The sequence below is a fragment of the Balearica regulorum genome, chromosome 3, assembly GCF_011004875.1.
Source record: "Balearica regulorum gibbericeps isolate bBalReg1 chromosome 3, bBalReg1.pri, whole genome shotgun sequence".
Classification (NCBI taxonomy): Eukaryota; Metazoa; Chordata; class Aves; order Gruiformes; family Gruidae; genus Balearica; species Balearica regulorum.
In genome coordinates, this window is record NC_046186.1 from 115533280 (window position 1) to 115656752 (window position 123473).

General features: G+C 43.2%; 5 protein-coding genes and 1 long non-coding RNA gene across 9 annotated transcripts in view; 2 read left to right on the forward strand and 4 right to left on the reverse strand.

Moving 5' to 3' along the window:
- The window catches only part of LOC104632380 (uncharacterized), an 8106-nt gene extending 6077 nt beyond the window's left edge, over window positions 1-2029 (reverse strand). The window contains exon 1 of the mRNA XM_075750102.1: window positions 1843-2029. The gene's annotated coding sequence lies outside the window, so the exon portion shown is untranslated. The remainder of the gene's footprint in view (window positions 1-1842) is intronic.
- A 24736-nt stretch (window positions 2030-26765) lies between these two features.
- On the reverse strand, window positions 26766-29774 carry LOC142601337 (T-cell activation Rho GTPase-activating protein-like; the record flags this gene model as incomplete). The annotated part of the gene is made up of 8 exons (XM_075750103.1): window positions 26766-26943; window positions 27081-27429; window positions 27900-28048; window positions 28346-28463; window positions 28646-28841; window positions 29009-29118; window positions 29203-29364; window positions 29559-29774. Coding segments are annotated over 7 exons (1047 nt in total), but the record flags the coding sequence as incomplete, so codon positions are not given.
- A 593-nt stretch (window positions 29775-30367) lies between these two features.
- On the reverse strand, window positions 30368-32764 carry LOC142601223 (uncharacterized). Its single transcript, XM_075750014.1, has 4 exons — window positions 32756-32764; window positions 31149-31912; window positions 30933-31052; window positions 30368-30746 (listed from the first exon to the last, which is right to left on the reverse strand). The coding sequence occupies exons 1-4, from the start codon at window positions 32762-32764 to the stop codon at window positions 30383-30385; spliced, it is 1257 nt and encodes a 418-aa protein (XP_075606129.1). The 3' UTR covers window positions 30368-30382.
- A 4335-nt stretch (window positions 32765-37099) lies between these two features.
- Window positions 37100-43601, forward strand: LGALSL (galectin like). Its single transcript, XM_075749680.1, has 5 exons — window positions 37100-37375; window positions 37545-37616; window positions 37768-37856; window positions 38300-38477; window positions 41179-43601. Exons 1-5 carry the CDS (start codon window positions 37343-37345, stop codon window positions 41320-41322), a joined length of 516 nt encoding a protein of 171 aa, XP_075605795.1. The 5' UTR covers window positions 37100-37342; the 3' UTR covers window positions 41323-43601.
- On the reverse strand, window positions 38473-70595 carry LOC142601152 (uncharacterized). Its single transcript, XR_012834779.1, has 3 exons — window positions 70428-70595; window positions 41310-41481; window positions 38473-38763 (listed from the first exon to the last, which is right to left on the reverse strand). It is a non-coding gene; the product is annotated as an uncharacterized LOC142601152 (long non-coding RNA).
- A 159-nt stretch (window positions 70596-70754) lies between these two features.
- Window positions 70755-117991, forward strand: AFTPH (aftiphilin). 4 transcript variants are annotated; one of them, XM_075749678.1, is made up of 10 exons: window positions 70757-70944; window positions 82559-84354; window positions 94983-95134; window positions 95669-95795; window positions 96107-96163; window positions 98620-98742; window positions 105036-105096; window positions 106750-106833; window positions 110745-110868; window positions 116771-117991. In XM_075749678.1, the coding sequence occupies exons 2-10, from the start codon at window positions 82591-82593 to the stop codon at window positions 116913-116915; spliced, it is 2637 nt and encodes an 878-aa protein (XP_075605793.1). In that variant the 5' UTR covers window positions 70757-70944; window positions 82559-82590; the 3' UTR covers window positions 116916-117991. The 4 variants fall into 4 exon arrangements, 2 of the variants coding, with proteins under 2 accessions (XP_075605793.1, XP_075605794.1); XM_075749679.1 differs by lacking the exon at window positions 106750-106833; XR_012834777.1 differs by lacking the exons at window positions 106750-106833; window positions 110745-110868; window positions 116771-117991 and adding an exon at window positions 103225-103391 and having other exon boundaries at window positions 70755-70944.
- The last annotated feature ends 5482 nt before the right edge of the window (window positions 117992-123473 follow it).

A 123473-nucleotide genomic window follows, 5' to 3' on the forward strand; every position in this document is an offset into this window, starting at 1 on the left:
TTTCTTTGAACCAACATCCCCTTGACAGCAGTCAGTATCAGCAACCCAGAGAATAGCCCAGAAACAGGGCAAGCAGATATCTCCCCAGATTACTCTTCCAGCAGCTCAAGCATTTCTAGTAGTAGCATCTTTAGTAGTCTCATGTATTTTTAAGACTGTAAACTCTCTAGATCCACAAAGTCATCTGATGATCTGGGGAAAAGCCCATCTCATGGTGACTAAGATTGGCTGTTACGTCCCTCTGCCAGCCCCTAGCACTGCAAAGGCTAAAGGCCCCTGTGCAAGTCTCAGACAGAGAGCAAACACTACAAACACCTGGGAAGGCTGATTTCTGGACAACCCTGAAACACATGCAAAGAGGTCTTACTAGGTTGCAGAATTAAAATGGGAAGCCACGGAGTGCCCAGCAAGCAGCCTGCACTGCCACTGCCCATCCCTTACTGGTATAGTGCAAGAGGCATAGCTCAAGTTTCCCTGTGGGTGTATTACAAAGGTTTTAAGGTCTAAATAATTAGCCAGCAAGTGTAAGAGGGATTCCAGCTTATCTTACATCACTATTGCACTTTTACTGAAGCAAACATGCCTATCAATTTTGCCCTCTTTAGAAAGGAAATGTGAAAGCATTAATCTGACTTTGCAGCTGAGTGCCTTTTAGTTCAGTATAGCTTTTCACACGTACCTCTCTAATCCTATAACATCTACAAAATAACAACTTTTCACGATGGTATTACCTCTTCATCTACTGGCTAGAAATAAGATTTAAATACTTTAGCAGGTCTCAAGTACTTTATAGGTTTTACAATCTACATGCTACTTCCCCCCCCCCCCCAAGGTTTGCAGGTAGTGACTTGGGCTCTCCCAAGCTATCTCCATTAGTCCAGCATTTGTTCTATCAAGGAAAAGCTCTGCACCACCTGTAAGAGTAAGTGCACATGCATCCATACTATAGGCAACAGCTTTATTTCCCCTTGTAGCTCAGCACTTGAGCTGCCTTTTTTATACAGTGGCACTTCAATGCCTTCCAGGGTTGGCAGGAATAATAACCAAGTTGTTCCAAGCTGCTCAGCATTGAGCTAATAAATTCCAGTTCTTGCTTCAGTGGATGGTTTTATAGTTCCAGGCTTTGTTCATTGTCTGAGCTGCATCCAGATACATCACAGAACTGGGAAGGGAAGTTCTGTTTTCTGTAAATCCATACAAGCTTTTCCCTTTTCAGTTTTATCTAAATGGAAAACCACTCCTAAAAAAATCAAAATCCTATATGGAAGTACTCCTTTAACTCAAGATATCAAATTCCAGTTAGATTTATGTCAGTCAAATGCAAACCCAATGTATTGTCTTCAGATACAAGTGGATTTTTCTTTTCAGAATTTACTTAGTGTATTAAAGATATAATTTCTGACTCAGGATATAACTGACCTGCAGATTTCTGAAACCCAGGAAAATGTAGGAGAGGAAATATCACTGTACACTTTTCCTATTTTTTTATTCTTTCCTTGAACATTGACTGTTGGCCAGTCCAAACCAGTACACAGGACTAGATGGTCCCTTGATTTCCCTGTCAGGCCAAATCTATGTTCTCCTGACAGTCCTGTAATTGAATTCAGCACATTATGTCTTTTTTATTAGCATATTGGAAGAGATTTGTTTGCACATCTTCAGAGAAACCCATACTTGCTTACAGAAGTCTAAGTCACATTTTAAAACCAGTCAATAGTTTCACTATTGCCTCTCACTTCCAGCCTCCCTCTAATTTATTGCTGGCAATAAACATCTGCAATATTCCCTCCCTGCAGTTATCAGTTACAAACACCCTTCAGAAGAAGCAGAAATATTACTCACAAGGATCCACACAGGCTTTTTGGCAGAGTCTTACAGCTGTAGTTCAGCTACCACCAGCGCTGGAGAGTCTCCACTGCTGAACCTTGTCTAAAGAGATTTTATACGACTTTCGGCATATTAATAATCATACATGATTTTAAAAAAATCACAGCAGTTAGACATGCTTTCTCTCTGGAAGTTGCAGCCTCCAATTGGCTAAAGCCTTCCGAAAACAAGTACTTATGCAAGAGAAATGTGATTACTTAACAAGGACCTTTTATAACAGCCAGAGCCACACATGCTCCCAACTTGCTGACAGACAAAAGCTAAGGGGAGTGTGCTCACCAGCTCTTGCCTGCTTCATCCTTCCCTATCTCTGCCATAAGGAAACCGAGCACTCCAGTGCAAAATATTGCATCTCAAAAAAATCACAACTCAGGCAGAACTCCTGTGTGGGAGAGGCTGCTCCAAAGCCATCCTGGTTTGGGGAAGCTGGACGTGTAACACGTAGCAAGGTCTGGATCCTGTGAGCAACTACGGATCTTCCTACAGCCCGAGAGGGAGCCGAGAGCTGAGCTCCTCTCAGGACTTGGCACTCAGGGCATTTTGTAGCATTAAACATTGTATAGATATGAGTCACTTCTCTTGCACAGCAAGCACATGTGTAGTAATGCTGTATTTTTATACTTTACATCTATTCCTTGCAGCACATACTGTTAAAAAACCCTGAACTTGGCCTCAAAGGGTTGTTCTTTTTGTAATTCCTAGATCAGAAGGACTCTAGAAACCCCAGGGAGAACCTTCCTGATGTCAGAATTAGGAAGGAAGGACAGGTGAGAAGACAACGCCAAACCTGAAGTGCTAAATGGACTCTTACAAGATTTTTTTTTTCCCCCCCTAGAGAGTGGTTTCAAGCATATTGCACAACTAAATTTTTGTTCAGATATAAAAGGCTCCTGTCCACCACTGCAAGCCAGTGCCACAGAAGCAAAGCAAGACACACTAGCTGATCAGTGTCCACCTGCATCTCTGCCTGCTACAGGACTGCAGTCTCACCACATCCACTCCTTTAATTTTGTATTTCTACTTGTTTCCCCTCAAGTTTACTTATAGTGAAAGATACACTGCAGCATCAAAATGTTATTTATCTTGTTCAACTACAGCGGTTACCAAGCAGACAGTCTTGCTGCGGACTCCCCGTGTCAAATATAAAGGCAGTGAATAAACTGATACCTATCCTCACCCATTAGAGGCAATATCATGGGGCTGGGGATGAACCCTGCTGGGGCTTCCTTGGCTTTTGGGATAGGGGTGCAAAGCCTACATGAACATGGACTTGCCAGCCATGGGGAAGGGCAGGGCATCCAGCCAGCACTGCTGTTGCCTGCCTTATCAGCATAGGTTTGAGGTCCGCCCTTGGAAGTTATCCTGATGAGGAAACCAGTGGCTTAAGTACAATTATTTCATATCAGCCAGACAATACATTATGCTTTACACACTGATCATAAACAAGAACTGCTCATACATAACCTGAAGAAAACCAAGGCTTGAGCTCAGTGTGGTGGCATCAGCATCTTTCTCTCCCTCTTTTCACTTCATGTTTCCCCCCTAGATGTCTACACAAATCCTAGAAACTGCCTTCATCTGACTTACAAGTTTTAAGCACTGTTTCAGCAAGTATGAGCTGAAACACAAGCAGAATCATCACTTACATTGTATGGGCCTCTTCCTAGTACATTAAAGTCTACAAGGTACTTTTTTCCACAGCTGGACCGTGTCTTATTTATGACCTATTTTATATATATATATATTTTACTCATCAGATTGTGCTAGGGTGGTATGGACTATGTCAGACATTACATTTTCATCCAGTGAACAAGCAGTCTGAAATTCTTTACTTACAGATGACCATCTTGCACATGCCTGTTAGGCACAGCTTATCAGCTGGATCCACACTGATCCAAATCCAGGGCAAGTTTTGCCTACAGAAAACATTGGCCAACTGGGAGAATCAATGCACACTTTGCTGTCCCATGTTCTTGCTTGTTATTTCATAATACATCTGCCTTGTTTCAGTGAGACCACTGGACGTGATGCCACCATAGCAGCAGCCCTGCCCTCTTACCACAGTAAGCCAAGTATATGCTTTAGGCTCACATTCTGAGCTTCAAAAGTTATTTTTCTAGATTAAACACAAGGCAACACAAGCCTTAAATAAAATATTCAAAATTATTTTATCATGCAGCTCTACAGAAATCCCCTGAAGTATGTTAGTAAAGTACAGAAGAATGTACTTAGTGCTTATGAATGTGTTAAAACTGAGCAGCTCTTGCTTCACTAGGCTACACAGCCTAGCCAAAAGTGGGAATGCTCAATACAGCTACAGCTCTTAGATACCAGTGTCAAACTTAAAGCAAGCATTTATGGAAAGGCCCTACCTTTCTCGTGTATCTTCACTGAAAGATCTGTTAGACTTGTGTCATCCACATGAGTTTCACTTAATTATCCCTGCTAGCCTGTTGAGGAAAAAAAATTATGTGTCAAATGAGTGACAAATGCAGTTGTATACATTTCAACTAAGAAATGTTTGTATGCACAAAGGAAAGCATGATACAATCCACATTCACAAAAGGACTGTCTTTATTTCAAGATGCATCATCAATAACACTGAATGAGGTCACTGGAACCAACTCCAGGACACAGCCCATATTCAGTACTTTAAGACAAACTGCTTTAAATCAAATTAAGTTTGTATTCACCTGGGTCATCATAGAGGAAAACAGTTCACAGCTAATTTATTTTACTATTATGGCAGTTTTCCACTGATAAGCAGAGCTATATACACATTCTCTTCCTGTATTACCAAAAAAATCTTTAAAGAAGGGTCTATCTTTAAACCCTCATTTGTAATCTCCCAGAGAAAAAATAGGAAAAAAGTTGCTTTTCAAAAAGAAGTCTCCCATGCCCATCCCTCCCCATATGGACTCCTCACAGCACCATGGTGTGTTCCACCAGCATCAGCGCACCTCAAACACTAGTGCACATGTGATAGCGGGACTGGTTGTAATGGGATCACAGCTCTGCTGTCACTCCCCTGTGCACTAGAAAGCAGTGTAATCATTTACAAGGTGCTGAGCTAGCATGAGCAGACTTTGTGCTGGAATTAATGCCCTGCTGACAAGAGGAAGGTTTTTTAAACACGAATCCTCCTGCTAGTAGCTGAAATAAGACATTATGAGCACAGACAATTGAGTCCCAGCACAGAAAGTGGAAGCCAATTTCTTTCTACCCAAACATACCACTGTGGAGGCCCAGCCCTCAAAATAAACTCATTTCACACTGTGTGGGAACTAAGACAAGTTCATCTGTGGGCAGCTCACCCACTTAATTGTAGACACTGCAATTAGCAGGAAGCTCCAGAAAGCAAGGCACCAGAGAAGCCCACGTGCCACTCTTCCTCACCAAGGAAGACTAATGTCTAAGAGGTGTTTCTCTTATCTGGAAACCAGAACTATAGTTGAACAAAACTAGTGCCAGGATAGCTGTTATATTCACATCCAGCCAAGCAACTCAAAATAAACTAGTCTATGAAAAGGAGAAGCTCTCCACACCAAATGGTACACACAGGCAGGGAAAAGCTGCTCTGTGTGAGTCCCAAATGCAGATGTAAGACTACCAATACAACTCCTTCTCCCATATGTAGCCACCAGCAGGGATCCCTGGGTCAAGTCAGAAACTCTTTCCCCTGACCCCCACTGAACTGTAAGACAGCCATCGTAGCTACCCTGAACACCTCCCCATGAGGCAGGAGCTCAGCAGCTCTGGACTAGACCACCAAAGCTTTTTGTCCCCATCAGCAGATGACAGGTTGAAATCCAAAATGCATTCTGCACAGAGCTCCACTTTGATCTCTACAGCTGCTTTCTTAAACATGCCAGGCAAACTGATACTCAAGAGTCAGTGACCTCATTGGAAATAATTTTCAGGCCAAGTTCAGCAAATGTTGAGAACCAAATATACTAATCTTCTAACAAGAGCTCAAGCATCCTAATCCTGCAGTGGGTTAATCTGGGTGCCTTTAGTGCCAGGGATTAGCCTTTCCATGCTGCTAGAAGGGGTGGGATTTGACCAGGCACACTAGGATGGGCACACAGTGAAGAGGATCTGTATTAGCAATCCCCTTTGAGTATTTTAAGAAGGAAAATAATCTGCTTTTTATTGTTGGAGAACAGAACAGATCCACCCTTTGGCAACATGAAAGTCTCCCTAGGTTTGAGGGAGCAAGAATAGTAATCTACTACCCACTTATTTTCAACCAGAATTTAAAGCAGCTGCCATGCTAAAATTCATTGACTGATCTCCCAATCTTTTCCTTGAACTCTAAGGACGTTGTTGTAAGCATTTAATTAAGTCAAAACTAACCCCTGCCCCACTCTTGAAAGGAAGAGGGGGGAAGAGGCAACACACTTCTGTCTTTAAGCTAAACTTCATGAGACAAACAGAAAATATTTTCCCCAGATGTTCTTACTTACTGGTTAAGCATTGGAAAGTTTGCCACCTTCACAGGCAGCCCAAGAGTCTGCAGCAGTGTCTGGCAAGCAGCATCCACAGTGTCAGACCAGGAGCGCAGCGGCAGGCAGCGCTTTCTGGAGCTGGCAGGCAGAATAGAGGTACAAGAAACCAGGAACTCACCTGTGCAACCCACCCCTTCAAACAGGATGACTGAAGAGAAGATAAAAACAGAGCTAAGCAGGAATGAACAAGGACACATTTATGTGGCTAGATACCTTCTCTTTGCAAACTTTCTTTTATTCAGTCAGATGGCACTACTGCTGCTCACAGAACTCCCCCATGTCCTCCTCTATCACTGAGGCAATGACACACAAACAACAGCATCCTGCCAGCACTCTGTGCAGCCAGCATCACTGCTGTATCCATACTGATTTTAAGACTATAGACACATTAGCCTCCTGGATAGCTTTTCTCTGCCCCCGCCTCTATCACCTCTGAATGCTTCCCAAGCATTTTTTTCTCCCAACTCCATGAGAAAGAGCAAAAGGCATCCAGAAACAAGTACCTCGTGCTGACAGCGGCACAGCAGATATCTATATGCCCTCAGTGGGTATAGATAGCTATTTTGGAGAGCCACCCAGCACAGTCAGGAACAGAGACAGATAGGAAGGGAGAAGAGGCACCTGGATTGCAATCAGAGCACAAGTTTTTCTGACTTCTGTGAGAGCAGAGAGCTGCCTTCATTTTATAGCTGCAACAACCAGGTCAGCAAGAACCTCTCATGAAGAAATCTTGCTTTGTAACTTGGATGGCCTGATTTTTTTTATAGCATTTTTGTGGCACTTTATATGCTTAAATGCAGTAGTATCACCTGTAAATGACAGCATCCAATGCATCTCTCAAATGGGCAACGTGCATCTCAAGATGAACATTTAGAAAATGAGAAACACAGCAAACATTTTGATTGCAGTAGCTTTCCTACAAAAGGGCAGCATGAAGCTTAAACAGACAACTTCAATTCATAGCAGTTGAGTGCCTGACTTTGGTATGAATATTCCTTTAACATAGCAATTTTGCAATTTAATTATCTAGGGTTTTTTTTTTTTAAAGACAACCAGAGTATATATAAAATGCCATCACATGGCTATATATCACCTCCTACATGAATCATTAGCAGAACTGGAACATTTAGTTCCATCACTGTAGGAAATTAGCAGAATAAAACTCATTGCAAAACCTTACATATAGGGAAGGCAATTCTTATTGAAAGGAATCCAATAAGTTGATTCTACCCACTCTCCCATCAGCATATTCACATGCACAGAGCTGTATGCATCAGTCTGGCCAGGATCACCAGCATGCAGCAGGAAGCACATGGGATAACACCATCACAGCCTCACTATCTCCTGGCTTCCTCTGTTTCTGGATGTATCTTTCATACCCTTTTACAGTGGCTACTATGATCTTGTGCCTCATGTCTTGCCTCATTCCTCAAGCATTTCAGGCAAAATCAAGACTTTTGTTATCCTTATTTGGGTATTTCACAGCTTCAGTACTGGTGGTTGTTATCTTGTCATGTTATCTCCAAGGTTTCAGTTTGTTCTTTGCCCTCTGGTTATTTGCATGCAACACATGCAGAGGCTCTGCAGCAATTAATACATGCCACTCCCTTAACCCTTCATCTGCTGTTTTTCTGGTGTCTTTAGCCATGCATTTCTGTTCACACCAGTATCAACATATTTCCATTAAGAACTTCTACATCAGGCAGGTCTTAACCACATGAAATCCTGGCCCAGCTAACAGAAGTTGAAGGCTGTTAGCTTTCTGTGGACCAGGGCAGGGAACAACCTTAGCAACAAGATATACAGAAGCACACAAGTTTCTGTATGTTGTGGCAAATTTTAAACAGTCCCTCTAACTAGTTCTCTTGTGTATGAGTTACCATACAAGCTTCATTCACCCTTTCCCACATACCTCATCCTTGCTTGTGTATCTGCTCACCTGTCTCAGTTCTCATTATTCCAAACAATTGCCCCACCCTTTTTGAGAAAATACCATTTCTAAATGCTGTTTCTGCCAGCCTGTACCCTCTCCTCTCCCTCAACAAGGATTTGAATTCTCAGACCTATAGCTTGACAGAATTATTTGGCTATTTTTCAAAGGCAAAAAAGCACATCCTTTGCTCCAGGTTAATCTTCCAGCCAAATTTCCAGGCTGCCTTTCAGAACATTGAAGTGTTAAAATAATCAAACAGCTATTTCAGTCAGAAATTTAAGACAAAACATCAGTTTCCTCCTAAATTTAGTCAAAAAAACAGGGAGTCCTTTTGTACTACAACTTCTCAGAAAAAAGCTAAGCCTGAGGCAAGCAAGAAACAATGGAAAAGAGCAACAAGGGAAAACTGCAGCCAAAGAACAAATTTTGGTGAAGTCAGAAGAGAGGAAAGGGAGCTCCAGGAGGAAGCCATAATTGCAAACAATTTGTCATTTTTGCCAACAGTAAATGCATGTATTAAGACACATATAGGCACACCCACATATCTAGATCCTCAGAGCACTTTACAGCTTCTCCAGGATCATGCAATAGACTTTTTTCCTCATTCAAGCTGGAGACCAAATATGTCCATGGAAAGCTAGATGGAGACAGGGGCTTTACAATTCAAGGCAGTGAAATGCTTCTCACAGAAGCTTTTTTCCCCACCCTACAAAGGTTCCCAGGCCTTGCCACATGCCACTTGAGACCTGCCCACTCCTGTAGGTGTGGACAAAGACTTGCTCCCAGTGCATCTGGTGATTTGGGGTAATCTAAGGTATCTCAAGTCCAAAACAGAGAAGAGGCTTGTTCCTTGGAGGGACTGGAATTCCTTCCTCAGGTAATATCAGAAGGCATCTAAAGAACAGGCATCCAGAGAGGTCAGCAGCAAGATAAGCCATCTCTTTTGAAGACTGATATCAGTAGGCTAATGTCCTGGTTCTAGCAAGGATAGAGTTAATTTCCCAAGGAGCCAGGACAGGTGAGCCAAGCTGGCCAGGGGCTATTCCATACCATGTGACATCATGCTCACCATAAAAGGGGGCTAGTCGGGGAGGGGCCGCACAGTTTCCTCACTGGGACAGGCTGAGTGTCTGGTCAGTTGTTGGTTCAGTAACTTGTTCTCTGTTATCACCCATTGTTATTATCTGTTATCAGCCCTGCTGTTGATTGTTTTCCCTCTCCCTTGCTGTCCCAGTAAACTGCCCTTATCCCAACCCTCGAGGCTTTGCCATTGTTTTTCCGTTCTCCTCCCCATCCCACTGGGGAAGGAGTGAGTGAGCAGCCACGTGGTGCTCAGCTGCCAGCTGGGCCTAAACCACATCAACTAATGAGGACTGAGCTCTTGGGGTGTCAGAAAAAGCCAATGATAGTCCCAGTACTGTGTACCTTGTAGAGTTGATGCTGCCTCCAACATCAGCCTCTTGCCATATTTCACACTGAAGACCAGAATCTAGGTTGTCGTAGTCCAAATACCCTTCAGGGTTATCATGGTGATACTTTTCGCAACTCAATCTTCAAAGCAGTGCCTGCCCTTCCTCCTTTTCTTCCTTCCTATTAATTAATTTTTAGTGAAGCTAATGGTGTTAGCAGTTTTGATCTGGTTGTTCTGTTGAGGCTTGTCTAGTCAAAATCCACAAAGCCTTAGTAGTGCCATCACTGCAAGCTTGCTCTCATGCCTGGGAAGCTAGCTAAACTGCCAGCTCGCTGAACAATGACAACATCCTTTTCTTCATTACAGCTTCCAAGTGTCTGAAAGTGCCATCAGCACAGGGCTTTGGTAGTCTGACAGTCTAAGGCACATTACTGGCATGTCATGTGGGCCATACATGACAAGTGGTTGGCTAGCCAGTCAGTCCCCACACCTCCTTCATTAGAAACTCAGACTGTCACACAAATTTAGGTGTATGTCCTGATTTCAGCAGGGATAGAGTTAATTTTCTTTCTGACAGCTGGTACAGCATTGTGTTTTGGATTTAGTATGAGAATAGTGTTGATAACACACTGATGTTTTCAGTTGCTGCCAAGCAGTCAAGGACTTTTCAGCTTCTCATACTGACCTGCCAAGGAGAAGGCAGGGGTGTCCAAAAAGCTGGGAGGGAACCAAGCCAGGACAGCTGACCCAGACTGGCCAAAGGGATATTCCATACCATATGACATCATGCTCAGTATATAACTGGGGGTTGGCTAGAAGGCAGAACAGCTCAGGAACTAGCTGAGCATCAGCTTCAGGTGGTGAGAAATTGTGTTATGCATCACTTGTTTTGTATCTTCCTTTTCTGTCCTATTAAACTGTCTTTATCTCAACCCATGAGTTTTACTTTTTTATTCTCCCCCAACCCACTGGGCAGGCAGGGAGTGAGCAAGTGGCTATGCAGTATGGCTATACATATATGCTATATGGCTGTACATAATCTGCTAGTCTACCATGTGGCCCTGCAAAGCTCCTGTGTATGAACACCAGCAGATACAAGACCCACTTTGAACACCTACCTGTAAGCATTGAGAATCAGAGCTAGTATTAATTACAAAAAGGACTTGCTCCAACTACAAATACTTTCTCAGAGACCTCACCAATAACACAAGAGAAACACATTAATTCCACCTCTAAAATTAGGAAATTCACACTGAACAGAGAAAATGCCAACAGTAAGGTTTTTTCTGCAATGTAAAATAGTCCACACTTAACATGCAAGACAGTTTTCCTTCTTAAGTGGGTTTGAACCACAACAGCTCCACTGTTTTCCTTCCAGCCTACCACATTCATCCTCTGCAGCAAGTGTAGTTCAAACCTACCTGTTACAGTAATAAAACAGTAATAACAAAAAGATCCATCATTCATTACAACAAAAGGACTGTCTGTCATGGCTGGATCTCATTATACCTGTGTAGGCTATAAATCTCCTCTGATTTTATTCACCATAAAAAGAGACCTCGCCCAATCAGAGAAAGCTATTGAGCCAGAGACATGCAAGTGTTTTCCAGGAACACATCTCTGCTTGGCAGGAGTTGCATGAAAGGAGAGCCCTGGGTGATATAGCATAATGATGAAAGCCACCTTTTACAACATGCCATACAACAGAAAGTGGAAGTGTTTGAAGGAAGAGAACTTCAGTTTTGCTGGAGGAAGAGACCTCTCTAATCATGATCGCTTCAGAAAGCACTTAATATTAACAGCCCTTACACTATGGGTTCACACCCTATGGGCACCATACTGAAAAAAGTCCACTTCCAAAGGCTGCTCCACCTGCCAGGTACATCTTGCATCCCTCAACATCTACAACCAGCCAACAGAAATAGAAATTAATATTTAAAAACAAACAAACCCCCTCAAAGTCTCAGCAGACTGTCCTACCTACACCATCCTGACCATCAGTAGGAGGATATTCGGAGGTGCCAGCAGGATCTCTGCAGGTACTGATAGCTTGCTCGGATCCTGCAGTATGCATACCCCCAAATAGAGCACCAGAACAGCTCAGTTACATTTCTACCCTCCTAACCATCAGTGAAAGTCAGACTCATGCCCAAAAGGTCACCAGTCTCTTAAAAGACCAAAACTTGAACAGACCTCAGATCATGCCAGAAGGAAGAATGCTAAGCTAAGGCCTCCTAGTTGGAAAATCTGAGGATTTTTGTATCTTGAATGGGAATAGAGCTTGTTGCTCAAAACTACTCTTTCATGGCAGACACAGACAACAAGATTTTATCAGTCAATACAGCTTGCAGAGGTGTTTCAGAGGAACTCTCACCCACAGCTCTTAAATAAAACCTATGAGACTACCTCTGAGAGCAGAGCATGAATACAGATGTAAAAAAAAAAAAATCAGTGGGCTTGAATCTTCATTGACATAAAGCAAAAACTATCTTGTAGAAAGGGACCCAATGAACAACAAGAAGGTGAACAGACTCAGGAACACCACAGTAAGCAAAAGGGAGAGTCAACAGGCCTTGAGCAGATGGTGGCATGATAGGCTTCTCTATCTTCTTATGAAGAGATAAATCAGTTTACAATCTTAAATCTAGACCTGTTCCCCAGAGGAAAATATTAGATAAGATAGCTTCTGAGACAAATATCAGCAGGAAAAAAATATATACACATATAACAGGAGAAAATCTTGTTGGAAAGTGCCAGAGATAGTTACCTGAGGGACAAGAAGTAGAAGAGTAGTAACAACATTTACCTACATCAAGGAGCAGCACTGCCCCACAAAAGGGGACAAGGAGACCCCAACACAAGCAGCTTGCTCACCCACAGACATAGTCCCACAGTACCTGAGCAGAGCTGGATGCTGGTAGCGGGGCTCAGCAGCCCCAGATACAGCAAAGAGGTACACCAAGTCCAGGGCTTGCAGTCAGCAAAGAAAGACTGGAAAAACTACAACACACCCATAGAGCCCACCTAAACAACAAACCAAAAATCAACCCACCTGCAAGGTCACTCAAGGCTGAGCTTAAGTAGAGCTGCTGGGCAGAGGGTGTGGGTGGAGGCCCCAGCTGAGGCTGCTCAGAGCAATTAGGACCCATGGGTGTGCTGGGAGCTTGTTGGGTTCTTTTTCTGACACCTCACAGCTGCAGGGGGTCAAGCCAGGAAGATGGAGGAAGGGCAGGATCGTGTCCTGCGTGAGGAACAACTGCAACTGGGAGGTTTCTTCCCATTGCATACAGTAACACCACACAGAGGTCGAGCACTCTCCTGTCTGCTGTGCAAATGATGATGACTGACCACTATTGTCCTTTGGTCTTTTTTTTTTGTCTGTCTGTTGTGACTGTCAGGAATTATAAACATCAGCACTACAGCTTTTTGTATTGGTGCCAAAAGGCAGAACAGTCAGAAGCCATACCTCCTCTTCATTTCCAATTTAAAATGCTGCATCCAAAAACTAAAATGTTTTTTCTCAGTGCTGCATAAACCTTGCTGAAAAAAAGAAAGATCATGGACTTAAACACTCTCTGTCTTGTAAGGCTATCTAAACTGGTATTTGATGGGTATAAAACTCCCCGTCTCCCAGAGCTGTGGTAGGGAAGAGCTCTAGTTTATTCCTCACTAGTGTCTGCAGACTTTTTTCTCCCTCTTACTGTTTTTTTTTTCTTATTTCTTTCACCCACCTCCATTCACAGCACTTCTTTTGACATAGGCATCCCCTTTCCTGGTCCCATTTAAAAATCCCTCCCTTATGGAATGGAGCTTTTCACAAGGTCCCGGGGCAGTTCCCCTCTCTCCAAAAACAAGCAGGACATTCACTGAAAAGGTCTGGGAAGGTCAAGTTTGTCTCTTCACTTCCAGGCTTGGGATGCTTCTGACACCCAACACAACTGCTCATCTTGAGAATAGTTAATAGGGAAAATGCCGGTAGGTGGTGTCCAAGAATAGCTTCTGAATTTAGTGATGCCAAATGTGCCAAACCTGTGCAACACTCAGGGCTCCTCTTACGGCTGTTGGCATCTGCACAGTGGAAGAGGGTGCAGGGGCGCTGCAGTAGCATCTCCACTTACAGCACCTTCAGGTGACAGCTGCTGCCTTCCTCCACTCTTCAGGCTTCCCCCCCCCCCCCCCCCCCCCCCAAAATAAGCACCTTTTACTCGACATTGATCATGAAGATCCTCTCTTTTGAGATTTCTCCTCTGAAGAAGATAGTTTGGTCATGGATCAGGCTACCACTGGAACAAGGAACTTCTTTTCTATCATTTTGTGATTCCCTGCACAGCAGCACTTGCATATTTTCTGCCCTCATGGTGTTGTGCTCCTGCTAGTTCCTTTGCCCCATCCCACGTTTCTCCTGCAGAAGACTCCAGGGCAGCGGATGTGTTCCTCCTGCAGTACAGTGCCTGGCTGGAGCCCCATACTCGCTCGCCCTTAAGCTTTAGTGGGATAAAAATGACAACTACATTGTCCTGTAGCAAGCTGAGCAAATGTTAAATAAGTCTTCTGCTTGTGGCTGGAAGCAAAACTATAATTCCTATTTACAGGTTTCTCTCTGCTGTCAGAGTTACCCCTTGCCATGGTTGTATCTATTTCCACTCTCAGCAAAAGCAGGTATTGCCCAGGGTTTGAGTAGGAAGCTACCTGCTGGCCGTGCTAAAGTGTGTTATTTCAGCCTGGAGTAGAAATACCTTCATGTTTCGAAAGCCTCACTGTTGCAATGTAATAAGTCATCGGCAAATGCTAGAAAAATCTCATTCTGGGTATTTTAACTCAATTTTCTTCCTGGAGTTAGCTAAATGGCTGCAGACACATGCCACTGTGCTCAGGGACCCGCAGGGAGAGGATCTATTGCAAAAGCTCAAGGTTACATTTTGACCCAAAACAGGAGAGGGATGTCGCTTCTGTAGTGATGAATTCTCCTCATTGGCTGAGAGAACTTTTGTCTCGACTGTAGAAAAAGAAAAAAAGGTAAGTCAGGCGGGTGGAGAGACCTTCAGGGAGCCTGCGGAGACACCATGAGCACCTTGACTGTTATGATAGCTGGTGGTGCAGAGGGAGGACACAGCTCAGCATAGCTCTGCACCCAGGCTGTGTAGACATTGAGGAAACAGAGTTTGAATATACCTGGCCTGGAGTCAGCGTGCGGGATGAGAGATCCCTTCCTCTGCTTTGGGGCTGTTTATTCAGAACAGAACAGTTTAAGGCTATCCTTCTCTGCCATCAGCCTTTTGGGAGAACAACAGCTAAGTGCTGCCTTTGAGAAGTCGGTGCCTGACTTATCTCATCTCTGCACCTCTTAGTACAGCCTCTTCTTCCAGGCGCGTGGCTCAGCTTTCGGGAACAAGGAGTCGCCCAGCGCAGGTCTCGGTGGCTGCAGGTCTCAGGTGAGCCTGCTTGGATGGTGAGGGACAGGTCAGAACAAAAGCGACACAGGTTGGAAAGCAAGAAGCTGAAGTGGATGGCGTAGGGTGTATATCACTGTGGCTTCATCCTAGACCACTGACCTTCCCGACTGGGATAAAGCCCGGAGTCCCAGATTAGCAGAGCTGCAGTGGTGGAGAGGCAGAGAGCAGCTGGGTGGGCGATGCCACAGCAGGAACTCTTTCCCGCAATCAAACTTTAGGATCATTACAAGGACAAAACTATGAGAAAGAAACTGGTCTCTCTCTCATACAACATGCAGGTTACTGATGCCGCCAGTTTGGGTTGACTAAATGCTGGACCATAGGCAACGGATGTATTCCAGAGCCACTTCAGCTGGCCATAGGGCTGTCCGGAGACTCTTCAGGCCACCCTCAGTTTTGTCCTATTGGGAATTTTTGTCTTGTTTATTCCACTGCAGTTGCTACCTTATAGAGATGGCACGGGGATCCAGTAACGAGGGCACAAATGGGAGTCAGGAAAACTGGTTTCTGTTCCCATCTCTGCTGCTGATCTGCTGTATATCCATGAGTAGTTAATTAAGCCTCAGCCTTCCCCACTTTAGAACTGTAATAATTATATTTATCTCTCTTTGTGAAGAGCAAGGGCTTGGAGACATTTGGATAAAAGCCCTCAAAGAGCCAAGTGTTGTTATACTTAGTTATAATAATCTTGGCCCTCCTTGAATTTATAAAAGTTGTCCTGTTCCACTGACTCTGTTTCATAGACAAGGCAGAAAAACCAGGAGCATAATTACAGAGTGACTCCATATTCTGCTGTGGGCTCCTTACATTGCATTTATTTGGCTAAACCCGGCTCACCTACAGCCTGCTAGTTACCTTGCACAGGTCCCAAGGGAGCTGTCAGTATTGCAATGGTATGACCATCACTGCAAAACAACTAGGTTTTTTGTCATGCTGTGCTGGTGATTAAAAGCACCATAATAGCTTTTAACTTCTGAAATAACAGTGCAAAGTACTAAGCTACAGGGATTCTGGCACTGCATAAATGACCTTTTTCAGAACAAGGGAAAAAAATAAGACATTGCTCTTCAAAGGTGTTTAGCGCCTTGATTTCTCTTTAGGTGCCTAAATTTCAAGTGAAACTGCGAACTCTACAAAGCAAATAGCTCAGGTATTACTGATGTTTACAGTGATGAGCCACTCCAAGTTTCATGAGAGACTTCATGTACAGGGCTAGCAGGGAAATCTTACCCCTTATGCTTTGTATGAGCTTGTTTCACAGACTGCATAGTCCAGGCTTAACTTTCTACATAAGTAACGCTCCCGAGGGCTTACAAACTCTGAGGCAGAACTCACTGCTTTTGCTACTAATAGATATTAAAATGTGAGCAAGCTATAACCTCTATATCAACGACAATACTTAATAAAACTAAACTGTTTAGTTTAGTTAGGAACAATCCTGGGCCCTGGGAGCAGATCTGTGCTGTTTAATTCCTTAGAAAAAATGCCTGGTTTGACCCAGGCCAGACAGCAGTCTCCCAGATGGAGCCTGAACAACTGCAGGAGTTAGCACAGAGCACAGACCTTTCCTGAAGTGCAGCTGGTGTGAGCTTGCTCTGTGCTGGAAGCTTAGGGGGTTTATGATACAGGCAAAAACCTATAGGATGAGTCTCACAAGCCTCAAAAGCTCTGTTGTGCTTTTGGACACAAATAAAGGAGATACGAAGCAGAAAGGGTTAATCGTACAGGTCCGATGTGCTGCTCCAGAACTTAAAAGCTCCAAAAGAAGAGGGATGTGTCTGCATTTGCAAATGTGTGTGAGTCTGTGTGGGTGTGAGTGTAAACATGCACATTCAGGGGGAAAAACCTTCCAAGAAAATCACAGAATATCCAGCACCAGATTACAAGGAAAAGAGATGCCAAGATCTTTGAATTAATTATTCTCAGTGAATCATTCTTACAGTTAAAAGCCATACCAGCATTTCCAGAAAAACTTTCAGTTTGGTATATGTAAACAAATGTAAAGAAAACAAACAAACAGCCAAGAAAATGTAAAGATAAAAGACTTGAGATAATAAGATTAAAAATGTTAATTGGAGACTGCACCAACAGACTTTGACATTCGTAGCTGAGTTTCTACAAAATATTCTAGCTCTGACCTGCTGGCCTCAATCAGTGTAAGCCTATAGCCCAGAAATCCTCTTGCCACAACCCACCTCGCTCTGTGGGCTTTGACTCAGCAAGGCACAGAGGCACATGTTTAGGTGACACTAGTTTTACGTTTGTGCAGGTATTTAACTGCTTCAGGTTTGCGTACATAATACATAATTACAGGCAAGTATCTGCAGAAGTGCTTTGAACTTGGGCAGTGATCCCCAAACCAGGCATGCCCCCACCCCACAGCTTACCACTCTCTAGCTTGCTTCATTCCTCACCAAGGATGCCAACATCTTGCCTTTCCCACCCTGGCTTCATATCAAGACCTCAGTCTCCTCCATGTGCATGTCATAGTTGCTCCTCATGTGTAGTCCATGAATTTAATGCCTTGAACTAATAAGCTTTCCAAAATAGACGAATAGTCTAAAGAATAGGTGGGAAGAAACAGGGCAGAAGTTTTACGATGTGTTTATTTTACTTTATACCCTAGATTTGCAGCTGATTAACTCACAGGTAGTCATCTATTAATTCTTACTCTGGTTGAATGAATAGTTTTACCTGAAAAGGGAACCAATGAATTAAAGCATTCGACCCTAATTATCCCACAGTTTTAAGTGTTATTCAGGTGGTGATAGAAAATGCCCGTCAGTTTTAAGCTTCTTATTTTCCAGGAAACCACAGAGTGAGCGTGTCTACAAGAAAAGCATGGTCATAGGATAGGCAATGAACACACCAGAGGTTGTGTTCATTGTGCACATCAGTGTGATTCTTCCCACTAAAACCAACCATGGTTTGCATGCACCATGCTATTGTAAGTATGTATAAGTGTGTGTGTGTATATATATATATACGTATCACTATTGGTATTGTAATACTGCATCTGCAAGAGATTGTGTTAGCCAGAATAAGAAGCCAGAAACACACTTTTTCCCATTAAGTTTTTCCCCAATAAGTCTTTATTCAGGGGCACTCCAAACATTGAAAAAGACTAAAGATTCTTTGAAAAGGGTTCACACCTTCTGATACAGCCAAAACAGATGAGGGGAAAAGGAAAAGCTTGTGCAATAATAGAGATGGGCTAATTGCATTGCAACAAAAACATTTCAGCCTCAGAAGCTGCTACTGCGATCATTTGCTGCCGCGATCGTTTGCTGCCAGCCGGGCAACGTGCCAAAACACTTCTGAAATGCGACAACTGCAGTTGTAGACAAGTAAATAAGAAAATGTCTCGCATGCCAGTGCAAACCTCTGCTATCCCAACACAAAACAAAGAGGGAATGCAAACGAAAGCCTTGCGTAGTTAGCTGGAAAAGGAGCCCTCGTTCCCTGACATGCATGCCACCTAACGAAGTGTGAGACAAGGGGACAGAAGTATGCTCATTATCTAGCTTAAAATAGCAAAAAGTCCTGCGTATGTAGTTCTTCTGAAACTGTTGCTCTGAAAATGAAAATCTGGCCTGGTTACGTAAGGCTTCTGCTGTGTCGGACCAGCTCTGCTTCAGATGAAGCAGGACATGACTGTGCCTCCAGCTGGAATGCCAGCGGTTTAATTACCACCTCTGCCACCGACACCTCCGCCAGCCTTGTACAAGTCATGAGGTCAGCTGGTGAAATCTGTTTTGAGTCTGTAAAATTAAGCCAAGTACGTGCAGTCCCCCACCCTTTCTCCTGCCGGCGTGGATGCTGCACCTCTCTGGGCAGAGCTGCTCTCCTACATGGTGTATAGGTACAGTGCTAAACACAGAGGCAGAGGGACGGGCTGAAATAAAATCCCCACTGGTGAATAATAATTGGTTGGGTCTTTTCCCCTCCTTTGGTTTCACGTTTTTCCCTTGCAGGCTTTCCATGCTGCCTTAGCCTTCAAGAACTCTTCTGTAACTACAGCCCTCTTCAGCCAGTAATGATGCTACATCTGAAGGGGAAAGGAATCGCAAACCTTCCAAGGCAGAGCTTTTTGGCATATTTTCTGCTTACCATCTGTTTACAGGTAAACATCCTCAGGACAGAAGCCTTCTGTGTTGTGGGTTTTATTCTGTTGGTACCTATCAGATAGTAAAGCTAGTTTTAATTAAGACAGGCTGAGCATGACCGGTGCCATATACCTGCAGTGGGCACTGTGCCCAGGTGAGTGGGAGGTGAGACTGGCAGTCTGGAGACCTACTGACGATCCCAGGAGTCAAACACAGGATTTATCTAGCCAATACTGGATATTTACACTGCAAGCGACAGATCTGTGCTGCTTTATAACCCAGTGGATAGAAACAGATTATTCTAGACCACGGTTCCTCCCATCCTAAAATCCTTTGTATGGAGAGTCTCCAGTAGCGAGTGGTTGGTGCTGGAGTTGGACAGCAGAAGGTGGTGACATGAGTCTGACTCCAATTCACTTGACCTCTCACAGTTGCCCTTGTCAATATGGTAATGCTGAGGATACATTTCAATTGGGTGGCCTGTGAATGAAAAATACCACCAGGTTTATTTTGTTTAGAGTTATATTCAATTACAGTACCAGCTTTCCCAACATATAAACAAAAACCATGTTCTTGCTAGCATAATTTATACTGATTCCCAGAACCATGCAAACACACATTTTTATGCTAGAATAACCATGTATACCTCTGCTATGCAAAGACTTCAACATTTGAATGGCATAAAACTGTCAGTAAAAATAAGTCTTTCCCCAAGTTAAGCTCTTCTGCAAAAAGCATTTCTAAAGGAGGCGTACCCTCGGCAAAGAGGACCAGATGCATATCCCTGCCAGAACACACAGAAGAAACAAACACCACTATCTCGCTGACACTTTTGTGCTGTAAAGCCTGCCAGGTTAGGAACTGGATTTACACATTAAAAAGCTACCCAGCTATTCTCCGGCACAATCAATGTGATAATGCTGCTCTGATGGAATAAAAGTATTGTACAGCACCACTGTTATTGTATATTGACCCAGAGTGTCCGCAGGGTCTGTCCATTTAACTAGTGTACTACTTTCAAATTGGGTTTTGGTGTGGCCCATCGTGCTGCTTTTCTGCTTTTGGAAATACCTGATGGATTGTCTGAATTATTTTTCATAAGGACTCTGAAATCATTGTTGTTACTGAAACAAGTGGCAGGAAACCCGGGCACCTCAGGACCAGCCACCCTAGCAGGACACTAACTTGCTATTCAGGTCACAGGTTCTGGGAAAATATGGCAACCTTGGCTTTGAAGGGCAAATGGAAAGATCAAGTCTTCTGCAGATGGTTTGGTCAGTAAATGCCCTTGCCCTCCAGCCCTGCTCGTTTAAAAGGCATAGTGCTTCCTTAGGAATAGGAGTGGCTGGTGACCTTGATATTTAACTAACAATTAAACATGATCATTGCAACACAAGGCAAAAACATTGCTTTTTGACACAGATGATTTGGGGAAGAGGGTTGTACAGGCAACCATTTGGGACATTCAGGTTGCCCTTGGAAAGCCTTCTTCAGTTGGGAAGACCATACCACTCTGGGAATTGCCCGCCAGAGCTGAAACTGCAGAAGGAAGCCACAGGGAAAAGATGGGAAGATTAGGAAAAGGGATTGACATGGGGAAGTTGGAAGGAGCTGGGAGAGACTTGGAGGAGGGAACAGTTGGAAAATCTGCTTTATATATTCAGTGGATAAACAAGCAGCTTCTCCATCAATAACAATTACTCACCTTGGGCACTGTGGCCCCAGACTGACAAAGGGTTTAGGTATTGTGACAGCAATTCCCACACCTCCCTTCCAGGTGCCTGGCTCCAGCGGTGAAATGCCCAAACCCCAGCTACTCACCTACACCTCCAATATGAGGTGCCATAATTGCTAGGTAATTGTAATTAACACCTAAAATGGCCAATAAGGAAAGCTAAAGAAATGGGTCCTCTGCCTCCTTGAGGTGGATTTTGAATCCCACTGGTATATGGGCACAAAGGAGGATTGTTCCTTGCTTTACCTCTCACATTGCCACACCAAGGTTTGATGCATCAACCAAAGGGACCAGGATACTCGCCAAAGGCAAGACAGACATGGAATTACCATCTTCAAACAGAGATCAAGCCAGCATCTCCTTTCAAAGCACCCACATTGGCTGGAGGGAGGGAAATATTTCTTCACTCATCTTCACATCAGACCACTGGGCAGTGAGGAACATGAGGTTCGTGAAGCAGAAAAGGTGGAGGACCATGACCACCTAGCCCAGTAATAAGGATATTCTCCTGGTGAGGTGTCAAGAAGAGAGATCTTCAGGTAACTCTTCTCTACCACCATTTGTGTATGTTCTCCAAATAACTCTTTTTGAACAACAGCCTGTAAAGCCTTGCTAATCCAAGGAATATATCGGTAACCAGTGAAAAGGCTCATTATTAAGAGGATATTAGTGAAGGACCTGGGGATGTAAAACATTCAATATCCAACAAATAGAATAGGAGCCATTGCTAATGGGTGAGGGCTTTCCCTTCGGATAAATCATCTCACCAAAGTAACCAGACACACGGGGATCCCACTTGCTGCAACTCCCAGTGGAAGTGTCACTCACAGCACACGGAGGAAGAAAATATTCTGTTTATGAAACTTACTTTCACTTGCAAACTCTGTGGTGAGGTCCTGTAATTTATAGTCTTCAGTGCCTTTGAAAGCATAGTTTCTCACTGCTTGGAGAGAAAGCATGTCAGAAGTAGGAGACCCAGTTTCTACACCACTGGCTCAGAGTTTTTGCTTGGAAAATGGGCTTCAGTTTGCCTATCTGGAAAAGTGAAATACTACTAGGTCTTTGAGGTCTGCCCATAAACAATGCCTCTGGGACCTGTAAGAACAAAAGTATGAAGAGATGCTCTAATAACAGAGATGCTAAACAGTGTTATCATAGGTTGCATGATACAATGCACTGTAATATTTAAAACATAAAGAACAAAAGTCTGTTCAGTTGATATATTACATCTGAGATTAGTAATCTGAGCAGCAAATGTATTTGAGACTGCTGGCAGACACCACAGAAGAGTTACTCAAGGCAAAGAACCTGCAGGCTTTCTAGTAGCATTGATCTGCATTTATACAGCACATTTCACTTGATGATCTAGAAGAGTTTATTATTAAAACTCTCACAACCCTCCTGTGGGCTAAGAACAACACTGTGTCTTTTTAATTGATGGAAGAAAAAAGGCTTGAAGGTCAAAGAGGGTGAATGTCAAAGCTAGACAACTTATCCCTGCTTACCCAGCTTTTGTAACTCTCATCTCAGAAAGCAGTCAGGGAGGCACTGTTAATCAGAAGGTTACACTGCAAGCCATTTCAAAGCAGTTATTATGAAGAGTAACTACCAGTTGTGTAGTGCAGCTTGCGACAAAGGTGGACAGTCTGTTCCCTGAGCTAAGAGTTGACCTCCCGAGGACAGCACATCCAACAGCACCCTGCACGCATGCAGGCACAAGGGGTGAGCCCAGCCAGACCTCTTCACGTATGCACAACCAGAGCATGGATGCTGGGGTCCCGGCTCCCTTGATTTTGCTGCTTCCAATAATATGAGCAGAGAGGGAAAATCCCCCAAATTGTGTCTACCTTTCAGAGGCAAATCCATTTGTGAAAAACACTCTAAAATCTTCAATTAACTCATGGCCACATCACACCATGAAACTCTATAGACTCTTGGAGTGGCTGTGTTCCAGTCCTCAGAGAGAAAGATGTTCTCTCCTGAGCCATGAGAAGCACTCCTGAAATACCAGGGGTGTTCTTTAGAGCAATTCTTTTCAACTTTTGGCCAGCAGACCTGTGACATCCATGGCCTACCTTTAAAGGGTCCATTAAAGCTAAGAAAACCAACCTATTATCAGTAGGTTTCAGTTTACCATCAAGGAGGCTGAACAGCCCTCCTCCCTCCACTCCCTCTCCCCCCCCTTCCCCCCCCAAACCCCCCAAGTATTTTCAGAGTTCACATATCAAGAAAGCTCGAAAATCACTACTTCAGAATTTCACACCAAAATTCCCATCCAACCTTTCCCTGTCTGGGTAACGAGATATGACAGGACCATGACCCAAGGCAGCATGGCTGCAGGTATAAAAAAGTCTTCTCACTCAAGTTATTCATCAAATGAATAACCTGAATGAGTCTCACTTCATAGTGAGTCTCTCAGGGCTCAAAGAAGATGGAGCTACAGGGTTGGAAGTCCAATTTTGTTTCTCCCCTTGGGAAGCATTTTCCCGTAAGATTATACAATAGTGGCTACTGAATCAACATTGTTAACATCCTTGCTTTACCACCCTTTATCTCCTTTCAGAACTCTGTTACGAGGAAAAAAAGTTCAAAACCACAGATCAACAATATTAAAATGTTGACATTGCATAGTTTCATAGGATAAGGTACCCCCTGTATTGCAAAGCCAAGACAGACATGTCTGTGTGTGCATGAAGGACGTGTTCTTTGTGACTCCACTGGCTCACAGTGATCACACCTGACAGAAAGGCTCAAAAGTTCTCAAGCACCCAAAAGTTTTGGGAAAACAGAGGACAAAGCTGAGGAGCCAGACTCCACCAGTGCCCTTAGTGAGGGAAAGGCCACAGTGGCACCCTGTGATTGCACCATCAAAGGCCAACATCAGACAACCCCCGAACTACCCTTTAGATGAAAACCCAGAGGAAACCAGGCTTTGCTGGCTCCACAGCTTGTGGCATGATTTGATGCTCTCCCTGCAGTGTCTTTGTGTCTTCATTGCACTCGGGACCTGGGCTGTCCTGATTAGGTGAGGACGGGTTTGTTCTCCTCTGCTCCTTCATCTCCGCCTGCAGTACAGGCTCAGGAGACTCTTGCCCCGCTTTGTCACTGACCTGCTAAGCCACTTTCCCTCTCAGCACCTCTGCTTCCTCATCTTTGAAATGGGGATTACGACCTCTGCGAGACACTTTGATATCCACACATGAAGTATGCTGTGGCACATATGTGCATTCTCTCTATTTTAAATGCTAGGTAATATGTTGTCGTGGGTTTTTTTTCTTTTGTTTATTCACCTTTACTATTAAAAATGAAAATCAATGAACCACCCTGGAAAAAAAACAACAAACAAAACCTACTTTGGATCAGCCTTCTCTTTTGAAGAGAATTCTGGGAGAGAAAGCAATTTTGAAACAATGGATGGCAAAGTGCAATGCTTAGAAACTATAGGGCAGAATATATTTGTCTATCCTATAGTTCACTGTTGCAATATTCCTGTTCTCTTCCATTTTCTAAGTCATGGACAAAATGTGCTTCCAAAATAAATTATTTAGCTCTGAACTGCTGCAGTACACAGCAGGACACCTGTCACAGCAAAGTGTCACTGATGGAGGATACCTCGTATGATCCAGACGGGAAGACAGGTTCAGACTGCAACAAGTCCTGAGAATACAGCTCCGGAAACTGCTGTGCACGGGCAGTGACACCCTGGCTCAACCAGCCCCACCCAAAGCAGTTTCCATGTGTCCTTTTCTTCTCAGGAATGGCCCCGTTCTCTGCCTGCGCAGATGAGCTAACTGAACTGGGGCCTTAGGAGGGCCCTGTTGGAGGATGAAGGGCACTTGTCAGTCTTGCGCTGTACCAACAGATGTTTCAGACTCAATCATATACTAAGATCATAATGCACTAAACCCACACACCACTTCAGACAAATCAATGATGTCCAGAAAATCCACGGAGGCACTGCATTGCCCACATATGATTGACTGCAGAATTTCTTCTACATATAACTTTACAACTTTAAATACTGGGGCTGGAAATTAAAATGTAAAGATGTGATTCCCATGCTAAAGGATTTCATTTACAGAAAGCACTACAAACGCTTCCAAACACATAACGGTGCGGGCGTCCCCTGCATCACACGGGGATGCACCAAAGCCTCGGCAGCCCGGCTGCTGCTGGAGCCGCTTCCAAAGCTTTTTGGGTGAGCTGAGGCATTCAGAGCGCCCAGCGTGGAAGTTCATCTCTGCCCTTGCCGTGAGCAAAGCGGGTCTGAGGAAACTGCCCGACAATCAGCGCTCAGGGAGGATGGCTGCAGGGGACGGTGGCTGCGTAGGGACCTCGAGCCCTTCCTGGCCATCGTGCCCTGCCTACGTCCTGCCCTTGCGCTCCCCTCCCGGCGCTCCTCCCGGGAGATACTCCAAGCTCCAGAGGACAAGGTCCTGGGCAAGCTGCTCTAGGGGAGCCTGCCTGAGCAGATGTTGGACGCAAGGACCTCCACAGGTCCTTTCCAAGCTCCACCCTCCCCTCTGGGACTCTCTGCTTGGGCTTCTGTGGTGGGTTTCTTTTGTGGCTGACCCACCAAAGCTGCTCAATCGCCCCCCTCCTCAACTGGACAGGGCAGAGAAAATGTAGCGAGAGGCTCGTGGGTGGAGATAAGGACAGGGAGAGATCAGTCGCTAATTACCGTCACGGGCAAAACTGACTCCACTTGGGAAAAAAAGTCATCTCATTTATTATCAAGCAAAACAGAGTAGAGCAAAGAGAAATAAACCCAAACCTTCAAACAGCTCCTCCCACCCCTCCCTCCTTCCCGGGCTTAACTTTGCTCCCGATTTCTCTCCCTCCTCCCCCGCAGTGGCAGAGGGGGACGGGGAATGGGGGTTGTGGTCAGTTCATCACACCTTGTCTCTGCCACTCCTTCCTCCTCAGGGGGAGGACTCCTCGCACTCTGCCCCTGCTCCAGCCTGGGGTCCCTCCCACGGCAGGCAGTCCTCCACCAACTCCTCCCACAGTAGTCCTTCCCACGGGCTGCAGTCCTTCACAAACTGCTCCAGCGTGGCTCCCTCCCACGGGGTGCAGACCTTCAGGAGCAAACTGCTCCAGCGTGGAGTCCCCCACGGGGTCACAAGTCCTGTCAGCAAACCTGCTCTGGCGTGGGCTCCTCTCTCCATGGATCCACAGGTCCTGCCAGGAGCAGGCTCCAGCGCGGGCTTCCCACGGGGTCACAGCCTCCTGTGGGTGCCTCCACCTGCTCCGGCGTGGGGTCCTGCACAGGCTGCAGGTGGAACCTCTACACCCCCTCATCCTCCCTCCATGGGCTGCAGGGGGACAGCCTGCTTCACCATGGTCTTCACCACGGGCTGCAGGGGGATCTCTGCTCCGGCGCCTGGAGCACCTCCTCCTGCACTGACCTTGGTGTCTGCAGAGTTTCTCACATCTCCTCACTCCTCTCTCTGGCTGCAAAAGCTCCCGCTAGGGTTTTTTTTTCTCCTTCTTAACTATGTTATCCCAGAGGCGCTACCACCATCGCTGATGGGCTCGGCCTTGGCCGGCGGCGGGTCCGTCTTAGAGCCGGCCGGCATTGGCTCTATCGGACGTGGGAGAAGCTTCTAGCAGCTCCTGACAGAAGCCACTGCTGTAGGACCCCGCCGCCAAAACCTTGCCACGCAAACCCGTTACAGTTTCCCTCCTAAAGCGCCTCCACGCAGCCCTGATGCAAAGGGCTGCCTGCTGGGACAAGGGACGATCCCAAACTCCTCCCTGACAATTCACCCCCAGACCACAGCTCCCCACTCCAGAATATGCTATGGCAGGAGGCACAGTCCGAAGAGAGAAAAGATCATTTTATTTGTGGACATCAGCTGCGGGGGCCCAGGATTCACAGTGCTTCAGCCAGGGAAAATGAATCGGCACCTGCAAGGACAGAGTCAGAAAGCTCCCATAAAGGCAGAAGGGCAGGACGAGGCAGGGCTTTGTTCCCCTCTCCTGGGGGAACAGCCTTCACGAGGAACCGTTCGTGGCAAAGATGGGTGGCAGAGCCTGGTACACACCTGGGCCTCCTGGCCTCCTGCACCCTCCTGCCTCTTCTCTTTGGTCCAGCCCCAGAAACTTCTTCCCTCTTCCTCCACTTCTTTTCCACGCGGCTTTCACTCTCCTCCCCCCAGGCCTGTTTCCTCTTTCGCCCTCTTCTTTTTCCCTTGGCCTGGGGAGAGCCTGCAAGCCTTTCCATCCCACAGAGGTATCAGTGAGGGAGAGCCACCATCCGCTGGAGTCCGTTCCCATTGGAACCACAGCCAGCTCAGTTTACCTTCTTTCCCCTGAAAGGCTCGCCATTTCTTCGGGGCGCCCCGCGGAGTCTGCCGCGCTCTCGGGGGTGCTCGGAGGCAAAGCCGGAGGTGCCTACAACAGAAATGTCGGAGGTAGCAGGTGCCAAGAGATGACCTGGAGCCGTAAGCAGCTCCTGGACAAATTGCTACCTCAGCTCTGCAGAGGAGAGCCCTTTGGCTGGTTTGCATCCGCCACGGTCCGCACAGCACCCCCCCCCCCCCCGCCCGCCCCCTCCAGAGAGACTCGATGAAGCTCTGCTAGGAAGCAGGACCTGGGCAAAAGCCCTCAGCAGTTGGCGGCTGCTCCCCTCTGCCCTTCCGACGGTGTTTTGTGGGCATTTGGTTTGCTGGAGCACACGCCCAGTGCCCTTGAGAAACAAGCGTGCCAGTTTTCCTTACCACGGCCCATCCCGGGCGCCGGAGGAATCACCCAAACCCGCAGCAGCTCTGCTGCCAGGCGGAGGCACAGCAGCCACTTGGCCTCTCCAGAAACTCCCCTCCCACACCAGAGACGCTGTCACAGGCTTTGGGGACCTGACCTACCTCTCCCGCGTCAGACCCCACCACCGTATCTCCCCCGGCTCCTCGGAGGACACCGAGCTCTAGAGAGGGGGGTGTGCGTGGCAAGGCTTCTGCCTGACGCTCGGGCTCTGCACTGACCGCAGGGACGCTTTGTTCTGCCAAATGTGGGCCTCGAAAGGAAAAGCACATGCAGCACGGTGAGGGACTTCTGGGAAGGAGAAACCAGCTCCGGCCAAAGCCCTATGCCACTGCTGGGCTCAGCCCTCGGCTGCCCTGTCTGCCAGCTTCGGCTCACCTTGCCGAGCAAAACAAAGCGCTCGTGCCCCGAGAGGCAGCGGCCCAAGAGAGGCCAGGGGACAAGTGGGGCTCCGAGGGCGACGCTCGCTGCCCAGCCCCGCCAGAAACGACGCCGAGGGTTCTGGCATCCCGAGCCCCAGGCTGTGACAAGCCTCGGTCCCTCCGCTTACCTTGGGAGCTCTGCCTGGGGGCTGGCGACTCCTCGGCTGCTGGACGGGAAAGCTCAGCGGTGTCCTCCCCAAAGAGTTCCCTGGAGTTCTCCACCAGGAACTCCACCAGCACCTTCACCTGCACACACCAAAGCCTTGCTCTCAAGCCAGCTGCCGGAAAACGGGGCCGAGCAAGCGGCCTTTCCCACTCGCGACCCTCGCTCCAGGCCGGAGGCAGCCAGAGACCTCTGAGCAGCCAAGCTCAGAGGATGGGCCGGGCCGGGCCGGGAAGGCTGCAGCCAGCAGGGCCATACAGCGTACCTTCTGGGTCGCCTCCAGCATGGCCTCCAGCGGGAGCAGGTCCTCGTGCGGTGGGCTCAGCAGGCTGGGCCCCATGCAGACGGCCAGGTTGCTGGGGCTCATCCTGCTGGTGCCTGCGCTGTGGCCGATGTGCCGGAGGAGGGAGAGCAGCCGCTTCAGGAGGAGGACGTTGGCCGCGGGCAGCTTCTCGGCCACTCTGAGGGAACAGGAACGCAAGGTTCATGGAGCAGATGTTGCCCACAGCCGTCCCCCAGGCTCGCGCGAGGCAGGTGGGAGGCGGCGGCTGTGTCGCGCAGCTCTCCAGGTGCTCTCGGCCAGCGCTCGGGGCTCCTGCTCAACACGCAGGCTGCTGCCCACGCTTACCCTTTCAGCTCTGCCACCTTCTCCTCCTTGCTGGTCCTCCGCATGGCGGCCATCCAGTCCTCGTAGAGCTTGTTGACGAGGAGCTTGGAGGGGATGCTTCGCAGGAAGTCCTGCAAGGCCCAGGCCTCCAGCTGAGCCTTTGGACACTCCAGGCCAGCCAGGAGCTCCTCCGGCGGCAGCTCCCAAGCGCTCACCTTCAAGAGGACGGCCAGCAGCAGCGCCGGCTGCCTTCCCAGCTCCACCTCTGCGCCGTGGTCCAGGGCCTCCCGCAGCTCCTGAAGCTCTGTCCCGCTGGCAGCGCAGCGGAATATCCCCTCCGTCGATGGCCCTTCCTGCTGCAGGACAGCCAGCAGCTCCTGCAGGAGAGGCAGGAGGACGCTTGCTTGCCCGCGGAGCTGCCTTCCAACAGCGCTGGCCAGAGCGCTGCCCCAGACCTGGCTCCTTGTTGGGGGTGAAGTGCCCAGGCCCTCGTCCCCGCAGCTCCCAGGGACACCCACAGCCTCTACGGAGCAGCTGGAGGGCTGGGGACCCCCTGTCCAGGCTGCCTTACCTGGATGGGCCGGGGCAGCGTGCCCTCCTCCCCGCAGACGGCTGCCAGGGGCTGGCCAAACAGCGCCCTGCTGCAGCCGCAGCCCGCCTGCCCTGGCGCCTGGGCAGCGGCCGGGCTGCGCCGCAGAGCAAAGGGCCAGGGCAGCCGTGTCCTCCTCCTCTTCCCGCTGCTGCTGCTGCTCCCTCCTGCTGCAAAGGAAAAGAGAGCCCGAGCCCCTCAATGGAGACCGCAGGTTTCTCTCCCAGCACCAACAGCCAGGACGTGCCGGCGTTCCTGGGGGCTCCCCAAGCCTCTCCGCTCCCTGAGTGGCACCGCGGCACCCTCCCTCCCTCCCTCCCTCCAGCGCTCTGTCCCGCACGAGCTCGCTCCGCTCGCCGCACATGGCGGCACAGCCAGAGGCGGCCAAAAGGCCGCCGCTCTCACCTCGGCCTGGCCCTCCAGCAGCCTCTCCAGGCTCCTGGCGCTGAATGTCCTCCCCTGGCCAAGCGAGAAAGAGGGCAAGGAGCTGAGCAGCCGTGCCTCTGCTGCTCGGCAGCTGCAGGACCAGCGCTCGGGGACAGAGCCCAGGAGCCCAGGCCAGAGAGACACTCACGGCACGGCGGCGCCTCAGCTCCTGCTCCAGGACTTGGAGCGATGGGAGACGGGTCACTCGCGCTCTCGTGGTTCCTTCGGGTGTCCTGTGCCACAAGAAGGGACAGGGAGAGAGCCGGCTGAGCCCCAAGACGCCTCTTCTCTCTTGTCGGGGGGTGCCGCGGGGGCACCTCTCCCCAGCTGGGGAGCTGTCTTCCCCTGTCGGGCTGTGCCTGGAGCATCCCTCCTCTGGCTCATCCCAGCAGTGTGTCCAGCCACAGCTCCTTCAGCGCCCGGGAGCTGCAGACAGAGAGCAGGAGAAAGAGCGTCAGGCCCCGCTGCCCCCCAGCCCGTGGGCAGAGGCGGGCGCCGGCACAGCCCTGCCCCGTGGGCAAGGAGACGGACGAAGGGCAGCAGGGCAAAGCCCCGTGGAGCGCAACTCGCCCGAAAGTGGCAATGCAGGAGCCGCTGGGCCAGACAAAGACGAGGGAGCTCCTGTCCACACTGCTGCCTTCCTGCTCCTCCTCTTCTTCCTCCCCCGCCGCCTCCTTCCCGCCGCTCAGCACCCACAGCTGCTCCAGGGCCAGGCGCAGCTGTGGGCGCACGCTGGTGCCACCTCTGCGGAGAGCAGAGGAAGGCAGGGAGCTGCCTGGAGGTGGCCTCCTCGGGCTCCCCAACCTGCCCTTGGCACGGACGTGGATCGATGCGTCCAGCACCAAGGGCCCGGGGCCGGGGCCCGGGTGTCCCCGCAGTGGTCCCAGGGCCAGGGATGGGGCAAAGGCAGCGGGGCTCTGAGGCTCTTACTGCAACTTGGCCACCACCAGCTCCTCTTGGAGGAGGAGAAGGCGCCTCGTGCTCCTCTTGCGGCCCTGGCTCAGCCGCACGTCTGCACTCAGCACTGCCTCGGCCTGGCTGAGAGCCTTCCTGCAGAGCAGAGAGTGGCGGGCATGAGAAAGGCGGCTGCTGCTGCTGCGGGGCCCGGCCGTGCCCGCGTGTCCCCGAGCCACCCGGGGAGCCTACCTGGAGCCGCAGCAGCAGTTGGCCTGGCCCATCGCGCCCGGGACAGGAGGCTCCTCACCGGGCACCAAGGACTTGCACCAGCCAGCGACGGCGAGGATGGGGAGCGGGCTGCCGGTGCCGGTGCTAGTGGCTGCTCGGCCAGAGCCTGCCTCCTCCCAGCGCTGCTGCGTGCCAGCACAGCTCCGTGCTGCTGTCTGTGCGGGCTGTTGGCTCCAACTGACCAACGGCGGGAGCCCAACGGAAAGTGGGCGGAGCCCTGGGGGGGCACGGGGCTGGGGGTTCTCTCCAGGATGCCCATGGCTGCCTTGGCCCGGGGAGCCCAGAGCAGGGCACAGCCCGGGGCAAGGACCACCTGCCTCCACCTGCTGGCACTGCCCCTTGCCTCGCGGCTCACCGCTCCTCCCTGGCCTCCGACTCCACTCGGTGCCACCGGCCACCACCCCCGCCCTGGGGCCGGCCGCTCGGCCGCTTTCCCGGCCACCGCGCTGCTCCTCGGCCCATGGGCTCTTTGCTTTCTTCCAGTCCTCAGGCGCATCTCCCTTGCGGAGGGGCCTCGCAAGGCCACCTGCCAGCTCCCTCGGCACTTGAGGGTGCACCCCGTGGGGGCCCGACGGGGACGTCTTCTGCCTCTCCGCTTTGCTCAAGTCTTCTCTAATCTCGTCCTCTGACAGCTCATCCCGCCGGAGCCTCTTGCACGGAGGGCACCTCTTCTTTGCTCCAGCCTTTCCCCCGCCGGGTAGGTCTCCAGGGCCTGGGATGTCTCGCTAGGACCGTTCATGCCCCAGGACGACTGGCAGAACCTAGACCAGCCTGAAGTGCTGCTGTAGCCCAGCGAAGGCCGGCAGTGTTTAAAGAGGGAGCAAAATAAATCCCTAAAAATGTGACCATTAGATCAGTTCTTTTGTCAGCGGGGAACTACGCATCGCAACTGTCTACGTTGCTTTGTCCTGTGCTCAGTCCTGCCTTATGGTGCTCTGTAGATGTAGTTCTCCCTTCTCTCTCAGCATTTTAATGGGGAAGCAGCGGCCGAGGTTTACAAAACGGGAAGGCCACCTCTTGTTCGGGTACAGGGATAAAGAAGATGAACAGCAGTCACTCATAATTTAAAATGTACATAGGAAGACCTTTTGACGTGCTGATACTCATGGGTATATGCTGTTTTTCAGTCTTATTCCACATCCTCTAGCAGATGTATAGAGGCATGATGCATCATAGTCATGAATCCCCCCACATGTGTGTGTCTGTGTATATATTTATATAACAGTCCTTTTTAATTGCTGCTGAATTGCAGTTCTTAGGAAAGCAGCCACATTCTCAAATTGCTAAATTTGTGTCTTTAAAAAAAAGGCTAGAAATTGTCTCTGTAGAAAAAAATAAATGTGTGAATAAAGTAAAAGCCAGGTACTTGTGGAAGGACAAGGAAACTGAAAGAAAAAAAGAGCCAACATCATGAGATTCACGATAAAATTATTGAGATGTGATAATGATAATACTAAAATAGCCCCAGATAGGACACATCAGGGAAGACCAGCCTCCAAGTCATAAAAATAGTCTGTCCCCTGTGGATGCTGCAGCTCCTGCCACAACCTTGCAGGTATTACCTCTACCTGCCCCATGCCTTTGGGCATCAATTTTCCATGGAAGGCACTGGAAGAGATGAAAGATCGTGAACGCGAACAGCCTTCAACCAGCAACTAATGCCTTATCTGACATGCCTTTATGTACATATCTTTGGTTCCTGGTGCAGACTCCAGCAAACAATCTGCAAGACAAATATTTCTGAGATGCACATGCTGTGCACCAGACGTGCAGTAGTTCTATGTGTGACCAAATGACTCACTGGCCAGGACCATCTCTTTAAACACCAGTTCACACAATCTTTGTTACTAAGAGCCCCAGAAAACTAAATTCACTGGATTCATGCACAGCCAGAGCTTGAACCTCTAAGGGCAAGACTCAGACCAATTAATTCAGGGGACAAAAAGAAGCAAGGAAGCCACACGAAATAAATGTCAAGAGGGTGGTGCTGCTCCTAGCCCTTGATTCCCTCTTCTGCCCTTGAAGATGCAATAGCACTAGCCTGTGAAAGCGCACAGGTGTGCTAAACACCTGCCCCGCACTGTCTGTACCGATAACTGTCATTTGTCTTTCCCACGGGTGAGCGTGGGAGGGCAGGCTTATGAATGTTTCCGTAGTTATGTGGCACCCCGCACTTTAGACTCGGCACGCAGAGCCAGGGGAATCTGTTCTCGCGACACTTTGAAGCCACGTGGCAAAAGGGCAAGTCCAACATTTCCCACCCTGCTCTCCAGCCCCTTGCGACATATCATCAGCACTATCTTCTCTCAAGCCCTGCCCTGGACACCCACCCAGGGCAAATTTATGCAAGGTTGGATTTGGTCTCCCAGACCTCTCTGCCTGAGGATTTGCAGTAGCAAAGCTACAAACATCAAAAAAACCCATCCAACCCAAATAATTATCAGCACTGCAGCTTTGCTGCAGTAATTCCGAAAAGGAGGAATTCCTCTGAACTATTATACACTTGGCTCCAACCACTGAATCAAACTTATTCCCCGACTTTCTTCTTTATTGTATTACTCAGCTTTTTCTGAGTCTTAGAAAAACCAGAACTTCAGTGCCTTGCCACCCAGAAACCAAAGGAAGCTTCCACGAAACCAGCAAACACCTCCCATCCTCTCACCAATGTCATTAAAAAAGCAAAACAAACCAGAGAGGTTGTACAAGTCAGCCTATAAACCCAGGCATGAGGAGAGCAATGTCAGTGGTAATGGGGCAAGAAAGGCAGGGTAATTATACCACACCAAAATTGCGATCGTGCTGCATTCCTTTCCAGTGAAGGCTGGCTAAGAATTAGATACACCTTTTTAAATCATCAAAGGGAGTGGCTGCAAGATACAAGGTGCTGGGATTAAGATGAAGTTCTGGGTTTGCCAGCTCTCAGCAATGGCTTTGGTGGCTGGGCATGTCATTAACTGTTCCCAAATGATGTTCACACCATGCCACTTCTTTTTAATCCTTATACAATTCTCAATATTTCAAGAGGACCAGGCTCTCCACTTAGCGAAGGGCTGTACAAACCTAGAAACGGAATAGAATGCCTATCTATAAGTTTGTTTTTTCACTTGGTCAGTCAAGTTCAGTACCTTGTACCTCAGCATTATTTCAGTGGAGCACAAATAGTTACCATGTTGCTCCAGCTACTACCACAAGGTCTGCAAGCTCAGGCCCTCAAGCATGAAACCTCAAGAGCTTCCCTGTTGAGAAGGCTGGTACAAATACTTAACAGGGCTCATTTCGTGCAGATGATTTAACAAGGACTGCATGGGTGAGGGAATAGATTTGGCTCAGACCTCTCCCTTTTTCAGAAGGACAAGTGTAGGAGCTTACATGGCAGCACTCACCCTGCAGCCCTTTGCAGAGGGGAACCTGCTGGGAAGCTGGGTCTTGAGGAAGCTCCTCTGTGGGTGGGAGGCGCAGTGCTGCCCAGAAATGCAACCCTGCTACACCGACTGCTGGGCACAGCAGAGCAGTCCTCTTCTGCTGGTGAGCGCCTTCTTAGGTGAAACCACAGTAGCAGCCATCACACAGGTAGGACAGTGTCACACAGAGGCAAAGCTCCTGCTCTGGCTGCCTCACCTTGTTTGTGGTGCAAACAGGATCTTCGACGTCCTCCTGGGCTGTTATGGGGTGAGAGAACAAGACATAGAAACAGAAAGGCACAGACCACCAATGCCTTAAAAAAACACGGTAATGTCCTCCCCCATCATAACTTCATACTGCAGGTTGTTCCAGTCATTCTTTCCATGGCCCATAAAACAAATGTTGCATGTGTGCTAGTTTTCAGAAGACACGCCAGAAAAGACAAACACAAGGCAAAGCAGCTAGCCCAATGGCCAAGTCTTGCTATTTAATTATTCTGAAATGCAAAAGTTCAATTAAAACCAGCTACAAAACAAAGACATAATGACGACCTCTCTCCTCACAAGAATTCATGCTTTGGCACAAAGGACTGGCTGGCCTGATTTTATGTCCAATAAATTTAGTCTTATCCAATAAAGTGGCTCCCTGTTCAGCAGAGGAAAAGATGTGTTCTGAAAAGAGCTCTTTGGGCACCATATAACACTGCACCACTAAATAAAAATAAAAAGCTTAGGGCGATTTCTGTTCTCTCTTAGGCAAATAGAGCTGGCATCAGCATCGGTGAGGAAAAAGGTGAGCAGCACGCAGAAGCTGACAAAACCATCAAGCCAACTCCAGTTCCTCTTTGTGGTGAACCTGTGAACACAACTCACCACTCAAAAGCCAACTGTTTCTAATGTGCGATGGTTTCACGTTACTGCACTGTTTACAAATTCAGTCTCCTGGCACTATTTGAGGAAGGTGCTTTTCCACACGGTGAAGACTGACACCTAATGTTTTGGCATGAAGAAAACAGTCCATGGTTTTGCCATACCAAGACCTGGGCCACAGGGATGCCTGCTGCCTTTGTGTCCAGCTGTGCTGGTACAACTGAAGAAGCCATGACTTCAGTACATGACTCTCAGCAGAGCTGTATGCACAAACATAAGCTTCTATGAGCCATCTCCAGCTGGTCATCCAGAGATGAAAACATCCCCAAATTAGTGGGCACTACTGAAAAAGTGTGTCTAAACACTTTCACAATCAGTACTTGCTCTCAATAGCTCTTGATTTCTCAAATGGCAATCACCTACTGATTGCCAGTGTTTCCCAACAGACATGCACCGTCATATTGAAACTCTAAATATTGCAGTGACTTTGCTTCTTCCACTCCACTTTACTCAATGTGAGTAATTAATCCTCACTGCCTTAGAGGAGGAAGGACGGTGACATTACCCAGCCCAATACGCAGGTAAGAGGCACAAAAAGGCAAGCAACCCATGCAAGGTCCTGCAGGAAGCAGGCCAAGCCCAGCCACTGTGTCATGCTGCTAAAGGGATGTTCATGCCACCAAATCCCAGTGGTGAGGAAGTAAGAAGAAAGCCTTCCTCAGTTCCCCCCACCCCAGGACCCTAAACTCATCAACAGGATCATTACAGCATGCTTGCCAGGACAAGTCACTCCTGCTGTGGTAAAGGCAAGGGATTCCTGGCGTTGCACGGCAGCCACGAGCACGGCTGGTGACCTCAGTCGGAGCTCTGCCATGCTCTCAGCAGAGCGCGACACCCACAGACACGGCCACGTTGCATAACTACGGACACTGCATGTAAATAGGAGCTCCCGCTCTGTAACGAGCCATCGACAGCCAGCTGACTTATGCAATTACCGCATCTCATTAAGAGGTTGGTAGGGAGGATTTCAAAGGAGCTGCTGCCTGACTTGGCCGAGAGGCTGCACGTCGCCCAGCAGCACGCTGAACAGCCGCCTGCTGCCACAAACCGTGCTGCCCTCGGGCAGGAGATGTGCCCACCAAAGCAGCTGGGGGACTTGATGCCCTGAGAGTCCACGCTGTGGGGCAAGGCATGCCAGCATGATGGGGAGCGGGGTGATGGTTCATTTTGGGGGGCTGAGCCATCTCTTCACCTCTGGAGAAGGGGAGTTACCCAAGATGCCCGGCTCGGCCTCTTCACCGGGATGTCCAAGCACATAAATAAAGGTGCTCCCTGAAATAAGGGGCGTAGGGTTCTTGTGGCCTCTCTCCAAGCACTCGTCACCTGCAGGCCGCAGGTGAGGAGTCCCCAGGACCCCGCCGGTTCGGAGGCCGGCCGGGCCCTGCCAGGGCCTACCTCGGGCCCACCACCGCCACCCCCGACCCTGCTTCAGCCTCCCCCACTCAGCGGGGCCGCGGCCCGAGCGCGGTCAGGCCCACCGGACCGCGACCTTCTCCCTCCGGGTCGGGCCCCGCGGCGGGGAAGGCTGCGGAGCGGAGGAAGCGGCAGCAGCCCCCGCCCTGCCCGGCTCCCCCCCGGGCCAGGGGCTGGGCTCCCCGCCGGGCGAGGCAGAGCCGGCCACCTCCCCTCCTCCTCCACCTCTTCCTCCTCCTCCTCCTCCTCCTCCTCGCCTTCCTACTTCTGCACCGGCTCCGCTCCCGCTCCATCGCTGCCCCTCAGCCGCCGGGGCTGCCGCACAGCCCCCCCTCCCTCCCTGTCTCTCCCCCCGCCCCCGCCGGTCCCCCTCCGCCCCGTACCCAGCGCCGCCGCCGCCGCTTCCACAAGATGGCGGGGACCGTGGCTGAGCGGGACGCGCCGGTGAGTGCCGCTTTGCTCCCTCCCTGGGGTTCCGGGACGGGGACCGGGACGGGGCTGGGGAGGGCGTGCAGGGCAGGCCCCCCACGGCGGGCACCTGAGAAGCGGAGCGGGCGGGGAGCCGGAGGGGCTCCGCCTGCCGCTGCCTCAGCGCTGTCCTTTTTACCTGCAGAAAATAGAGGACGGGCATTTAAACAACTCCCTGGGATCCCCGGTGCAAGCTGATGTGTACTTCCCTCGCCTGGTAAATCACCTTTATTTGGGGGTTTTTTTTTGGGGGGGGGGGGGGCTTTTGTTTGGTTGGGTTTTTTTAACCCCTTCACCCACCGCTGCACAGCGGCAGCCGCCACTGATGCCGAGTTGACCGTGGCCACCCTCCCCCCTGTCCTTTCCAGATCGTCCCCTTCTGTGGGCACATCAAAGGAGGAATGAGGCCGGGAAAGAAGATCTTAGTTATGGGCATAGTGGACCTCAACCCCGAGAGGTAACACCCGGGGGCGCTGGGCCTGGGGAGGGGGCGAGGTGTGGAAGCCACACACACACATACAAACACATGTACACACGGATCCCTCCTTTCTGGAAAGGGATTATTTTTATAATTTTAAATATAGCGTGCTGATTTCTCCTTTGACCCATAGAGGGGGCATTTCTTTAAGGGATCCTGTTGCCCAACATTTCACTTGGGACTAAAGGAGCATATATATACACATATACATATATATGCACATGCACACATATAATATATATGCTGTAACCATGTTCTTGTCCCTGCTGAGCTTGTGGCATTCCCTGAACGAGATGAGCTGTCACCCCCCCCATGCCGCTATACCATCAATGGCTTTTAGAAGCTGAGAAATTAGACCCATGGCATTTGGGGTTTATTTGCTTGTCTCTGGCTGAATGAGAGCCGTTCTGTTTGTGTTGCAGCTTTGGCATCAGTCTGACTTGTGGGGAGTCAGAAGATCCTCCTGCAGATGTAGCTATTGAACTGAAAGCCGTGTTTACAGACAGACAGTTTATCAGAAACTCTTGTGTAGCTGGAGAATGGGGGGAAGAGCAATCATCTATTCCTTACTTTCCATTTATACCGGACCAGCCTTTTAGGGTGAGTACCAGGATGACAGCGGTACGCGCCGTATCTGATAAAGCGTAGTATGATCAGAGTTTGCAGCAGAACCCAACTTGCCTCTCATGAAATCACAGTGTAGCCTGCACTTCTCCAGTTGAGACGCTGGTGGTTTGTATCGATCAGAAGTTGCGCGGAGATCCCGCTGCTGCGTGCAGCTGCAGGCAGTTCAGATGGGGCTGTGAACACCTCACTGGGGTGCTATGACAAGTCGGAAGTTGTAATGCTGTGTGATGAAGCACACTTCCTGAGCTTAGTTTTATAGCTATAAATTAAAAAGTACCTCTATGTTATTAGTGCATTACAAGTTATTACTGGAGAATGTAAATACTCTGTAGGACTGCCATATGTTTTGATGGGTTTTTTTAATGGATATAGTGTTTGCAATTTAGCGCACTAATAAGGATCTTGTTCGTCCTTTGTCTCCAGGGATATTACACTGAGGTTGACGGTAGCCCTTCATGTTAGCAGATTAAACAGCTAAGCAAGAGTGGTATTCTTTTATGAACCCTGGGATTAAATCTCCTGTCAAATTTAAGTCTGTAGTGACTTGAAAATGGTGTATGTGGAAATGCTGTGGTGCAAGGGATGGACTGGATTGACCTAGAAGCAGATTCCCATCTGTAGTGTTTATGGTTATGTGAAGATGTCTTTGCAAATCAGGACTAACAAAGTATGCAGCTGCAGAGGGCCACTTCTCGCTCAGCTGCTTCACTACATTGAGGAAAAAAGGCTGCATGCCTTCTCTGTGCGGCTGACCCAGAAAAACCCTCCTCCTCCTCCCCGCCCCTCTTATGAAACCTTGCTGGCCCCTCTGCTAAATGCCAATGCTCTGACCAGCTGCCAAACTCTCTTAATCCTTCTTGCCCCCAAGATAATCTCCCCCAACCCCAAAAGCTCACCGTCTCCCCAGATGCTCGGGCTTCGAGAGCGTGTTTATGACTGGTTTTGCTGCGAATTGGTTGCGCTCTACTTGCTTCTGCAAACTCTCCCATCAGAACTGGTAACACCCTTTGGTGCGTGTGGGAAATGCACTTGAAAGGGCTTGGAGGCTTGGTGTGCTCTGGCCGAGAGGGTTGCACTACCTGCTGCAGTGGGTGGTGGCTGGGCCCTCAGACAAGCCAGACAAATTACCCAGAGCATGTTTTGTGGCTGTCCCACTAATCACAGTTGACATTAGAGGACAGCAGTATCGCACGTTTGGCATGAAATACTGTAGAAAGGGAGTTGTTCTTTTTCTTCCCCCCCCCCCCTTTTTTTTCCAAATGCACAAATGGAATTTAGGCTCCCAATTGACTTAGTACTTTTGATGGTCTCCCTCTTAGTCAAGAAATTAATACTCACTATTCTATTAAGTGTTCTTGCCAATTACTTGTGATCCAGTCCAATTATCGTTCTGGCGTGGCCCAGGGTGATCTGAAAAAAATGGATCGTAAGCAGTGTTGAGGCTAACCATATCTTTTACATAACAAGGCCTAAGGCTGGATGCACCTGCCACAGTGACACAGGAGCTATGCGGCAGCACGGGCGCTTCCCTGTTACGTGGTGCGCTACCAGGTCCCCAGGAGCTTAAGCTCTCCTGCGCTGTCTGCTGCCACTTCTCACGCTGCAACGTGCCCTCAGTCAGTCGAATTTTGGCTCACTCAGTTTATCACTGGCCCTGTTCCCATCTTTATATGCTGCAATAGCAGCAGAGTTAAGTGCCTGGAAGCAGCACTTCGTTCCAGACTACCAGCCTCTCGAAATGACCCAGGATTTACATGTGGCTTCCTTGCAGATTTTCTTCTTAGCCTGTCTGGACCTGGAGGTCTCCAAGGGCCTGTACAAGAAGCACACATTCTGTGCCCTCATATCCCTGCTTCCTGCCAGGGCAGCTCCAGCAAAGCTTAACTATAGGGCAGCCTCTCAAGCCACCCCTAACATCAGGAATCTCCCGACCTGTCCAAGCCTGTTCAGCTCCAGGCTTTGTTGCTTTTCCAGAGCACTTCTGCAGGGCTGTAGGAGGAGGGATGAGCTGTGTCCCTCCCTGATCCTGTTTGTGCCTCCTGCGAACTGTCTAGCTGCATTCAAGCCATCCTGTGCCACAATGCCCTCACTGCAGCCCCAGTATGGAGTCTAGTCCAACAGGGAGTCCTGGGCTGTCTGCAGCCACAGCAGTGAAGGCTCTTTAGTTTTGCAGCAGCTGTGTGAGTATGTGTGGGAAGGGAGGGCAAACCTATCCCTCCTCTTGTGTTCACTCCCTTCCAGTAAATTAACGGAAGCGTGGAAAGCATTGCACAGGGAACTGCCCCCTCATTCTGCAGTAAAAAAAAAATTCTCTAGCAAGGAATGCAAGATTTGGGTTGGAGATACAATTTCTTCCCCCTGTAATTGGCAGTCTGTTTCTGGCATTATTCCAAGAGGGAAAACCTCCCTGATGGCAGTGGATTCCAGAGTCCTTCCTGCCATGACAGTGTGAGATTGGATTCACGTCCCTGTGAAGTAAGAGCAGATCCATCATAGTGTAACTGGCGTCATGGGGGTAAACTGGTCTCAGCGCTGGCTGTTACGTGGCACATAAATAGCAAAATGTGTAACCGTGCGAACACAAGTTAAAGGCTAACAGAGGGCTCTTTGTATTCTGTGAAATAACTTCCCAGTTACACTGTGAACAACATGCTTCATCATTTTATTTTTACAGGTTGAGATACTTTGCGAGCATCCCCGTTTTAGAATATTTGTGGATGGACATCAGCTTTTTGATTTTTACCACCGTATTGAAACATTGTCAGCAATTGACACAATAAAGATAAACGGAGATCTTCAACTTACAAAACTTGGCTGAGCATGTTAGGACTGCAGATTCCAAAGCGGCTCAGGTGCCACTGTCCGTTTGGAGAAGTGACAGCCAGCTCTGGACACAGCTATGGTAGGAAGGCTGCCCCGTTCCTTTTTCGCATGCAGTTCTTCACTCCAGTGCCAATGAACCGGGCTGTTGTTTATCCTAATGAAGAATATTGTTGGTTAATAGACATTGAGCCACTTTTCTTGGATCAAAATAGCCCACCTGTGCTGGATAATCAAATTGGAATGGATTCAGAAAGACTTGCAGTCTTGTTTTAAATCTCACAGAAAGGCAATTTCTGAAATGCAGCACTAAAACTGGTTACTGAACAGCAGTGACAACAACAACAAAAAAAGTTTTTCTTTTGCAAATATTGTTTCTGCACTGAAGTGGAGTAGTGTAGCACAACATAGGGCCACGTGCTGATGTCCTTACCCAGGGCCTGAGCCTGGTTCCATGGAAATCAATGGCAAAACTCCCACTCACTTTAATGGGGGACAATCAAACTGTCTAGTCCTTAGTCAAGCACAATTCCCACTGATTTCTATGGGATTTTTGCACATGCCTGGGGGCCAGCTCTTCTGCTGGTGTAAATCGGCATTCCCTCCATGGCTTGCAATGGAATTTTGCTGATTGCTCCCAGCTGCTGATTTGGCCCAAGGACTGTGCAAAAACTGAATGAGGGTGTGAGGACACAGCCTGTATATTTTAGTCAGGGTATTTGCATAGAAAGTAGATCGTTACGAGTTTTTGCACAATGTATTGTTAATACAATTTTTAAAGCTTATCTGTAGTTTATTTATTTATACTCATTGTATGTATTATTAGTAAAAATGAACAATCTTACTGATGGTTAAGAACAGCAAGGTGTAAACATTTTGAATGTACAAAATGTCTTAGGTTCTTTGGGTAAACTTTACATATCGCTCTTGAAAAGTCATGTTTCCTATCGAACATTCAGTTACATTTTAATGGAGCCCTCTAGGCCCTGGGAAAATGTGGGCATGGTAGTTGGTGGGGGTGGAGGGAACTCTTTGCATATTCACTAGAAACTGTTTTTCAGGGCTTACTAACTTTGCTGCACAGGATAGGTTTGAGTTAAAGTTGATCCATTTTAAAAACTTAAACAGCAAATTTGTAGGTTTAACTGTGCTTTTATAACCTGAGAAAAAGTTAAATGTGGCAGTCTCTTAGTTCAGAAAGAGAACCAGCCTCTTTCCAAGGGAGATGAGAGATCTTTTGCACTTGTTTGAGAATGTATTCGGCCTTTGATATGACAATTAAAACTTGTCTAGACAGCCAAGTTATTAATGCTTGAAAATCAGCTACTGCACATGAATAATAACTTTTCAAGTAGCTTTTTAAATAGTAGGTATAGCTGTATAAATACAGTCGTTGCGCTACACTATAAATGAACACAGCCACTTTTCTTGACTTCTTTAGGACTTAATACACTTTTTTTTTTCCTTGGCTGCTCACAATAGACTATAGCAGGTCTTTCTGAGTAGCTATAATCATGATACAAACATATATTTAGGCAATTTTGAAAACATGTAATATAGGGACTTTTGAAGACACAGAATACAAAAACATCCTTTGCAGCACAGTACTTAAAAAAAAAAAAAAGAGAGAGAGAGAGAAGAATCTCACAAACAGAACTATGTTAAACCTACAATAAAGCTGTGGTTTAAAGCAACCAGAACCAGAATATCCAAAGCTAAGGGTAGAATGCCAGTTGCAAAGCCTCATTTTGTGCTAATTTGGCCTGCAGTTAAGAAGCCTTAGACTGCAAGCTGAAATTCCAACTGTGGCTCTAGTCCAAAGTCTGTTGAGGTCAATCAGAGTCCTCTGAGCACAGAAGCCTGATTCTTATTTCATGCAAGTGCAAATCTCTATAAAGCCAGGGGGGTGTTGCTACTGCTGCAGACAAGTTACAAATCAGGCTGCCACCTATAAAATACAAGTTAAAAATGGAATTTTTAGCCTTAAATTTGACATTCCCTGACCTTTCCTCCCTTTTCCAAATTAAGAGAGAACCTGTTATTTTCCAGATGATCTTTTTATCTGGTGTGTGGCTTTTAAGTTGTACATTAGATTCTGTTTGTACTCCAGACTGAATATTGATATGAAATGTTCCTGTCTTACTCTGTTTTTACTCTTTTACATGATACACGATGACTGTGTCATTTTCCATTGTATAAAGAATGCTGACAGTGTTTCGGTACAAAATATATTCTTAAAAATGATGATAATAAAAATCCAAGGGAAAGGTGCTTCTACATGAGGTGTTTGGATTTTTCTCCAACTCTAAAATGCTTTATGGTTCCAAAGAAGTTGCAGGCAGAAGATGAATTCTGTTTGGAGAGATATTTAGCACCCTCCCTGCCTAGCGCTTTCTCCCACTAGATATGTAAAGCCAGGTTTGCTGGTGCAGTGCCATTGCCTGAGCCTGTCCTGCTAGTCCAGTGGGACAGAAGTAGGAGGCTGGAGAGAGTAAGGACCACCATGACACGATATTAGCACAAAACCAAAAGGGATCTCACTGACAGCACACCAGTCGAGATTTCCCCTCCATGCCTATACCGTAGCCTAGAAAAAGCAATTTGGCTGACTTGAATTTTCAGCTGCTTGGGATTCCTGGTAGGTTAGCACGGCCCTCAGACTTGCTGTCCTGCATGGGCTCAGCAGAGCACAATGCCTACGCCAGGGAGCACAACCATGCAGGAGCAAGGGCCCAGTGATACTGCCTTGCCTCTGTTCCCACTCACTGTGCTGGGCAGTCCTGTTTGTTCCTGCTCCAGTAGGTTTCTGTCTCAGGAAAATGCTTTTTTTGAACCTGATTCTGGGTTTGCCTTTGCATAACTCCATCAACCGTGGCGCCCACCACCCAGTTCTGCCCTGTTGTGGTTTCTGAGCTTCAAGGCAAGAAGGGCTGTGAACCCACTTATGATGGGTTGTGGTTTGGCTGAGAGCTCGGGAAAGGGCAGAAAGTCACAGTTAGGGCTTCCACATCTATTTGTCTGTCTAACACCAGTTTGGAAGCCTTTTTATTTTTCTTTTGCTCTTGGGCTGTACCAGGCTACAGCAGGCAAAAGAAGGATGACATCTCTGTAATCAAGGGCTGTTCCACGTGTGCTTGGCTTATGTTGCCTGATCGTGTTCAGAAGCAGCTGCTGAACACTTCCATGTGCAGTGTAAGTCACAGAAAACTGAGGCCTTAAATGTTCCTGTTCAGTTGGACTTTGAGCCAAAACCAAACGTTTAAGATGAGAGACTGTGCTGCAAAATTTGTGTCTGAAATTTTTGGGCTCCACAATTTAGCGATTATTCAGGTCTTCATTTTGGATATAAGCCCTACTAGACCTGAAATAAGACTGTTTCCAAATTGGGCCAAGTTTTCAAAATGTTTTTCAGTAGGGACAAGTAGTCTGTGAACTTCTTGGAAGCTGCAGTGCTTCAGGACTAAGTGAGTGTGTGAATCAACTTTTGAAATCTTATGCTAGAATTTATTAGCTGAATATTTCCATGGTTTCTTCTGAATGAGGAAATTAATTCTGAAATGAAAGAAGCCTTGAATGGGTAAAGTGTGGAGTGGAATCACTCAACTTAGCATAGCTTTATTTTTTCCGAAGAGGAAAGAGCAAAAAACCAACCAAAAAACCACAATGAAATTATTTAGTTATGTTTGGAATTGGCTGTGATAAAGCTGATTTAATAAAAAAAAAGTTATTGTCTACTCAGAAAGAGCCTTGAAATACTTCAGTATCATGTGAGGTACTCTGTGTCTAAACATATTTCACATAAGCACTTTTTCACAGCCAAGTTGTTAAAAATGTTACAAAATACCTTCTTTTTGTGTCACAATTAGAAATGTTTGCCCCACCTTTGAAAGAACATTTTGTACTAAATATTCATATGTTGTCTATGTGAACTTGCACTAACATATATTATATTCTCCCTCCCCTCCTTGACTAGCTTGAGAAGAAATAGGCGTAATATTGCTAAACCGGTTGAATGTGACATCTGCTTGAGGCATAGCATCTTTCTCAAGGGCTGTTTTGAGTAAACAGCCTGAAAACCAAGGGAGAGCCTGATTCACCATTCTGCTGTGCCAGCTTTCCACCCCTGTCACTCTCCTGCTGTCAGGCTGAGACTGAAGCCCTGAGCTTTTAATGTAAAGGGAGCAGCACTGAGATTTTTATCTTCCAGGATTAAAAACTATTCACTGCGGAGGAAACAAGAACAGAGTAGCCACAGTGCTCTCATGCTTGGTAATAGGGTTGGGGTAGCATGTGATGTGCTGTAGCCGTAACGGAGCGTGAGTTTAGAGGGAGGTAGTGGGCAGGTCAGAGCTAGCCAGGAGCGCAGGCTGTAGAGCTGCGTGACAATTTCCCAGGGATGGGCATTTGCCACATTGTCAACTGCCACCTTCTGCAACCCCATAGCAGGGGACAGCAAAAAACCAGCATTGCTTACAAGTTTGGAAGGCCTGAATGGGTTCACATTCCTACTTGCTTCTTTAAAAGAGGCTCCCAAATAAATAATCAGAAAATTTAGGAGTATCCATGCCACTAAAGTATTGCTTTCCCACAAACATTTCAAGCAGTGTATCTGATGTGGGGCTCATCTTGCCCCCCATCCACAAGAAGTGCTCCCCACAGAAATCTACAGCACTGCTTTCTGCACCGAGGCTGGTTACAGTGACCTTTCCATGCAGAAAACTGCAGAATCACAATTCTGCTGAGCCAGTTAGTAACGGCTGTAAGCAACCTCCCAGCACCCCTGGAATTGATATGACAGTATAAGGAACAAGAGTCAGGCCGAGGCCAGCCCTAAATGCTCACTGTGATAAGCACAGAAGTTAGGAAGAAAAGCTACACAAGTCTAGGAACAGTTAGTGACCTGGTGAGATTTTTTGTAATCATGGGTATTGTTCTGATTTTCTCACGTGGATCAGAAAGTGTACAGGTAAAAGTCACTTTGCAATGAATGGTGTGTGGGGTTAGAACCAAGGCCAACCCAAACAGGGAGAAAAAATGAGCTGCAGACGCTTTATCTGGCTTTGATACACCCTCCCAGCTCCTCCCAGCAATCACTGCTGTTACGAACATACACAATTACTACAACAAGGAGATTCAGCAGCATGTGCAAGATCAAAATAATAAACTCATACTTTGCCACAGGTCCTCCCTAGCTTCTGTTGCTAGGCCTCTCCATCTGTCTGTCAACAAATAACTATATCCTGCTGCTTTTAAAATCCATGGCAAAAATCCCTTTGACTTTCATGGAAATAGGTCCATAAAAAAAAGGGTATTTCTAGCTCTCCCTCTCCAGTTATTTTCAGCTAGGGCATACACTAAAACTGAGTTTATTTTTAAGTATGAATAGAGGACTATTTCTGTCTGCATTATCCATTTGATAAGAGTCAACAGAAAGCATAGCCTCTCTCTGTTGCAGTAATGCTGGTTTTGCAGTTAGCCGATGAAATGTCTTTCAGATTCATTACTTTCTGATTTTAAAAAAAGTGAGGGTGTGCATGAAATGACTGGGCAGTAATAGTAATATGTATCATTCACCACAGATCTATTTTTATGTGTTGTGCCAATTTCATAATGAACTTTTAATAACAATAAAATGTGAAATCTTCCCTGGGTTGTTCTGTCTTTTATCTGAATTATTAATGCTCATTACACACCCTCTTGACTTCTTTAACTTCTGGGTTCTTTTATGTTCTGACTGTTTTTCAGACATAGCTAACTCTTTCTCTCATAAAACTGTAGTGCGAAACTTTAGAATGAGATGTGCAGCTTTGGTAGCAGCTTGTGTAAAACTCCTTTACAGTTTAAATGCACTATACAGAACAATAAAATAACTTCATCAGAGGAAATAATAGCTTGCTTACACATGCAAGACTCCCGCTGACATCACTGGGCAGTGTAAGCCTCAGGAGGTAACAGGCACAACTCAGACTTTACGGCCAGGCCATGAGACACAGATTGCTGGTCACTTTTGCATGGAATAAAACAACCCATCAGCAGTGTAACTCGCACACACGCTGGAGTTCACTCTGGTGGGACTAGATTCATGGGTCAGGGTTACATGGCAAGTAAAACCACCAGATCAGCTCCAGAGACATGTTATTGTAAGATCCAGTGTTTCACTTGTTGGCATGATCCTAACTAAAGTTCACATTGATCTGAGTAAATGCAAGAGGAAACTTTAAGGTCTCAGCTTCTTTCAGTTAAAGCTATTGGGAAAATTCTGCATGGCCCAATGGGAAAGGATTATGCCCTACATCCAGTTGTGGCTGTAAAAAATGAGTGAGGTTTCTGAGTGAAACCTCAAAATCCAAACCGCACTGAAGCAGCAGATGAACAGGATTTGAATACAGCTAGTTCTGTGGGTTTTCTCCTGATAAAATTACTATGAATCAGATGGTTGCCACACAGTTCATACTAGCTCTAACCCATAAGCATGGATCTGTGGTCATCCTTGCTCAAAGCCAGACCGAAATTGGCCTTTTGTTTACAATACACGACCCTAAAAGGGAGTATGTTAAGACAGCTAGAGATTCTGAGTTAAAACACTGCCTTAGGTAATCTAGCTGCAAACCAGAGATGGCTGTGAATGGTATAAATGCAGCATCTAGTCCCCACCAGGCAGCAGAACAACAGCAGCCACATATGCACCTGCGAGGATTCTCAAAAGAGGGAATATATATATATATCAAATCTCACCACTTGCACTGGCTAACTCCTGTAGAGGCCCTTGAAAAGCTCTCATTTGACCTGTAATACTAAGTAAACTACAGGCATGAGTTTTAGGGGGAAGGAAGGGAAGGGGTCACCCACCCCACCGAGAGCACTTGATGGGGCAGGTGCCATGTGTACTTCTCTCCCATTCGGATCAGCACTATGGACACCTCACAGCTGGGCCTTATTTTGGTGGAGTGTTTCTGAGCTTGAAGTCAAGCCAGTTCAAATTGCGGGATTTACTCACAGGAATACCACGAATATGACTCTTTGCTAGCACTGCACTGAATCTTATTTTTAAACTATGACTTTCACCACTCTTCTAAGAATAGAAGCTGGCTCTGAAACATCACATCAGCTCCAGCATTCTCCAAAGGTTACACATTTCTCATCCTGTTCAGGTTTTGAGGCTTCAGTTTCCACACTGGTGCCTTGCTAGACCAGGGCAGTGATGCCAGGGTGGGGGAGGGTGGGGGTGTCATTCTGTCAAAGACCCTGAGAAGGAGGTGTCTTTCAGCAGCTCTCTTCCCAGCTGGCAGAAGAAGACCTGCAAGTCTCCCTCAGCAGTCAGAAGCAACAGCGAAACAGAGCTATGTTGACTCCTGGTTTGCAGAACAGGGCTTCCTCACAACTCTGAAAGGTAGGAATAAAAGTCTGGTTAATCAGAAAAGCTTCGCTTGAAGCTGAACAGTAAATCTCAGCAGCAAAGAGGAGTATTTCAGTACTAGGCAATCTGATACTAACAGCAAAGAGCCATGCTCCCTTGGTGCCCAAGAGGCTGTGGGCAGGTGGTGCTTCCATCGAGCAGAGAAGCAGACCTCTGTGCCGTGGAGCAGCCTGTCACCAAGCACTGATGGAGATGCTGGACATTTCCAAGAGTGCTCTGTGGCTTTGCCTTTGCCTGGCTCCAAAAACCCTTGTGATGGGAGAAAATCCAGTGCTGACAGTATTGTAATGTATGACAAGTTACAGTAGCAGCTCCAGCACTGCATGCAAAGAGGCAAAGAGGATTCTTTCCTGGCTGCTCTCTAAAAAAATTTTCTGTTCAATGGGAAAGATGATCACTTGTCTAGAAGCGATCCAGACAAGAACTAAGGATAGAATATGACTCTAGGTAGAATAAATATTCTTGGGAAAGCAACAAATTCACTACAATCTCCATGGGAAAATGAAATATTTTAATTTAAAAGTACAAAAGCTGCAACAAGGATAGTAGGGTTCCTTTTACACCCCATTTTTGGAAGAAAGATACAATGAGCTACTACAAAACAGACTCTTGAGGGGCAAATCTAGGAGCAGCTCTGGATTATTGTGTGGGTGCAGAACACAGCTTCCACATCCATTCCCCTCCATTTATGCTGCCTTTTCTCAGGGCTGGCAAGTCCTCTCCACAAGACAGAACCATTGGTGGAAACCCCACAGCCAGAGGAATTCTCCTGTGGCTTCAGAGCTTTCTATGTCCTCTACAGACACCGACCAAGGTGTACTTTATTCAGTGCCACTCACTGAAGAACTTCAAAGCACTGACAAACTTAACATACTGTGTTAATTCACAAATGCTCCTTGCCATTTCTAGTATTACTGCTGTTATTCTATGGGCAGGGAGAGGGAAAAACAGAAGTGGAGCAACAGTTTCTCGGCAATCAGTGCTGTAATGTGGAATATACTGATTTGCACACACTTAATGTCTCATCACTGTGACTTTTGGCTACAACACTGAAGTTTAGGCTCCCAAGCCCCCTTCTTTGCTCACCAGGCAGATGTGTTATTTTGGGCCAGAATATACAACAGTAAGTTTGAGTAATGCCACACACTAAGTAGCTCCTCTGGGATCAGAGGGGCTATTTGTAATGCAAAATCCTTCCAAAATATTATTTTTTAAATAGTAAAAATTGAATGGCATTCTGACATTTTTTTGCAGCCTCCACTGACTCACAGTGCTTTCACCTGCAATTTAAATAATACAGAACAGAAGCTGGAACATGGAAGATCAGGTTTCTTAGCAGGGAGTTGTTTGCTGCACCTTGAATTCAAAAGACAACGTGCACACGTTTCCCTAGACAAAATACAGCAATCATATCCTGAGTGATGCAAACAGGTAGATCTATTTTATTTTGGTGGAAGTACACTGATTGATAGCAACTGAGCACCTGCTGCAGTATGAACTGGTTTAAGGCTCCCATAATAGACCCAACCTCTTTGATCTATTCAAAAGATGCTCTCAGGCAAAATAACAGGATTCTATTTAGCAAAAGGAAGCACATGATTGTTTTAATGCATTGTATAGCTGAAGCTGTGATAACACAGGCTAGAAGATGGTGGTTTTAAATGAATGAGAAGTCAGTTGTAATTATAATTGTTGTTGTCTTTATGTATGACCAGCTGTATTGATTACCTTCATCCCGTGTGTCACTTGCAACTAGGAAACATGATACCTTATCTCATGCTAGTGTTGGAGAGCAGCAGAGATTGGTGTATTTTTAGAAACAAGATTCCCACGGTGTAATTGGATGATCATACACATGCATATTAAAATGCCAACAGATGAATTCCTGGACAGTGCCAGCAAACATTTCACTCTTTGGGGCAGGAGGAAAGGGCAGGAATGAGCAGCTCAGAAGCTCAACAACTGACAAACACAGCGTTTTTTACCTCTAAGAGCGTCCTCTGAGAGCTGTGTGGCTCACATTGGCCAGTGTGAAAGGGGAGCTGTTAAAAAGCAGAATCTCACTTTCCAGGATGAAGAAATCATGCATTTGCAGGTCAGAGTGTCTGCATCTCTCCTGCCTTACCTAGGCCCATAACACATGAAACTACATCTCTGCACCAGTAAAGAGAACTGATGGCGATCTATAGACATCCTTCAAGGGCTCAGTCCAGGGTCTCAGCTGCCAGCGGGCAGTGTTTGGGGTGCCTGCATTGTACAAGAGGGCATTGTGCAGAGGTCCCTGGCTCACTAAATCTCATCAAGATCGCAGAAGTGCAAGGCCTATTACCAGTCACAAAACCGTACAGATGTGGGCACACAGTTGGTACAGCTGAGTTGCCTGTAAGCAAAGTCGATTGGGAGGTAACGAGGAGCTGCCTGTGCAGAGCAGATGTGCAGCAGCATCTGTTGGAACTCATATGTCTCATAAAGCATTTACATGTCTCATAAAGCAGAAGCAGCTGTTTCAGACTCTCTGGGAATAACATCATCCAGGTTAACTAACAGTCCTGTCATTGGGCGGGTTTAGACAGGAGTTGTACAGATCGATCAAGGTCTGAACGTTTCTACCAAAAGCCAATCTAAGTGTCTTTAAGTAGAGCACAGTATGGGTTCACTTGTAAAAGAAATAACTAATGTACACTTGAAGCATTCAGCAGCCATTTCAGGTAGGTGTGAGAATGCTAAGTATCTTCCAGTAGACTGTTGCTGTGTTCCATACAAATAAACCAATGATCACAGACCATCACAGGAGCATGGTGACTATTACACTTGATAAAACTGGCAGTCCAAATAGTTCACAGTCTTTGGCTGTGCCAACTGGAATGTGTTTCAGAGGACAGCACAAGAGATGCTGTGGCAGACGGCTATAGCATACCCTGCCCTAGATAGATTTTTCTTTCAATTCTCTTTAAGTAGAATTGGCCTGAAAACTATTGAGTAGTCTTGAATTTTATGTATTTATCACTGCTATAGACATGTTGATGTTGGAGGCTATTAAATGCCTGATCTTTTTCAGAATCTTGTTATATGTATGCATGCTGTTATTGTTCACCAATAGCAACATATACCATGCAAAGAAAATTCCTCTCTGTCTGCTTCCAATGTACCATTCTTCTGTCTCATTATATGCCCTTTTATCCCTTAAAAGTTGGATGAATAAAGAGAAGACCCTAAACTACCTTCTCAGTGTCATGTAGTTTTCTATACACTTTCATCATGTTATCACCTTCTTCAAGGTACATAGTCCTTTTCAACCTAATGGCCAAATACCAGACTGGAAATTTCTCTAAAACATTTTAGCACATGGCTTCAATCCACTCTATAAGAATTAACAGCCACCACAGTCAAAGTAAATTGCAGGAAGTGGTGGTATATTGCCTAACATCCTGACGTACATGTAAGATAAAGGCCTACTCCAGGGGGTGTAGTGCAACCTGAGATCCTAGCGTACAGAGTTTGCATATCAAGTTATCCATCTCAGAAAAGCCTCTAATTATGCTGAAATGTGTGCTTTCAAGCTTTCCTACACCTGGCCTCCAGGAACCCCCCCAGTTAACGGCAGGCAATGACTCCCTCCATGTCATTCTTTCCCCACAAGAGATTTTAGACACTACATAGCCACGGCATCAGACCAAACAGACCTCCATCTCCTCAGCCTGTTCCCACCTGCCTCTGGCCAGCCTCCAAATATTTTTTGTGGCTTCCTTTATGTTCAAGCCATCTTCTTCTACCTGCAGTGCTGGAAGGGAGTAGCCAGATCTGGCCTCTCAGAGCATACCACTCCATAGGGAACATCTTGTTCTGGAGAGGGCATGGCAGGAAGAAACATCCTTCATGGCATTCAGGGTGATGTGAGCCAGCTTTTAAACAGGAGGCCACAATTTTCACTGCCAGAGACTGCCACCCATCTCAGACATGTAGCAGCTCTGCTTGCCCTCTCCTGAGCTGCTTGGTTTAGACCTCAAACACAACCAAAGGGAAATTCTGGACACCTTCACAGGTGAACTTCCATATATGGCCATGAAGCCACAGGCTGTGATGGTTGGCATGCAGATATATACATCAGCACGCCAAAACTTCCACAGCAACATGTAACTAGTATACACAAATACAATTACACACGCATTTATTGGGAGAAAGTGGTAGAGTGACTCGAACATGCGTCAACAGCTTCCCTGGGTGAGGATTTAAAAGAACTATTTGGTGCAATAAAGACTAATGCCTAATACACAATTTCTGCAAAGACGGCTTTTTTTTGCTTAGGCCAGCTGAGTGGCTACATTAACTGGAAACCTTTTAGTGGGTAAGCAGTAGCTGAAACTGCAGGGGTATTCATGCCACCTTCTGCAGCATCTAATTTCATCTGTGGTAATTCAGTCTGGTCTCTGGGGGGTACCCTATATAGGCAGTGGAAAAAAGAGACACTTCTCCAGAGGATGATTTAGCAGAGACAATTCTGATGCCCTGAATGGTGATCCAGAGGTTTAAGCTCCAATGTTTATAAAGGGACCTTGAGTATGCTCACCTTCTACCAAACACCCAAATGTAGATGCCCGATCTCCCCTTCACACAAATACACACCCTGTGTTTAAAGTTTAAAAAAAAAAAAAAAAAAAGCTGGAAACAACTAGGCCACAGATAGGTGACTCTAGATGTTCCCTTAAGCACATGCTAACAGGAAGGAAACTACCACCCTAAGAAAGTGAAAAACAGCAAAGGCTTTCAGTGCTGAAGGCAGAAGATTATGCATCACTCACACAACAAAGATGACACTTGCAATTCTGCTTCCACAGGGGTTCACCAGTCCTGCCAGGCTTGGAAAGAGATCTGAATAAAAAGCCCTGGAAGGAGCTGAGGCACTTAGGGCAGTACCTGCACACATCCCTCTTCAGCATCCCACAAGCGATGCAAGCATCTTCTACATGTAGGAGTAAGAAACAATACACTCTATTAACTAGAAATGCTAAATGATGTGGAAAAGGCTCTATAAACATGTGACCTTTATTTATTTTTAATTAAAGAATCATAGAGTGGTTTGGATTGGAAGGGACCTTAAAGATCATCTAGTTCCAACCCCCCTGCCGTGGGCAGGGACACCCTCAACTAGACCACGTTGCCCAAAGCCTCATCCAGCCTGGTCTTAAACACTTCCAGTGATGGGGCATCCACAACCTCTCTGGGCAGCCTGTTCCAGTACCTCACCGCCCTCACAGTGAAGAATTTCTTTCTAACATCTAGTCTAAATCGACCCTCCTTCCGCTTAAAGCCATTACCCCTTGTCCTGTCACTACACTCCCCGATAAACAGTCCCTCACCATCTTTCCTGTAGGCCCCCTTCAGGTACTGGTAAGCCGCAATTAGATCTCCCCGGAGCCGCCTCTTCTCCAGGCTGAACAATCCCAACTCTCTCAGCCTGTCCTCATAGGAGAGGTGCTCCATCCCTCTGATCAGCTTCGTGGCCCTCCTCTGGACTCACTCCAACAGCTCAATGTCTCTCCTGTACTGGGGCCCCCAGAGCTGGACGCAGTACTCCAGGTGGGGTCTCACCAGAGCAGAGTAGAGGGGCAGGATCACCTCCCTCAACCTGCTGGTCACGCCTCTTCTGATGCGTTCCAGGACACGGGTGGCTTTCTGGGCTGCAAGCGCACACTGCCGGCTCATGTTGAGCTTCTCATCCATCAATAACCCCAAGTCCTTCTCCTCGGGGCTGCTTTCAATCCATTCCTTGCCCAGCCTCTAGTTGTGCTTGGGATTGCACCGACCCACGTGCAGGACCTTGCACTTGGCCTTGTTGAACTTCATGCAGTTCACACAGGCCCACCTCTCCAGCCTGTCAGGGTCCCTCTGGATGGCATCCCTTCCCTCCAGCATGTCGACCACACCACACAGCTTGGTGTCGTCGGCAAACTCGCTGAGGGTGCACTCGATCCCACTGTCCATGTCGCAGACAAAGATGTTCAACAGTGCCGGGTCCCAGTACTGACCCCTGAGGGATGCCACTCGTCACTGCTCTCCACTAGGACGTTGAGCTGTTGACCACAAGTCTTTGAGTGCAACCATCCAGCCAATTCCTTATCCTCCGAGCGGTCCATCCATCGAATCCACATCTCTCCAATTTAGAGACAAGGATGTTGTGCGGGACAGTGTCAAATGCCCTGCACAAGTCCAGGTAGATGATGTCAGCTGCCCTTCCCTTATCCACTGATGCTGTAACCCCACCATAGAAGGCCACCAAGTTTGTCAGGCACGATTTGCCCTTAGTGAAGCCATGTTGGCTGTTGCCAATCACCTCCTTATTTTCCATGTGCCAGAGCATAGTTTCCAGGAGGGTCTGCTCCACCATTTGACTTCTCAAATTACTGTCCATATTGCTGAAAGCAGTTTCCTATTAGCCAGATCCAAAGTAATTATTGGTTATGGGAACTTTCAGTGGTTTTCAAGCAGGTTCTGCATTGCCAGAAACAGGTGGCAACAGGAAAACACCGCGTGCCTCCCCTTCCATCAAAAGTAAAACCAGATAAAGCTGAATTGTTTTTCAAAAGAGCAGGTTTACTTGCTTAGACTGAACAGGGTAATTTTTCTATCCCTGTCCTTTTTGAACTGTTCAGCACCGGCATATAAAGGAAGACACAGAACAGTGCCCTCTCAGAACCCAAGCTACCAAACAGCTCTAGGCTGGTGGGTTTCTTTGCAAACAGCACTGGGAACGCTAAATGTTTCAGTATCCAGCCTTCATTCCTCAGTGGCCTCCTACTCTTGAATGTAGAGGAAACAATGCTGGTATTCTACTGATGTCAAGGAGGTTACAGCAGCAAACAAATCTGACCTGAGCTGTTTTGGGTTGCTGGTTTTGTGCATAGCTTACATATTATCACTCCAAAATGGCTGAATGCCAGAGATGGGTGAATGATCAAAGGCTAAAGTCCGATTCAGCCTGACAGGTGTTTCAGAGTGCTTTACCAAAAGGAATAAATACCAGGTATTAATAATTAAAAGACCACCTCTGGGGGAATGGGACAGAAACAATTTGTTGAGCTCAGTCTCAGCAGCACTGCTGTGATGTAGCATGTGAACATGCTCACCCTCCCATAAGGCTGCAGCCTCTACAAAGGAAAGGGAATGGGCAGAGTGCCTGAAAACAGAAAGAGAACAGGCCCATGGCTCTGCACAGAGATAACAGCCCTCCAGCTGCTTATTTAGCTGCAGTCAGAATGCATCCTATTTTGTGAATCTGCCAGCATGCAGGAAAAAAGCGTGGGCATGAAACCCCTTGCTCAGCAGATACAGGACACAGGCTTTTCATTTTCTAAGACAATATTATTTTTATATGCAGTCTTAGCTAAACTCAGGAGTCCCAATGCGTTCTTACTCACTTCAAATTCCTTGTCTACTTTGTCCAACTAAAGACTGAGCAAAGATTTAGGGCTAAAGGGTCTGATGGACTGCAAAATAGAGGGACGATGACATGCTCATCTATTTTTTTAAACCTGAAGACTTTGGAGATACAAGACTTTGCATTTACAGGCATTTTTTTTTTGTTGCTAGGATATTCAGGATGGTGAGGTCTTCAGAGCCTAGATATTCAGAGCCTGAATATTATTTTTTTTTTTACTTCTGCCTATTTTATACTCTTCATATCAGGATAACTGATTTTAATACACCCCAAGGCAACGAGGGGAAAACCCTCAGATTCCTAACTAGGTTAGGACTATACTAAACCTTCCATGGGCAAAGATCTAGGCAAGGGTGGTCCTACTCTGACAGACTGACAGCAACAAGGATGTAACTTAAAGATAACAGAAGTCAAAGAAGATGTCAAAGAAGGACTGGGACAGTCTTCTGGGTTTTAATGGCCATTGGCTCTTCTGGAGTATCCTCTGAAGGATTTTTGTACAGGAGCAGCCCATTAGCTACAAAACACCACACACAAAAGCCTCAGAGAAAACAATCTTCATGCAGACAAACAATATTAATCACCAAAAAGCAGGCATCACTTTGTCCTTTGCAAGAAAAGTGTAAATACATACAAGGCAGTCACATACAGCTTTATTCCCGACCTTCAAATTGTTTTTAATGCCAATGAGTCCAAAGCCTGCATATGTGTGTTAGGTAGATATCACTGCAGCTCACTGCATTTTGCCAAGAGAGCAACTTACCACCTAGAATCTCTTGGGAGACTCCTCTCTTGTAGCAACCATTACCTTGGTAAAACAGTGATTCTGTTTTTTCATAGCTGGGCGATACCAGTGCAATGGGAAACACAAACAGCACCTTTGTGCACCCGAGAAGGTCCTGTGGTGGTGGTGTTTGCTTCCTGGGATGTGAAATGGTCGAATTCAACATCAAGGTGTTAGATCAGCCAGAGAGACTCACAGGGATAAAACCAGTATTCAAAAGCTCACACAAACACCATGCATTTTCCACACCTTAGCACTAGCTGCCACAACTACAGAGATTATTTCCTGTTCTTCATGGGACTTAGTCATTCACCATCACATTTACTTTAACCAAATTATGACTTCCAAGGGAAACTTAGAGACTGCTGCAGAGCCTTACCTAGGGCCAGCATTAGACTGGGGTCCAACACAGCTCTGACCTACTGCTATCTGCCCCCTCCTATCAGTCCCAGTGCAGAAAAAAACAATTTATCTTTCAGCTCCGGGTGTAACAGTCCAGCCTATCCCACAGAAAGCCAGGTCTGACACTTTTCACACATGAAGCTTTCCCACAGGCAAGAATGAGCCTCGAGAAGCTGTAAAGATAAGTTTATAATGCAGCAATGACTCCTTCCACACAATCAGGAGAGAAAAACATACCACAGACACTTACTGCACCAGGGCCCTGGGGCATGCTTGTAGCTGAGCGATGCTACCAAAATACACATTAACAAACAGAGCAATAACAAGGTAATAATTGTGAATGGGGAAGAAACCTATTTGATCCACTCTTGAACTGAATTAAAGGCACCACAGTAGCTTGCATATAACACAATCTGACTCAGGAGAAACTGGTCCAGCTCTGTAAAAGCAAACCAGCCCCAAGGCAAACCTGAGCACTCAGCGACTCTTTGTCATGCCTTGTAGACGGTTATCACCCTGGGTTTTTTTAGGTAGCTGGGAGCTCTAGCTCTGTCTGCCTGCATGTCTGTCAGATTGAGAAAGGGGAACTCTCCAGAGAAGTGGCCTATCTAGTAATGGTGTATAAATTGTCAGCCAAACCCAGAGATGTGTAAGTAACAAGGGCCTCTCTGAAGGTGCAGCCTGTACGATAATTTAAGCATGTCCTGATCGTGCAGAAATGCAGAGTGGAAAAAAATCTTCTCAGTGTGACCTGCTGTCAAACTGCATCAGAAGACATTTATACGAGAAAAAAGATCAGAAGACTCATGGCTCTGCAGCGATGAAGTGGATACATCATGCATCCCTGACTGGCTGGCTACAAGCACGAGAAGAATAGGTCAGTTTGCAACAGCTTCCATAGCAAGTTCAGGCTGTATCTTCCTCATTCCAGAAGCAACTCTGCAAAGGGCCATCTGATAGCAATCGAGTTCCATCAGCACAATTCCAAATGATCCCAGAAGGTACAAGAGGACATGCTGGGGGAGGGAGGGAGGGCAGTCACGTGCTAAAATGTCTACATTATTTTTGAACAAAAGCTGGTTCACATCCCACCATTTCTTTGAATAAACAGAACAAGCACCTGAACAGTGAGAGATCTCTACAGTGCTCCTAAAACTCCCTCCTGCTCCACATGATGATATGCACAGGAGCCTGCTCCTCAAAAAATCCAGGCTATTGCCAACAGGTTTTGTATCAAGAATTAGTTGCTTCTCAGAGAACTGTGAATAAGCCGCAACATTTCCTAAGTAAGACAGGCTGCCAAGGAGACAGAGGTCTGAGTTTGGGAGATAGCTGCATCACTAGCAAGGGTCATGCATCTTGGCTCTTCCACAGAGAATTTGTTGGAAACTCCACCCAGTATGGGGTAAACAGTGAGTTACTGACTATATGCTCTCTGCCCAGGGGATTTCTTGCTGAAGGAGACAAGCCCCTTTGCAGCAAAATATGGATAAATATGGACAAAATATGGATTGTGGCCAAATTTGGAAATAATTATATCTGCTGTACTCATATAACATTCCACAACTGGGCAATTGGCCCAATGCCATTTCCATGCAAACCAATTGTAAGTCGCCACCAGTCTTTCATTTAAATCCACTGAACTGCTGACTTACATCTGACCAAGCAAACAGCAAATACCCTGTGGCCTACATGATAAACAATTCCATAAATGCAGGGAAATCGAGACAAAGTTGCTCCTTTGAAATATCTGGCCATCAGCTTGTGTTGGGAAGACAGGTCTTGGTGCTTTCGGTGCTGTTTGAAGTCGTGTTTCCAACTCACTAGCACTGCATAGGTGGAAGAATGGGGGTATGAGAATTCCTCAACATCTAGATTTGATCTCAGATCCCTCTTTGGCCAGATAAGGGTACAGAGCCCAAGCTGGTGCTCTGAAAACAGCCCTCTCAACTATCGTAGGAGTTGAAGCTCCTTGCAACAAACACTAGACCCTATGAATTGATAGGTTTATTGTCCTTATTAAACTTTTTTTCAGTTCAGTGGTTAAAAACTGAAAACCATGAGCCAACTTGATCCCTAATGCACAACCCTTGAGTTCAATAAGGTTAGAGATGGGGTGGCTGCAGCTCACTGCTAAGGTGCACATTATCTCCCTTGAAATGACACAGGCTGCACTTAGACTGTATGGTTGGTGCAGAGAGATGCAGGGAACAGCAAGGGGAAGCACTCCCTGGCAAGGGCTCCTGCAGAGCACATCAGTGATACCATGTTAGCCTGCTGGGATCATACTCGCGTACTAGAACCAAGGAGCTGGCTCACAGACAGCACCCTTTCCCAGCACTGAAACCCAGTTAGCCATGATTTAGAGAGGGTTTCTACTTAGTCTGGTGAATTTAAACAGATTTCTCAGGCACTTGGATTTACCTAATCTCATCTTTCCTAGCTCTCCTTGTGGCAACTGAGCTGGTTCATTCGGCTGCTCTCAAGATATCTCTGACTGATCCTGGATATTAAAGGGGTGGGGGTTGGACCTCATCTTCCTCTGCTGTCTTTGTGCTTGCCTTTGTCATCCTGCTGTTTCCCTCCCTGACCAGCTCTCCACACTCCCTCCTGCCTGCTCCTTCCCACATTCTGCCTGTTCTTGGTACAAGTATCAGGGGTTCAGTCTTGCTTCCTTCCAATTGTGAGACAACAGCAGGGGATCACATGGAGACCAACAGACCCCTCTGTCTGAGGGTCTCATCCTGCTGCTGGTGCGGCTAAAGGCCGTTGCATGCAGGACTCCAGGGGCAGATACCACTTCTCTTAGCATTCAGAAACATTTTGGCTATTTGAGTATGGTATTTTCTCTCTAAATTCTGTTGTGTTGTTTATAATCTACCTATGATAACAACTCTGCCAGGTAATTTAGGAACAGACATGGCCAATCTCACATATTTCTCATATAAGAGCTTTACAGAAAGCAATCCTGTTTTTCTGAGATCTACCCTCGCTATGTGCGTACATCACAGATGCTTTGCATCTCAATGAATATAGATCAAGAAAGCAAACCTACTGCAGAAAAATATGACAGAGGATAAAATTGACATATGTGGTACTGAAAACAGGCATCAGAGAGAAGTCTGAAAGACAATTAGAAGGATTTTGACAAATATCTGCAAAAGGAACCACTTTCCTTGCACGGCAGTTGTATTTGAGACAGAAGTCGTCATTACCCCAGAAAAACCTCAGCCATTAGCATTTTAAAGCCTGGAACTGAATCGTACTTTCACTTACATTTAATTTTGCCATTCACTATAAGGAGAAAAGGGCACTATTTTGGGGAAAAAAAATTTCTCAAATTATTTTTATTGATATGCATCACTGCCAGTCACACAACAGTGGCTCATGAAGACAACTTGTCCAAAACATCCAAACCAGGCATCTGAATTTCAGTATGTTGACACATAAATGTGAAATGAACTTGTGCAATTACAAAAGATATTGCAGGTGGTCTTATATATATGTATTAAAAAAAACCCCAGCTATAGAGGTAAGTTTTAGTGTTCCTAAACATCAAAAAAAAACCCCACCCCCAGAAACCCCAAATAAATCCAAACACAAAGCCCTCTGAAATGCCTTAGAAAGAAAAAAGCCTTAAAATAGATATTAATAGATTATGGGCATACATATTATTAGCTGGAACAGCCCAGTATGCAAGAAACTGCTGTAATAGTGCCCATCATGTACACAGTTAGTAGTTTGTACCTCAGGATTTCCTACCAACTGATCTACAAGGGTGTTTGGTGGCTCTCAACTCCTGTAATGAAATTGTAACATCAGGCTTGCCAGCGACGTGTTGTGGGATGATGTGCTCAGGTTGGAGGGATGGGGCGCTGGCAAGGGCCCTCGGCCTACTGCTCAGAGATGTTCCAGATGCACTACAGCACGCTCGAAGCCTAGTGGAGACGAGCCGGGGGCTCTGAATGCAATAGGAACCAACGGGGTTTCACTGGGAGAATACGTCAAAAGAATCCCAGCCACCCCAGCCAACAAGTCAGCCTCATCGGGGGCACAACTGAAATGCCTCTACGCGAACGCACGGAGCACGGGGAACAAACGAGGAGCTGGAGACGTGTGTGTGCCTGCAAGGCTATGACATTATTGGCATTACAGAGACATGGTGGGATAGCTCCTATGACTGGAGTGTTGGGATGGAAGGGTACAGGCTCTTTAGGAAGGACAGGCAGGGCAGGCAAGAAGGGGGCGTTGCCCTCTATGTCAATGACCAGCTGGAGTGCATGGAGCTCCACCTGGGGATGGACGAGGAGCCCACTGAGAGCCTATGGGTCAGGATTAAAGGGAGGGCTGGGGCAGGGGACACCATAGTGGGGGTCTGCTACAGGCCACCTGACCAGGGAGACCGAGCAGATGAAGCCCTCTATAGGCAGATAGGAGCAGCCTCACGCTCACAAGCCCTGGTCCTTATGGGGGACTTCAACCACCCTGACATCTGCTGGAGGGACAATGCAGCTGAGCGCAAGCAATCCAGGAAGTTCCTGGAATGTGTCGACGATAACTTTCTCCTCCAAGTGACAGAGGAGCACACGAGGAGAGGTGCCATGCTGGACCTTATTCTCACCAATAAGGTGGGCCTGGTAGGGGATGTCAAGCTCAAGGGCAGCCTTGGCTGCAGTGACCACAAAATGGTGGAATTCAGGATCCTCAGGGCAGTGAGCAGGGCATGCAGCAAGCTCAATACCCTGGACTTCAGGAGAGCAGACTTTGGCCTCTTCAAAGATCTGCTTGGTAGAATACCATGGGACAAAGCCCTAGAAGGAAGAGGAGCTCAAGACAGCTGGCTAATATTCAAGGGTCACCTCATCCAAGCTCAGGAATGATGCATCCCAACAAAGAGGAAGTCAAGCAAAAACACCAAGAGGCCCCTGTGGATGAACAAGGAGCTCCCGGGCAAAGTCAAACAAAAAAAGGAAGCCTACAGAGGGTGGAAGCAAGGGCAGGTAGCCTGGGAAGAATACAGAGAAACGGCCTGAGCAGCCAGGGAGCAGGTTAGGAAAGCCAAAGCCCCGATAGAAATTAGTCTGGCCAGGGATGTCAAGGACAAGAAAAGCTTCTATAGGTATGTCAGTGATAAGAGGAGGATGAGGGAAAACGTGGGTCCCCTTCGGAATGAAACAGGTGACCTGGTTACCCAGGATATGGAGAAGGCTGAGGTACTCAATGACTTCTTTGCCTCAGTCTTCACTTGCAAATCCTTGAGCCACACTGCCCAGGTCACAGAAGGCAGGGACTGGGAGAATGCAGAACCGCCCACTGTAGGAGACCATCAGGTTCAAGAATATCTAAGGAACCTGAAGGTGCACAAGTCCATGGCACCTGACAAGTTGCATCCGCGGGTCTTGAGGGAACTGGTGCATGAAGTGGCCAGACCACTCTCCATCATATCTGAGAAGTCCTGGCAGTCCAGCAAAGTTCCCACCAACTGGAAGAGAGGAAACATAACCTCCATTTTTAAGAAGGAAAAAAAGGAAGACTCAGGGAACTACAGGCCAGTCTCATCTCTGTGCCCGGCAAGATTATGGAACAGACCCTCCTGGAAACTATGCTCTGGCACATGGAAAATAAGAAGGTGATTGGCAACAGCCAACATGGCTTCACTAAGGGCAAATCGTGCCTGACAAACTTGGTGGCCTTCTATGGTGGGGTTACAGCATCAGTGGATAAGGGAAGGGCAGCTGACATCATCTACCTGGACTTGTGCAGGGCATTTGACACTGTCCCGCACAACATCCTTGTCTCTAAATTGGAGAGATGTGGATTCGATGGATGGACCGCTCGGAGGATAAGGAATTGGCTGGATGGTCGCACTCAAAGACCTGTGGTCAACGGCTCAACGTCCTAGTGGAGAACAGTGACGAGTGGCATCCCTCAGGGGTCAGTACTGGGACCCGGCACTGTTGAACATCTTTGTCGGCGACATGGACAGTGGGATCGAGTGCACCCTCAGCAAGTTTGCCGACGACACCAAGCTGTGTGGTGTGGTCGACATGCTGGAGGGAAGGGATGCCATCCAGAGGGACCTTGACAGGCTGGAGAGGTGGGCCTGTGTGAACTGCATGAAGTTCAACAAGGTCAAGTGCAAGGTCCTGCACGTGAGTCGGTGCAATCCCAAGCACAACTAGAGGCTGGGCAAGGAATGGATTGAAAGCAGCCCCGAGGAGAAGGACTTGGGGGTATTGATGGATGAGAAGCTCAACATGAGCCGGCAGTGTGCGCTTGCAGCCCAGAAAGCCACCCGTGTCCTGGAACGCATCAGAAGAGGTGTGACCAGCAGGTTGAGGGAGGTGATCCTGCCCCTCTACTCTGCTCTGGTGAGACCCCACCTGGAGTACTGCGTCCAGCTCTGGGGGCCCCAGTACAGGAGAGACATTGAGCTGTTGGAGTGAGTCCAGAGGAGGGCCACGAAGCTGATCAGAGGGATGGAGCACCTCTCCTATGAGGACAGGCTGAGAGAGTTGGGATTGTTCAGCCTGGAGAAGAGGCGGCTCCGGGGAGATCTAATTGCGGCTTACCAGTACCTGAAGGGGGCCTACAGGAAAGATGGTGAGGGACTGTTTATCAGGGAGTGTAGTGACAGGACAAGGGGTAATGGGTTCAAGCGGAAGGAGGGTCGATTTAGACTAGATGTTAGAAAGAAATTCTTCACTGTGAGGGCAGTGAGGTACTGGAACAGGCTGCCCAGAGAGGTTGTGGATGCCCCATCACTGGAAGTGTTTAAGACCAGGCTGGATGAGGCTTTGGGCAACGTGGTCTAGTTGAGGGTGTCCCTGCCCACGGCAGGGGGGTTGGAACTAGATGATCTTTAAGGTCCCTTCCAACCCAAACCATTCTATGAAAGAGAGCAGCTGATGCACAAGGAAGGACAGCTATGGAAATCAACTCACCTTTGCCCAATAAATAAATTGGATTATCAAAACAGAATAATGGTCTTCAACCACTGTTAGCACTTTTGATCTTAAATGTACAAAACTCACGAGCCAGACCTCTTAAAAGCAAGGTACTGTCTTTAAATGACTAGTTTTGATTTCTTTTCTTACTGGCTTTCTGCACTTACAACCTGTATTGGGAAAAAAACCCCAAATCAATTAGTCACACTGTAAAGCTTTGCTCTGGTACTGACAGCATTAAAAATCTTTCTGTCCTGCTGACAGTTGAGGTACTCACTCACCACCATCTTTTAGAAGGAAGTATTGTCAGACCTGGGAGGAAATAGTATGCATTGCCTGTACATCATTTTGGCTGTTCATAGCTTGCTGGGCTGCTACACTTTGTCAGCTGTTTTTTTTCCCCCTCTCAGCTTGCCTGAGTAACACAGTTAAATTAGGGCTGAAGTCAGATTGTTTTCAACCTGCACTCCTCTAATGTTTATTTTATCTCCTTCACACCTGAACACATCAGCACTGCCAACAGCTTGCCTGTTTTTGCCAGCTACATTGGTTTGTCTATTGCCTCTTCTGACAAGTCTTGCCGTCATTAAAATATACACACGCTAAAATATATTTTGCACATGCTGCTGCTGAGTTAGATATAAGAATACGTTGAGGCCAGGTAGACACATAGTATTACCACAGTGAAGTCATTAACTTCTGCCACTCTGAGAATGTGGTCTAAACCATGGCAGGAAAAATGGGGCTATTTCGATATTCACGAGCTGGCTAATCCACTGGGTAGCCCTCGTATGGCAAGAATGTGAGCCTGCATGTTCATTAGAGGCTCCAAATCAGCTCCAAACATGGTTGAGCCTCAGAAAAGAGTTCCTTAGAAGAAAAAATAATACAGAACAAACAAAACCCAAAAAACCCTCCCAAAAAACTGCTGAGTGTCAGCAACCCTATCCTTGCCAAATAAGTCTGCGCTAAAAATCAAAGAACCTACATTCCCTTCAGATGTAGGAGATTTCTGAGACCCACTTAAAATTACTGCCATTTCATCTGTTTGCTGTAACTACATAGGGGTTTTGTAGTTAACACATTTAGGATTAAGGACCATTCTGGGAGTTTTAACAGCTTGTGAATCACAAGAGAATGGGCTGCTGATGTGGTAATGCCTTCTAGCTTTCATAACTATGACTCTAGTAAAGATACAGAGGGAGATTTGTGTAAGACAGTAACAAGCTTGCACTCCAAACAGAAGATTTATATGTTGCATCTAAAACATGTCTTACAATGTTTTATATTTTATGCCATTGCAAGATGGAGACAGTCACTTCCTTGAAGAGCTGGGAGAAACTAAGACACCTTTGTAAGTTCCCCAAAACAAGAGAAACCAGCGCCTGGTCATTCTGCACACCCAGAGGTCAACGCTAAAGGACACAGCAGAAGATGTGGGCATTTGAGATGTTCAGAAGAGTACCTCGGTGCCTCTGAATAGATCAGAGAGGAAACAGGGACCGCCACCCATGGGTTTTCATAACAGCTAACACCTAGCATGAGGACGCCAGGCTCCGCAAGTTCCCTTCACTATCAAAGAGACATGTGAAGACCCCATGGAGCAGGAATTAATTCAGACACTGTTAGAACTGGAGGGAATAGGGATCCTCAGGATCTTTGCTGCACAGCCAGCTTACAGACCCAGACGGGTTCTTCACAAGGGAGTCCCTGATGTGGTTGGGGGCCCTGAAACTAAGAGGTACTCCTGGCTCTCTCAACTCTTACACAGACAAGAACTCTGCAGTGCCCTGTGGAAGACCCAGGCAGTCTGCACTGATTCTGGATGGAGGTCAGTGCACCAACCACTGCTCAAAGAAACAAGCATTAGCTGCTCATAGATCTGTTTTACCACACTTTGATGCCAAAGGACAGATCAGCAGTTGAATTTAGTAACAGTTCTGCTCAGCTGCAGCTTTGTTTAACTTAACTAACAGTAGCTGCACAATTTTTCTTTTACTAACTGTTGCCAATTTAGAAGCCAGTGGAAAGCATGTATTATTCCTTCAGCTAGCTTTGATAATGCCCACCTTATGAAACCACAGCCACAAACAATTTTCATGTAAAGCTTTTGAGGCTGATTGGTGAATTCAGTCAGACAAGCTCCTTCCGCTTGATAATGTGGTAGTAGGGGTTATTTCAGCTATAATGGCAGAAGATAAATGCAGTTTTACTGAATTAAAAACATTTCAGAGAAATGTGCCAATTCAGTTTCATGTCAGGATGGGAAAAAGTCAATACATTCTGTGAAGATAAACTGCAATGGTTTGATTTCCTGTTTTCAATTTGCTTGATTTTTTTATATTTCATTTCCACAGAAAAATTTAAATTAGGTAGCATTGCATAGACAACAGCACAAATAAAAGCCTTCGGCATCAGTGAAATGAAATGATCTGATAGGTCCAAAGACCATTTAAAATTAATTCTACAGATATTTTCAAATCTTCAAGTGTCCAATTCAAATTTAAAAAAAAAAATCAAGCATCACAATTTCTCAGGAAAAAGACTATCTAGTTTCTGATCAGCAGCAGTGCCAGGCTCAGCAAAGAATGAAGCAAACTGCCTGACGTTTGAAGATTTACCTAGTCTTTGATTACAGCAAGTTTCTTCCCCATATACTGAGTGGGGAAGGCAGAAAAAGCTTGCATTGCCAGAAGCCATGTTGTACTGTACATATTTTGGAAATTAAAAAAAGAAAGAACTGGGCTTTCCACTGCCACCAATTCAACATCTTTCAGAAGATATTCTGCATTATACTACATAATATATGCCACAGCTTATAGTATAACTAAAAGTTATATTCAGGAACCACACTGTAAACTCCAAAATGAGAAATAAAAAGCTAAATTGTTTCCCTATAAACACTCAATTTTCTTGAGACTAAGTTTTATGAAGGACATGGATATAGACCATAACAAGTTTGCCCTGCCATTCTCAATTCCCAACCCAGGAGGAGTGTCTAAGCCTCCAGACCAGGCAGACTTTTGGGAGACAGCCTTTCTGAATCAGCTTGACACACCACGATACTTTTCCATTTGAGACTTCTAGGAAGGCTGCGCCCTCTCCTGACAGTTTAGGACTCAGCAGCAGCGACTGATACAGCCGCTTTGCTACAGCTAACAACTCAAGGCTGGACCTCAGAGTTACCAAGACCAGTCCTGCTTGACTTAAAACCTGTACTACACTATGCAGAGGAGCTTCGCTTTGAGGTGGATATCTCAAAATTACAATGGTTTTTCACCATCCTGTAAAAAAAGAGATTATTTGGAAACAGACACTTTAAAAAAGCCACCATATGTTTGAAAGTGGATAGAACATCACTCCAGGATAATCTCCAAATAAAAAATTTGTTCACAATCTATGCAATTCTGTAAAGGAAACTTTCATATGTCAAAAATATAACCTTGAAATTAGTGTTGTAACTCATGGATTCCATTTCACAGAACTAACACATAATATGGCTAATGCTATTATAAAGAGTCAGTCTGCCTTCGTAAGCAAATGTAATCTCCTTCAAGAGGCAAAGCTTACGCAGGAATGACTAAAGAAATCCCAGACATCTTGTCAATCATTCACACTATGTCAAAGTGAAGATCACCTTCATTATTTTATGTGGAACGCTTACCTCTCATCTGATCCTGCATTCAAGTTAAATTAATTTTACAGACTCACAACTGTATACTGATTAAAGCTTCTAGTCCTAGGAACTACTAAATACCACCGAGAAGGACATTTCCCTCTGGTCAAACTGGCAGGGACCATTTGGAGGCATTTTCTGCCTTTCTTTGTAGCTTAGGATATGAGTCATTTCCTCAAACCACCTGGGAATTTTACTTAAATTTCCTTCTATTCTAGGACCTAACTACTGACACTGTCAACCTTTCTGGCTCTCTTCCTGTGGTACATGGTTGTGCTTGTGGCTTTGGTCTTTTCCACAGAAGGGCTTTACATTTTTTTTAGGGTGCTGGGGCTCAGGTTGCTGTCTAGGGAATTTATGGGCAGTGCGTTTATTCCATATGCCCATTCAAGTCATTGATACATCAGCTGTATAAAAGAAGATAATTATTAAATTACCTCCTCTAATTATATTATTTACAGTGTTGCCATAAGGATGATTAACACTCCTGGCCAAGGACCATCAACTAAACTAGCTGGAATGGGAAACAATTCTTCATGGACTAACATGACACACTGAGGTGTATTTTGGACTCCTGGAACTTAATGGCTAGTGCTAGATACAGGAAGAGACAATCTAGTTTGTCTGTTGCTTTACAACGAAGTATTTCACTGTTTTTACAGATTCTTCTCTTCACCCTTACAATTTGTAAAACACAATGTTGTACACTGGGTGAAGGTCAAAGATCTTGACTGCTAAATTGCCCTACCTTCCAGTTCCCTCACCACTTCTCCTTCTGTTCTGCCAGGTCAGCATAAGCTTTACACTGCATTTCTGATTAAAAAACCTAAACAAACAAACAAACCAACCCAAAAATGGCCACCAGGCGGCAAAATGTTAATACTCATACAGCCTCATTAATAGTCACCTATGATTATCTTCAGCTACTGTAACAGGATTCCTAATGTAACAGAAACATTGTATTAACAATATAATTTTTGCTTCACAAAGGCCTTATATTGCTTATTGAATTAGGAGATACTCTTAAATGCACTTGAGGCATGTTTATTCCACAAACCTATATCAAACATTGAAAGTTCTATGAATAGGCTTGTTTTAAGCCTTCCTCAGCCAAACTACTGTGTGTTTAAATATATGCTTAAGCCTCTGTAGGAACAAAGCTTTAATATTACACTTTGATAGCTATTTTATTATTGTAATTTGCCAGCATGTTGTAACTGCTGTACTGCATTCAGTTCACTACTGTCAAAGGATGAATGGCAGGCTTTGCACATTATTTAAAAGCATGCTATGCATTTTTAAAGACCTAATGCGCTGGTAGTTCTGACAATATTCAGCAGTACAGTGTAAATAGGTATTAGAAAACAAAAAAGAAACATATTTGAAAAACAGAAGCATGCGTGCATTATTTCTCATTACTTCATTTAGTTATTTTGCTGTAAATGTGCTTTCACCTATGAGGTCAAACCACTGTCTACTTGTGCTCCTTAGGAAAAAGGGCAAATAAGGTATGCATTTTTAAAAATATTAAAATTATTTTTAAAAATAGTATTTCCCTGTATGCCTTTTCAATGGTCATTCTACTCCTTTTTACAGAATTTGCACAACCAACAAGCAAACAAAACCATAAAAAGCCTGATTTAACTGGTGTTGCACTTACAACTAGCCTATGTACACACCTTCCCTGTGATGCATAGGCACACGTGAATCTCTTTTTCCAGAAACAAATCTGTACCAAGCTACTCTTTGAAGGTGGTAACTCCGGGAGACCCTGATGCTGAGGAGCAGAGGTTTCAGCGCGGAGCAGACAGACCCTCAGGGACTCCACCTGGACTAAGCGGTTTGCAAACTCTGAGGCTGAAGGAACTTACCCCGTGATCACAACGGGACACAAAAGGGGTATCAGTGGTATTGCAGCCTGTTCCAGACACGGGTTTGGAAACAGGGTTGCAGGATCCCACATATGGGATCAGACTACTCCCCCCGCTAAACTTCAAAGGGGTGAAGCTTTGCAGTAAACAATTTCCTATGCAGAAATGCTAGCCTAACCCTCAAGACTTGGAAAGTAAACCCTTCCACAGCGCGGGCATAACCACGATCACGTTCGGAGCAGAGAAGCTCCGCCGAGGTCCTCACCCCGGCGCTACCGGTACCACAGCGCTGCTCCCGTCCGCGAAGCGCGGCCCTTCCGCTAGCTCCTCCCGCCACCTCCCCGCACCACCGGCCAGCTGCGAAAAGGGATTCGCTCCAAATTCCCCATTTCTATTTTGGATGCATTTTTTATATCAGCGCCTCTCCACGGCGCAAACGCCCGCACGGCCCCGGCCCCCCTCACGGGAACCCTAGCACCGAGCGCAGGCAGTCCCAGCACAGGGCTTCACCTAGCGCAGACAACGCGACACCCATAGGGGAAAAGAAAAAAACAATCGAAAAATAAAACACCTCATATTGCCTACGCCAGGGCACGGAAAACCGCAACCCGGCGCTGCCCTCTTCCTCCCGAGCTCAACATGGCAGCCGCATTCCTCACGGCATCGCCTCATCCAAGATGGCCGCCCTGCCGCGGCAGAGGCGGCTTGCCAGCACTTAAGATGGCAGCTGCGCGACTAAACCACCGCCTACCTTACCCAGCAGGGGTAAGTATCGCCGTAGCGGCGCTAGTCGCTCGTTTATTTATTTATTTACGTGCCCGCCCCGCCGGCCGCTGCTGGAAGTGACGCGACTCCGGGGGCGGTGACGCGGTGCTTGCCGGGAGGCCAAGTGGGCGGTGGCGGGGCAGGAGGCGGTGGCCGCCGGGAGGGGGCTGGGCCGTAGCGACGCGGTTCCTGTCGCCGTGACATGGGTTCCCCCTCGATGGCGGTTGCCGCGGGAGGCCTCAGATAACCGGCCGCGTCCCCTCCCCTCTCCCCGCCCGCCGCCATGCCCGCCCGGGCTCCGCCGCGACCCGCGCAGCCCGCAGGTAAGAGACGGCGCTGCCGCTGCCGCCGAGCAGGGGGCGGCTCGTTTCCTCCGGGCCTGGCCGAGGAAGGGCACCCCCTGCCCCGCGGTGGCGGGCGGGGACCCCTCGGGGTTTCGCCTGGGGGCCTGTAGCGGCCGGGGCCTGTCAGGGCATCGTGCTCTCCGACCTTCCTCCTCCATCCTCACGGGGAGGGCGATGGGGCCGGGCTGCCCTGCCAGGCGGGACGGCTGGGCAGGGGGGTGAAGCCCCGCAGCGCTCCCCCTCGCTGAGGCGCCTCTCCCTCGACTCGTCCCGCCGCGGCTGGAGCAAGGGAACGGGCCGCGGCAGGGCCGGCCTCGTAGCCGGGCGGCTTTGTCCTTCTGCGGCGGGCCCCGGGAGTCGAGCGGCGTTATGCCGCTCCTCGCAGCGGGCGGTTTCCCGTAGCGGCTCCGGGCGGGGTGGCAGCCGGCCTGGGGCAAGTGCCCGCGTTTTTGTGAGGTTCAGCGGGGCCGCAGCTGAAAGAGAGGGCTCGGTGGTGTGGTACAAGAAGTTAAACTGTCCCGTGTGTTTGGTCTTTCCTGATAAGCTTTTTTTTTTTTTTTTTAAGGGCTGTAATGCATGTCAGTTGCTAAATGCATCTGAAGATGACATACTGAAGGAGAGTTATGATTTTATTTTATTTAGAAGTAGCACCATTCTAAAATGGGACAAAATTGCTGAAATGCTTACTAAGTCCTGACACTTCACTTTGCTGTTATAAATGGCTACCCGATGAACCAAAATAATTCTTTTTCCTTAGAGAAGACAATTCCTTAAACCAAGGGTTAAACCTTGGGACTCCTTCAGAGCATCTCAGTAAGTTGGCTTCTTGATGGTGACAGCCCCTTCCTTCCAGCTTCAGTGCAGAAATTGAAACCTTCAGAAGTTTGACACTCCTTTTAAAGCAAGCATCTGTTCATAAACAAAGGGAGTGAGTAGAAGTATCGTTGACAAGAGCTGTACTGTGTTTGTCATATAAGTTTTGGTTTTGTGCACAGTTTACAGTGTGATCTGCTCCATTAGAACTGACTTCTTCAGCTGTTGAGTTCATTGTAAAGTGAGTTTGATGGATGATGGTCTTTAACTTGGCTGGTCCTTGGAGGTTGGACAAAATTAAAAGTATTTCCTCCTTGTTTTATTCTCTGGACATATGAACTAGACTTGGAAAACCAATTAGCCTACTTTAAGCATAAAAGCATTAGGTTGTGTTGTCGGCGCGCACAGAAGTTTGTATGCATGCTCATACAGCTAATGTGTAGGTAGCGATTCCTCTTCCTGAAATTGGAGCTGTACCTGGAGGAATGTAACATTAACTGGGAGAGCTGAGGGAAGAGGTGAAGTACCTGTGACTGCTGAGGGGGCTGGTTGTTTGGATTGTTTGGGGTTTTTTAAACATTCCTTTCATATTAGTGAAAATAAATAGCATAAATTTGAGAATATGAGAATTTAAACTTAAAAATACAAATTAACTGTATGGTAAAGAGACCTCAGAAAAAGCTAATTTGACTATAGTGTTTCCATTCCACATGATGTTTGCATAAAGTACATATTGCGTGACCTTCTAAGGTCATGTGAAAGTATGACCTCTTCTTTGTACTTCCTTAATTTGCTTATAAGTAAGCATTTGAAGTGTCTCGGCCTCAATAGATCAATTCATGCTGTCTGATTTTTTTTTTAATTTATTATTATTTTTATTTTATTTTTGCTCAGATCATGGTTTTGTTCAGCAAAGGATTTAATAGTCTAAAATTCAGAGTTATACACAGTGAATCATATTTGTGTTATGTTGAGGACTGCAGCATGTGTTCTTACATTTATACTTAAATTTCTTTAGTAACTTACTAAGTTAATGAAGCATTTTAACATCCTAATTACATAAAATAATATTCTGAGGCTTTCAGTACTTTGACAAGACTTGTCTTTCACAGTGGAAATAAAAGAGCAGCTTAGATGGACTTCTGTCAACTCTTTGCCCTTTCCTCTTGAAATATTCATAGAGCTCTCCTTGCAGCTATGTAGTAGTATCAGTTGGAAACCCAGCGGTAAAGAAATTGATGCTGGATCTGGTCGTTTTCACTGTACTCAGCGGCATAATCTGCTTTCAGATACTCATTATCTTTTTCAACAAAATGTTCATTCCATTCTGGGCTGTTGTACTGTTTGACAGCTTAAACTATATCTTTGTGAACACTTCAGTGCAATGACATGTGAACACTTTCATGGGGATTCAAAATATTCCTAACTTTTCTAGATAGTCCTCTAAGAGAAGTGTCTTAGATGCTACTCTTTGCTAGGTTTCAGAAATTTTGTCTGTTAATTTTATTTTTCCTTTGTGCAGACAACACACTGCCTAAGCTGCTCCTCTGCACACAAAAAAAAAGGTCTTGAAATGTGCCTTGTTTGAAAACTGACAGTAGACTTTCTTCCCCGCTAATGTCTTTAGCAATTACAGTTTGGGGTTGATACTGCAAGGAATGTTTCTGTATTGGTACCAGTTGCAAGATGATGTAATGAGTCAGCTTCTGTAAGGTAAATAATTTGGATTTCTCAAATCCGAGAGTCCTGGTTTGGAAGAACCACAAGGAAGGGTAAATCTTGTCTTTGCTTTAGTACATTTGAAAGTAGGTACTACAGGGAAGGAAAAAGTGAAAACTCAAGTTCATATGTCTATTGAAAAGTGATGGAAAAAAGATTTTATTGTTTGAAGTTTTAGGTGTCCTTCCTGTATTTTGTTTTTAATATAAGATAAAGTCGTAGGTGGGATAAATGATGAATAATGTAAGCCTGTTCTTGCTACGTGTGTTTAACTTGCTTCAGTCAGGGTGTTGGCTTTTTTGCCTTTTTTTTTTTTCCCCCCCCTCACCTACTTGTTCTCTGTGTGTTGGAAAAAAAATCTTTGTTCACTTAAAAAGAAGCGAAAGTTTGCAGTAATGGAAGGGAAGACCTATGGTTGTTCTCCCTGTGCAACTGTATTTCCTCTGCCAAGCTGTGGGAGAACCTTTCATATAAGAGTGAACCTCTGGGCAGTTGTAATCTGCTCTTTACTATAGTCTGTGTGAAGTTTGAAGGGTTTACATGTGGTGGAGAACGTACTGCTGTGTAAATAAATCTCTGAGAACGGTTGACCTTAGGTAATCTAGTTCTAATACTTTCTGATCCAGCATCTTTTTGTCTTAATTTAGAACAGGTTCCCAGCTAGCATGTTTCAGGGTAACATCCAGAAATAAATTTTCTCACTGTGTAGAACGCTGTTTTAAAAGGAATTTAAGAAATGGTAAGAATGAAAACATCCCAGTTATGTGTTACTTGCGACATCTGTCTTCACACGTTGTGTGGATATGTGCTGTACATTGGACACAAATATTGTGTTCCTGTAGAGCCAGATTTTAAACCTGATTGACTTTCCCAGCCAGATGTGTTTGCCTGTATGAATTAAAAACATGCTTGTTCTTATAATGTTTTCACCATTTTTACAGATTTTAGGTACAGATAGTGTCTTTATTTGCAGCTGTTAAAGCAAGTCGGTAGATTTTTAGTTGAAATATTAAATTTATTACCTTATGGTAACTGTAAAAATAACTTGGTCTTCTGGTTTTGAGGAAATGATGCTATTTTTGGTTGAAAAAGAGTTTCGTGAAGTAACACAACATTTAGATTCATATTTTTCAAATGTTCCTCTGATTCTACTGCTAAGCCTAAATGAAACGGGGAGAAACATCTAGTGAAAGTATGTTTGATTGCTTCTTTATATAATCTAGCATGGAAGATTTAAAGGAAGACATCTATATCCCAGAGCTGTTTAAATTTCACACTGTACTGTCAGTGATGAGAGGAGGAAGAGCACTGACAAAGAGGTTTGAATCTTGTATAGGCTGGATTGTTGAGGACAGAAAGAATGAGCTGCCTGAGATAAGTGCCTGAATCCTGATGGCAGTCTCCTGAGTTTTGTTACTTTAATGTTCATTTTACGTGCAATACTTTCTAATAGAAGATGTCTAGTATATTTGGTGTTTGTGGAAACCACAGTAATATGCAGTGGTATTGATTAATTCCAAATGAGAAATAAGGCTTAGATACATTGGCCTTATTGGAACTGGAGAACGTTGTTTTCCTCAACTCATATGTCCAAGTGAAAAAAAAAAAAGTGCTCTGAAACTCCTGCTTTGGGTAATGGACCTTCTGACTGTAACAGCATTAGATTCAAAATCGAAAACATTGATTTCTTGGAGGCTTTATGAAGTAAACATTTTCTTGCTGTATTTTGTTTGCTGGTAACTTATTCCAAAAATAAAAATAAACTTATTAAAGCAATTTAAGAACATACTGACTTCAGCCTGGACAGTGACTCTCTAAAGTGGATTTGGGTTGTAGGAATGCTCTTTTAACAGACAAACTCTCCTTATTTACAGCAGCCCTTCTAGAAATAAATTCTCAGATGCAGAAAGACTGTAAATCCATTTTACATTGTTCATAAGCCAATGAAATGGTAATAGCAAAAGAGGACAGATTTTCCTATTGGAAGCCAACATTTTGCTGTAATGAGAAGTCTAAATCTGGTCCTTACTGCAGTATTTTTGGTATCTGCTTGAGGAATTCCCTTGGAGTGGAAGAGTTAAGTGTTCATAGAAAGATTAGATGCTAGCAGCTAATGACTTGAATCCAAATCCTTGCCATTGCAAGGCTTTTACTGTAGGGCATTTCAGTAACATTCTTGTTTCAGTCATGGAGATCTTGATCATGCCATTTCTGATTATTTTGTCTTCTTTATGCTTTAAGTGATGAGTTGCTTAACTCAGCTTTGCTTTCAGAATAATCCACAGCTGAGTTATCCATTGCTTTGCTAATGTTTGTCTTAAGTTAAAGGGAACATTCTGCTTTACAAGGAATTTCTTCTTTTGAATTTACATGCCTCAAACATTTCTTTAGAAGTACTCTTTCTTTGTGGCCTCCCAGTTTTTTAGGTCTTATGTAAGAGCCAAACATGCTATTTAAGTTTTGCCTTAGAAGATACACGGAGAAGGAACTATTTATACCTGCTTTTATGTATTGTAATTATGTTGTTCTCTTTGCTGCCATGTTTTTGTTAGACTGTTACTATTATTCTACAAAAAGGTAATGAACAAGGATGTGATCCATGTAGGAGGAAAGTAGATATTGTTCCCTATTTACTGCAAGCAAATAGGAAAATACCCTGGTTATACAGTAAATGTTTTAGAAACCTAGTTAGTGGCTTGAGATAAAAGAAGGGTATGCATTTTGTCTTTACAAATTCTTGCCCTATCAAAACTTAGGTCACCTACAACTTTTACCTTTTCCAGTATTACCGATTTCTGTTTTCTCTCTTCTTTTGAGACTTTCAAATTAGCTTGAGGTACGTTCTTAAACACTTATGACCTTAGAAAAAGATTCACGCCAAGAGCTGCAGTAACAGAATTGAAGTAAAATGTCAATATGTACTTTAAGCCTATTGGTGAATTACGTTTATAACATGACTTGAATGGTGGTCTTATGATACTGAAATTTGTGTATGAAATTTCTTCATAATGAATATCAAAGTATGACTATAAGGAAACACATGGAAGCAAGAAAGTTAACCAGTGTTTTCAGCTGGGTATTTCTGTTTTGTTTTCATTTTGAAAACAGTTTGCTTGCAGAAAATGGCATCTGAAAGATGTAATTTTTTTAATAGAGGGGTTTTTTTTTGGAAAATGTTGGGCAACTGCATGTCATGAGGAATTGATGAAAATCCATCATCACTCTAATATTATAAACTATTGTGATTCTGAAAAGCTTGCTGACACTTGTCAACATAAATCTGTGATTGTGGCTAATGTAATCCAGTCTAAACATGAACACTTAAACTCTTTCAGATTCTTCACTTAAAGGTGTAAGGTCTACTGCCAGAAACCTGGGTTGTTACAAATCGTGGAAATAGCTGCTCTATTATGTGCAAGTAAAATCTGTTATAATTTCCCCCAAAGCAGGTTATATAGTGTGCTGAAAAATCAGTGATTTGCATTTGTTTAAAATGTGCAAGTTTCAAGAATGTTTAAATGAACAGATAGGTGCAAAAGTGCATGCTAACTTCATAGCTGACTTTTAAACTTGGGAGCCAATTCCCTCAAAAATATGGGGAAGATAAATAATCTGTGTATCAGTCACAGATTTGTTCAAAATTTTCTTTGGGTTTTATTTAGTTAAATCATATTTTGGGTAAATCACTTGAAATGCCAGGTTTACAGTATTGTATAACCTGATGTCATGACCAGGAGTTGGGAATAAAATACTACAAAAGATGAAGCCACAGTTCCAGTTCTTAGTCTCTATTTGAGATGCCAGACAAAGGAGGGATTAACTAAATGGATTAATGACCAAGTTGTTGTTCTGTCAGACCTGTGGGTTTTTACCATGTTAATGTTCCAGTGGAAGATAACGAATTTGGTTCAATAGTTTATGGTTGGCAGGTGGAACACTTTTGAAAGTCAAGAAGGGGGATCATAATGAAATTCTTTCTGAAGAAAACTACATTAAGGCTAAAAATTCCCATGCTGGTTTTTATATTGCAAGGAGAATTGGGATTATGCCCAAAATTATCACTAATTAGTCAAGGGGAGCGGGAATGACTCTTCTGTTTCACTTTGAGTATGATATTCTTTTGTATTCTGTAAACAACAATTAAATCGTGTTAACATAACTACCTTACACTCATATGTAATAACAGATTCATGCATTTTGGAGCTCTAACTTCGGCTTTTAAAATGCAGCTGTAACATCATCGGAAGTAGCTGACATTTAAAAAAAGATATACACAAGTCCATACAATTGATTATGCAGTTGGTTCTTATGGATTAAACTGATTAAATGTGTAGTACACTATCAATCCTATGATCAGATTTTTAAATGCATGATTAATGTTCCTTGCAGATCCTGTTTTGGCAACCGTTATTGAAGCATATCTGGAGCAGCGTATTGTGCTACTGGACTGCAGCTGTGTAAATGATCACTGTGATGTTTTAAAAGTGCTTTGAAATGAAAAATTGAAGGAAGTTTCTTCTTCTCTATGGCAGAAATTGCAGGAGATAAAATTTTTAGATGGTTAGAGATCTTCCTACATGTTTGATGGGCTTTGGCAGTCTGCTTCACACCCCATGCAGCCTCTTTGCATTATCTTTGTCCTGTGCTTGTCCATACTATTCTTGTTCTTTGCCTCCCTTTTTTCATGTTAACTGGAAAGAAAAGGACTCTTGTAGGTAAATTCCGTTTGACTGTGATGCTTGCTGCTCTCACATTACTCAGTTTGTTTTCTGAATGCTGCATCTTGGGATGTTTGGGGTTTTGGTTGGGTTTGGGTTTTGGTGTTTTTTTGGTTTTTTTTTTTTTTTTTTTAGATCATCCTTGCCCCCAAGGGTTTTCTCTATTATGATTTATTTTTAGCTGAGGTTAAGATAATAATACAGTAAATGGTCAACAAAAAATATGGGTAGAGCTGTTACGATGGATAATATGTGGAAGTGTGTCCAGTGCAGGTTAAGAATTAATTTTTATTGGCATTTCTTGCATGAGATCTTCTGATGTCATATGATGGAGCAGTTACTAATACAGACTTGAATGTGATATTTGAAATAACTCAAGCAAAACCTAACTTATACAAGCCTATATTAAAAATAACACACGTATGCTTTTGGTGAAACATACGGAAAAATTTTCTTTTTAATGGAAAAGTTCCGAAGTTTTTGTCAAGGCTAGCGATTCATAGTATTAGGATTTGAGATACAGTAAAAAAAAGCTTTTTAGTTAGGCTTCATTGTTTAGTCTGAGTTGTGATGACTGAAATTTTGTTATTTAGTTTAAGTAATATAATGCATAAATTAGTAGGCTCATCAGCATCCTCCTGCATTTAATTCCTATCCATAAAGCTGTGGTAATCTGGGTAGGCCACTGAGGTGGCAGTGCTTCTTAGCCAAGCAAAAGAGTTGCAGCTGATCAAAGTACTTTCCAAGATTTTAGAAATCTTTGGGGTGTAGGAGTACAATGTGGATTTGTTTTATTACCGAACCAGCAAAACTATACTTTAAAGTCATTCTCTATGTACAGGATTGTAAGTTTATATATTTGCCTGTTGAAAACAAAGTTGAGGTTGCTTCTGTCTTCAGCCTTTTCCTCCCCTTCTCATGACTTATCCATAAAAATAAGGTTTCTGGAAGGAGGGGGGCTGGTCTACCTAGATTTAATCTCCTTTTTAATTGAATATAAATTGCTTGCATGGCTGGATTATTCTAAAACTGTTTCAAAAGAAGAAAAATCTGATCTACGTCCATTTAGAATTATTTTTATATAGTATGATATTTTTGTGTTAAACTTGATTTTTATTACTCATAGTGCATCATAAGCTTCAAGACTGGGTCTTGTGGATTTCGGAAATCTTGGTTTCAAAATCAAATGTGTTAACTTCCTAGCTTTAACTTGTGTCAGCGCACAAGCATTTGACTTAATTAAGCGTGTAATGTTTTATGGAATACCTGTTTGAGAGTGATTGAAATATTTAGGGATTTTAATTGGGTTTCTACTTCAAATTTCTGTGGGTTTAGTTAATGACTTTTTCTTTCCAATGTAAATCAACATTCTGTAGAACTGTCACTTTCTATTTTAAAATATTTTCTTCCTAAATGGCTTTAGAGGTGTGTTTTATAGGGCTTGTACATCTCTGCCTAATAAAGAGTAAGACATCTAATCATGTGATAAAATTACTATTGAGGTTGCAATGGCTTCAAACATAGTACTTTGTCTTGGTCAAGGAGCTGCTTATCCTACTCTGCAGCATTATTTCCCAGAAGCTGATCAGGTGTGCTTTTTATGTAGGACTCTTGTTTTCACCTTCCTTCTTTCCAGCCATTTCATTGTTTCTGTTCAAGTTCCTTTTTCTGCTGGGATGATGAAGGTTTATATCCAGTCAGTGCTGTCCTCCAAATATTGCTGGGGATTTTTTGTTTGTTTTGAGACATAGTTTCTTGTCTTTACAGTCTCTCCAGCTTTTGTCACCTGGGGTAAGATGATAAATATAGTATCAACTGAATTTTCCAAATAGGTGTAACAACTCTTGTTAAATTCCAGGGAAGTTAATAATAAATTTATGCTACTGTCTATTGAGATTCACCTTGAGACTTGTGAACTCAAATTTAGTTACAAGAGATTATTTTTTTTATAACCAAATAAACCCACTCTTTTTATTTAAAAAAAATAAACCAAGAAATCCTTTCCCTTTTACAGGAATTGGGGGGGAGGAGGGAGGGAGTCCCATCTCAGTTGGTGCCATTTTTTCTGTCCTTTCTCATCAATGTCATGTGTTACTAAAGAACTACTGATTTATGACCATTGGAGTCATGAATTCCAGACACCATGCCATTCACTGTTTAACCAACTCCCCCATAGCTTTTAATAGTGCTATCCCAAAGGTAAGGTGCCTTGAGATGAGCACAGGTAATATAAACCAATATCTACCTAACTGATCTTTTTTTTTTTTTTTTTTTCTCTGACAAAAGAACCAGCACTTCCACCTACCAGAGCATAATCTCTGCAGTAAAACATTCAGAAAGCAATTGTAGTCTGGATATGCTGGGTGTTTAATCTTAGTGTAGATGGTTGACCGCAGTAGATCTTGGAAATTTGGATATAAAGAAGGAATTGCTGCTCTGACACTTACAAAGAAGAAATGCTAATATTATATTTAGTGGATTGAAAACCCAGAAGCTTGGAAGGTAAACAAGTTGGAGTACTGTCAGTGAGAACACAGTCACAGACTACAGACACCTTGGAAAGGATCTTTACATTTGTGTATGACATTAAACAGCAATTGCTAGACCTTGATGTAAAAGGGAGAGTGCTCTTGAGAGATGAGGCCTCTGAGATAAGAGAGTGAAGCTCCTCTCTCAAATACCTTTTTAAGCAGCTGGTGCTGAGTAAGGCTATGTGGGAGCTTGTTGACAACTTATTCTTTATTCTAAACAAAATTCCTTTGCAGTCTTATTCAGTTTGCATGTGATGTTACAAATTACTTCCTGGTTTCATCTGATAAGCATGATGTTCTTTTATAACTGAAAAATACTCTTTTAAAAAAAATGTAGGTGTGTTAGTCACCTTAAAGATGCCAGGCTTTCCTGGCAAATACCAAGAGTCGTTTGGCTCAAATGCTGTGGTATGTTGTGCTTGAGAAGGACCACAGAGCTTCATTTCTTCTTGTTATACCATTTGTGTGCTGCTCTTTAGGTGGTGCATGTACAAACTCATTTGCTAACGATGTTGGAGTTAAGGATCATGTTTTATCTGTGTTTCAGACCTAGTGTTGCAAAGTCTGCACTTACTCTGGTGGTTAGAAATTCAAATATTTGCTAATATATGTAGATTGTTTCCACTCTTTCTCTGTACATAATGCTTAGCATGTTATTACAATTTATTCATGAGAAGTGTCATTTGAAATGGAAAGAGCTTGGGTGTAGCTCTCCCTGTAAGGGCCATAAAGGTGTGAACTAGAGAAGTGATGTATACAACTGTGAATGTATAAATAGCAGTAGTAACTTCATTAATTACACACAATATTAACAAAAAAAAAAATCAAGACAACTCTTTAGGAAAGCAAATTTTCCATCTGTACCTTGCTTGCTACTGTAATGGTTTGCAATGTTAGGACGGAGTCCTTAATCTGTTTCTATGTAGGCCATGGGAATACTTTCTTCTTCACACACACACACCCCCCGATTTAGTGATTTGTGTTTAAATATTTTATGGGTAATCTTGCTCCGTTCTGCTTTTGAGAATAAGCTTTGATGGAGAAGTTTGTTTTGCTCTAGGCTTTGCTGGTGCTCATAATGACATTTCCCAACTGGCCGTTTGTAAGACAAAAGCAGGCTGGCGGCAGCAGCTGTGGAGACAGCGCACGTTGCCTGGCAGTTATGAAATCCAAAGAACAGGGAGACCTAACAGAAACCCATGAATCTGTGGAAAGAAACTTAAACAGTAGAGCAGCAGATCGTAGCTAGTGATTATAACAGCAGTTCCTTCCTCTATTTCTTCACTGTTTCAAAGCTTAAGGAACCATCTTTCAAAGTCTTCAGAGCTACTGTCTGAAGGTGCTGTAAGTACTGTTGAGGCATAGTCCCATCAAGTGGCTTAATTTCTGTCGCATAGTCAGCTGAATGCACCAAAGAGTGCAGGAAAAGATGAAGCAGGGTTATTGGCTGTTTTTATAAATTGCTGGTGACGGGAAGTAGAGAACTGATGAGTTAAAACCCAATTTAGTTGTGTTGGTGTGTTGCACAACAGCTCATGACAAATGTGTTCGTGGTCTGGCATTTCAGCACCATCTGAGAATATGATCATGTAGTGGTTTGCAAGAGACTTGACCTATCCCCAGTAGATTCTCTGTGATTTCTGAAGCAAAACAATTGGTTAGAAAATGAGTTTGGGGAATGTTCCTTTCTCATATCTAATGTAGACATTGACCTATGTGTGCACTTCTAAAACAATGTGAAACAATAAACATAAAATATAAAAGATGACAAAAGTTAGCCAAATTCTAATATACTTTTTTTCTGTTTTATAGAAATACATTAACTTTTGAAGTGGAACTAAACAATGGAACCAGATATTATTCGAATGTACTCCTCATCCCCTCCGCCACTAGACAATGGAGCTGCTGATGATGATGAAGATGAATTTGGAGAATTTGGAGGATTTTCTGGTGTAAGCACTGCTGATGTAGCTTTTGCTGATTTTGATACACCGGACTACAGTCATCCAAAGGAGGAGTTTATACCCACAAATCATTTCATCCCACTTCATGATTATTCTGACAATGTAGCTAGCATTGCAACTTTCACATCTGTTAAAAATGGTAAAGACTGCATTGCAGAGCTTCCTACTCTTACTAAGGAACTTTCTGATATGTCAGCTACTAGTACCAGCAAAGAAAAATTTAAGTTTAGAACTTCAGGTACTGCTTTAGAAGATGTAAACAAAAGTGGGGAACAAAGAGACAACAGTGGGAAATTGGAGGGGTTTTCTTCTTGTGTCATGAGAACTGATATAGCAGGTGAGAGCCAGGTTGAGCAAATAGATGCTTGTAATGGTGAGAAACTTCCATGTCTAGAGATTCTAACAAACGGATTTGCAGCATTGGACCCTGTAAATCCTCAGGGAACAGAAGATCTAGACAGTATTGGTGACTCAAAGGGACTGAAAACTGTTAGTGCCCATAGTACTGAGCAAAATTTGAACTCAACGCCTAGCTCAGGTGAAGACTTTGCAGATTTTGCTACATTCTCAAACAAAAACCCAATCCATTTAGAGGGAACAGGACCTACAATATGCAGTGTTCTTAATGAAAGAGACTCTCTGAGCATTCAGGAGAACAACAGAATAAACAGAGTAACTTGTATTGAAGAAGAGGTTTGCATTTCAGAAATTAGTTGTGAACAGGGTCCCTCAGCACGGGAAGATAATGAATTTGCAATTTCTAGTACGTCTCGAACAACTGGAAGTTCAATATGCACTACTGAAAATGGAGAACACAGTGGGAGGAGAAGAGAACATGGCACAGAGAATGGCAAAGATTTTACTCGGCCTGATGACTCTTCAGGAACAGAGGACATCAAGATTGATAAGATCCAAAGCCTAAGTAGTGATCTTGCAGGAGAAAAACTGGGTGATTCTGAAGATCTTAAGATTGGTGGAAGTAGTACTGAAGTTGTAGCTTGCAGTGACACACATGATGATTTTGGTGATTTTGGTTCAGTCAGCAGTGCATCTCCCACCTTTGTTAATGCTCAAGAATCAATAAATGCTCTAGACTTAAAAGGAGCTTCCAAACGGCCTGCCCATATTAGTGAACCTAATGATGACTTTGGTGAATTCAGGGACACAAGTACTGTTTCTCAGCAGCCAGCAAGGTTGGATCAAGCTGAACTAAATCAGACTGCTGACAGTTTAGAATGCGATACTACCAGTAAAACTTCTGGCTTAGACTTCCAGCATACTACTGAGGTAGAAAATAGTGATGATGGTGAATTTGGAGACTTTGATTCAGTGCCAAAACCTCAAGATGAGAGTGTTGCTTTTCAGGACTCCGACGACTTTGCAGACTTCAGTTCAGCAGCTTGTAACCAGGCTACAGACTGGAATGCTTTTGAAGATGAACAAAAAGACAGCTGTTCTTGGGCTGCCTTTGGAGATGAGCAAGCTGGTGAATCTCATCACAGAAAAGAGACATGGCAGTCACATAGGACAGATACATCTGCCAGGATTGATGGTCCAGTATTACACAAGACTGACAGTTTTGCTTTAGCATCTTTCCAAGGAACTACCAGTAAGCAATCTCAAGAGCCAGCACCTTCAGTTCAGGTAAGGGTGGTGTTGATTTTGTTCAGTCTTGTTCTCCTCTTGTGCATACAGCTCTTCCTGGTTCCTGCTTCTGCATACAACAAACATTTGAATAGTCCTTGTTTGTCTTGTGGGAGAGATTTAATTTGGTGAGTGAGATGGGCTGATGTGAAATACTATGCTGTGTTTGCATCTTGTATCTTTTGCACTGTTACTTCCTGCAGAAAAATGAGTGGGGTATGCTGCTTGGACGATTATATGTGGCCCTTTACATAAACTGATCAAAGGAATAAGCCATCATAAACATTTCAGAGCCTGTATTAGTTCTTCCTTTGCTTCATAGTTTACTGCCTTTTGGGGGGTCACTCTGATGTTGCGTTTTCTTAAAATAGTGGTGTTGCTGGTTCCCAAAATTTTTCATCACCATTCTCCTATCATGTTTTCAAAATATGATTAAAAGTGCTGACTCAATTTGTAAATAGCTGCACTCATTTGCTTAGAGCAGAGAGCATGATAAAATATGACCTATGGAGGTCTGTCCCTGGTATTCCAACTCCTGGGAAGTTAACCATTTAAAAGTTACTTAAAAATAAGTCTCTGTTATACATTAATTGTGGGAAGCGCCATGTTATAGCAACATCACAGATATAGGACTGATGATTTCTTAAAGCTGCTGCTATTTCTAATTGGGTGTTTTGGGGAGGATGGAGTAGGTAGGGGGTGGGAGTAAGAAATAAACGTAGGTTTTCTGCCTTAGTTGCTAAGTATGTATTCCTTCCTAAGTCTTTTCACCAGTCATCTTTGAGATCTGTGCCTGGTCACACATAGATAATTTTTTTACTAAGTATTTAATATTACTTTTAAAAAATTCATAACTACAATTTGAGTTTAAAATTCTCTTCAATGCTTCTTTTTAATCCTGTCATCCCATGTGAGTTATTTAGAGTATGCTCTGTCTTTCTAAGTGTGCAGCAACACCAGCAATGATATGTGCTGGTGATAGTATGTGTCTAAAAGGTTTGGCTTTTCTCTGGCAAAGGAAATGAGGTAAGTCCTTTCTTCCAGGACCTTATGTAGGCTTGATGACAGCCCTGCCTCTTGCCATTTCCTACCAGTGACAGGTGAAATGGCTATTCAGAAGCAGGTTGTGCCAGCCAGGGCCTTGCGAGTATCAGCAAATGGCATGGAGCTTTTGGGGCTTAGCTCTGATTTCTCATCATGTTAAAAGGTGTGAGCCTCAGCTTCTGACACTTTCTTTTTGCTGTTTTGTGCAATGACTAACACACCAAATTTCAAAGTGGCTTCGCAAGCCAAAAAAAAAAAAAGGCTTGCAAGTGAACCTGCAGGTGGAATTTTGTGCCTATGCAAAACCTTGCTCATCATCACCTGAATATGTGGGCCCATTTCGCAACCTGAAAGCACAAATCTATTGTTATGTCTTCTGTTGGTCATTCACCCATAAAATTGGAGAGTACTAAGGTCATTACTGCAATTAATCTAAATTATTCCTGTTGCTACTTGAAAGACTGTCCAGAGTCTGATAAAGAAATGGGCTGGGGAGATGATTCCAATAAATTATCAATTTTTCTAGTTAATTATGCTATTAGGGGATAGTCTGAAGGTTTCAAACATTTATTTTTACTTACAATTTTCCATAATTTTATGATGGAGTTTCAATAGGAAACACTTCTGAATGTAGATGTTTATAAAAGCAGAACCTTCAGAGGTTCTGTAATTTATTTTTTTACCCCTCCCCAAGTCTGCCCTAACGAAAGATAAAAGCTGAGTTGCAATGCAGATTCTTCGGTGATCTGTCATGAAGTCGTACAGTAGTTTGGTTAGATTGTAAAGCAAGTTTTAAGATTTAAATATTTTTTTCATTCTTTGTGGCTGTTCGGTTATAAAGTGATGTTCTGCCTCCCCTGCCAGAGAGGAAGTAGAACTTGGAAAATGTTTTGCACAACTAAGCTGTAGAGGAAGTTGAACTGGATATGTTTTCTCTATTGCAATCGTTTCCTTAGCTTTGCAATGACTGTTAGTTGCTACATTTTTTTTTCTCCATTAACTCTTAAAACAATAGTTACACATTTTCTAAACATACTTTATATTCTGTACGTGCTTTAGGTTTTGGAAGGGTCTATTGAAACATTTTTATATTTCAATAAAATGCTTTGTTTTAATCTTAAGTAATAATTATGTTTTTAATCCATTGAGCCACAGTTTAGTAAATTGCAGTTAGAAACATTGAGATTAACTGAGTCAGCATGAGCCAACAGACAGTCCCAGTAGTTTGAGCACAGAATCTTAGTAAAATTAAACTCAGATTTTGATTGGCTTCCTTAATTTTCGTTTAAGAGGATGTCACTGAGGCCAAACCACACAATACAGCATTGTAGAGTATTTGCTTATCTTCTGTTTTGCATGTATTGAAGTTGAGTTCTGGAGCTGTTTGATGCAAAAGCAGAAACACTGACATGCAAAATAAAGCTAGGGAGAGGTAAGCGAACAAAGTTTTTTATTACCCTGCCCAAAGAAGGATAGGGAAGACTAAATCGCTTGCATCAATGTATTGCTGGCAGATATAAAAAGCAACGTAAAGAGAGCAGGCTGTGCAAGAGAGAAATACTGCATGTGTTAGACACTTGAGATAGATGTGAAAATTGAGACCTCAGCTTAGGCTAAAGGTGAACAGGGATCATTTACAGTATACTGTGTACACTTAATCTGTGATGTTGAGGCTAAGAGAATCACTGTAATGTGGTAGCGAAATAATTTTGAATGGTCTATAAACAGAATGTAATCCTTTACTTTTCAGTTTTCTGCTTTTGTATACTTAGCCAGCAGCATTACTGTTTAAATGTGGAAATGATGTATACAGCAATTTTCATCCATCCAGAATGCAACGTGAAAATTATTTACCAGTAGCTCGAGTTCCCTTGCCAATGGTCTCTGTGTATTTTCCTTTCTGTTTCCTTAATTTGTGTATTCTGGATGTGGAGGTGGCAGCAAAATTTTGTGCTTTCTGAATGTGGTCTTTATCATAAGGTATATGCCAGGCAAACTGTTTTAAAGGTTGTGGATTTGGTATAAAGTTTAATTAGAAGTTGAGCTGTGCTTGAATTCAACTAATTAATCCAGGCTTTATTATAAAATATAGAATAGAAGAAAGTAAAGGGAAAAAGGTCACAAAAATGACCTTATGTAGTGACATGTAGTGGGAAAAAGATCATTATGTGTTTTCTCCTTTGCCTTTGGTCTTCGGCCCTCTGAATCCTGCATGCAATCTGCAATGTAGGATTTGTAACATGCTGACCTCTTCTATTCAGTAGTGCTGCGTGGAGGGGAGAAGAAAAAGGACATGGTATATGGTATTCAGTTAAAACCACTGAAAGAATTTGTAACCCCTTCAAAAAGGTTCCAGTTTCAAAGGCTGATGGACACAGATACACAAACTGTTATTTGAACCCAAAGTAATACTACCCTATACCTTAATCATTCAATGTCTGTCTTCAGCTGAAAAATATGTAATAGTTGGCTTCAGTATAGCTGCAGGTTTGCATTAGGTATAGATGTACCTTTGTGTTCATTAAAACTGAACTGGTGGGTGAACTGGTTGATCTAACAAGTTTTGAGTGAACCCGCACTGTATCATATGCGTTAATCCCCTTTACGTGATCACATAGCACGCTACTAAGGTATGTTTATAAGGAATATAAGGCTTCTAGCACAGCTTTTTCTGTGAGATAGTGTTGAACATTAGTCAGCTGAGGGGGTTACTCTGCTGTATTGTGCGTTAAGAATATATACAGGGTTTAGGCAGCAAAGCGCAAGAGCAGTTATTGCCTATAGTCATCGTGTGGGTGGGTAATATGGCTGTGCCTAGCTGTGTTCAAGGAGTATAGGCATCTCTAGAAGAGGAGGAGATGAATAGAGGCTCGATTGGAAGGCCAAAACTCTTACTTGATTTAGCTGAAAGCTAACAAATCCTGGAAAGGGAGGAAGGAGAAACCTGAACAGTCCTCCAAGTGGATTTTAAGATCCTCCACTTATTAGAGATCCTGTGCTTACATGCTCTACCTCTTCAGATTAATCAGACAGTGTGGTGATGTACAGTTACTAAGCCACAAGTATGCATCAAGTCAAAGAAAATCCTGGATCACTGTCACTTAGAGTACTTCATCTTGGGCAATGAATGAAGGCATTCTCTTGGAAAAAAGTAATTATGACTATAAAGACTTCAGCTTCCCAGTTCACCAAGATAAATAAAGATAGTGTTGGCTAAATTAAGTTCAGACAGTTGGGTAACAACTTGCAGTGTAAATATATCTGTCTGGAAAGGTTTTGGTTTTTGTTGGTTTTGTGTTTGTTTGTTTGTTTGTTTTTAAAGTCAACAGCACAGTTTTTAAGTATGTGCACATGAATAACAGTAGAAAACAGACCATTAAAAGTAGCCCATAATTGCTGTATTTCAGAACAGGCTGGCTAAGGGGATCTTAAAAAAGAAAATAGTTGGGGGGGTGTGTGTTTTAACATTTGTGTTTACATATCACAGAAAAAAATTATTTTCCATTTTGTACATATAAGTTTTGTCTACTATACTTCCTCTGAGACCCTGACTGAAAAGTTAGTAGACCACCACTAGATAATAATAACATGACCAACTGAAATGGGAAGTAAGTTTTATGTAGTCTAGATAAATAACTGTTAAACTTCACTTTGCCTGCATGGAAGATGCAAGATTTGATACATTCTTCAGCAAGGGAGAATAAATGTGCAAGCCTTCCAGCAGAGAGGAGGGAGGGAGCTTCACATTTCTACACTGAACTTCCCTGCAGTTTATAACTCTCTTATATCAAGAAGTAAAAAGAGCAGAGAGGTCTTGCTTCCTTTTCAAATCACTACATTTTCAGATTTGCTTTGCAGCCAAGCTCAACACCTTTATAGTTCCTGTTTAAAAATCTTTTTGGATATATTTAGAACTATCACTGCCTTCTTATAACTCTTTAAATTACTGTAAAAAAAATTTACTCTTCATTTCCTATCTGTGAGGGTTTTTAGCTCTTGTGGCATCATACTTGTTTGTGTAACGAAATAGCATCCTCTTGCTGGCTTGTAAATCTCGGTTTAGGACCAGTGTGTCCATTTTAAATTATCTGCGGTAATAAAAATTAAACAATTCACTTATCTACCTCTAACAAACTTAGGGCACCATCTTAGATTTAACTGCTTTTCAAGGCAGATGGGGGAAGTCATCACATTTGGATCATGAGAAGTTAAACTAGTGTTCTTTGTAGGCTTTGCTTCTCTTTCTTACCTTTTACAGAACCTTCCCAAAAGGTTCTGTTTGCTAAGCAGAGGCTGCAAATCAGAGAAAGAAAGAAATTGTTGCTATGTGGAGAGCAAACTGATTCTTCGTTTAAGCAGTCCATAAACCTTTCCAAAAAAAAAACTGCCCTCATTTAACTAGCAACTTAGTGATTTGTTTGCTTAAGTGTGTTTAATTAACTGTTCAACTTTGTTTAATGCTTGAGCCCAAAAGATTTTGAGACCCACTGAAGTTGATTGGTGTGTTCCCCTGGTGAGTTGCATCCATTGAAATCAGTTTCTCAGCTCCCCTGTGTTAACTGCATGGTCATGTAGTTTAGCTCTTAAAGACAAAAAAGAAGGGAGAAATAAATAATAATAAAACCCCCAAAAAAGTCCCATATGGTGTCTTAGCTCCACACAGGCAAAGGTGCTACTGGAAAATATGGTTTGGTTATTAGAAAACCCAGCAAAGGGAATTTCTCCTTTAACCTCTGATTTATTTTGTTTAAATGGTCATAAATATCTGTTAGGCACTTTCCAGTGCAGTGGGTTCATAATTTAAAATAAATAAAATCTCTCAGGTTAATCAGTTTCTCTTCTTGGCTTCTGGCCCCTGAGCTTTGTTCTGCTGGTTTTTGAGAGCCTTCACTTGACTTCTGAATTCTGAGTAGAAGCTGATCATGGCCATATGGACTTTATTCCTTTCCTAAATTACACATTTAGCATCTTGGATCCGTCACATGCTCATTTCTGTCTCCTTTCTTATGTTTTTCTATCAGATAAGACTTGAATATCTAAATATTCTCAATAATTTAACTGTTACACTGGGTTAGTTTATTCTTAGGTCATCCAGTTTTGTGTTGGGTAGATGCAAACACCCCAGAGCTTGAGTGTTGCTTCTTCCATAGCCTCTTTAACCCAGCAGGAGGAAAAGGAGGGCTGAAGGCATGCTCTGCTTTCGACTCTTCCCCCTTCTTTAAAATCGCCTCTGAAGGCTGCCAGAGCAGAGATGCTGTGGGCTGTAAGTGAGAGTGGGGAAAATGGGGGATTGTGGTGAGCAATTGGGCTGTCCCCACTGATGGAAAGTGGGGAGGAAGGAGGGACAAAGTGCCACTCTGCTCTTCAGCTTCCAGCATGAGAATTTCACTGGATGAGCTCTCGTGTCTTCTCTGCGCCTCAAATGTGATTGGCACTGTAGAGAGAAGCAAGACAACTGGTTTGGGGTTTTTTTCCCTCTTTGTACACAGAGTTCCCTGAAACTTCACCCAGAGAAGCATCACAGCAGTCATACAGTGAAAACTGCAACTTGTATTAACTATTTCTGTAGCGTGGCCCATGTATATTGTATGGCAAGTTTCAGTGTCTCCTCATAGCTCTGAAGAAAGGCAGCGACCTGTCACTGTTGAGTTCGCATGGATGTGGCTGGGGAGGATTTAGTGTGCTGTGTGGCCAGTGTAGATTTGCTGTGGTGAAGGAGTTCATTGATTCTATAGTGTTGTGGTGGAGAAGATGAGAAAAACACTCTGTAAACCAAGTAGTTTGGCCTTTCAGCTCTGAGGGCTGGATCTTGCCCCCTATTTAACTGCCAAGGAGATAAATTCTAATCCTGTGGTTATCATTCTCATTTGAAAGTCTGTTACATCTGTGATATTTTGATTGTTTCAGGTGGTGGTTACCACATATCTTAAGTGTCTACCAAAAACTTCTATGCAATCACAGAAACTATGGGGCTTTAAGTTTGTCACCGTTTGGAGAATCACAGTTAATTTTTAGAATGGCAGCTATAGCCTTCATTGACATCTTCAGTAAGTGCCTTTAGGAATTACTCTGCTCAAATGGCAGTGGAGAACACTTGGGTATCAAATGCTTTTAGTGACAGGAAAAGTGGAGAAAAGTTCTTGTTTTCTTTTCTGCCTTTTTTCAGGATTTTTCACCCTGAAAGACGTGACACTACAGTCTATGACAGAAGTAATATTTTCTTACAGCCTGTTTTATATAAGCAATACATTGAGTTTTGTAGAAGGTGGACATTTACACTAACTTCAAAATCTTGGTAATGCCCTCTATACCTGGGAGCTGTCACCACAGGATTTCATTACCAATTAGAAGAACAAGTTCAGCTGTTTCCATTGAGGACATTGCCACGGCCCGGGAGATGTGTGTTTGTATGCGCATCCCTGTGTCCATTTGCACACATAGAATTAATTACTCTGGTTTGCTATGGAAACCGTTCTTCTCTATCATACATAAATAAGGGCTAAGCATTTCTAGAAATTTAGAAAAGAGGAAAGGAAGTGTAAAGACTGCTATAATTAAACTGTTCCTGAATTTTGGCACAATTCTTAAGTTCAAATTTGAAATTGGGTGCTGACTGAGATGCTGCTTGGTTCTTAGAGACTTTGTTAATTCTTTCCTTACCGAAGCGAGCGTATTCTTAGTCACTAGTATGTTCTGAAATGTTGATCCTTTTCAAGAAATGTGCTGCCTTGCTGTTTTTATGATACAATGCCTTTCGTCTGCCTCTTCACTGGGAATATGTATTCCTGCTGTATTACAGGAATGAAGTAAGCATCACCTTTTCATGTAAGATATGGGCAAGTGATATATTGCAGGCAAAGTTAAGTTTTAGAACTTAAGTAGAACATGCTTTTGTATGCTGAAACATTAGGCTAGAATATGGAATACTGTTTAGTTTTACTTCCTAAAAATGTAAATTGGTGTCAAAAACCACAAAACGTGTATTGTACTGTACTGTATGGCCAAAATGATTGGGCATTAAGAGATGATTAAACGGAAAATTACATACTGTAGAACGTGACTCATTATGGGCAAAATATACCAGTAAGGTAATGAAGAGGAAAAGAAAAAAAAAAAGTGTGAGTCAGGTATGCTATGTAAATCAGATGATTTGATAGTATAATAATTATGGCATTTTGATGTTATGCTTTACAAATAACTGAACCTGGTGGCTGTCTCTGTCAGGCATTTCTGTAACAGGCAGCAAAACTGAAGAGCTGATGTTCTAAGCAAGTTCATTTTCCTGCTTTTTGTGGGTAGCAGCTGTATAGGGAGAATAGACTGAACAAACTTGGTTCCCAGTTCCCAACTTGTCATCCTGACTCCAATGCAGAATCAAGATCATCTGATATGATGCTGTTAGCCTGTGTGTTATGTTTCGATTGTAACACAAAACCTCTGAGGTTTGTTTGTAAATTCAGCAATGCTGCTGGAATATGGTGCATCTCCACAGGAGGGCTCTGCTGGCATAGCTATACTAGCACACACTGAGATGCTCATGGGATTTTTCGCCTACTCCATTTCTTTTCCATTTCCCTAGCAGAAAAGCTGGATTGCTGCCCTGTGTGCAGTGCAGCAGAGCATCGAAAAGGTGGCTGTTGAGGAACTCGACACTAGAAAGATAGAAGTGCTCCTTTTGTGTCAGACTTGCATCTCCTTCCCCTAGCAAGAAGAGATTCAAGTGCTGCTGTTAAAAACAAGTACATTGAAAAACAGGCTTTAATTTTGTTTTTGAGCTTACCTTGCAATTGGTTCTTTTTAATAAACATTAAGAGATTGCCAGTTACCTGTTTTTAATGGGTTGAACTGGCGGCAAAAATATGTTCCATGTCAGTGGTACATCTAATCTCTGAGTTCTTAGAGCTATAATAAAGTTGAAATTCTGTGTCTATGTGGAAATACTACAGTGAGAAGAGACAGAAAAAAGAAGAAAGCATACTGTGCTTGTCAGAAAAAAAAGGGGGGGGGAGTTTGTTTGTTTTCTGAGGGCAGGAGGTTGTTTGAGGGTTTTTTGTTTTTAATATTAAATCCATCTGCCAAGGCTCAAGTGGCAAGAATTGAAGCATTCTCCAGTGCATGCTGTGGAATGAAAATGCCTGGAAACCATTAGTACCAATATGTGCTATTTATATTGCCGAGACCTTATCCTACCCAACAGCAGTGATCGTGGCACTGGTGGAGAGAAAAACACAAGATATTTGCTGCGTTATGAAACTTAAGAACCTTGTCTGCCTTCCTCAGATGCTGAAGTTTCCTTTCTCCCAAGGGACACTGAAGTGATGGTGACATCAAGACAGTGTTGCAACTACTGTGACAAGCTGGAAGTCCTGCCTAGTCTCTCAAAACCAGGGAATATAGATTCATAGCCCTGCCGCAAAACTTCTGAGTATTTGTATTTGCATACTCTTGGTGTGAGTTCATGATGTAAGGTAGCAGAAAGAAGGTCAGGTGAGAGCAAAGTACATAAAGTTGTGGTTATGCAAATTATGCTGCTATCTAGTGGGCTTCTTATAAAGTTAAAGTAAAACTTAGTGGGGATTTTTTGTTAAGTTATTTGGCTAGGATAGAAACATTCCCAAGGTTGGCTTTTAGTCCCTGCAGGATCACAGCATTCAGCATTAACTGTCTGAATCATGAATAGGAGGAAAGGGAAATTGCTTGGAGGAAAATAATTCTTTTATTTAAATTAAACAGACTCTAGCATGTAAAAACACACAAATAGTTTTTAGGGCAAGAAATTAAGCCATTAAGTAATTTTCTTTAGTTTCTTGGTCTGGAGAAGTACAAAACAAATGTTACAAATACTTTTTGACAAAAATATGTTTAAATGCCTTAGTCTTTTGGCTGTTCTGCATTATACCTGACTATCACGTGAACTGTAGCAAATGTAGCAGGGGATTATAGTTTTCCTACGTCTGAGTATTTGATACTAATATCTTGGTAGGAAGTGTGCAGTCTTTGGACTATAAATAGTTTTTCCTTACCATTTTCAAAGTTATGATCATACCATGAGCGTGTTGAACTTCAGGATAAGTTTTGTGAGATCTTTAACTGCCTACATCTTGTAAGAAATGAAGCTTCCTCCTGAATCAATGTTACATCTCAAGTTTAGATTGAAGTGCATCATCATTAATGATACTGGTCTCGGTTCATATTTCAGATAACATTGAATACCAAGCTTGCTGAAAAATGTGTTCAGTGAAACCCTTAGGATGTGTAGAATTGGAGTATCTAACACATTTTAAGTAAATGTAGCTTTATACTCATTGCACATCTTTTCTGTTAATTTATAATATAAGAGTGACTGTGGTAAGAGCTATTCTGAACTTTTCTGTAAGAACTGATTTTGCAGAGAGCAAGATCCTTTCTCAGTAGCTAGCAGCCTGTGTTTGGTGCTTATAAAAAATCTTGTGATACTCTAAGTTACAGATTTTGTGGTAAGTGAAACTTTGTATCAACTACATATTGTTTTCCATCTTAACTTATTTTTATAATTTTAAAGCAGTTAACAGAACTTGAAATAAATATTTGTCTCTTTGGTATAGACAACATTGCTAAGTCGCCTGGAACGAATATTTGAAGTCTGTTTTCCTTCCGTACCTGTTCTTGAAATTGAAGAAGAAATAAGTTCCTTGAATTATTTGTTGAAAGCAGGTGAAAAGCAGATGACAGCTGAGGAAACCTTAGCAAATAGTGGGTAAGAAGCCACAATGCCTCAAACTTAATTTTAAGTAGAAGCATGTCGTCTTTGGGAACATGAAATATATAGCAGTCATTCAAAATGAGTTGTTCGCTTCAAGAATTTTGAGAAGCTATTGAGTAAAACTTAGCTGTCTATCAGGTTGCTTGTTTGCAATGACTACGTGTACTAGGAGTATTTCACTTACGTATCAACGTAGTCAGCAGCATGTCATCTTCTAAGTGATGTCTCCAGGTTAATCAGAGTATGTTTTATTAGTTACACTTGATATAAATTGCTATATTTATTCATGTGATGAGGAAGTCTAAATAGGCCTTGTCCTGCCTGCTCTGGACATTGTTTTCTGGTTATAAGTCTGAACTATAATTGTTCTGAGAACACTGTGCAGTTTTAGTTCCCCTGGGTGTTATGCTTGGGCATAAGTTTAATTGGAACGTATAATAAGTCACTTGCATTAAAAACTAGAATAAATATTCAAGGCTGCTAAGCTGTTATGCCTGTTGATAACTTGATTTATGATGGGTTGTATAGGGAACTGATGGATGTGTGGACAGAGCTGCAGGATATCCATGATGCGTATGGACTGAGATACCAGTGGGGTGGCTCCCACAGCAACAAAAAGCTTTTGCGCTCCTTGGGAATCGACACAAGAAATATTGTGAGTCTGTCAATAAAACTTGCTTTCTAAATAATGAAGCTGCTCTAAATGTAGAATCAGGTGGAAGTCCTTTTGTGTGAATGCTTGTCTCTTAATTGCATAGCTGCAGTGAACATGGCTTTTCATGACAGACCATCTGACAACTTTTTATAAGACCTGTTAATATTAGAAGTTGCATTAGTTTCTAACTATTGTGTTACATTTAACATAGTATTTATTCTCTGATATTATACAAGTTATATAACACTGAAAAAAATATTATCATCACTGACGTAGAAACTCTTAAATAAATTTTGTTGTTGTTTTATCAGCTCTTTACAGGCAACAAGAAACAGCCTGTTATAGTACCCATGTATGCAGCAGGACTGGTAAGCTTTTTTCAGTGTTATTTTTTTGTTATAGTTCCAACAATATTATGTAATGAAACATATTAAATAACATTAAGCTCTGAATATGCTGAAAGATATTTTTGTGAGTACAGTTATGGCTTAGGCATCACTTGAAATGCTAGAAAAGAATAATCAAATACACAATTTTCATTACGTGTGCAAGCAGATACTTTATTTTAAATTTAAAAAGTAGTGCTTATTTCATAGTGCAAGCTATTTATTTAATAAGGTGGGCTAGCTAGTCCAAGCTCAGTTTGAGACATTTTCTAAAAGAGGAAAAATTGATTTGAAGTAATGTATTAATGTGTATGCAGCAATAAAAAGTTCTTCTTGTTGAATTGTATTTATACTAAAAGTTGACACAAGGAACTACATGGTTAAATAGTTGTCAAAAATGACAAAGGAACATTGAAATTAATCAAAACATCAGTTCACATCAGCAGCTATGGGAAGCCCCGGCAGTAAGACCAGATGCGTCAAAGGAAGGTGGTTAAGAACTGCCAGATAGTTATGGTATTCCATGAAATGTGTGTAGGAAGTTTTCTCGGTGCTCTCGAGCATTATTCTTTGTGCAACTGTTTCCCTGACAGAATGTTTATTAATTACTTGATTGCATCTCAATATCCCAAGATCAAGAGAGGTGTATGGTAATGCTTTGCAGTGTTATTGCCATATTAATAAAGGACCCACATTTTTTATTTATATATATATGTATATATGATCCATGGTTTTTTTATATATGTATATATAAAGGATCCACATTTTATACATATATATGTAAAGGACCCACATTTTTTTTATATATATATACACACATACACGTATATATAAAGGACCCACATTTTTCATATATAAAATAATTATATAAATATATATATATTTATGCATACAAGAAGCATTGTATAGCCAGTATTGTTGTGTTGGCCCAAGTGCTAGATAAAAATAGCAAGCATAATTTATATTTCTGTAGACTGAAGGAAACTGAAGTAACCTAGTGCAGCAAGGTCAACTGTTTTTGCTTAAGCCGATATTCTGTAATTCCTGTTTGGCATTCCAGACTCTGTGCAATGTCTGGAGTAGTAAAAACATTCGGAAGATAAGGTTTGGTGTTTTTGCTAGTCTGAGCAAAACAAATACGTTCTTTTTTTCCTGGAATCCTATATATGTACACACATACATATATGGTCATTCATAAATGGAATATAAAAGGATTACAGTTTCTTTGGTACATATTAAACTAATTTAATCTGTAGGCTAATTTTGTAGAGTGACTTTACAGTCAGTTGCTAGAGATGTTTTTTCTGATGCATCAAGGTCAGCTCATGCACTGCGTTGGATATAAGCATGGTATTCTGATACAGAGAGATAAAACAATTAATAGCAATTGCTGTTTTCTTGTAACATATTTATGAACAAGACTGTTTGTAGGCAACACGAGTGGCTATTTTTTGCAACAGATTGTTGTTGCTGATTAATTATCTCCTAAATTTTTTATATACTTGTGCACGTAATAAGGTGGATACAGATGATGGTAGGAGTAAAATGTCTTTCTGCTTTCTGTTGCCACACTCTTCGTGTGTTTCTCTGCTGTCCAAAAGAATTGATTTAACTGATGGTTAAATTCTGAGCCTCCCTAATTGTGTAGGAGCATTTGTGGGACAGCTGATCTTGGTGACTGACGTCCTGAAATTATTATTTTAAAATAAGGTAGTTGCAAATCCAGTGGTTTTATTTGGGGTGTTCTTTTCTCTTACCTCATTGTTCTGAGATGGTTTCAGTGTCTCAGTGCAAACTTTGGTCGTGATGTAAATCTCTTTCTCACCCTCAATTTCATTCAGGAGCACCAGACATTTCAGACATTTTTCATAGTACTGTTTAGCTTTGAACAGTTTGTTTAAAATGTGGATTTATTTATTTTCTTAATGCTTTTCAACGCATTTATTTCCATGTCAGTAATTACTGTTCTTGGTATCACTCTGTAAACTGATAATTTGACTTGTTTCTTTTGAATTACATAATTTTTGAAATGGAATGAATGCACTTGTACATTTCTGATGAGCCATTTGATATTTCCAGAATAGCCTACACACAATTGGGAGGAGAAGATGTCACCTTATCAAGTAACAGTTTCCTTCAGCTTAAATTACATTATAGAAATTTGAAAGCAAGCTCTAGCTAAGCACTTGAGTTTCTGTTACTGGCTCTAAAATGTTTCTTAGGCCTAAGGATCCAAGATAATTCTCTCCCCTGCCCCGTCTCCTTCTGTGTCCCCCTCACTGAAAGTGTCCCAGAGATGTATGCTTACCCCCAAGCCGCTAGTTGAGGGTAGTACTACCTAGTAGTGTGTTTTCTATCTTTTTGTGTCTGCAGTTCTTGGAATATATGTGTGTGTGTGTGTGTCTGGTTTATTTTTTTTAATTTATTTCTTTATTTAGGGTATGTTAGAGCCTACCAAGGAACCTTTGAAACCAATATCTGCAGCAGAAAAAATAGCTTCAATAGGACAGACACCTCCTGTATCACCAGAGATGAACACATGTACATCTGATCAGTTCCAGGTAAAAAATAGGGGGAGGAGACAAAAAGAAAGAATGAGGGAAACAATGGGATGCCTTGCCTGTTCATTCATATTTAAAATATCTAGATGGTGATTTCAGAGACTTGTTTGTAAAGGGCAGGTGCTCCTTGTGTCAGATTGAAGTCCTGCTCTTGGATCTACTTTTCATGTGTGACTGGAATGGAGTCCCTACGATAAGACTGTGGCAGTTGGTGGCCAGCATTTAAGAGTCCTGATGGATATTTCCTGGTATACAACAACATGCTCCAAAAGGCAGTGGACAGTTACTTCCACAAATTTTAGATGGAACTTTACAGTTGTCCTTCCTCTGGCTAACGTTTTTTATCATTACTTTTTCTGAAGCTTACTCTAAGAGTCTGATACAAAATGAGTTCAGAGGAGTTTAGGAGTGAGGTTTTGAATTACTTGAATTCTGTTTTGTTGTTGTGTTGATATTATGATATTAGAAAACCACTTAAATGCCATGCATGTTGCAATGTGTGTGGTTGGCAACTAGCTAATGGGATATGCAGAGACATTTCATTTTCAGTGTCACTACAGTGGTACTCAACACACATTCAGAGAGTCAGCTGAGTCCGTCCTTAGTGCAAGTCTTGTTTAATCTGTCCAGCATCTTTAGTTACCTGCTATGCTTGTGACTTCTGGTTGAAGGCATTCCAAAATTCCACAATCCTTGTGCTACACCTAACCTTAACACTAGGTACTTCTGAGTACAGTGACTTCCTTGCACTCTTTGCTCTGCCATAGTGCAGCGTTCTAACTGTGACATGCTTGTACCAGAGGAGAACTATTTTTTCATTGTGGAATAGCAGTATGTCAGTGGGCTCAGAACTGAGGTTGTTTCATATGGTAATATACGTGTTTGGTGACGCTTCCTATGCTGCTTCTCACAAATACTATAGTGGAACTGAGTAGCTGAACTGAGTATTAGAAAAGGTAACAGTAAAGATTATTGCAACCGGTCTGAGCTGAAGAAATCACTTATGTGACTTCCATACATGAACAAAGTAGGAAAATTTCACTGGCTTTCTGCAGCGTTCAAAATTGCCTTTTTTACAGAGGGGATAAACCATACACTAAACATGGTGTAGAGAGCTGCAAGAGCCTGAGCAGCAGCCTCCCTTGACATCTGCCATTTTCTCAGTTGCTTGGCAGTCATAGTGCTGAGTGCTGAAAATAAGAACCTCTACTTATCAAAGCCTCGTTTTTTCTCTAATATGTATTTGTACTTTTAGGTACTCCTGCAGCAGAATTTCCCATTACTTGTCACAGTTTGATAATCTTGTCCCACAGCTTGTTCTGACAAGGCCATCTCAGTTCAATAGTTGTGGTCCATGAATGCATAGGAGAAGCTTCTATGCTATCTGTCTGCACTGCTGGCCTTAGATTATTTTTTTCCAAAAAGACAAATACTAAAATAAGCTTTTGGGGAAGAGATGAGTTGGAGAACTAACAGTTTGGAATGCTAAGAGGTTGCAGTTAAGTGACATTCAGAAAGTTTCAGGGCATGAACGATCAATTCTCTACCTTAGAGACCTTGTTTCTCTCTTGGCCTCATCTGTTAGTGTTTGATGTCTTCTGTTTGCTTTGGGGAAAACCCAGCTTCACTTCACATTGTGCAGACTGCCTCTTAGGAATATTCCAGATTGTAGTGGTGTTAAGATGATGTGCCCCAACTTTTGTAAACATTTCATTAAGAACTGTGCTGTAAACTTTAATATTTCCATTGCATACTTATCCTGGGCAATTTTAGTGGACCCTGAAGCTTCTTATTCTAAACACAGGTAGTTTAGGTACAACAACTTAGGTATCTTTAAGCTTAACCAAGTAATTACACATTAACTGGGTAAAACTTCTAAATTCCTCCATTTTCAGATAGCAATGATGATTGGTCATTCCTATATTCAGAAACATCAGCATATTGGCTTTCTTGTTGAAAAGAGAAGTTCTGGTTAATAGATTTCTATGCTTTGCTTAAGGAAAGGAGAATTCTCCTTTATTGAAAGCCTGGCATTTATGGGACTTTATATACAGATCAGTATGTGTATGACTTCCTGCTGGGGGAATAAGATTTTGGAATAAAGACTCTGATGATGTAGAAGTGGGAGTGCGAAGAACACTTGTAAAAAACACAGAAATGTCTCCTTAGTTTTTTGGTTGTAGGCAAATGGAGGAAAGCATGCAGAGTTTTAAAATAGAGAGCATTAGAAATCAAAAGAATGAAGAGGAAAAAAGCAGCAAATGAGCTGCAATAATTTTTCCTAGCTATTTTGTAAACTCTATATGTTTTGGCCTCCTTCCCTGCAGAGGATCTCACTGGATTGGTTAGGCTGTGGAAATACAGTGAACAAATTTCCATCCGAGCAATTTAAGCTGTAAGGACAAGACTTTCAAAATTATGATTTCCCATCTCGAGCAAGTTAAGTTACTGACTGATCTATTAAATTAATTTATTATGTAAAGATTACTTTTGTAGACTCGCTCTGTTTTACATTTGAAGGTAGTGTCTAAATTCTTCTTAGATCTGTCGTTTATCTTGACAGTTGGGGGGATTATTTCTCTGTTCCTCTGTGCTCATAACTGTAAGGTAGTAAACAGAATATGAAATAATCCCCTGATTACTGTTGCCTTTATCTAAGTATGGTATCTCAAAGACTTTGCAGGTCTGAAGGAAAAGGCTCTATCAAGGCACATCAGGTGTAAGAGAGAATGGCTGCTCAAATAGGCAATCTTTGATTGTGAAACCCGAGACAGGTGCCCTTTACTTTTTTTACAGCATCTGCTAGAGTGGGCTTTTACACCATGGCCAAGTCTTCAGTCAGTGCAATTAAAATATACTCCAGTGCTTGTTAAAAAGGTTGCTGTCTGGACTTAATGTTGACTGCTTTGTCTTGATTTTTATGTTGTTCTCTGGTTAATGTTGTTTTAAAGTTTATTTACCTGCTTTTCTTTGTCTTTCTTGCAAAAAGTTACCTAGATAATTCTGCTCCTTAGCTATTGCTTCAAAGCATCCGCTTCTCTCTGTTTGGGACTGTGTCTTTGGTAGAGACTAGTGGTAGCTTTGTCCCAACATACAGGATAACTTTAGGATTTCTTTCCTGCCTAGTTTTGCTTAGTAAGTTTTATACTGGAATAGACCCAGACCTTTCTAGAAGAAAATTACCAGTAATTCTTTCCTGCGGGTGCCCCTTACAGCACATCTGCATGCATGTAAGCCACTGAATTAGAGATCAGGTTATAATAGAAATATGTATCTTACACTTGCTGGCTATTAGGGACTGAACCTTAATTAAACCCCATGGGGTGACAGTCTTTAAAAACACTTTTAATTACATAAGGCACCATCAGGACAATGACAGATGCAAACTACCATATTATTGGCCACCAGCCAAAGGCTCCATCATGGAACTACTCTCCAGTTATACATATGAGAAAGATCCAAGAATATATGTAGCTTTGACAGAGTAAGAGAAAGATTTGCAGGTAAGAGATATTACAGAACTTGCTATTCTATCAGATGTGACAGTCGCTTAAAGGTGGTGTCTGGGAAGAATAATTTTCAGAACTGTTGTAATTTTGTCAATGAATACACACAGTGAAATGTATTAATTACTTCCTTGTAAACCTTTTTCTGAAATGTTTATGATGCTTATTTGTGGGATCTGTCTAAATATTGATACTGTATTTGTATTACAAGCCCTTCTATTTTTCCCCCAGCTTTAAGACAGCACAATACTTCCTTTTTTTTTTTTCCTTTGTTTAATTTTCCTTGGGTGACTATTGGCACAGACACAAACATTTACATTTTACTCCTTTGGATTATAAAAGCATAATACCATTCTAAAATTACTGTGTGAAAACATCTCTCACTTTGATAAAAGTGAAATATGATGCAGTAAAACCAGCAGGCATTTTAGTTTCCTCTTTCTCCCTTCCTTAACATTCAGAGTAGGACTCTGACAGCTGAGTATACTTTTTCATTTCTGTACTGTGTCCTGTAATCTAAGATGGAGGGAGGAGTGAGAGCAGTTTTCCCCTTTTCCTTAAAGTGTGTTATTAAAATAATGGTTGTAAATTCAGTAGTCTAGCAACCTTGCAATCTCTGAAAGACAAAACATTTTATTCCTATTTGCAGGGCGTGTTCCCATTGTCTGAGATTTCAATGCTGTGTTCAGATGTCACAGTATAGTTGGTTTTCTTAGGGCTGAGGTCAATAGGAACAGAAAGCTTTTCCTTTCTGTTTAATTGGCTTTTGCCTCTGCCCTTTCCTTTCAGTTTGTTTGCAGTTGTATAGACCAGGGCTCGTTAGCATCCTGTATAGATGGGGTCTATTTTACTTGCCACCCCACTCTCTTGCAAGTGGTTGAAGTCAGCAGAATGGTCTGATTCTGCACAGCAGACTAATATACTTAGTGTACTCTTACTGATTTGGAGTCAGATGGTATTTTTTTTTCCATTTTAGGAAGAATTCATCACATCCTTTGTCCTCTCATTGGCAAATTTGAGAATCAAGTCGTCATTAAAGGGAAAAGCTTAGTCAGCCATTGGTACCACCTTTTCCATGCAATTGTCACACTCATCAGTCCTGAGTCAGTTTTTTGACACAAAATGTAGTGAGTGTTTTCCTCAGTAAGTGAGAGTTGGTAGGGACCTACTTTGTTTCAATTTGAGTTCATTTTCCTCAAGGCAGAAAACTACTAAACTGTCATACTCTCCTCCTTTTTTAAATTTTTTTTATTCAAACCTTTTTTAATGTTAACCTATTTTAGGTGTTACAAACTTTAAACAAGCTACTGATGGTAGTGATCATTACTTCATCAGGTGTAGCTTCCAGACTGCTAACATTATGTTTCTATGCAAATCATTTCAATGCCAGTAATTTTATTACTAAAGTAAAAAGTGTACAATCAGCTCCTTAAGCTCCATGGAGTGAATACTGTTCTAGTTGTGCTGAGTACTAGAAATATTTCCAAGTCACTAGGTAGGAAAGATTTTTCTAGGCAAGGCACTTACTATAAGTAAATACAGAAATCTCCAGCTCCCTTCATTTTTCTTTCTGTAAACATCTGTCTCCTGGCAAAAGCCTCTTATGGTTAGCTTAATTGTACAAAGCTAGCTCAGGTTGCTACAGTCTTGATCCATGAATCTGCATATTTTTTCAGTGTTGGATAGTTTTAAAAGTAAAATAAAAATTAAAGCCTGACTTTCTACAAAAGCAAAGAGAAGGTACGTCTCAGCCACTGGAAGCTTGACAACTAATGATTCGTTCTGAATAATGCTGTAGAGAACTTCCATTGCTTTTCTTCCCTAAGTCTGATTGTTCTGTTAGAAGTTGAAAGCACATCCTTTCCCAGAACTTCTTGACAGTTGACCTCACTGGGGAGAGAGCAGAAATGTAATTCACAGAAGTAGAAAGATCAACTTTATTCCAGACATTTCTGATAGTGTCCCATCAGTTTGTGAGCAGAGAATACAGGAGGACAGCACTTGCAAGTTACACTGCACCTGAACGCATTTTCCCTGTAAAGCATGGTCCGTGCTGCTTGCTTGATTCACCTGTGTGTGTGCAAAAGACTTAGCGAGAGGAGAGGAAAAGGCAAGAATGGGCTCCCAGAAGGAGCCAATGTTTCCATACTCCTCTTGTTCAAGCATTGTTACCAATAGCTTGTTTATATATTGGAATGAGTTAATTGTTAAAAGATAATAAGTCACAGGAATTTTTTTTTTTAAAGGGGGTGGAGTGGGGAGGGTGTTGGTGGTTTGTCCCTCACATGTAAGGATGATGTCTCATAAAAGCAAAACAAACCAAAAGAATCATGGGCTATTTGATGGTAAATAACTGATTTTATATACAGTCAGGACAAAGCAGGGATGTACAGACAGCTTTCACTAATAAACCTATAATTGTGTATACATAATTTTTTATGCAAAATGCCTCATCTTCCATGAAAGTAATAGTAGTTTAACTTTCAACTATGCCTTAAGGTTTTTTAATCCCATTCATATGTTTTAGTTAATTTGCACATCTTGTTCAAGTTAGAAGTTATAACTAATCTGTACTGTTTAGAATTTAATGAGACTTCCTGTGGTAGAACAAATCTACTTTGAATTTTTAGTGTATATTATGAAAATACACACCTCCCAAAAGTTGGGACTTGCTCGTTTAGTTGTCTTTTTAGTATTTAGACGCTAAAGAATCTGTTGTTTGAACTGCTTTGCATTGTTGTAACCTGAACTGACTATAAAATCTGATTTCTGACTTTTCAACTCTAGGAATCTCTACCACCTGTCCAGTTTGACTGGAGTAGCAGTGGCCTTACTAACCCTTTAGATGGTACGTCTCTCCGTAGAGCCTCTAGCACCAGAGCTAGAGATAAGAAAGCTACAAAGCTCAGACAAACATCTATCTGCTGATTTTTTTATTTTTTTTAAATATACACACACACACATATATAAAAATAAATATAATATTTATTTCTTACTCCTAACTTTGGAAATTCAGGCTTTCTTTCTGATTAACTGTGCCCCTACGTGAAGTATTATGTAGTCTGAAAAATACTAAGTAGTATTTTAGATTCCTGCCATATGCTAATGACACAGTGGCAATATTAACACTTCATTATATACATAACTGCAGATTATAATGAAACTCTGAACAAATGAGCATTTTAAATTGACAAGTTTTACTTAAAACTATTTTTCACCAATGAACTATCTCTTTAGACATCCTTTGAATGACAAACTTATGTATAGTGGCTACTTCAAAGCACAAGATTTTAACCACAAACTGTTTGCAAATATGCACTTCTTGAGCTGAAAGTTTTCAGATTTACAGATAATTTTATATTTCAAAAACGTGACTTCATCTGTTATCACTTTTGCTTACACTCAAGAGTTAATTATAGCTAATAAATTAGAGGTAGCTACAAACTTATTTGTATCTGTAAATGTATATAGGTATCACATAAAAGACCCTTCACCGATGTCTATTTTAATAGCAAAGTGAGTTGTGCCACTGCCTCCAGTCTCAGAAATGTAAGTGCATGCAAAGGAAATAAAACAAGTTTTGGAAACTTGTTTGACAGACTAGAAACCTGTAAGGAAACTGATACCTTTATGAAGAGCCTGCTAACAGCAATTAATTCCTGACACACAAGTTGTTCAAAAGCAGGCCAAAATAAACTGCATCTCTTACTGCACTGGTGTTGCCTCACAGTGTTGTCTCAGAACATGTGGGATGTTAAAAGTTTGGATAGCAATATCATGGTGCTGAAGGAAAGCCTGGATGGACCCTTTTGCTGTTGTCTGGTGTCTTACTACTTCAGTCAATCATCATGCTTTCTTTTTAACAAACAACTTCTTTAAAATGTATCTTGGTTTGATTTCTGTTTTAGTACTAAAGGGGAACAGTATAATTTCCCAGTGAGGAACTGGATATAAGAGTGGCGTTTGTTACGCTGTGTTCACGCTGCTATAAGATAATGGTAATTAATAGCTTAAAGCTGCTAAATACAACTTTAAAGGAGGTTGGGTTTTTTTTTGTTGTTCTTTGCTATTTGGGCATCTGCTAAGTCTTCCTGATGAAAGAATGGCTTTCAATTTCAGTGAGGAGAGAAAAAGCCTGCTATGTTCTAACTATCAATTGACTATATATTGTTTCCCTTTAACTGATCACATCTTTCTCTCTGGGTCGTGCTGGTTCTCTTTCATTTTTAGATTGAAATAAATATATCTATTTTAAAGTTACTAGTGTTGATTTCCTTGCTGCATTGTACATGAGGAAATGTGCACTGTTAAGTTGTTAACATTTTAGAAGGTACAAACTAATACTGTAAGCATTGTTTTCATGTCAATTTTTAAATTGCGTACTGAGTACTAATTATAACTTGCATGTTCAAGTGTGTGTCTTACCCCTTTTTACACATAAACCCCTCCCTTGGCTTACCTTCTATATGGCTGCCTACCAACACGGTCACTGAATTTCAAGCTAGTGGAGGTTCCACTCTTCTGAACCTTGATTTCTTTGGGCCCGTGGATGACAGTAGCTCTAGCAGCACCACCACAATCCCAGGTCAGCAGAGTGTTAAAACCACAACTGTAATATTATAACGACTTACTAAAAGCATGAGCACATCACTTGACTTTCCTATAAACAAGGAGAAATTTTACATTGCATTTCTCTAAAATGTCTTTCTACTGCGTTTTTCCTTTAATCTGTGTTCTGTTTTCTGATGTTTTGTATCGAGTGCCAAGTATTTAAAAGGTACTGTCAGCTCTGTATTTGTCACCTGCTGAAGGAATGAATGGCTCTTATGCTCTTGCAAATAAGATGTTAAAACACTTGTTTCAAATGAGAAACTTTGAAAGTTAACTTTTCTAAGCACTTATGAAAAAATTGAAAACCACTGTAGATGTGACAATTCCTAAAAAATGGGGCTTGCTCCCTCTTCTGAATGAGTGTCTCCAAATCATAGGATTATGATGCTACTTGGAAGTTATGTGTGAATATAAAGTTATGGGGCTTAACATATCACAACCCCACTGATGTTTGCTGCTACCAGGAAGTTGTAAATTTTTCTCTTTGTGTGAACTACTAATATTAATGATAAAGTGAAAAAAGTGTTTTAACAACATTCATAATGGAAAACAAGGATAGCTGCATGTTTGTGGGACATCAGAAGTTCATGAATGTTAATTATACAACCAAAGCACTTTATCTGCAACTTACTCCCTTAAAAGGAGACGAAAACACCACTATTTCCATTGAATAATAGTGAAAGTAATTGAATTCATTTATCGTGTGGTTTTGACATGCTCTGAGTATTTTGTGTGAGCTTGTGAAAACCTACGCTTTGAATAAATTTCTGCAGGAATTTAAGGGAATGTTTGGGGGATTTATCCCAGTGCACAGGTTAAGTCAAAGATTCTTTCAATACAGTGCCTGAAGCCATGATAATCACTTTCTTCGTAGGAATGGATTTTTTCCTCATAGTGAATTTAATTTAAAAAATCGATTTTGAAGAGGTTTAGGGGTTTCCCACATTTAAAAGAAGTGCTTATATTTTTAATATTTTTTTTAAACCTGCTCTTTTAGTTTTGCAATCTGATCATCAAAGGCAACTTTATGATGTCTCATTCCAAACTTATTTTTGTTCCACCCTCGAGAAATGTCATTATCAAATGAAAGACAGCACATTTGTCCTTGAAGTGATAGGTAGCAAATTCAAGATGCTTGAATTGTTTATTAAGCGTGTGCAAGTCTATTGACATAAAAGTTATCAGTCCCCAGTACATGTACTGCTCGTGTAGTCGGGTACCTTCTTGTGTCCTGATGCTGTGCAGACTTGAAGTGATTACTGGAGGGATGCTCTTTTAGCCTTTTATTGCATTTTTTTGTTGTTGTTGTTTCATCAAGTTACAGGTATTATCACCTTCCCTGGTATGCCCTATAGTGTCCCCTTTTTTTTCCTTTTTTTTTTTTCTTTTTGTTTTGTTTGTTTTGGCTTTTCTTCCTCCTGACTTGTTTCTGGGAAAGTCATTTGTTTCTTGGCTTGCAGCTCGTGTGTTTGCGTGTGTCTTTAGGAGCTTTGTGTGGGGTTTGGTTGGCTAACTTTCCTTCAATATCTCATTAAGGTTTTGCAGTGCTTTCCTTAAGTATTCTCTAATCATTTGAATGAAATGGAGAATATGCAACTCTTAAAAATAACTAAAATAATTGAAAGACAAATTGTTAGATCTTTTGGCTTAAAGAAGAAACTTTTATCAGTAATAGAAGTTTGTTCTTTCTCTGAAGACCTTAATTTACTTACTATGGATCTGTGCTGTGTTCTTCTCAGTCTGATTTCATCAGTAGCCAAAATAATTTTTTATTAAAATTTGCATTCTACATCATGAACAGGGAGTTACTCACTTCTAGTATGTTCCCACGGATTTAGTGTATTATTTTATTTTTCATGTTGATAGTGTAACATAAATGTAGCTGAGTAAGCTGTGCCTAAAGAACAGTAAATTGAGCAGACATCACACTACAATGAAAATGAATTCAGGACCGTAAATGTGAATACCTAAATGATGTAACTTATAAGGTTGCATTTAACATTTGTTGCAGAGTTGCATGTCAAAGGACTCCTTGTTTCAATTAGTTTTACAATTTGTACCTTAATGGGATTTCGCAGGCTTCTGCAAGTCAAAGTGTATTTCAAGTCTTCTTCTCCCTGATTGAAAGCGGGTATTTTATGGAATAGCTGGGCTTTTTCCTATTTCCAAGTTCTGTAAACATCTGACAATACTTAAAGTCTTGGTGTACTGGTCCCAGGACAGTACATATTGTGATGTTTTGCATGAAACTGGATGAAATTAACTTTGAAAATCCAGACTTAAGAAAATCTAGGTTGAAAGGAGAACTGATTAATTTCTAATCAACTCATGTTAAATGGAGCAATTCCCCCACCCTAGCTCCTGCAGCTTAACCAGATGATTCTCTTAATTTTACTTTTTGGTTGGCGTAGTTCCCTAACAGTGAAAGGCTACTTCACTTGTGCACAAATGATGAATGGTCAAGACACTGCTTGGGAGAGTTCATTCATGAGGGTTATTAACCTCGTCTGTTTGCACACATAGTACTGCAGTTACTGGGTGGAAATGGCAGGACTATAGACACAGGCATTTTTTTTGTTTAGTAATCTTTTGGTATTTCAGGAGTACATCTAAAAGTGTCTTGATCCAGGCAAGTAAACTGGATAAAATCATCAGCACATCAGTTTATAAATCCTATTTTTATATTAGGTAGCTACATGGGACCATCGTGTCCAAGTATTTGCAACATTTGTTCTGCAGTAGTATGAAATGCTTCTCTGTTGTCCAGACCACCTGGCACTAGTGTTAAACTTGCTTAGAATGCAGGTGCCTATAAAACACGATGCTTCTGTACAAAAATTCTACGCTGTTTTTGAAAAAATGTTTTTAATTGTGGATGGCACGTATGCACACTTCATTTAAACCCATGAACCATAAAATATCTGAAACTGTAACTAGAGGAATATCACCAATTTAAAATGCTTTTGAGCAACAAAATGTGTGGTAACAATCTTGATTTATTTTGATAATTCTAATTCCTAGAGACTTTTTTAAAGAAAACATTCTTAATATCTGGAAATTCTGGAGCCACTTCCTACTGAGATGTGATGTGTGATATTAAATATGTATCTTCAGATGCAGGTTTCCATTGTTTGCATTCTTTTCAGAATGACCTCTGCTGATAAAATTTGAAATCCATTTGCAATATATGTGATGTCAAAATTTAGCATCTGATTTAAGGTATCTGAAACTAGGAAATCAAGGCTTAAACATCCAGATACTTGATGCTTTATAAATACTAGAAAGATGAAAAGGGAGCATAGACTAAAAGTTTTGGTAGCATTATACATATTAGTGTGTAACTTTTTTGAATGCCATTACATTTTTATGTATCATAAAAGCTGCTTTCCCTCACTTAAAAAAAAATTATACACAACCTCTTGTGAAAAGCAAGACACTAAATGCACTCTAATGCATGCCAGTGGTGTGTGTAATCTCTCGTTAAAGAGTTGGTCCCTGTTAACATGCAGTGTGCTTTTAATGCAAACAGTTGAATTGAAATAATTGAAACAATTATAAGTTTTAACATAGCTGACATTTTTGCAGGTATTTCACTCTAAAAAGTAAATCAAATTTGTTTTGTTTACTCTTAGACTGAGACCTTGTATGCCAGACTTGATCCAATGTGTGTGTTTTGTAGGACAACTATAAAAGCTACTGAAAAAGGGTGGGGAGAGAGGACAGTGTTTCAGAACCGCAGACATGTTCTGTCATGTTCTTTTCATGTATCTTGAAATTATAAATGATTCAGATGTTTACAGAAAACAGTCTCTAGCAATTCGGTCTGTGGCTAATGATGGCTATACTTGCCTCCAACCATCACTGATTATCATTTTATACTATAAGGTGTGGATCCTGAGTTGTATGAATTGACAACCTCAAAACTGGAAACTTCTAATGCAAGCAACAGAGTGACTGATGCGTTTGCAAGACTCATGTCCACAGTGGAGAAGGCAAGCACGTCCACAAGGTAAATACTCTTTGCTGTGTTTTTTTTCTTCTTTTTCGAAGGGTGGCATGAAATGTGAGGAGTGAATGTGTGTGCTATTGTAGGTCGGAAGTTCTTGAATGATCAGAAGACTTGAATTTAATAATTAAATTTAAATATGAAATTCATAGTACTGTAGTTCATATTTCAAATTATCCTAGAACTCTAAAATAAGATGGGAAACAGTTCATGAGCTGAAAGAAAAAGATCACCAGGACGTAAGTTGAAAAGCTAGAGCTAAAGACTGAACTGGAGAAAGCAACTTTCTGAAGAACAGAGCTGATTCCTAAGCATGAAAGGGTACATTGAACCACGCAGTTCAGTGACAGAAGACTCTCCTCCGTCCTCTGTGTAATTTATAGATGCGGAATGTTCCACAAGTAAAATGATAAAACTGACTAATAATCATGGTAATATTTGTCCCTTCCCATATATTTCTAGCACCTGTCAAAATTTCAGTGACCAAACATCAGATTCATTTTGTTGTTGCAAGTTAAGGAACAAGCGTGTAGTTGGTTTAGGATGTCTCTTCTGCTTCATGGATCTCATGTGAAGTTCTTCTGTACTTTTTTTTTTATAGGTAGAACCTATATAAAGGCTTTAGGTGTCAGATGTCTTCCTTGAAGTATGGCCGGTTGAATGGGTACAGAATAGTCTGTCCATTTATAAGCTTGGACTACTTAGGTTTATTTTTTGAATGGGTATCTTAGCAGTAGGATCCTGGACTGTCTTAACACGTAATTAATGTCTGTACCTGACAATCGCTGAGCGATTCTTACTAAATAAAACATTTCTATTGTTGAGGAAGTGCATGCCTCGACATGCAGCAAATACTAGTTGCTTTGCAACTAATAGATTAACATAACCTCACTCATAAGGGAGCTTTAGGGTTTATTCAGCACTGTAAAACTAAATAGATGTGTTTCCATGCAGCATAGCGCTTAGAGAGGAGGCATGGTTGAAGAGAGTTGCAGCAAATGTAGTGATTTGTAATGGTGGGACATAGCTGGCTTTCTTAAAATGACTAAACATACAGTTTTCAAGAGCTCTTCCAAAACACATTCTTTCATTGAGAAAACTATCCTGCTAGTTTTCCTGCAACTATCTTACTATTGAAAACAATTCAAAGTGAACACTGAATAAAAAAGATCAACAAGCCATGAAATTTCAAGGGAGAACCAGTAGAGGGAACTCCACACTTCAGTGCTGATTTTTGTGTCTGCTTTTGGATTGCCTATTTTTGTATCCATGGAGTGCACATAGTGTTTCTGAAGATACACTAGTGGGAAAGTTTGACTTTCACTAATTAGAAAACATAGTTACAGCTGAAATATTTTTGTAATATATTCTAAGTCTAATTTAAAAGTAACTACAAATTCACAGCAGGGAAAACAAACTCCAAATGTATCATTATTAATTATTTTATCTCCATTCATAGACTTGTACCTACTTCCTTGCTTTAAGATAGCTTAGCTTACTTTTCCTTTACAAACGAACAGGGAAGTCTGCTTTGCTTAAATTAATGTTGACCTTCATTTTTCTGTATTGTTTTTTTTGATATGAGGAGTTTGGGATTTTTCCCAATGCTTTCACAGTGCACTTGAAAGCTCTTACTTGCTTTGTTAAAGCTCTTTATCCAGATGTCAAAGTTTTTTCCCCTATTCTGGAGAGCATTGCTTACCAATAGGAAGAGGTTGTAGATCTGTGCGGTAGGAATATATCAGGCCGGAGACCTGAGACTTGGTGGTTAAGTTCAGATACATACAAGGATTAGCTGTTTTAAAGCAGTTGTTTTAATTGTTCAATACATTTTGTGGTTTTGTCAACTCTGAATTTTAAAAATTGCAAGTGATGTTTTCTCTTTTCTGATTTCACGCTCTCTGAAAGAAAAGCAGTCTTCTGTTTTTTAAGCTAGAAACCTTCAGAGATATAGGAAGGTCTTATCTCAGAAGTATGCCAAATATGTTGCAGTATGTTAGCTTTTTCTAATAAAATTGTTTTTCTTTTGAAACTTTTATTATTTTTTTAATGAACTAGAGACTTTAAAATAGGAGTGGCTGGGTACAGCCAGCTCAAGAAGGATGACATTCATGCACCAACTTGGAAAGAGGACTATTAGCCATTCATGATAACTGACCCATGGAAGATGTGGCCAGTGGCTTAACACCACTTTGGTGGCAACATCAGTTCTGCTACGGCTGTCTCATGCCTGTAACTAACTTGTCCAAACTTAGGATCTTTAGGGTAAAGTTTAGAGTGAAAATACCATTGTCCAGCTCTAGGAAGCCATGTGAAGAGTCATCTTTGTCTGAAATCATCTTTTGCTTACAAACCTATCTCTTGAAGCTGGAAAGTCAGTTTCTCAGAAGGAAAGTGTTGGGAGAGGAGGGGAAACTTCTCCCTCAGCTTGAGCCTGAAACCTCGATGGTAGTAGTAAGTGTTGAAGGTCAGAAACTTAGTGCAGCATTCCACTGCGAGACTCTGCAGCCTTGCCCAGTTCCATAGAATTGGCAGAGATCAAAAGTTTATCTGCTGTCTTCTTGAAGGAAAGCAGAGCACTGATACCTTTCTAAGAAATGGCCAAAACCTTCTTTTAAACTGGAAATGCTCCTTGTGGGTGGTGTTGGATGGAGCAGGCTAACGCTTAATTACAGAGTGATTTTTAAAGTGCATTTCTCTAATCAACTCATTGTTGCTATTAGAGCCTGGCCTTGCTGGTGCTATCCACAAAACCCTTTGCAAACATGAGAGGACTGAAGACTGAATGCTGCAGGAAGGGCTTGGAATGCAAATCAGAACAGCGAGGTGTGAGTGGCACATCGACAATGCATTCCCTATTTCTTGCTAAATTTTGTTCCAACAACTTTCCTGCCTGTTAGTCTGGCTAATTTCTTGCAGCTTAGCGTTAACATGCCTTTGAAAAGGAAACTTCATGGCAACAGGTAGAGGGACTTGCAATTATTTGCTTGGTAAGGGCATCCCCTCTGTCCTGGGAGGAACTGTGATCTAGTGTAAGAGAAGAGATGGATGGGGGCAAAGTGCTGTGTAAAAGGTAGTTTTAATACCTGAATAGGCAAGGACTCTTGTTTTGAGCCAGGGGTGGGTCTTTTAATGGTTTAGTTATCAAAAGATCTGGTTCCAAAGCAGACAGAGGTAGTACAACTGCCACTGACAATTCACTTACTCAGGTGTCTGTTCTATAAGCCAGGGTAGCAAGAAATTAAGAGTGCATAAATAGAAGCTCTGCAACAGCCCCCCACAGACCAAGGTGTAGCAGAAGTCTCTTGGCAGTGGGAACATCTTCAGCAAAAGTGGTGACTGAAATTAATGCACCTGACGTGGTTCTTTCTCTTGCCTCTATTAAAAGGCATCACAGTTGTTAGGCAGTTTGGTAAGTTTTAAGGGTAAAAACAGTCTGTGGTGATGATGCTACTTTGTCTTTTAAGTTGAAAGAGTTAGTGAGTAATTCTTTAGGGTTTGCCCTGGTGATATTAGCTACTAAAGGTGCTGACTGTTACCCAGAAGGAGTACTTGCAGTGTCCAGTTTTATTGCCTTCTGGAGGAACCTGCCCCTTTCCATTAAGGAATGGAGACTTTAGACTGTCTCATCCCTCTCTCCACTGAGATGATTTAAGAAAAGGTTTTGAGCCTCATCACCAACTGATTGTATCTATAGCTTCAACTTGGTCATAGTTAAACAACGTTTGCTCTGTGTGTTAGCTTGTCCTTCTTTTATAACTGCTTTTTACAGAGCACATTAAGTAGATAAATTATTGCAAAGAGCCTCCAGCCAGGAGGGAAGCATTCAGTAATCAGGTGAGATTCACATCTGACTGTGCTTGCTGGTGTACATGTTCTGCAGTGATGTTGCAGAGACCAGGTAGTACAGCAAGAGCAATAGCATCATCCTGTGATAAAGGTCCTCTGTATGATCACCAAATAAAACGTAGCACCACCTCTGGGACCCAGCAGTGCCATTTCTTAGCATGCCACAGTTGAGCAGAGGAGGAAGCAGCATATAAATAGCAAGGAGTGTGTGAGCTCCATCTCGGTGCCTGATTAACAATTACAGGAACTGCTTTTAATGCAGATCTCTGAGTCAGCCCTCTTCCTTTGGCTTCCTCTGTCAAACACTCCTTTGTTAGCTCTAAGTCCTTGATCACCAGGAGTTTGTACCTTTAAGAGGCTTGTGGTAAGTGATTACTAATAGTGGCACCAGATACTGATAACACAGTGGTGGGTGACAACCACATTTCAACAACTCAGAGATAGTCCTTCGAGTGCAAACAGAGCTGACTGTGAAGTTGTTGAAGGAGGCACATACTGGCTCTCTGCTTCTTCTTTCAGTAAATCCAGCACACAGCTTTGTTTATCCTTCAGAATTTGGTAATCTGCCTAGTCAGTGGCTTATGAAATTCCACTGCAGCAGAGAAAAGAAAATATTGCTATTCTAGTTACGGAAATTCAGATTTAGTGTCTAGGCTGCCTCATCTAGAGATCTTTAATCAAGTGGAGGTCTCAAGTAGCAAACAAAAGTGATAGTTCAGTGTCAACACAATGATCAGTGATGTCAAGGATGAGTTTGACTCCAGCTCTTTTTTTTCTTCTCCTAGCTAAGAAATTCTGAGACTGCTGCTGGAAGCAAACACGTAGCCCCTTGCTTTCCTCTGATCTCTGATCAGTTCAGGAAACAATCCTGATGGCTGCTGACAAAAGAAAATATAAGTACATGCTGCTTCGTGATCAGAGTGGTGATTGCCCTCTCATGGGGTCAGTTTAAAGTTTATAGCTAAGACAAGATTTAGAAAGGAAATTTCTGAACTGTTCTAGGGAAAGGCAGTTTATTTGGTTCAGGTCTTTTGTCTCAGCTTTCTGCCCTAAAGATGGGGGGGCTTATTTAGCTAGAATTTCTAATGTCATTACAGGGTGTAGCAGGTGCTGCCTTCTTGGAACTGGAATAATGTTTGATGGAAAACTGAGTATTTCTAGGGATAGGTGACATTCTTCAAAGATAAGCCAGACATCTGTAAAGCATGTTTGTTTGGGCAGGGGAGGTGGGTAGCAGGCTGAGCCAAGCTTCATTTTACTTAGGAAATGTGAATTTCTTGCATAATAGCAATAACTAAGTGACATGGGATTCAGACCTCTAACTATTTGCACTCAGTAATTCTTGTGAATAATGCAAAAGGCAAAGTAAACACTAGTGATTCCCAAACTGCTGTATGGATCGGTTTTGCTACATGTACTACTGCACTTCAAAGCAAGTAGCTACAAGTTGTGAGCACCTTTTGCTGCTGCTGAGCCCTAGGGGAAAAAAGGGTTTGTGGATTACGATGTAGAGCAGTATGATGTATAATCTGAGTATGGTGATGTTGGAAACACAGCATAAGTACCTATTTTTTTTCTTTTAAAAGTATTAAAAAGTAAGTTAGGAACTTCTTAATGGCCTTTCAAGATTTTTTTTTCCATTTTATTTTGAAAGATTATATTGGATTTAGGTAGTTTAGAACTAATGCTCCTATTGTCTTATCCTAGAATATGGGCATGGTTGTTTCTTCAAGTGAGTAGTCCTAGAATGACACACTGGAATCGGACCAAAAAAAAACAACAAAAAAACCCCATAAAAATTAGCATCTGAATAGGGAGTCTTTTTTTTTTTTCCTTATTGCAACAATGTTCAGGAACATTTTGCTGACTTTCTATGTTAACATTTTGTTGGTAGGCAGGTAGGTATTATAACATCAGACTATGTTCAAGTAGCTTGCAGAAGCGCCTGTCAATGGGAGACAAACTGTGAGAACATTGCTTCAATCAGTGGTTATTTCAGTGATCCAAGGGATATCAGGTACTAGATTAATGCACTTTGTTCTTTTCTTCTCAACAGGAAGCCTAAAAAGGAAGAACATCTTAGTGAAGAGGCTGCCAAGGTGATTTCTAGCCTTCCTGACTTAACTTTCATGCATGCCAAGGTGTTGATGTTCCCAGCCACATTAACACCTTCAACAAGCTGCCAAGAAAAGGTAGACTAAAGTGATGTGAATTGGACGTTTTCTATTGATTTTTTTTTTTCTTCCCTCTGTGGGTTGTAAAAAGCAATCTTGCTTTAATTAAAAAAAATCAAGTTCAGATGATTTGTTGGTAAGCAGCACTAGAAAGGTATACATAGTAATGTATATTTATTTACATACTGGAGTCCTAAATTTATATTAGAGAAAAATGTAAATAATTGGGGGTAAATCTTTTTGAAGATCTATTCTTTTTGTTGTGCTGGGCTGTATACATTTATGTCTTTGTGAAATACACTGGTGATGTCCTTCTTACAAAACTTTAAAAAAAGTTTAAAAAAAAAAAATCCTAGAAACTCATAATGAAAACTTCAATCTTCACAATCTGTGAAGTCCCCCTTAAATGTTTTCAGATCGCATTGGGCATCCTTTTCTTTCCTGCATATATTAAAATATGTGTTGCTGGGGGAAAAACAAAAGGTTACATTGTCCCTTTGTGGATTTTCAGTTATTGGTGTTTCTTTAAAACCCAATAATTTCTTTTGTGTTTTAACAAGCTTAAGATGTGGTTGGGTTTTTTTCCTTTTCTCCTCCATCCCCTCCCCCGTTTGATTGGTTGGCTGATCAATTTTTATGTTCTTAAACTCCAATAGTATGGCTCTGTCACTATATAGCCTTTTGAAAGGTATGCTGTCAGTAACTTCTTGTTCCAGTTATGGATCACTGTCTAAATACTTGATTTTTTGGGGTCATTAGAAGGTTATCTGGTTTTAATCAGTTTGATTTGGAAAAGAAGGACCAAAACTATGTGAATGTCTTACAATGAAATTTACCTGTTAAAAATTTTTATGTTCTGTTGTACCACTATTCCTGTTTGATTTTGCACAGTGTAAAATGACATAATCATAGATTGCTATGGTTTTAGGCTGTATATACAGTAAAAAACTACGGGTTGTAAATGTCTGGGGAAATTCCTATGGAAAAAAGAGCGCTATGTAGAAGAACCTCTAAAAAGGTCAATGTGCATGCCCAAGGTCTTTTGAGATTTAAGTGTGTAAATTTCCTTTTAGCTTACACAAAATAAAATAATTTAAAAGATACATATGTATATAGCCTGCTGTCTTTTTATATGGAATGTATACATTCTTCACATTTCTGTTGATGGTCAAATCAATGCACTGCATTAACAGTAGAACCTTCTCATTTCTGTTGCGCAGTCCCACAAAACACACCTGTCAGGGTCCTGCAGAAGGAGAATCAGACTTCTCTTTAATTGTCCTGTCTTTTTGAACATGTTGTGATGTAGGCTTTTATTTCTGTCTCCATGATGTAGGCTTTTATTTCTGCCTCCAACTTGCCTTCTGGCTTGTAGGGCGATGTGGCTGAAAACATGTCGGTATTTGGGTTAGAGACTTCTTCAAAGTAATTGACAATACTCAGCTGTAAGAAACAAATTCTGGTGAGGTGAGAAAGACCAACTGGTTTTGCCTATTTCTTAGCTAGAGATAAAAATGTTAAACCTAACATTCACTTAAGTTTCCTAACATGTCAGCTCACACTGTAGCTCTTTCAGCAACATCTCTTCAGAGGATATCAGTGGGCTGTCTGCAGGTAAGGGATGCTCTGGGTGCTGATGTTTCTTGAAGGTGCTTTGCATGAGTATAGGCTCTGTCATGTCTAACCTTTACTGTGTGCACAGCTCTTTAAGGGCTCAGTAGTCACCACCAGTTCGTTACTTAACATTTAGTTCTGAGAAATGTAATCCAATGTATTTTCTTTCCTCTTGGAAATGTATCTCCCATGTATTTTATTTCCTCTTGGAATTCTTTATCATCTGACAGCACTTGGGTCAGAAAAATTTGAGTTTGGTGTCATTAACTGGTAAGCTGAAATGTCCCTGCAAAAGGAAGCTTTTTTCCTTCTAGGGAGTCCTCTTCAAATGTCCTCGAGAGATGAGTGCTGGAGTTCCACCTTTGTGAACCCAGGAGTTTCAGTGAGTGGTGGCCACTTGGAGTTGAGGGAGCTGCTCCTGCGGTTGTGGTAAAGCTAATTTGTAACAGCTAAACTGGCTCCTTTGCCCTCAAATTAGCACTGCAGTATACAGTGCTGTGGTATAAAACTGCCCCTTGTAGCTGAAAAGGTTGATGTAAAAGCCAGCTGCTTCATGATGTATCCCCAAAACCACTCCTGTTTGCTCCTTCCACAGACTTTCATTACAGCACTGACTTAATGTCTGTTTCATGTCAAAGTTATCTTTACTAATCTCACAGGGTTAGCATAGTATTCTTTAGTGCATGCTTATTATATCATTCAGTTCTGGTGTTGGCCTGCTGTAGGTTAAAATCGGTCCTTTTGTTTTCCTAACTGTGGTGTGTCCCTTGGAGCCAGAGTAGCGGTAAAGCTGCAGCAGAGAGCTATAGCTATTGTTTCAAGGCGAATATGTTTAGGACCTGACTCATGATCCTTGTCTGGCAGCAAGTGGACTGAAGTATTAAGGAGAGGTGGGGGTGGAAGTGCCAGCTGCAAGTTGATCTTTAGTCTCCTCACAATTGCCTCTAGAGGCAGCTGCCCATTTGTTTTCCAGTCCCGAAGTGCAGTACTGGTGGCCCGTTGTAGATGAGGAGGGGGAAGAAATGGCAGGGGGAAAAGGAGATTTCTGTTGTGACTGATGTACCAATCTGAAACTTTGTGAAACCTGGTACTACCTAGAGTGTGTTTATGGGGGTTTTATTTTCTTTCTGCCCCCCACCACCCGAAAAAAAAATTGCATCCCACAGACCTTCACAGTGCCGAAAGACATAAATCTTCCATCTAAATTCAGCCTTTTGAGGTGGATGCTACTAATGTAGTGTTGCTTTTTGTCTCCTAGCTTAAGCTCCCTTCTTTCTTGTCGATTGTGGGATGGACAGATGGGCTCCTCTACCTCTCTCCTCCTGCTTGTGCAGGCAGCTTTGTTCTTACACAGAAAGTTTTGTCTAGCAGATCCGGCTGCATCGGGGTTGTCCTTCCATGCTGTTCCCATACCTTATCTAGTTTAATCTTGCCAGTAGGTTTATGGGCAGGATGGTAATTGATACTTTCTGCACATAGGTGTTGCTGTGCATTGTCATCAGACATGTCAACGTGTATCACATTCACTCAAGAACTAGTGTCATTTAATAGTGAGGCGCTTATGTGCTCATCCAACAGAAGCAACAGAGGACACTCGGTTCAGATGCAATTGCCTGAGTTGGAACATGGCCATGAAGCAAAGTCCAAAACTCCTACTGTGAAGCAAGCTGCAGGCCCCTGAATGACTGCTAAGAAGAGCTGGATTCTGCTTGTATTATCCAAAAGACTGCACTCTGATGCTCAGCAGTTCAGCACTGACTTATCAGGAGCATTACCACCTGCTGCAGGTGTTAGCAGTGCTGTACTTCCCACAGCACTTGAAATGTTAAGACCTTCTCAGAATATCATTAGCTTGACACATTCATTTTGAGATACCAAAAATAAAACTCACAAATAATGTATGTAGATGCCCTCAAATGCAATTAGTGTGTACTGAAGTTAACCCTTCATCACATGGGATTGTCGTACAGAATTTTACCTGGTAATGAAATCAGTATGTGGAAAGTTTTGGTGTTGGACTGCAGGACTGTTGCGCTTGGGCTGAGTATCTAGTATTTACAGGATGCGAAGGAGACTTAGCTCAGTGCATGTAAGGTGGATCAATCATCCTTGGCCCAACCACTTACATCTAGGTGCAACTCTTCTGTGCCAGTTCTGAACCTCTGCATAATTATCTTTATAATTTCAGAGCAGTCTGAAAATACAGGATAGTTGCAAAATACACTTGAATGTAATTTGTAAAAGCATATGGCATCTAATAATTGCATAGCACCTGCTAGCAGTGTCTGCTACAAAAGCAGAGAAATTTTTCTTAATCTGGCCTGTGTGCTGAAGAGCACAGACACTAAAGGCAGCAAACAGCCTGGTCTGCTCCCTTAGGTGAACCTGGAGCATGAAAGGAGATGGGGAGAAACAACACATTCAAATTCAGAAGGCTAAAAACAGAGTGAGGAGGAGCTGGAAGAAAAAAAATACAAAGCTAGAGGTCAGGAAAAGCTCCGAGTGGGGGAAATAAGAAGGTGAAGGAGGACTCAGAGTGTAGGCAGCTGGGATAGCAGTAGGAAAAGCAGGTGGTGGAGAAAGTGGGATACAAGCATGAGGAGCAGGGGCATTTGGAGAGGAGAGAAAGCCTGGGGTGGATTACAGGCGCACACACTGTGCCCACTGGCTGCTCTTCTCCAAAATCTGGAACTGAGCCTCAGAGACCCAAGTCTCTGTGTTACTATACTGCAGGGGAAATGTGTCACACTCACCCGATGGGTTTAAGTTGCACATGTCACAGCAGCCTGCTCTTGCTATCAATTATTTTTGGTAGAGAGCTGGACTGCAGATGCAAGGGGTTTAAATGCGGCTGCTGGTGCATGTTTTAGCATTGATACAAGTCCAGATGTTAGAAGACCTTTTTTAAAAATCCTCAAAAAAATCAAATCTTCTAAAGCTAAGCTCCACTGCTGTGATATGAAACTGCAGCTTCAGTCCTGTCATGCATATGCAATGTGACAGTCGTTACTTACATATCCCGTCTTCACCCGATCCTTGCCTCGTGCCCTGCGCAGAATTATTCTCTGAATCAGCGTAGTGCAGTGTGACTCTTCTCTGCAGCGCCCCTGCTTCATAGAGCTAAAGAGAAAGGATGGCCTTATGTGGAAACTACAGAGACGGCATGGTGGAGTGCGATGCTCTCCTGGCTTGGAGCAGCTGGCCATGTTGGCTTTTTTGCAAGAGGTCACTTGTGCATTTCTGTCATTTGGTGCCCAGCATGAGTTGCCTGATTGGGATGTGCAGAAATGCTAATTGCTCTGGGATGTAGCTTAAGCAGTTAGATGCTCTGCTTGTTTGATATACAATCAGGGCTCTGCAACACCAGGAGTCAGGTGCATGTGCGAAGCATCCGAAACTGCTGGAGCTCGTTTTCATCTTGTCAACGTGTTCTTAAACTTGCAATATACGTCATTATCCTTGCATTACTGCAAGGTTGTGGAGATCAGCTCTGTTTGAAATGCCTTGCTCATCTTTGTAGTTTGTCAGCAACATCTGAGAAGGACTCAGCTTATAATAGGTATCACACGCATCTCAAAGGCATAGGAGAATGCTCACTGTCATGTCTGGATTTACTATGTGGTCACCAAAGAAAAGTACGTTGCTGCGTTAGGGGCTCTGAATCTTCCCCTGCTTGCCTAACACTAGGGCACATACCTGCAGAGGTTCCTAATACTATAGTCCATATAGGAATTGGATTGTGTGGCTTAAATAAGGCTTCAGACTACTGGTAGAATATGAAGGGGTAAAAACAATACTTCTCATTGTACTAAAAGAGATTATGGTCCTGTGGAAAACAAAATAACGAGACTGTAACTAAAGACTAAGTCAAAGGAGAGTGAAATTAAGGTATCGTAGATACTGGTGAATGTTTGCCTAAGCAGACTTAATGATCCCTTTACCATGGTTTTCCATGTGCTTAATGATCCTTTTGGCATAGTTTTGTATGTTTAGAATATGTACCCACAAGTGCAATAAACTGAACTGAGGCATCAAAATGAAGCTGACCCTCTTGGCCTGTATACTTTAAGGTTCTCTGCTGGGTTTCCACCTGTGTCCTCACTGTTTGTGTGACCAAGGTGGCATTTGCTTCTGCCCTGCTAGACCTGTGCTAATGCTGTCAGTTCAGCTGTTGTGGCTGATCCTTACTTGTTAGGGCTGGACCATCGGGGGTTTATTAGTACACATGAGCGCAAAGTCCCATGCTGCAAGCGTTTGCATGGTTGATGCCAGGTCTAGCAAGCAAATCCCTTCAGAATACAAGCAGATTTCCTACTGGGATTGTTGTCGTTGTGTGAGCCTCGCCTCCCGTATTTAAAGCAATGAAGTTATTAAATGGGGAGGGAGGGCAAGCAGAGGGGCAGTTTCAGCAGCCTTGTCCGTGCCTTTGTCTCTGATTTTTTTCCAATGAAACGTGTCTCAATTGTTTTTAAGTCTTTAAATGATGCAATGCTTGGTGTTTGTTTCCCTCAGACAGCGAATAACTGCAGTGAGGGCTGCTTACTGAAGCCAGGTGTGGTTTTCAAGACTGCCTTAATCTTATAAATGGCAGGAAGCGTTATCTCACCTGAGCTGGTCTTCAGAAGGCCTTACACAAGGGGAGAAAAGCAAGTACTTTGGATCAGACATTAATGTTGCCTCCAGCTGCTCAGGAGGATGCCTCATAGGACAAGGATTTGTCCAGCATACCTCAGGTAGTGGTGGCCTTGTGCTGTAACACAGACAGCACCGCACACTTTACTGCGGTACAGACCTTAAAGACCACTGTGGTGTTCAGCTCCCTGTCAGAGCTGGCCTGGCTCTGCAGAGGGGTAAGCCTTTTGGACCTGTGTGTTGTATCCTGGGGAGAACCAGCCCTCCCATCCCACCCCACCCGCTTTTGGTGGCATTGTTACAGCGCCTTGTGCCTCTTTGGGGAGTTGACCTGCAACA

Coding starts and splice junctions, on each gene's coding strand:
- AFTPH (XM_075749678.1), top strand. CDS start 82,591: ATGGAACCAGATATTATTCGAATGTACTCCTCATCCCCTCCGCCACTA. Junction 98,743..105,035: donor GTACATCTGATCAGTTCCAG/GTAAAAAATAGG, acceptor TTTCAACTCTAG/GAATCTCTACCACCTGTCCA. Junction 110,869..116,770: donor AAGGCAAGCACGTCCACAAG/GTAAATACTCTT, acceptor TCTTCTCAACAG/GAAGCCTAAAAAGGAAGAAC.
- LGALSL (XM_075749680.1), top strand. CDS start 37,343: ATGGCGGGGACCGTGGCTGAGCGGGACGCGCCG. Junction 37,376..37,544: donor TGGCTGAGCGGGACGCGCCG/GTGAGTGCCGCT, acceptor TTTTACCTGCAG/AAAATAGAGGACGGGCATTT. Junction 37,857..38,299: donor GTGGACCTCAACCCCGAGAG/GTAACACCCGGG, acceptor TTTGTGTTGCAG/CTTTGGCATCAGTCTGACTT.
- LOC142601223 (XM_075750014.1), bottom strand. Junction 31,053..31,148: donor AACTGCTGCTGCGGCTCCAG/GTAGGCTCCCCG, acceptor TCTGCTCTGCAG/GAAGGCTCTCAGCCAGGCCG. Junction 30,747..30,932: donor CTGGTGGTGGCCAAGTTGCA/GTAAGAGCCTCA, acceptor TGCTCTCCGCAG/AGGTGGCACCAGCGTGCGCC.